Source organism: Monodon monoceros, unplaced genomic scaffold (genome assembly GCF_005190385.1).
Source record: "Monodon monoceros isolate NGI ecotype Baffin Bay Population unplaced genomic scaffold, NGI_Narwhal_1 Super_Scaffold_11, whole genome shotgun sequence".
NCBI lineage: Eukaryota > Metazoa > Chordata > Mammalia > Artiodactyla > Monodontidae > Monodon > Monodon monoceros.
The window spans coordinates 83,437,652-83,581,830 of NW_021703767.1; the positions used below are offsets into that span (position 1 = coordinate 83,437,652).

Consider the following 144,179-nt stretch of genomic DNA (forward strand, 5'->3'; position numbering starts at 1 on the left):
GGATCCGGGGGAGCTGTGGGCATAAAGAGGTATCAGATCAGTAAACCCTCAGAGGGAAGCTGGGTTCTCTGATTTACAAAAAGATTCTGAACCAGAGGAGTGGATAAGGCAGAAATGGAGGCTGCAGGGCTGGAGACAGCACCAGGGAATTTCCAAATTTCCCTGAGAGGAGGGCACAGCCCTCCTTGGATCAGGTTTTTTCTCCCTTTGCGGAGCACAGGCTCTGGACGCGCAGGCTCAGCGGCCATGGCTCACGGGCCCAGCCGCTCCGCGGCATGTGGGATCTTCCCAGACCGGGGCATGAACCCGTGTCCCCTGCAACGACAGGCGGACTCTCAATCACTGAACCACCAGGGAAGCCCTGGATCAGGTTTTTTTAGAAAAAGAAATTGGATTAAGTTTAATTAATCAGGGATGGTTCAGGCTTTTGCATTTAAATTTAATTTTAAAATTAATTAAATTTTACAGACAGCTACACGCACAGGATGGTCTTTCTAGGCCTGCAGGGACCAGACCTCTCAGGGAAGCCCAATGCCCACCTGCATCCTCACTTCCCCAGAGGCCCATGACAGATGGCAGGCTGTACCTTTGGGCAGAGGGGATTCATTTGAGGATCAGGGATCATTTTTGGATTATTCCTTCAGGACTCGGCCTCCCACCTTTTGGGATAAGAACAAGTGGTGGAATTATAGAAAATATAGAAAGCAGGGTAAAGAAATGGAATAAGCCGCCCACAATTCCACTCTTCAGAGGCAATTACCCTGCTTCTGCACCTGTGGAGTGGGCATAATTACTATAATGGATTGTCATATTAGATGAGGGAGAAGCTATTTTAACATTTTGGTGCGTTTCCTCCTATTCTTTTCATTAAGCATTTTAAAATTGGAATCACACTGTATATATAATTCTTTCCCCACATTTGTTCCTTAATAAATATCATGGCTATTCTCATAGCCACAAATATACTGTGTGTGTGTGTGTGTGTGTGTGTGTGTGTGTGTGTGTGTGTGTTCCAGTAAAACTACCTACAGAGCGGATGATGGGTCAGATTTAGTCGTGGGCGGCAGCTGGATGACTCTGGGTGTAGAGAGTCCAATGCCTGGCCTGCCCCAGTGCAGAACAAGGGGCAGCCCCTGATAAAATCACAGCTGACAGTGGAAATGATGATGCTCTCCTCCTCAGGGATTCAGAGGTCAACTGGTCACATTTCTACTTACAGGAAACTCACCATCTAAGATGTGTAGGGTGCTGGGGGTTAAACCAGCAAGAGACTAGATTTAAACAGATTGCATTCTGTTTAAATCTGTTTAAGCCCCATTTAGTCTGGGGTTCCCTGGGTCCATATTTAATACCTAACACAGTGGCATGAGTTCTCTGAGAGAGGAAAGCGAGGACCTTATCTCATAACTGAAAATTTCCTGGAAGCCCCAGAAGAGGTGGCTGATTCTTGCCCTCTGTGGCCCTGCCTCTCACCATCATTTTGGAGGGTATCTGGACCCTGCCTCCAGGGCAGGGGAGTGCAGGCAGGAGCCAAGGACTTGGCAAAAATACTTTTTTCAACTGTCACTTTTGATAATTGCTTTATATTCTATCACATGATCAAAATGTAATTTATTTATCCCTTTTGATTATGTGGACTATTTAGGTTGCTTCTAGTTTGCTGTTAAAATACTATAAAGAGCATCTTGGAACATAAATCATTCTCTTAAATTTAAGCTCTTTTGTGAGTATTAGATGGGAGGAAAACTATCTTAACATTTTGGTGTGTTCACTTCTAGTCTTTTTATTTGGCATTTTAAACATGATTGGAATCATACTGAATAAATAATTTTATTCCACCTTTTTTCTTAATAATATATCACAACTCTTCTCATGGTTATGTTTTGTTTACAGATACAATTATGTTAGCATCTGAAAGCTTAAGGCTCTTACTACATATTATCAAGTTGCTTTCCAGATAATTATACCATTTATTTCCAACAAGCTTTCGGTCTCAAACATAGACTTTGATTAAGCTTTTTTTTTTTTTTTAATGATTAAGCTTTAACAAGGATTTTTCAACTGAGAAAACCTGGGCTTGGTTTCCTTACTTCCATTTCAGACCTGAGTGGAAGAGCTTGGCCTCCTTGCTCTTGCCTGTTGGTCATGTCCTCTCTGGGGAGTGGGAGTTTGAGAGGAGGGAACACAGGGAGAGACTTGGATTTCCTTTCCCCACCCTATCTGGTATGGCTCACCCAGAGCTGAACCCATGTTCTGATCTTGTCCTCATCTCTCAATCTTGAGCTCTTTTCCCTGGAAGCAGTAGGCTGGTGTAGAAAAATCTTTGGGTTCAAATCCCAATTCTGGGACTTACTGGCTGAGTGAGGTTAGGCAAAGCTCCTTACTGTCTCTGAACCTCAGTTTCCAAATCTGTGAAAAGGGCATGATAATAGGCATGTAGTGAGAAGTAGATAAAAGAAACTATGTGAAGCATAGGTGTATTTAACAAATGGTAGTCCTTTCCTATTCTGTTCTTCTGTTATCCAGGGATGGCCTGGAGTTGCCATCTCAGATGAGGCACTGGAATCATCGTTCTCATAACTGTGGTATGATTTGTAGGGGAAGGAAGCCACATTCCCTCCAGGCTTTTGTACATTTTGTTCCCCAATTTAGGTCAATGATTCTTTAATTATACTATGCATTAGAATCACAAATACTGATGGGCCCAAAATGTAGAATTTCTGATTCTGTAAGTCTGGGGAAGGGTCTGGGAACTTGCATTTCTAACAAGTTCTCAGTTGATGCTGATGCTGCTGGTCTGGAAACACATTTTGAGAACCTCTGGCCTAGAACATTCTACTACTCTTCCTATCCTTTTGGCTGACTCCGACTCATCCTTCAAGTCTCAGCTTTGATTTTATTACCTCTAAAAAGTCTTTCTTAAACCTGAAGTCCAAATTAAGCATCCACCCTCTGTACTTTCAAAGCTTCCTGGGCCTGCTTGCTCATAGGACTTATGACAATGTTCTGTAATTGTCTTATGACTTTTCTGTATCCCCCAATAGACTACAACTTATTTGGAAAAGTGACTCTGTCTGTCCTGTCCATGGCTGTGTCTACAGGACCTTGCTTAGTGCCTGGTACATAGTAGGTGCTCAATAAATGCTTGTTGAATGAATGAGTGAGCCAGACCCTGGGTGATTGGAACCAGAGCCTAGGGACTCATGAGGGTGGGGCAGGTAAAGGAGTAAGTTCTAGTGGCCAGTGTCCAGGCACATCTAGGAATTCAGTGCTAAGGAGATAAGCAGAACATTGCAGGAGCTATAGGTCCAGGGACTGGACCTCAAGAGCTTAGTCCAGCCTCTGGGTATGGAAAGCAGGGCAGAACCCAGTATCATAGAAACTGAACAGGGACTTAAGACTCAATTTCTGATTAAGATGCTTGATCCATGGATGAACCTCAAGGGCATAATGAAATAAGTCAGACAGAGAAAGACCTAAACCCCTTCTGGGGTCTTTACTGAATGACCCAGGTGCTCAGTGGGGTTTCTGCACTCTGCCTGATCGGAACTCAAATGTATCTTAGATCTAGGTGAGCTCTGGGGATTTTCCAGCTTGCAACCACTGATAATTTCCCAGGATTGTTGTAAGGATTAAATCAAATTATTCATATGAAGAATATTGCAGGGGGTTGTTACCAAGAAAGGATACATGAGGGGCTTCTGGGGTGCTGGCAATATATTTTTTTTATCTGGGTGGTGGTTACATGTGTGTTCACTTTACTTGTTAAACTGAACATGTTCTGTGTATATGTTATATATCACAATAAAAATTAAAAGAGAGAATATAGCATTGTGTTGACATACGGTAGGTGCTTAATGAATGGTAGTCAGCCTGATTAAATGAGATAAGATATGTAAAATGCTTGACACAGAATCCAACACACAATGGGTTTAGAATCATTTCCTGTAAGTAAACTTTTATGCAAGCATAACCTACAAAAAGACAAATACACAAAGCATAAACACACAGTTCAATGAATTTTTCTCAGTGTGAACACACTTGAGTAACCAATAACCATGTCAAGAAATAGAACTGAATTGCTGTTATCAAAGGGTATGAAATGGGATTTTTCTGATGTCTCAGAATTTTGGCTAAATTCTCAAAGCCAGTGATAAACATCTCTCCCCCTTCTAAAGAATGTTGTTAGACATACCTTTAGGGCCTCCTAAAAGATGGCAGAGATGGTCCTGTGACTATCAGCCTCTGTCACCCACCTCCAGCCTCATAGGAGACTAGGATTTCAAAGGGGGCTCATTTGAGAGTCTGCCTAGGAGGGAGTGATGTGGTTAACTGATGGACTGGCAAGGGATTACAGCCCTCATGCTTCCATAGAACCAGAGCTTAGGGCTAAGAGAGTTTGAGGGAAGCCTGACATACAGACCCTGGGAGTGAGGTTAGGGACCAGTGTTTTCTTCCAGCCTGAAGAATTCTGAAAGTAGGAGGCAGGCTGGAGAAGACTATGATGGTATAGTTAGAGAGAGGGCAATAGTTTGGTGGGGTAAGGATGGTGAGTTCCCTGGCCAAATGGAAGCTGAAGTGGGCAGTGGGCTTTCAGTTGCCTTGCTGGGGTCCTGTCCCAGAGGGCTACCTGTCAGGACTCCAGCAGTATGAGCAAGTGGTGGTTATCTCCAGAGGTCAGGAGATGCAGGGGTGGATTGTAGTAGATTAACCAGAGAGTACAGGACATCACCTACATCAGGGAACCATGCACTACAAAGATACTACGATGGCTTCTGAAGAACCCACAGATGTTTCCCCTCTAAAGACCTAGTATGTGAACCTCAGCCAACTAAGTTAGTCAAGAGAGACCACAGACTGCACCAACCTGAGTTAAAAGACCTTTCCCTTCCCTTCCCCTTCCCTTTCCCCTAACCCAATCCTAGAAGAGCCAGAAGATGAGGTGGATGAGGTGAAACAAGGGTTGACATTGCAGACCACACATGCGTTCTTACCCAGTGTTGATTCCCAAGCCACTGGTCAAGCCTCAGGGGGAGGTGGAGAGAAGCATTGAATTGGATGTGAGTTTTTTAACTTACTATGGACTGGACTTTTTTAAGGTCCCCAGTAGAGGCTATTCCTATAACCACAAGAGCCTGAAAAACATTAAGATCTTCCTGAGATTCTGTCCAGGGGCTAAAAAAAGAGATCCGGTGAGGCAAGTTAAAGGACAGTGTTAGGAGAAAAATAAAGCCATTTCCTGTTTGTACCTCTTGAGTTCAGCCCAGTGTGTGTGTGTGTGTGTGTGTGTGTGTGTGTGTGTGTGTGTGTGAACCCATATGCACATGCACCCATTGCATTAGCTTGGCTATGACAGAGCATGGAGAATTTCTCCTCCACTATAAGGTGCACTTTTGTAGGGATTAGAATTCATTAAGTCCTGTCTCTCTCCTGTGGACAGTCCTAGGTAAATGCGGGTAGTTTCTTTCTCTCCTCTTTCATTATCAATCTGTATCTGAAAGTTTTCCTGATGATTCTCAGATCATTTAAATATCTACAGTTCCTCCGCAACCAGTTACATTTTAAATTCATGTCTTCGACATATCAAAGGCATTCTGGGTCCCTTCACAGAAACTGATGAAGCAATTACATTCATCAACAATGCATGTACAGGTTATGATTGCATAATAGCAATATTGGTCTTTCTGTATTTATCTCAGAATTTGTGAAATAAAATAAAACCATTGAAACTATGTATTTATTATATTTCACATAGAAAAAAATTTTAAACATCACACTGGTCGCTCCTGGTGTGGCTGTTCCCTTGGACTTCAGTTCCCTCGTCTGGAGAAGGGGGCTGTGGTCATAGTGGTCTCCTGGAGTTGCCAGATCCACCGGCTTCAGTGTCTTTCTACCCTGCTCAGCTCTCAGGAGTGAGCTTTCAGGACCACTTGTCGCAGCAGTTTTGAATTCTCTTTCCCAGCTCTTGAAAGATGTGCTTGGTCCCTTCCGCAGCAGAGAGATCTGCTTCTTCGGTGGGGAGGCATGGGGGATGGGTAGATGTGATGGGAAGAGGCAGGGAGGGGGGCGACTGGCAGGAATTGATTGAATAAGAGGGAGGATTTGTGACAAGGGTGTCAAAGAGGCAGAGAAAGTACAGAGAAAGGGTTTGGAGAGAGGGCCAAGAAGGGTGCATGAAGCTTTTGATTAAAAATGGTATTACATCAACAAAAACACTGGTATTTAGGTGATTAAAAAAGAGTACAGTGTTGAAAATTTGTATAGCAATCACAATTACAAATCTTGGGGCTTCCCTGGTGGCACAGTGGTTAAGAAGCCGCCTGTCAATGCAGGGGACACGGGTTCGATCCCTGGTCTGGGAAGATCCCACATGGCTCAGAGCAACTAAGCCCGTGCGCCACAACTACTGAGCCCACGTGCCACAACTACTGAAGCCCACGAGCCTAGAGTCGGTGCTCCACAACAAGAGAAGCCACCACAATGAAGCCTGCACAGCACAACGAAGAGTAGCCCCCGCTCACCTCAACTAGAGAAAGCCCGCACACAGCAACAAAGACCCAACACAGCCAAAAATAAAATAGATAAATTTAAGGAAAAAAATTACAAATCTTCCTGGGAAGATCTCTATAGGCAGCCAGTAATAGAGAATTTTATTTTGAATACCGCATCCTTTTGGTCTCAAAGGTTTATGTCTTCTGACTTTTTCTACAAACTTTGGGGTTTGCCCTATCTGGATCCTGCAATTCCATGATAAAGTGGAAAGAGTTTTTGAAAGGTATTGGAGTCAGACAGACCTGATTTGTCTGTCTGCTATTATTAATTGCAGAGCCCATTACATAACCTCTCTGAGCCTTAATTTCTCCATCTGTAAATATGTACCTAAGATACAGACTATTAAGCAATTAAATGAAAGTACAAAATAGGATATTTAAAACACCCAGCACAGTACTTGACACATAGCAAGTGCTCAATAGGTGGTTAAAATTGTTAATATGGTTTTGTATAGTATTCCGTCAAACTAAAGTGTCTTAGTTTGATTAAATACTTACTGTAGCTGTAGTTTTTGAAGTTTCTCAGTTTTCTAAGGTTTGTTTGTCTAAACTATTCAAAACAGTACTAGCATAAAAGCTTTTTCCCAGAATGCAAACTTCTTTCGTGCTGTATTCCTAGAAGTGAAATAATTAGATCAAATGTGTAAACAGCTGCGTAGCCTGCCAGTTGGTGCTAAGAAAAATTGGACCAATTTGAAATGAAATGTGACACCTAGGTGTATTTATTTCCAAAGTCTGGGCAATAATGATACTTTTAAAATGTTTACATTTGTGGTGGCTGCTGAGACCTGCTTTTATATAAGGTTCAAATTCTCAGAATTTTTATGAGCTTTTTCAGTCACATTTGCCTTGTATACTTTCCCCCAGTCTGCATATTTGTGATTGGGTCCTATTCCATTTCATTGCACTGAGGTTTTGGTATATATCTATGTATAAAATATATCTCTTATAATATAAATGCATTTTATTTTTCTTTAATAATCTTAAACTTATCTATCATACACAAAAATAAAAATTTTATTAAAATATTTAGTTCTTTAATACACCTGCAGCTTAAAATAGTGAACAGTGTGTGTTAAAGACAATATTAATTCATTTGCCAATATTTATTTAATGTTTCATATGTGTTACTTATTTTGTGTAGTAGGTGCTTCACGACTGGTGTTTTGAATCTATTTCTGGGTTCTTGGCTCTTTTTTTTTTTTTTTTTTTGCTGTACGCGGGTCTCTCACTGTTGTGGCCTCTCCCGTTGCAGAGCACAGGCTCCAGACGCACAGGCTCAGCGGCCATGGCTCACGGGCCCAGCCGCTCCTCGGCGTGTGGGATCTTCCCGGACCAGGGCACGAACCCGCGTCCCCTGCATTGGCAGGCGGACTCTCAACCACTGCGCCACCAGGGAAACCCTGGGTTCTTGGCTCTTGATTCAATTTCATTTGTCATTTTTTCCTAATTTTAGCTCCATATCAAACAGATTTCATAATTATGATTACATTTATTTAAATGGTCATTCATATTTTTGGTAGTTTTGTTTTATTAAATTTCACCAAGGAGTTTTAGTTTTTTATAATATCTTATGTTTTTGTTTTTGTTTTTTTGCAGTACGCGGGCCTCTCACTGTTGTGGCCTCTTCCGTTGCGGAGCACAGGCTCCGGACACGCAGGCTCAACGGTCATGGCTCACGGGCTCAGCCGCTCCGCGGCATGTGGGATCTTCCCGGACCGGGGCACACGAACCTGTGTCGCCTGCATCGGCAGGCGGACTCTCAACCACTGCGCCACCAGGAAAGCCCTCTTACGGTATTTTAATAGTTATCTCCTGTAATCTCTATCTAAACTTTGGGTGAATGTTCCTCCCATTTTAGTTTATCTGTATGTTCTGATTTTTTTCTGTAGTGAACATGCAGGAACATTATACACTTAAAAATAAGAAAAATATGATATATAGGATCTTTAGTGGTAATGAAATGAAGAATAAGAGGGCAGCATGATTGTAACTTCATGATTAAGTGTTGATTAAAATAGGCAGAGAAGAGTGGACCATCATCTCACTGGTTTCTGTACATAGGTTCCCCAAGATCTCCTGTGTGTTGAGGACTGGAACATTTTACTCTCCTTGATTACAACCCTCAAAGAACTGCATAAGACTCGCATGACCAGAAATAGTCTTGGCACAATATAGGTAGTATGTTTGTATTTGCTAAATACATAGTAGTGTTACCTTGATTTTTTTCTTTTTTTTTGTCCTGACTAATAATATTTGCCATAATTATTAGTGGTATTTTAAATAAAAGGGGTGATTCCTGTCTGATTTCTGTGAGCTGACTTTGCTTCCAGACATGATTAAATAATAGGGATTGGATTTACCTTCTAGCCTTTAATAGCTAGAACACTGGACAAAGTATATAACAACAGTTTTTGGAATTTGGTCAGCAGATAGGACAGATCTGCGGCCCCTGAGAGAAGGAAAACAAATGAGGTGAGTTTTACAGTTGGCTCAGTGTGCTGCCTGGATGGGCTCAGTGCAGGGAGAAGGAACTCTCTGAGCTAAAAATGTAAACTGGAGTTCAGAGAGGTTAATGTAGCTAGAACTCATGGGGGCAGAGTACTGGAGAGGAGGGAAATGCACAAAGAAAGAGCTCTGGATATTTTCAGAGAGATTCCCTTAAGCCTTTGGCTGAGTGACCTGCACATGTGTGAGAGGAAACTACTGAGGCCATGGAAAGGATCACCACAAAGCAGTAAATTGAACAATTCCTGGAATTCACACAGAGCTGGGCATAGTTTGTGTTCCAGCAGCCAGAGTAGAAAGATCTCATAATTTCTAAAGCATCAACTAGAGATGCCAGAAGGGTATTTCCTTAGTAGTGAGACTAAATTCTCCCTGGACTAAAGGCTGCTCTGCCTTCAAAGAAAGCTTTGAAAAGAACAAACTGATTCTAGGTAACTTAACTGTACACCAGAACAAAATCCAACACTAATTGAGGAAATTAAACAAAACCCAGCACTCAAGTATAAAATTCACAGTGTCGGGCATCCAATAAAAAAATTATCAGGTATGCAAAGAAGTGGGAAAATATGATCCACAAGCAAGAGAAAAGTCAACCAATAGTAACAGACCCAGAAATGACAGAGATGATGGAATGAGAAGACAAAAATGTTAAAGCAGCTTTTATAAATACATTCTATATGGTTAAGAAGGTAAAGGAACACCTGAGATAGAAATGGAAGATGCAAAATGGATCCAAATGGAACTTCTAAAGATGAAAAATACAATATGTAAAATGAAAAAGTAGTAGATGAGATTAACAGCAGATAAGATACTACAGAAGAAAGAAAAATCAGTGAACCTGAAGCCATAGCAATTCAAATTCAAAATGAGGCACAGAGAGAAAAAAAATACTGAAAAGTTTTATCATGAGATTGCAGCAATTCAGTTACTTACATCTTTAGGCTCCAATTCTAATTCTAGTTCTCTTGCTATTTCCACCACTGCAGATATTTCCTCCACTGAAGTCTTGAACCCCTCAAAGTCATCTATGAGGGCTGGAATCAACTTCTTTCCAACTCCTGTTAACATTGGTATATTGACCTCTTCCCATGAACCATGAATGTTCTTAATGGAACATAGAATGGAGAATCCTTTCCAGATGGTTTTCAATTTACTTTGCCCAGATCTATCCGAGGAATCACTCACTATCTCTGGCAGCTATAGCCTTATGAAATGTTGCTTCCTTTCTGGCTGTTTTGTTCCCTTGTTCCTTTTTTCCTCTCTTGCAGTCTTCCTTTGTGAATTGATGATTTTTCATAATGGTGTGCTTTGATTCCTTTCTCTTTATATTTTGTGTATCTACTGTAGGTTTTTAATTTGTGGTTACCATAGGCTTACACAAAATGTTCTATGGATATAACAGTCCGTTTTATGCTGATAACAATTTAACTTTGATCATATGTAAAAATGGTACCCTTTTACTCTCCCCCCACATTTTATGTTTTTGACATCACAACTTAACATCTTTTTATATTGTGTATCCATTAACAAATTATTATAGATATGTTTATTTTTAATACTTTTGGCCTTTAACTTTATATTAGAGTTAAGTGATTAACACAGCACCATATTCTAATATTAGAGTATTCTGAATTTGACAGTATACATACCTTTACTAGCATGTTGTATATTTTCATGTTACTAACAGCATCCTTTCATTTCAACTTGAAGAATTCCTTTCAGCATTTCTTGTAAGGCAGTTCTAGTGGTGATGAACTCTCTCAGGTTTTGCTTGTCTGGAAAAGTCTTCTTCATTTCTAAAGGACAACTTGGTTTTTGTTTTTGTTTTTGCGGTACGCGGGCCTCTCACTGTTGTGGCCTCTCCCGCTGTGGAGCACAGGTTCCGGACGCACAGGCTCAGTGGCCATGGCTCACGGGCCCAGCCGCTCCGCGGCATGTGGGATCTTCCCGGACCGGGGCACGAACCTGTGTCCCCTGCATCGGCAGGTGGACTCTCAACCACTGTGCCACCAGGGAAGCCCTAAAGGACAACTTTGATGGGTAAAGTATTGACTGGCAGTTTTTTTCTCGCAGCACTTTGAATATATCATCTCAGTCTCTCCTTGCCTGCAAGGTTTTTGCTGAGAAATCCACTGATAGTCTTAGGGGAGTTCCCTTGTATGTGAGGATTTTTTTCTCTTGCTGCTTTCAAAATTTTTTTTAACTTTAAATTTAGAATGTTTTATTATATCTTGGATAAGATCTTTTTGAGTTGAACTATTTTGGGGACCTGTGATTTTCATGAACTTGTATGTCTAAATCTCTCCCCAGATTTAGTAAGTTCTCAGTTATTATTTATTTAAATAAGCTTTCCCCTCCTTTCTCCTTCTCTTCTCCTTCTGTGACTCTAATAATGCCTAGAATATTATCTTAATCGTGTTCCATAGATCACCTAAACTTTCTTCACTCTTTTTCGTTCATTTTTCCCTTGTTCTCTGGATAATTTTAAATGACCTGTCTTCTACTTCGCAGATTTTTTCTGCTTGATCCAATCTGCTGTTGATGCTCTTTATTGTGTTTTGCATTTCATTCATTACATTCTTCATCTCTAGAATTTCTACTTGGTTCTTTTTTATGATTCCTATCTCTCTTTTAAACTTCCCACTTTGTTCAAGTATTGTTTTCCCGATGTTGTTGAATTGTGTTTCTGTGTTTCCTTGTAGTTCACTGAACTTCCTTAAAACAACTATTTTGAACTCTTTATTGGGCAAATCACAGTTCTCCAGTTCTTTGGGGTCAGTTACTGGAAAATTATTGTATTATTTTGATAGTGCCATGTTTCCTTGATTTTTCATGTTTAAGTCTTGCATTGTTATCTTTGCATTTGAAGAAGGAGTCACCTCCTTCAGTCCTTGTTGACTGGCTTGGGAGAGAAATAGAACTACCTCTGTCAGCCCTGTTAGGGATTCTGACACTTTCTCAGACTTTTTCTATGGATATCTCTACTCCACATTTCTTGTTCTTTCTTGGTGGGGGTAATTCTTTATTTTTTTTGGTGGAGTTTAGTTTTCTTTATTTCTAGTGCAAGTTATGGGAAGTGAATCTTGAGAGAACAGTTCACAACGTGAATGTGACGATCAATACAATACAATTAGCTTAATTTCCACCCTGGAGGAGATCTTCAGCCAAGACATCAACACCCCTCACATTGAGTGCATGACCATCTAAATGCAGAACAAGTTCGATTACCCTGTTTATAAAGAACTGCTGGCAGTGACACAAAGAACTCAATGATAGTGTCCTAGAGCATCAAAGAAACTAGGAAAATAAGCACTGTGAAAACTGATGAAATGACATTAATTTGAGCTTGGGACAGTCATTTAACCTCTATTGGTGAAAATTTCATAATCCTTTTCATTCAAATATCTTGTTGTTCTAAGAAGTTAAATACATTTGCAAAAAATTAACAATATCCCAACAAATCAACAAAAAAAACCTCCTGACACTAATAAGCAATTATGGCAAAGTTATAGCATCCAAGGTTAATAAATAAAAGTCAATCGCTTTCCAATATACTGGCAATGAACAAGTGGAATTTGAAATTAAAAACACGATACCATTTACATTAACAGCCTCCCTACTAAAATACTTAGGTGTAAATCTAACAAAAGACTTGAAGATTTATATGAGAAAACTACAACATCCTGATGAATGAAATCAAATAACTAAATAAATTGAGAGACAGTCTACATTCATGGATGGCAAGGCTCAAAAGTGTCAATTTGTCAGTTCTTTCTAACTTGATCTATAGATTCCACACAACCCCCCATCAAAATCCCAGCAAGCTATTTTGTGGATTGTGACAAATTGATCCCGAAGTTTTTAAGGAGAGTCAAAAGACCCAGAAGAATCAACACAATATTGAAGGAGAAGAACAAAATTGAGGACTGATGCTACCTGAATTCAAGATTTACTAGAAAGCCACAGTAATCAAGACAGTGCGGCACTGGTGAAATAACAGACAGATCAATGAAACAAAATAGAAAGCCCAGGTTCACACATACAGTCAACTGTTTTTGACAAAGGAGCAGTATAATGGAGCAAATGTAGCTTTTCCAACAAATGATGCTGGAACAGCTGGGCACCCACATACAGAAAAAAAAAAAGAATCTAGACACAAACCTTACATGCTTCACAAAAATCAAATCAAAATGGATCATAGACCTAAACATAAAACTCCTAGAAGTTAACATAGGAGAAAACCTAGATGACCTTGGGTATGGGGATGACTTTTTAGATACAACACCAAAAGCACAATTCATGAAAGAAAGTCTTGATAGGCTGGACTTCATTAAAATTTAAAACTATTTTTGACAGTGATTGCCCGTCACTTTGCAGCTCCCGTTTGAGCATCATTAGGTTTCCTGGTTATGCTCCCATCACCAGGCCAAGACGTTCTCAGTAATCCTGATGGTCTTCTTATTCTTTTCCTTCTCCTCCTCCTCCTCCTCCTCTTTTGCAGCAACCTAGTTCTGGAGGCTGGCGGTCCAAGATCAAGGGGCCGGCAGATTCGGTGTCTGGTGAGGACCCACTTCCCGGTTCATAGATGGTGTCTTCTCGCTCTGTCCTCACATGGAGGAAGGGGTGGTGGGGGTAATTCTTAAGATTGTATGCAGAACCAGGCTGGATGCTGATAGCCTCCTGTTTGCTTCCCCTAGGGTGGTGCTTAAAGCACAAGTTTGTTTACTTTCTCTCAGTCCTGAAGTGCTGGGCTGGCTCTCTGTGTGTGCTCACTAGTTGTCTGCAAAGGCTCACTCTCCCTTCCCTCCAGGGTGCGCACACAGGGAGCCTGCAGCGGGGTAGGGTTTGTGTGGGTGAGGCATGTGGAGCATTGTGGGTTCCTGTGGGCCATTTGGGGGATCTGCAGGTGAGGTATCCCTGACAGCTCATGGAAAGTCTTCCTGATGGAGTCCATGACGCAGTTAATAGGACCTCTGTCCCTTTGATACCCTCCGAGAGCCCCGTTTGCTGGTCTATCGGCCACTTTCTGTCCCCAAGTCCTGCAGCACTCAGAAATATTCTAGATGTGGTGAGAAAGAAGTGGGTCTCTTTGGCAGCATCTTACACAGCTGGGGAAGCTAGGTACACACTCTCACTTTCTCCTGTGGGAGAAATCATGGGCTGAGTAGGTCTCTATTGGCACTGAGTTGTGCTGCCTTGGGGGAGGGGTGACACAGGTAAAGTGAAACTGTTTCCTCTTACTCTCATCAATGTGTCCAACATAAGATTTTTTTTTTCTCCAACTGTGTTCTGTAACTTTTCCATTGGACTTCTGGAATTCCACAGAGGCACTCTTGTCCATGGGTGATTGTCAGAATCAGTGACCTTTGAGGGAAAGATATTAGAAAACTCTTATTTCACCTTTTTTTTTTTTTTCTGGTACGCGGGCCTCTCACTGTTGCGGCCTCTCCCGTTGCGGAGCACAGGCTCCGGACGCGCAGGCTCAGCAGCCATGGCTCACGGGCCCAGCCGCTCCGCGGCTTGTGGAATCTTCCCGGACCGGGGCACGAACCCGCGTCCCCTGAATCGGCAGGCGGACTCTCAACCACTGCGTCACCAGGAAAGCCCTATTTCACCATTTTGATGATGTCACTCTGTGTGTTGTGGTCAGAAACACTTTGAAAGCATTAGTCAGTCTATATAAGTGCTTAACATATCAAAGAAACAAAGATCAGACCCAGGAACTCAAGAAAGTGTATTGTTGAAATTTAGCATTGTTCTTGTTGCCAGTTACTCTCTATACTTTAGTAGGCCCTGAGGGCTTCATTGTCATTTTAGAGAAGATTTAATTCAAAGTTCCAGAAACTCACTTAAACTTTCATAAACTAAATAAAGACACAAGTCTACAAGGGTATTTCAGAGAACCAAATGAAAGAGAGCCTCTGAGGTACCAGATTAGGTGCTGGAAAGCCACCAGAAACCAAGCTGTCTCTCCTTCCTTACCTCTCTTTTTGAGGCTCCATGGTCTTTTATTTCTGTTCTCTCTGAGAGTGTGCTTCATTCTTTTCTTTCCTTTGCTTTTTTGTCTGCTCTGTGTCCCATCGATCCTCGTAAGTACCCATAAAGCCTGACTAGAATGGCTATATACAATTCCAAATTACCATAAGAGAAAATCTGATTGGCCCAGCTTGGCTGGGTGTCTGTCTCTGGGCCAATCAAATGTGGCCAAGAAAGTGAAATCAGCAAGAACATGTATATGGCAATTACCCCCATGAGAAGGGGCAGTTTTCAGGGGAGAATCCCAAAAGGAGTCTCCTACAACCATAAATTATTATTATTATTTTTTAATTGGGGTATAGTTGCCTTACTATGTTGTGTTAGTTTCTGCTGTACAGTGAAGTGAATCAGCTGTATGTATACATATAACCCCTCTTTTTTGGATTTCCTTCCCATTTAGGTCACCACAGAGCACTGAGTAGAGCTCCACACAGCCATATATTGTTGATGTTCATTGCAAGGACTCATCATCTGGAGAAAGATCATCACAAAAATATTTAATTAATTAATAACTGCCCTATTCTAAAAAAGGATATGAGACAGCTAAATCTTAAAGTACGCACAGGTGCAAATTTTAATATAACAAACCCGGAGAGTAAATTAATTTAGTATTAAAATTCTTTACTCTAAATCATTAAAAATTTCAAGTGTGACTTAGTTTAAGTTATTGTTCTAAGTGGGAAGTATCATTCCTAGTGATGACAGGTAAGTGTGAAGATTTTAGAAAGTGAGTATTTGGCTGGTTTGTTTCTCTTTACTTAAACACGGTCTATAGTTTAGCCAAAATTACATTAGTAAGAAAATGTGGTAAAACAAGAACTAGTAAATCAATCTGAATTTAATCAACAAAGGGAGCTGGTTTTAGATATTTAAAATATTTTGGTTAATTGTAACGTTTTAGTTAACGAATTGTTAAAATTTTATAGGGAAATGAAACTCAGTTGTCTGGCTTTTACCAGGTGTTCCTATATGACTGAAGATAATCGTACCTAATAGCCTGTGTGTTAAACATTTTAGGCTACATATCTTGTTTTACTGTTAAATGAGTAGGGGAAGTGAAATGTGGAACAAATCATTACTCTGGACAGGAAGCAATAGAAAGGCAAATCAACATTGTTCTTCACTTGGTCCTTTGCGTTGTTTTTATATTTTACTGGAAATGCTTTACAGCAATGCCCTTTTGGATCACCATTGTTCAGTAAATATGCAGTCAAATGCAGCTCAAGAGCCAGCTGGGACTGAATTTTTCTGTTCCCCTGGGGAAAGACCTGGTACCCTAAGTTAATTTGTATGTGACTTCAGTAGGCTAGGGAGGGGAGAGAGCAGATGACCTGAAGACCAGGTTTTCCACCTTGGAGGAGAGGGGCTCTATACTCCAACAGACACCAGTGCGTGTCCTTTTGTGCAACTGTAACTGGAAAGTAAAATGTTATGGAACGAGGGGGTTAAGTAACAACAAACTTCATTAAGTTGAGCTGCCTGCAGCCCTGGGTGAAGTGGGGCTTAGGGGCAGGCTCTGGTTGGAGGATAAACAGTTAACTGCAAGCTGGTAGCCTGTGTTTCCCTGTGAGGGGAAGTAAAACTTTGAAAGATTGGGATCTCCTTGGGAAGAACCTCAAGAAAATAAAAAGCTGGACTCCTGCTTGAGCAGAGGTTGTCCTAGAGAGACCCACCCTGCAGAGATCAGCTGTTGCTTTCACTCCTGACAAAAAAAAAGCTCAGAGATGGCTGGAGGGATTCCACTAACGGACCACTAGGGAGGGAGCCTGCAAGCAGTTGCAGTCAGACAGTGGAAACAATACTATGAGAACTGGTGGCCCTTTTTTTTGTGGGGGCATCAGCAAGATAAGTGAGGGAGACTCCAGGAAAGGCTGTGCGCTTTAAGTGAGGTGGCAGGAAGATGCTTGCAGCTCCGCCTTCTCTCCTTTCTACTGGATCATTCCCATCAGTAGGTGTCACACACACACACAACCTGGCTATTGTGTCTCCCATCTTTAAAAAAGACTTCACTAGATTCTTCATCCCCTTCCAGCTGTCAGACCATTTCTCTGCCTCTCTTTCCAGAAAAAACATCTCGAAAGAGTTACCTATGCTCTGTCTCCAATTCTTCACCTCCCTTAAGTCTCCTCTTTATCTTCAGGATTCTTTTGGCATGAAATAACAGAAAACTCTGAGTCAACTGTGTCAAATAAAATGGAGATTTATGAGTTTAAAAAACAAGAACCCCCCCACAGGTAGAGTGGGCTCCGGGCATGGGCTCTGGCTCTGCTTTGGGGCAATTATCTTGGCTCTGTCCTCCTCTTTGGCATTGACTTTATCCTCAGGCTTTTACCAAGATGGTTTCTACAGAACTAAATGTCACATGTAGAAATGACAATAGCCAGTGTAAGTGAGGAGCTGCCTTCTCCTTGTGGCTCTTCTTAAGAAAAAAGAGACCTCTAAGAAATCTTCCAACAGATTTCCCCTCACATCTTGTCCAGAATTGTATCACAAGCACATTCCTAAAGGAATCATTGCCAGAGGAAAGTAGTTGTAGTGGTTGACTTGGACCTACCAGGATTTACAGTGGAGCTGGCTGTAGGGGGTTTGTTTGCAAGGAAGAAGGCGAGAACAGGTTCTGGGGAAGTATCTAACATATCAATTTAACTTTTGTCCCTAACACTACACTGAGATGGAGTGGCACAGGGCACCAAATTCAGTGAGCATTTTTTGTCTTCATCTTTTCCACATTTTAGCAACATGTGACTACTTGGGTACCCTTCAGCCTCTGCTATATCATATTCTCCAGGTTTTACTTTTCCCTTTGGTTACTCTTTCTCAGATTTCTAGGTACACGATTGAAAAACAGGACTCGTCCTATTTTTTCTTCAGCTTTGTCTTCCTTACACAATCTTAGAAAATGATTCAAGGAGATAATTAGCTAGGACTTGCAAAGGACCAGCCAAGAGTGGGTTTTATGTCCCTTAGTTGATTAAATACCTCCAGTTTATGAAAAAGGTTGAAGATATCAAAGTGCATAGGAAATTGGAGAGAAAATTACTTCAGAGAGATCTGCAATGTAAGTTTTCCCTCACAGTAGGGAAGCAGTGAGAGTGCTTGCTCTTCCCTGGTAGCTTGGTGAAAGAGGCTTTACTGGGAAGCACTTGGAGAGTGGGGCACAGAGGACTGGAGTCTGACCGTGGCTGGTGGCTCCTCTGATGGCAAAGAGATGCTGTGTTGAGGGTGGCTGTTCTCCCAGAGTTTTAGGCAAATGAGGCTTGAGTGCTTCCCATGGACCTGATGTAGTACACATGTAAAGAGCAGGCATGGGGTTTTCTTAGATCCTGCCCAAGAGGGCTCCTTGGAGAAAAACAAATAAACAAACCACAAACAAACCCTGGAGATATACTATTGAATTCCGAGGTGGCGAGGGAAGAATTTTAAGTGACCAGCCCTAGGAGATGCATTTACCTCCAGAAGGGGACTGCCATTGCAAGATTTCCTGAGATGGTGGAGTATCTAAAAAAAAAAAACAAAACAAAACCATAAATCGTCCCATGGGAAAAAGAATAAGTTCTAAATACCTGCCAAGCCCAGGTATCTTTGTTTAGTTCACCCTCCCCACTCTGCTTCACCCCTGGAGGAATAAGGAGCAGCCTAGTGAGGGGCAAGGGGACTGCACATTTTAGGGGAGAGAAATAAAGATCCATCTATACTCTCTTCTCCCACTAGAGACAGCCAGGTTGGAGCCCGCCTAAGCTGGGGGAGAAACTTCAACTCATGAGTTTGGAAGGTTTGGTAATTACTTTGGACCATTCATATTACTGATTGAAATTAGACTCTGTGTGTGTGTCTGACCACAGGTGACTGGATGGTTTTTTATTACTTAAGAATGTCTGAAAAAGTCACAAAATTGTCCTTGATTTTGTTCAAGGAGCAGTAGTTCCAAGGGGATGGTCTGAACAGGTAGTGGAGAAAAAGAATAAAGTGGTTTTCTGATTATTCCAAGTGCATTCCTCTTGCTCAATGTATTGTTAAGACTGGATTTTTCATCTTCTATTCAACCTCTAAATGAGATTGTGTCCGAGACCAGTCCTGGGTCTTCTTCCTTTCATTGCCTGCATTTTCTTGATATGCTCTCCCTTTCCATTTTATGATTTTGCCCTCCTTATCCTGATGACTTCTAAATGTGTACCTTTAGCCCAAACATTTTCTCTGAACCCCAGAATTAAGAATCTAATTGGTACTGGCAATTCTACTCGTTGCCAGTCTAATAGGCATCTTAATATGCCCCAAATTTTCCCCTCTCCACCATTTATTTTTCTTCAGTTCTTTCCTATAATAATAAAAAGCATCCCCTTCCAACCAGTTGCTTAAACCTAAAATCTAAGAGTCACTTTGGACTTTTCCCCTTTTCTCATCCCTTACTTCCAGTCCATAACCAAGTCTTGTCAGTTCTACCTGAAGAATATATCCCAAATCCATCCTCTCCTTTCCATCTCTACTGTCATCCCCTACTCCCAGGCACCATGAACTTTTCCTGGGCTACTGACAAGCTCTCTTATCTGGTCTCCCTTTTTCCACCCCTCCCATGTTAAATCTGTTTTCTACATCACCAGAGTGAATTTTAAACATTTAAATCTAATCATGTCAATGCTCTGCTTAAATCATCTATTATTTTCCTATTTCATATAAAATAAAATCCAAACTCCTTACCATCAAATACAAAAGCCTTAATGATCTAGTCCCTGTCTTCCTCTTAAGTTCATATGGTCCATTCTCTTTCACTCACTATGCTGCAACCACTTTGCCTTGAATGACCTAGTCTCTTGCTTACCTCAGGGACTTTGCACTTTCTGTTGCCTCTGCCTGGAATGCTCTTTTACTGACTCTGTTAAGGCTGCATCCTTCTCAGCCTTCAGGTCTCTGCTCTAATATCACCTCCTTGAGAAGGCTTTTCCTGAGTATGTTTTCTAAAGTAGCTCTTCCTGAGACCTCTGTTACTCTTTACTTACTCTTGCCTTATTTTTTTTTAATCCATGGCACTTATCACAAATTTAAAGAACCTTATTACTTCTTTGTTTAGTTATTTTGTTTTCTGTTTCTTTTACCAAAATGTAAATTTCATGAAGAGAGAAGCATTCCTAAATTGTTCACACCAGTATTCTTGCCACCTAAAATAGTATCTGGCAGATAGTAGGTGGTCAGTAAATATACAGTGAATAAATGAATGAAAGGGGCAGCATCCAAGAGTGAGTAGTCATCCTCTGGAGGAACCACGTGGACCCGAGTTAGAAGAGCCCAGAGAGAAATTACAGGGCCCTAAACTTGTTCAGAGGGGAGGATGCCACTTCAATGTGGTGTCTCCTCCAACTGACGGGACACTGCCTCACCCCACATTTTACCTAGGAAGAGGGGGACAGGATCCTCAGGGTCTGGGGAGGATAGATGTTAATAGTGATTAGTTTTGTCTTCTCTGCAGTCAGAATATGACAGAGAAGGAAACTTACTTAAGGCCTGGGCAGCCTCTCTCCAAGAAAATCTTGTTAGAATGGCAAAAAGGGCAACACTTTAAGCATTCCTCCCTATAACGGCCAGGCTGAAGGACAAATCCCTCAGTCCTTCAGGGCCCAGATGAAGACCTCCCTCCTTGGGGACAGGATACTTGCTTACACTGGAGCCCTCAGGACCTCCTAAGGCTGAAGATATCTCGTGTACACCCAACTGGTAGAAAATCCAAGGTGACTTGGGTGGGGTGTGGTGAATCACAGAAGTGATGAGAAATTCTGGGATACTACCCTATGTTTAAAACTTCCATTCTTTCCTCCACAACAAATTCAAATTGCAAATAGCAGTAGATGAAAATGACTGTTTGATCAGCGTGGTATGGTGGAAAACTCATGGGCTTTGGGGTCAGAGACATCTGGGGTCAAATTCTATCTATGTCACTTATTGGCTTAATGATCTTGGGCAAGTCACTTAATCTCTCTGAATCTTGATTTCTCTATCTAAGAAATAATTATCTTTGCAAAGTTGTTTGGGTATAAGCGTCTGATACATGGGAAGGGCCCGACAAATGATGGTATGGTCATTATGGTGGGAGATTTTCAATTCCTATCTCATTGTGCTAAAACGCTTCATAGACATAATAAAATGCAAAGCCTGGCTTACCTTTATCGTCCCATCTGATGAAATAAAATTATTTTTAAGGCAGGACAAGAAAAATTTTAAAGGTAAAATTCTCTCTCTGCCTTCTTGAGCCACTACCCCCTCCCCTTTAGTGTGTATTGTGCATCTGTGTTATATAATACATTAACTAGATCCCCTTAGAAGACACAGGAATGCCTAGTTGCCAAAAAAAAGAAAAAGAAAAGCCATTTCCTCCTTGCCCAAGAAAGGTAACTCCTTAGGAGATAACCTTCCTTTCTCAGTCCTGTAAGGGGTCACAGTAACCCAGTACTCACCTCGTTGGACTATGTAAACTGTCAGTATGTTACTTTGATGTATAACCCTTTGTCTCAACAAATTGTATAACTGTGTTTTGACCTCTAAAAGGTGGAACAGTCCTCAGAGCTTTCTGAAAGACTGTCTCCTGGGTTATAATCCTCAGGTTGGCTGGAATGAAACTTCCACTTCTTTCTTTCTTTTTTTTTTTTTTAAATCACACTGGGTATTTATTTATTTATTTATTGGCTACGTTGGGTCTTCGCTGCTGCACTTGGACTTTCTCTAGTTGTAGCGAGCAGGGGCTACTCTTCGTTGCGGTGTGTGGGCTTCTCATTGCGGTGGCTTCTTTTGTTGTGGAGCATGGGCTCTAGGCGTGTGGGATTCAGTAGTTGTGGTGCACGGGCTTAGGTGCTCCTTGGCATGAGGGATCTTCCCAGACCAGGGCTTGAACCTGTGTCCCTTGCATTGGCAGGCGGCTTCTTAACCACTGTGCCACCAGGGAAGTCCTGGTATTTATTTATTTATTTAGGCCATGGGGCTTGTGGAATCTTAGTTCCCCGACCAGGGACTGAACTCAGGCCCTTGGCAGTGAAAGCGCAGAGTCCCAACCACTGGACAGCCAGGGAATCCCCCTCCATTTCTTTCTTAGTTTGACTATTGATTAATTTTTTTGTTGACGCATCTCTGCAAACCTTGGAGGATCTGAGCCTTTTAGAGAAGCTGAATGCTTTAAAGAAGTTGATTTCCAGTGAATTTGGGTCACGGTTGACATCCAACATATCATTATTGTATTTTAAGACTTGGTGGCACCTGTGATCCATGCTGGAAAGAAAAGAAACCTAATTCCAAGTGATAGGAGGTTACCAAGAAGTAGCAGGTTATGAGGTGGCAGGCTGAATCATGACTTAAGAGATTAAGTTTAAACAGGGGAATGGCATTCTAGGCCAGTTCAATTTCTTCCTAGACAAATGGAAAACTATTTTCCACAGGCCATGAGACTATGTTAATTACCCTGTCATGTCATTCGGTTTCTTCAAAGCCTCTGTTTTCTAGCCCTTTAAGAATGTATCTTAAATACCCCCTCAAGCTCTGGGTAATTGTTTGCTATGAGAGATGAAATGATTGCACATAAATGTGGGTGGTAGGCAGTCGTGTTTTCTACCCATGGATAAAGAAGTTAAAAGAGCCAGTCTGAGAAAAATAATAAATCAGATGTTAAGAGAAAAGAACGTCTACTGGTTCATTCCCTGCCCTGGGAAAGCCTAAGAGCATTCCTGGTCATGGGTTCAAAGTGATTTCCTTGTATCTGTAACAATTTCTTTTTTTATGCTTACGTCAGTTTGAGTTGGGTTTTGTTACTCGAAACAACAAAAGCCCTATTTTTTTTTCACTTAAAAAAACACTGTTGGGCTTCCCTGGTGGTGCAGTGGTTAAGAATCTGCCTGCCAATGCAGGGTACCCGGGTTTGAGCCCTGGTCCGGGAAGATCCCACATGCCGCGGAGCAATTAAGCCTGTGTGCCACAACTACTGAGCCTGTGCTCTAGAGCCTGTGAGCCACAACTACTGAGCCCGCCAGCCACAACTTATGAAGCCCGCGCACCTAGAGCCCGTGCTCCTCAACAAGAGAAGCCACTGCAATGAGAAGCCCGCGCACCACAATGAAGAGTAGCCCCCTCTCGCCGCAACTAGAGAAAGCCTGTGTGCAGCAACGAAGATCCAACACAGCCAAAAATAAATAAATAAAAATAATAATTTTTAAAACAGTGATTTTGTTTGTTTATTTGTCCCAAGTGGGTACCAGTTTTTAATAAACATAGTTATTACAAATGTTTATAAACACTTCTCTAAATGCATTACAGAAGAGCTATCACTCTCATTCCTTGAAATAACACTCTTCTCAAAGTATCCTGCATGTACAATTCTTTTAAACATCTTTATTATGTGTGTTTTTAAGCACTTCTTTGGAGCACAGGCTCCGGACGCTCAGGCTCAGCGGCCATGGCTCACGGGCCCAGCCGCTCTGCGGCATGTGGGATCTTCCCGGACCAGGGCACGAACCCGTGTCCCCGGCATCGGCAGGCTGACTCTCAACCACTGTGCCACCAGGGAAGCCCTAAGTACTTCTTTAAATGCATTGCAGAACAGCTATCACATCCACTCCCTGAAATAACACTCTTCTCAAAGTTGCTTGCACAGAACACGCAAGAGTCCTATTTAATACAGCGTATGACACAATGTCTGGTACATAGCAGCAGCTCTCCGACAAATGATCACATTATCAGTACTGTTGCTGTGGTACCGGTCTATGAAAATCATACCCCTAACCTCATTGGAAACTCAACAGTCAGTGTGGTCCTCAGAGATAGTTTGGGGAGGGTGATAAATCCTGGCCTTAAACTCAATCCTTGCTACTGGTTCTATCTACGAAATACACCTGCACATACTTCTTGCTTTCTTATTCATTCGTTCATTCATCCATCCATCCATTCATTCATTCAATATGCCACCAACTAGGAAAAAGAGTTTCCTGTTAGTAAAATCATCTGATAACAGGAAACAGGGATTCTTCAACCTCCCTGAAGGAGCCCGCAGTAGCAGAGAGTAAGAGAATGGATCTGGTGGTGGTGTTCTATGAAGGAAGTCTCGTTAGATCCCTGCAGTGAGTTTTCTCACCTTTGACAGTGCTTTGATGGGCCATTCCTGTAAGTCCGCAGCTCACGGGCATTTTACAGGCCTGAGCTGATCCATGTCCTGCCTGACCCTGCCTGACCTCACACCAGCCTCTTGGCCCCCCCTGCATTTTGTCTGACTTTACCCTGTAACAGCTGCTGCCTTCTTCCCTGTCACTGCCCCAAACTGGGCCTGGCTTCCAGCTGGCTTCACGACTGCAGGCATCCAAAGGGCTGGAAGAAAATTTCTGCATGTCTTTGTGGGGGCGTTTTCCCAGACAGCATGACCTCTTTGAGCCGCAGAGTCTCTTTTTCGTAATCCTTGCCATCAGCAGTGGCGTTTTCTGCTGTTTGAGCTCACCATTGCCAGAGATAGTTGAAAAAGCAGTACATATCACATAAGGAATGTGTCCTTGGATGTGGATCACTTTCATCAGGCAGGGAACCAAAACACTACTCATTCTGCCTCCGCCGAGAGTCACAGCCATGGAAGCACAAACTGCACGGAGAAATTAAGCAGCTGCATTCAGTTGCCAGAAAATGTTCCAGCAACGGCAATCGGGCAAGGAGTGGCCCCGCGACAGTGCTGCCGCAGCTGTCAGTGCTCAGCCTACGTGGCTGAGGCCTCTTCTCAGGGCTGCGTTAGCAGCCCTGGGGGGAGGTATTGCTGGGGGGTTTTAGGGGGTGGGACAAGGGAACCAGGGAGGAGCAAGCGCTCCTGGGCCTGGGACTGTGGATTCATGGTGGCCCGATGCCATTCTCAGGACAGGAGAATGTTCTACTTACAAGAGCGGGGCCAGGGCATGAGGATCCCCGGCAGGTCGGGTAGGGAGGGCTCTTTGCTTGAAGCAGTCTGAGGCCACATGGCCAGGGTGGAGAATCAAAAATCATCCCCCAACAAGCAGCAGCATCAGAAGGGACTTGTTCAAAACAAAGGATGTGAACAGCAAGTTTATGCGGAAGTCTCCCTTCCCTGTGGGGCTTGTGTGATTCTGGGGGTGGGTGTGAGGCCTTAAAGTAGCTGTACAGGGTACACAGATGGAAGGCTGAGCCTGGAAGCTGCCCCCTTTCTGCTTTTGATGTGTGAGCAAGGATGGCAGAGAAGGATCAGAGGAAACAACAGAATGACTGTCACCCAAAGAAGCCACAAGAGTAAACGAGGCTGGCCCTTTGCCACGTGTAGCCCATCGAACATCCAGGTGGGCAGGAGCCACTGTGCAGCAGTGCTCCTGAGACAGGCTGTGTCCCACGGAGCTCGTCAACCAAAGGGCACCAGGTCTCGGGCCCTGGCCCAACCGAGATTTTAAACTAAACTCTTTCTGTCTTTAACCCTAGGTAGCTAGCACTCTAAACCAGTAGGTCTAAACCACCTGCTGATTTGCAATTTCAGTACTTTAAGCTTGGAAAAGTTGAATGCACTTACCATAGACCAGACACCTGGTCTGGGAGAGAGAAACGGTTTCCACTGTTTAATCAAGCTGAAGAAGGAGGTTCAAGCCCCTGATTTCCATTGTGCCATTCATCAGAAAAACAAAAGCAAAGAGAAGATGGCTCTCTGAAACCACAGCTGTCTTCAGGGCCGGTGAATTTTGTTAAAGAAAAAAACCTATAAAATCAAGGCCTCTGTTGAAACACTCATATGGCCCATTTGTTCAACTGAGCCCCTTGAAGGGCTTGCTTTAGGAAGTTGAGCCTGGGGTGGCTTGGGAAAGGGGTACTGAATGGCTCCTCTCAAACTGAGAGGAGAATTTGGACCAGGGGGTGGTGGTGACTGGAAAGAGGGGAGAGGAGAAGGAGGGAGAGGCACAAGCAAGGCCAGGAGGTCTGGACTAGGAGTGGGTTGGGAGATCTGCCCAGTGCCGGGTGTCTGAGGGACCATTACCCTCCCCATGGCAGCCTCATTTTCACAGTTGCTTCTCAGAGTCACAAGTGAAGGGGCTGGTCCTGGGTGAATTGCGCTAGGGCCAGGATAAAGGAGCAACTCCAGAGCGCAGAATGGAGAGCCCGTTCCGGGGAGGGTGGGAATCAGGGCTGCCATGCCCCCATTTGTAGAAATCTCAGGAGAGCCCTGGACTTTCCACAGGACCTGGAATTGGGATTTGAGTCTGTCTTATCTAGATCTTAAAGGGGGCAAGGCTACCCCAGCTGACATTAGGGCCACATTTCAAGTGAGGTTTATTGAATGGTGTGATGGAGAAGAAGATTAAAATTATGCATTTTCCTCAGGTCTGTGCTTGAACTATAACCAGTTTATGGGCATTCGGAAGTGGTTGAACCCAAAGGCTAGAGCGAGTGGCTTATTTTTATATAATGAGTGGCTAGGATGAGGGGATTCATTGACTCGCTGCTTGAGAAAAATGACTTGCTGGGAGTTCAAGCTCTGAGAGACTCAAAGGCTACCAGACTGCACTTCCTCAGTGATGTGACTTTGGCGAGTTGTGGGGAACACGGACCTTGATATTTGTCCAGGGAGGTGCCGGGCCTTAGTCCCAAAACGCACAACTGGGAGGCTCTGTTCGTTTTCCATTTCTGAATTGCTCACAGCTCAGTGAAGTCACAGGTGTTGAAGAGTTAGTTATTTAGCAGAAATGAGTTGTAGTCTTGGAAAAAGTTTAATGAGTTTCAATTGTGCTTAAAGTTTCTGTGGCTTCTGCTGGGATTTTAGGAAAGGCTTTCCATATAGTTCAGTAATTCCCCAGGAAAACTGGTTTCCTTAGTTATGAACGTTAAACACACGTAATGTAAATGCACTAATGCATTTTGTACCCGGTGCATGGAACAGGGAGTTGGTAACAGGGCTTCAGCGCGGGACTGTGCTGAGGGGGCACGCTGGGACTGAAATCCTGGCTGACCTCCCCTCCCCCAGCTGTGCGCCCCTGAGTGGGGCTATATCTGCTAGGGAGGAAGGGAGGCCTTTTTCTCAAGTGCCTGCCCAGAGGGGGCGCCTTTCCCGAATTAACACCAGGGCAGCCTGTAAGCAGGCAATGGAAAGACCTTAGCAAATGATGCTGCATGACGTGGGCATCATTGTCTCCCTTTGGCTATTCTAAGACGGCAATCAGGGTGGATATCCCAGGGGAGGTGCCCACACTGAGGGAGGCCACAGGAAACTTGGATGTGCCTCAGTATGAATCCCTTCGGATTGATCAGTTCCCTGTTGGCTTGGGAAAATTAAAATATTTAGCAGACTTGTTATTTAACTCTGGATGGCAAACCGCTAGATATTCTTGAATTAGCACGGGCTTGCCTTATCAACACATTACATTTTCAAGAGCTTAAAGATAAAAATGTATTATGCCCACGTGACAGTCTCAGGGTCTTTGGAGTTCTGGAGGTGGGTAGGTGCCAGTGGATACCAGGTCTAAGCTCCATGAGGGCCTGGACCTGGTTCTATTATGTTCAGTGCCGCGCATCCTGCCTTTAGCACAACGCTTGCCATAGAGTATGCAGTCAGTAAATGCGCGTGAATTGAAGGATGCATGAATGGTGCCCCATGGAGGTGGATCAGAGCAGAGGAGAAAAGGTAAACTTCACATAGTGGCTGATCAAGTGAAACCACATTTATTTGGAGCACATCTAAAACAATTCCTTCTTTAAAAGGAATTTACAGGGAGCTGGGGTTTGCCTTAGTAGTAGAGCTGAGTTAATAAGATTTTATAAAATTACATGTTTTTATGTATTTAAGCATCAGAGTGTCTTTATTGATGTTACAGTTGCCTGAGAAACATGTGTCGAGGGCATTCACTGTTTTATTTATCAGATTTTATTGAGTATCTACTGTGCCTGACACTAGGGAGATGCAAATGTCCAAGGAGCAGTGTCTGCCCTCACACTGCACACTGGTGTAGTGGAGGAATGGGCACTAGCACACATGTTTCCAATAATGGGTGTCAAGTGCCATCGCACTTGGGTTCTATGTGAGCAAATGGGGTTGAATGGAATGAGGGAAGGCTCCCTGGAGGAAGTGGCTTCTTTGAATCCCTCTCAACATATATTATTCCTTTGGATTGGGTGGGCTATGGCTTTCCTATTCTCTCAGTCTTCAAAGGTGTAGTCCCACTGGATGTTCTGCCTGGGGCTTGGCCACCGCTCCTTCTGGGGAAAGCAGCTCCCACCTGGGAGAAGCCTACACCTGAAAAAACTTCACCGCTTCCTCTACTGCAGCTGCTACTTGACCCATTGTGGAGGAGACCAGAATTACACTTAGGTATCTTTCCCCCAAAGCAGGCCAAAGTTTGTTAAACAGAGCCTTGTACATAGGGATTGCTGAATTAAAAGTAATATCCACTTATGTAAATGTTCTAGCCATTACGTTTTCTGAATCTAAGCTGGCCATATTCTCAGATTAAGAAACCTGATTTGATGTTGTGAAGCTTAGAATTTTCCTTTCAAGAATAAAAATTCAAATAACTTGTGTTCCATTTCTTAGTGTTTACTTTTGTGAAGAATAGTAAGACAGGACAACATTACAAAAAAAATGGGACCCTCTATCCTAGTTGGTGGTAGCAAAATAAAGAGCACAAAATCGGTATGGGTTTAGAAAGTATCTAACAGTTGAATAACAATGGTCTCATTTTAAATAGAGTTCACAATACATATATAATTATGTGTGGGGTACACCCACATCCTGTTCTCGTTAAGGATGAATTTTGGAGGGGAGCAAATTTAAATGTATCGGTTATTAAAATGAGAGGCTAATAATACTCTAGATAGCAGGTGGTACTCAAGGCACTTACTGGTTGGTTCATAGAGAGCTCAGCTGCTTGGAGAAGTGGGACTGGTCACCAGTAGAAGTGGGAAAATAAGACGTGATGATTTACAAAGAATCCAGCTACCTAGGGATCATCTCCATCGGGATGACCCTTTCACATTTCAAACTCAACCCCTAAACCTCAACCTAAGCCCTTCTTCTTCTGCCTTAAACCTGCTCTGCCTCCTGTGCCCCTATCCTGGTAAAGGATATCACCATCTATCCAGTTGCCCAAAGTAGAAACTTGGGTGTTTTCCTTTATTTCTCTCTTTTCTTCTTCCTCTTGCCCCTTACTCCTTTCTTCTAATCACCTCCCAAATGCTGTGGGCTCTACCTTTTAAATATTACTTGAATCCATGTGCTTTTCTACATCCCAGACACTTCTCTATCTCAGACCTCTGTCAATTCTCATCTGGCTTTTGCTGGCAGGTAGCAGCTTTTCTGATTTCCCCACCTCCCCTCTTACCTCACTCCAAACCATCCCCCATGCTGCGTCCAGAGCTGATCTTCTTAAAGTGCATGTCTAATGGTCCCTCACTTGCTTAAAACCCTTCTGTGGTCCTACACCATCATCCAGATAATGTCCAGGGTCCTGTGGCTCACATAGTCCTTCAGGAACAGGCTCTGGGGATCTTGCCAGCTTTGTCTGTTGCCCACCTCAACTTGCACGCCACAGTCAGCCTCCTTCAGTTCTTTGAATACTCCTTGCTCCCTCTTGCCTCTAGACTTCTTCTCAAGTTCTCACCTATGTTTGAAATGCTTACCAATCTCCTACTTGTCTTTCAGATTTCAACTTAAAGGTGACTTCCTCCATGAAAGCTTTCTCTTCCTCAAGTCCACATCAGGCTTCCCTGATACAGGCTCCCACACTAGATGTCCTCCATCACAGCCCTTTTCTGTGTTGTCATTGCTTGTCACTTGAAGGTGGGACTCTCTCTGTCTCAGTGTTTACCATGTGGCTGTTGCTCCATCAATGTTTGTCACTAGATCCCGGGAGTCCAAAAGGGATGACTCCCTGCAGAAAGATTGGATAGCAAAATATATTATGATTTTTTAAAAATTTAAAGGAATTTTGTTCCCAACCCTATCTCTATTCTTTGCAGTTCTATCCTCCAAATGCCACAAAGTTCTGACGACTGTGTGTAATGGGACAGCCTGGGATGGTAGAAAAAGCCCCAGACTCGGCCAACATTTTCTGTACTCTTGTGACTTGCCAGGATGTGTCTTAAGCACAATACACATGTTAACTCATTTAATCCTCAGAACAGTTCTTCTGGGTAAGTACTGTCATCTTCGTTTGGCAGATGAGGTGCAGAGAATCAGGCCCCAGCTCAAATCCATGCTCTATCACTTATTTGCTGTGTGACACTGGGCAAATGACCTCCCCTTCTGAACTCTCACCTCCTGAGCTACAAAATGGAGACAACACTTGCTGACGACTTGACTTCCAATGTTTCTGTTTTCTTACACACCCTACGTATTACACGTTGGCCTTCGGCAGTTCAGTTCTGAAGGCCACCCATACACTGCTGTATATCAGTGGACAGAAGAACGTGAGCTGAGGCACGGTGATGTTCCAGCCCACCGGCCGTCAGTACAGCTTTAACAGCATAGCCAGTATGTCTGTTCCATTAAATATTTTATTGCAATTTTTCCTTTTATATTATAAAATGTGTGGAAAATGAAAAGTTCTGATGCTAGTGATTAATAAGTACAAACTATTCAGCGCTGTGTCAGTTATTAAACTATCATCTCTCAGCTTCAAACCCACTCGTCTGTATTCTGCTTTGTGATGCAGGGACTGGGATTCTGCGAATAACATTCTTCCTTGGCCAGCTGCTTTCTTTTAGGCTCTGTCAATGAGGGACGTCGGAGGGAGATTGCAGGGCTAGATGAGGAAGAAGGGACTTTTTCCTCTTTGCTTTTGGTTTATTTCTGGTTGGCCCCCTGTTCCTGTCATCAGCATCCAGCAATGCTGCTCCTTCGCTCTGGCAGAGGTAGTTCATTCCAGAAGCAGTTTGTTATGGGTTGAATTGTGTTCCCCTGAAGCTCATATGCTGTAGTCCTAACTCTCAGTACCTCAGAATATGACCCTATTTGGAGATGGGGTCTTTATAGAGGTAATCAAGTTAGCATGAGGGTGGGCCCTAATCCAATATGACTGATGTCCTTATAAAAAGAGGAAATTTGGACACCGAGATATGCATAAAGGGAAAACAATGTGAAGAAACACAGGGAGAAGACCATCTATAAGCCAAGGACAGAGGCCTTGAACAGATCCTTCCTTCACAGCTTTCAGAAGGAGCCCACCCTGCTGACCCCTTGATTTTGGACTTCTAGCCTCCAGAATGTGAGACAATAAATTTCTGTTAAGTCACCCAGTTCGTGGTGCTTTGTTCTGGCCGCCCTAGCAAGTAACATACAGTTCAATCCAGTTTGAGGTTTTACCAACTTGCAAAGCCAACCTCATGGCATCCCTGCAGAGATAACATCACTGCTGGCTGGCCCCCTTTCTTCAGAAGTCTGGGTTCCAATCCATTGGTACCCTCCTCCAGATCCCTAAGTTTTAATAATTCCAACCTCTTCCCTTGGTTTCCCCGGGCTATGAACTCCTTCCTGCTTTTGCTACCTCTATGGTAGCTTAGTGGTGGGTTTTTTTTTTTTTTTTTTTGCCTTTTCGGTTGCTTAGTTAACAATTCTTTACTACCTAGTTAAACATTCTCTATACTAAATTCTCTATTAAAAGTACTGGAACCTTGTGGGCATGACCCTGGCCCGCTGAGCTGCGGAGGTGGGGCTGCTGCCCCAGGGGGTCTGGAAGGCTGGGCATCAAGCCAAAGAGTGTTATTCTCAAAACTTAAGATCTAATGGAATTTGCCTTTCCTGCGGGACTTATCACCCCTTCCTTCTTTCCTATTTCTCCCTTTTGGAATGGAAATGCCTGTCCCACCATTGAGAAGCACATAACTTATCTGATTTCACAGGTTCACAGCTGGAGAGGAGTTTGCCTCAGGATGAGTCATACCTCTAGGCTCACCTACATCTGATTTAGATATTTAGAGTTTGGACTTTAGAGCTGATACTAGAATGAGTTAACACTTTTGGAGCTGTTGGTATGGAGTGAATGTAATTTCCATGCAATAAGGACGTGGATTTTGGGGGCCAGGGGCAGAATGCTGTGGACTGAATCGCGTCCCCACAAAATTCGTACATTGAAAGCCCTAATCCCCAATGTGACTCTCACAGAGAGTGTGACATAAAGATCCTTTCTGGCATAGACTTCTCCAGACTGTATTAGGTACCTCTCCTCTGATGCCAGGGACAAGGACCATAGAACTCACAAATTTAGCACATTCGAGACAAAGACGGCAACTTTTGAAGCAAACAGAGGGGTAGACTTTGTTTCCTCATTTGAATGTACATTGGACTTAAGCCCATTTGCTGAGTGTTTATTTGTTAAGGAAAAGAACTAAACTGAGGAACAGAATAAAATGTTGAAAATATATGAAGATTGGATTTAAAACTTCATATAATTTAGGGTGTCTTATTTTCTCATAGTAGCCTGCATGTTCCACGTACTAGTCAGAGATTTTCTTTTCTCATGTTGGCCTCATTAGGCTGGGAGGTCCTTGAGGCAGGGCTGGAGGATATTTAGTCCCCTCTGTATCCCCTAGTGTCCAGCACTGTGGCTGGCCCATGCTTGGCATTTAATACATATTGATTAAACTTAAATTCTGGAAAAGGGCCCATTTCAACTCCCCATCATCAGTGTCATCTTGGACCTGTCTATGATCCAGGACAGAGCCTGCAGGGAAAGGGGCAGCCTAGCGAGAGGAGTGTATTTTGTCGACTTCAGACAGAGAAATGACTTTCCGTTAAGGTGGGTTATTTTGAGAGGGCTAGACATAATTTACATGTCAGTCAGTCAGGCAGTGGCCCAAATGGTTCTCATGTCTGGAGGGAATTTATGTCTCTGCTCTTTTTTGCTTAGAGTTTGAAACTTTTGTTAGTTAATAATAGTTGTTATTTATTTAGCACTATGGTGTGTCAGGTTTGGTGCTAAGGACTTTACATAATCATCTCTCATTTGATAACCACAACAATGCTATAAGATGGGTAACCCATTTTATAGATGAAGAAACTGAGGATCTGCAAAGTTAAGCAAATTGTCAAGGCCACACTGGGGGAAATGCAATAACTGGAATTAAAATTCAGGTTGTTCTGACTCCAGTTTGGTCCTTTCTAATGGTCTTCTGCTTTCCTGTTCAAGCAGAGCCCCTAGACCCTTAGAATGGAGTGACAGATCTCCTGACTCTCTCCACACTAGGATCCTCTCTCCAGGTATAAGCACTCTAGTTCCAATTATCCCTCTGAGAAAGTGATGGCTAAGTTTTCCAGTCCCCGGCTTAAATTAGTTTACTATAACTTCACCTTTCCACACACCATACTGAAGGAGACAATTTACGAAAAGGCAGTGTGAGATTCAAAAGTGAGCATGAACTTCTACTTTTGAGTGCTGTCCCCCTCAATATTTCCTGCTATATTTGTACCTGGAAGGATTAAAATGATGACTAAGTATGTTGATGGATAGACTATTGGTTATACATGGTACCCTTTAATAATATTTTATCTTCTCATTTATTATATCCACAATTCTGAGCAGCAGTGTTGTTAACCCAGAATGGGGATCATCTAAAAGTCCTTCCTGAATGCTTTTGGTATGTGTTAAAATGTTTCTATATATATTCTGAGAATCATAAAAGATCAGAGCTACTGAATCATATTTATTGTATCAGGTTTCCAGTATGTCAAGTTTAAAAGAATTTAGATTAATTTGAGAATCTCTGGATAATGTGGATGATATATCCAGAGACATACATGAAAGCTTCCCTTGAAATGGAGATATAGAACGAGTAGACTTCATTGACCCAATGTTTTCCTTGTTTTTCAACTCTCGTCTAAAGATGTATTGAAATTCTGTAGCTTGAAATGTCAAACAGACTTGCTCACATTTTTTCACCCTAGATGAAATGTTTTAAGGGTGAGAAGGCCACCTGGCTGTTTCAAAATGAGATTGATTGGAAGTCCCTGTCCCCCAACTCTTACACCCTACACTATGCTACGGTCTTACCCTTAGCTGTTCAGGTTCACACTTTAATTCTAAGGGTACATCCAGAGGTGACCATCTCTGCTGGATTTATTTACTCAGCTGGGAGCTTGTTGTAAGATTGAGTCCCTGGTGAGGCTCTGGCAGTGGCATCCCTGCCCTGTACTGTGTCAGTGGAGGAAGCTGCAGCATTTGTTTTGTTTTTTTAAGATTTATTATTTATTTATTTTATTTATTTCTGCCTGCGTCAGGTCTTCATTGAGGCACGTGGGATCTTTCGTTGTGGCCTCTCTCTAGTTATGGCGTGAGGGTTTTCTCTCCTCTAGTTGTGGTGCGCAGGCTCCAGGGCACGTGGGTGCTGTAGTTTGTGGCACACGGGCTCTAGTTGAGGCACCTGAGCTCAGTAGTTGTGGCATGCGGGTTTCTTCTCTCTCTAGTTGTGGTGCAGGCTCCAGAGCACGTGGGCTCTCTACTTGAGGAGCACGGGCTCAGTAGTTGTGGCACGCAGGCTTAGTTGCCCCGAGGCATGTGGGATCTTAATTCCCCAACCAGGGATCGAACCAGAGTCCCCTGCATTGTAAGGCAGATTCTTTACCACTGGACCACCAGGGAAGTCCCGACTACAGCATCTTAACTTGGGCATAAGGAAAGTGGTGTCCTTACCGGGCTGATCCTTCAGAGTGATTCTGAGCCTGTTCTTAGCTGCACCTTTCAAGCCTTGTTCTCCATCCATGCTGGAGATTGTGTGCTCCCTGGAGATTGTGTGCTCCCTGGAGACTATGTGCTCCCTAAACACTCCTCCAAACATTTCAAATTTAAAATATAAAAAAATAGTATAATGAGCTCCCATCTGGATGCCATCTGGATTACTGTGATAGACTCCACACTGGCCCCCTTTTCTTCCTGCTTATCTGTGCTGGCTCCTAGTAATTTGTTTTCCATACAGAGACAGCTATTGTCAAAGTGCAAATCTGATTATATCTTACACACTCAATCCTCACTGGCTCCCCGAATCTCTCAGAGGTAAAGACAAAACTCCTTAACCTGGCCTGTAAGACCTTACATGATCTGGCCCTGCCTACCTCTCCAGCTCCATCCCACACCATTCTCTCCCAACCTTTTTTACTTTTTTTACTCCAACCATATGGCCTTCCTCCATACTTGCTGTGGTCCCTCCTCACTGCGCTTTGCCTATGCTATAGCCTCTGCCTGGACAACGCTTCACGCGGGTACTGCATACTCATCCATCACAGCTCAGTCATCAGAGAAGCCCTCGCTGACTTCTCTGACTGGGTCACATTGCCCCTGATAAAGTTTTCCGCCAAGTACATTTCCCTCAGACATTTAGAGTGATTGCAGTGTGTGTGTTGATCTCCTTCACTAGACTGAAATATCCTTGAGGGTAGGAACTGTGTCTCCTTTTGCTCACCCTTGTATCCTGAGCACCTAGAACATACTCATGAAACATCTGATGAATGAATGAATGCCTTTCCTTCTGGTCTTTTATCTATTTTCATACACTATTATGTTTGCAGAAATAGAAACATCTTGTACCTATCATTTTGTAGCTTTCCTCATGTACTTAGCAGTAAGCAAACATTTGGGGGCTGCTTTTATTGACAAAACCCACTCTTTGGAATTTTTGCTGCTTCCAATTTACTCCTTGACTTTTCATTTGGAAAGTCCACTGTAGGGTTGGGTATAAATAGCAAAACTGAATCAGCACTGGCTGCAGCTATGGTTTCTGATCTTTTTTCGAGGCCCATCTTGGCACCTGGCAACATCCCTGGTTCGTGCAGGAAGGGTAGTGCAGTGGTTAGCATGTGGGGGTCAGACAGATGAGCATCTCAGCACTGCTCTGCTTCTGTCCCAGTGAGGCCCAGCTGAATATAATGAGCAAAGTCTCTATCAAGCTACTTCAAGACAAGTGGGATCTAGGCAGAAATCTCTCTGAAATCCAAGAGCAGAGCTGTAACTAGAGCTAGAAGGTGGATCCAGATTCAGAGCAGCCTCAGGAGCACCAGGAGCCCATGGCTCTCCACCCAGTCTCAGGGTGACCTGTCTTGGCTACTCTCTACATGTCAGCTTCAGTCTCCTCTTTAACCTTCCAAGTCCCTCTGCTTACTTACAGTTTTTGCTTTTCAGAAGTTTGGCTTGCAAATGGCTTTAACTTGGCATGGTTCTGAATCTATCTGTGGCATCTCTTGATACACCTTTTTGCCACCTCTTTCTGCTCTCAAATGGCAAACTCTGTGTTTCTTATTTCAAAATAGAGAGAGAGACTCTTGCTGTCCCATCTGATCTTGTTGAGCCAGTTGTATATGTCCTTGAACTAATCTCTATATACACTTGGCTGTCTTTGGATGGGGGCATCCACTCTAGTTAGTAACAAGGGGAAGCAGTGGAGTCATGTAGTACCAAAAATGGCTTCCTGGGCAACAGAGGAGGTGGGCTGGGAATTTTCCATTAGAATAGGGCATGGACAAATCAGACGCTATTACTGACTTACCTAGTACAGGCTGTGTGACCTGGAACAAAACACCCAACTTCAGTTTTGAGCCTTGGTTTCCTCAGCTGTAAAAAGAGGAAAGCAACCTATTTTATCAAATTCTCAGGATATAAGGAAATAAGATGAGATAAAACACACAGAACACTTGACCCAGTAGCATCTCAACTAGTAAGAGGTACTATTACATCTCATCATTGTAATAGTATCATCTATAACATATTAATGTTTATAACGAATATACATAATATATTATATCTTTGAATATATTCTTTGAAAATAATATATTTTCATATTATAAATAAATATAATACATATAATGTGAGATATATATATATATATAGAGAGAGATATGGGATAATGTAGTTTCAAATTACCTCTTTAATCCAGGTTACTTCTGGGAAGAATTTCTCAGATGGATAAATACTTCTATAAATTGTGACTCTAGGTAGAATAGTATTTCTGACGCACAGGGTGGAGTGATGGGAATGTTTTTTTCCCCGGGGAGATGGTGGTCTATTGGCCCCTCTGTACTATGTGGAAATGATCCAAGATAACATGGGGACAATAAACAGCCTGTGGATACTAACAAAGGCTATTGTACTGAAGGAGTTTTTTGGTCTGGAGCCAGAAGCCAGATTTAGAATGAAATGCACACAATTTCTTTTCTACAGAAATGTTTGAATAATAATAGTTAATGCTTACATAGTGCTTACTATATGCCAGGCATTGTGCTAAAGGCTTCACATGTATTAACTCATTTCCCCCTCTTCACAACACATCAAGGTGGATATCTACAATTTACAGAAAAAGAAATGGAGACATTGATCTGTTTCTTAAAATCCTTTCCATAAGCTATAACCAGCTGACCTTGCTTTGACTTTATGTCCATCTCTAGTCCTCAGTCCTTTGAGTGCCGTGGTTGGTATTGCTGTTGTTCCAGGACTGGAGTCTTGCCTTGCACCCTCTTTCTTCCCACTGCCAGTGTTCTTCCATGAATTCCAAACCTGAGGGCTGCCACCAAAGCCCTTAATAACTTTTTTTTTCACAGCCCAGAGGTCTTTTTTTTTTTTTTTTACACGTATTACTCTATGAATTATAGGGAATGGGTTCCAGCAGCTCAGGCTCCTTTGCACTGGTTCTCACAAAATGTGCTTCTGTCGGGCGAGCAGGCTGGCACTTCAGTTGAAACCAAGCACTTTTCTCTTGGCTTCCTTCTTTTTTCTGATCGTTTTCCTTCACACATTTCAGGAAGCTATCTCAGCTCTTAGAGGACTGAATATGCTCAGTGTGTACATTACTTCTGTTGGCAAGAATCTTGCCCTTAACTTGTTTGTTTCCAGCAATGCCAACAGCGTGCTGTGTAACACTAGACTCTCCCAGTTTCTCCCTGGGAACATTTGTGGGGAATTCCTTTTTGAACATGACATCTACAATATCACCTTTGTTGTAAATTCACATGGATGTGGCTGAAGGAACTATTCCATGTTTTCTAAAAGGCTTAGAGAACTTATAGTGGGTGCCTCTCTTCTTTCTCTTTGTGTTGGTCATTTTGGCAAATTACTGGAAGTTGGAAGTTTCAGCCAAAAAAGAGAAAAATAGAACCCCTTAATAGCTTGAGCAAGCTTAGCTAAGCGGCAAACTGTGACATGAAGTCATAATAGGATAAGGAGTGAGAGGTTACATGGGCTAAATGGCTCAAAAATTAGTGTCCATTGAGAAATTCCCTTTATAGGAAAACTGGATTTGCCTTCAGGGCAGGTGTAGAAGCTTGGAGGTGCCAAGCTGGGCTGTAGATGTGGCTGCCATGTCAAGTACTTGGAGGTGGGGATGACAACAGTGTCCGAGGAGGAGGGGCGGTGTGCTGACCAGGGTACGGGTCAGCTGGAAGAGTGTCCTGATACTGCTCTGTCTCTGTTCTAGTGAAGCCTGTTTAGATGTAAGGAGCAGAGGCTCAATCCAGTTACTTTGAGAAAAGGGGGATTTAGGCAGAACGCCCCCGCAATCCGATAGTACAGCCTTAAGTGGGGTTGGAGGGTGTTACAGTCTCAAGGTGGCCTCGAGACCTAAGTTGTGTAAAGGGGAAGACGGTATACCAGTTGTCTGTTGGTTAAAAAAAAAGCCCTGATTCATAGCATTTATCATTCTGTTGTGTAAATACTCCTATCACGGCCAGTTTCAACCAATATGATGTCTTTGAGCTTGAAGCTGGGAAGAAATGCGTGCAATTCAATCTCTCGAATCAATATGAGTCTATTCCAGGGCATCAAATTTTAACTTTTTTTTTCTAAATTTTCCAAGTTTCCAACAAGGTGATTTATTTTTGTTTCATAGTCAGAAAAACATCTAACAAAAGTTATTTTTAAGAAGGAAATAGAAATAAAGAAATGGGACTTAATTAAACTTAAAAGCTTTTGCACAGCAAATGAAACCATTGCCCAAACTAAAAGACAACCTACTGAGTGGGAGAAAGTATTTGCAAATGATATGACATATAAGAGGTTAATATCCAAAATATATAGGCAGCTCATAAAACTCAATGTCAGAAAAACAAAAAACCCCGTTAAAAAATGTGCAGAAGACCTAAATAGACATTTTTCCAAAGAAGATATACAGATGGCCAACAGTCACATGAAAAGATGCTCAACATCGCTAATCATCAGAAAAATGCAAATCAAAACCAAAATGAGACATTACCTCATACCTGTCAGAATGGCTGTCATCAAAAAGACCTCACCACCACGTTGGTGAGGACTTGGAGAAAAGGGAAACTTAGTACACTGTCGTGAGAATACAAATTGGTGCAGCCGCTATGGAAAACAGTATGGAGGCTCCTCAAGAAACTAAGACGGGACCACTTTCACTTCCATCAAAGGAAAACATTACTATTTTCTCTCTTCCAACATTAATTGGGAAAATGTTATTGAATGCCTATAATAGGCAAGGTGTTTGACATGCTGGAGGGGGAATAGAAATAGGATGACCAAATTGAGTTTTTTTTGTTTGTTTGTTTGTTTTTGTTTTTTGTGCTATGCGGGCCTCTCACTGTTGTGGCCTCTCCCGTTGCGGAGCACAGGCTCTGGACCTGCAGGCTCAGCAGCCATGGCTCACAGGCCCAGCCGCTCTGCGGCATGTGGGATCTTCCCGGACCGGGGCACGAACCCGCGTCCCCTGCATCGGCAGGCGGACTCTCAACCACTGCGCCACCAGGGAAGCCCTGTTTTGTCTTGTTTTTAATGTGGAGGCTTTATTTTACTTTTTCTTTTTTTTGGCTGCATTGGGTCTTCATTGCTGTGTGCAGGCTTTCTCTAGTTGCGGCGAGCAGGGGCTACTCTTCATTGCGGTGCGTGGGCTTCTCATTGTGGAGGCTTCTCTTGTTGCGGAGCACGGGCTCTAGGCACGTGGGCTTCAGTAGCTGTGGCACACGGACTCAGTAGTTGTGGCTCACGGGCTTAGTTGCTCTGCAGCATGTGGGATCTTGCCGGACCAGAGCTCAAACCCGTGTCCCCTGCATTGGCAAGAGATTCTTAACCACTGTGCCACCAGGGAAGTCCCCAAATTCAGTTTTCTCAGGACTGTCCCAGTTTTAGACTAGAAAGTCTGGTACCCTGAGAAATCCCTCAGTCCAGGCAAACCAGGATAGTTGGTCACCCTACAAACAGAAGACACCTCCCAGATCTCAAGGATTTTATAATCTAGCAAACGATCTCAGATCCACTTCCTCAAGAAATATTTAATCATGTCTTAGGAGAAATAAAAATATAGGAAAATGAGAGAGAATATATAGCCGAACCTATCAGGGAAGGCTTCATGGAGATAGTTTCATTGAAGATGGCTATAATTTTTTTTTTTTTAAACCCAACATTGGGCTTCCCTGGTGGCGCATTGGTTGGGGGGTCCGCCTGCCGATGCAGGGGACATGGGTTCGTGCATCGTCCGGGAGGATCCCACGTGCTGCGGAGTGGCTGGGCCTGTGAGCCATGGCCGCTAAGCCTGCGCGTCCGGAGCCTGTGCTCCGCAACTCGAGAGGCCGCAGCGGTGAGAGGCCCGCGTACCACAAAAAAAAAAAAAAAAAGGAGACTTCCGGGAAGATGGCGGAAGAGTAAGACGCGGAGATCACCTTCCTCCCCACAGATACACCAGAAATACATCTACACGTGGAACAACTCCTACAGAACACCTACCGAACGCTGGCAGAAGACCTCAGACCTCCCAAAAGGCAAGAAACCCCTCACGTACCTGGGTAGGGAAAAAGAAAAAAGAATAAACAGAGACAAAAGGATAGGGACGGGACCTGCACCAGTGGGAGGGAGCTGTGAAGGAGGAAAGGCTTTCACACACTAGGAAGCCCCTTCGCGGGCGGAGACTGCGGGTGGCGGAGGGGGGAAGCTTCGGAGCCGCGGAGGAGAGCACAGCAACAGGGCAAAGCGGAAAGATTCCCGCACAGAGGATCGGTGCTGACCGGCACTCACCAGCCCGAGAGGCTTGTCTGCTGTCTTGTCTCCCCACCTGCCAGGGCGGGCGGGGCTGGGAGCTGAGGCTCGGGCTTCAGTAGGAGCGCAGGGAGCGGGGTTGGCGGCGTGAACACAGCCTGCAGGGGGTTAGTGCGCCATGGCTGGCCCGGAGGGAGTCAGGGGAAAAGTCTGGACCTGCCGAAGAGGCAGGGGACTTTTTCTTCCCTCTTTGTTTCCTGGTGCGCAAGGAGAGGGGATTGAGAACGCTGCTTAAAGGAGCTCCAGAGACGGGCACGAACCGCGGCTAAAAGCGCGGACCCCAGAGACAGGCATGAGACGCTAAGGCCGCTGCTGCCACCACCAAGAAGCCTGTGTGTGAGCACAGGTCACTATCCACACCCCCCCCCCCTTCCAGGGAGCCTGTGCAGCCCGCTACTGACGGGGTCCCGTGATCCAGGGACAACTTCCCCGGGAGAACGCACGGCACGCCTCAGGCTGGTGCAACGTTACGCTGGCCTCTGCCGCCGCAGGCTCGCCCCGCAGTCCGTGCCCCTACCTACCCCCGGCCTGAGTGAGCCAGAGCCCCCGAATCAGCGGCTCCTTTAACCCCGTCCTGTCTGAGCGAAGAACAGACGCCCTCCGGCGACCTACAAGCAGAGGCGGGGCCAAATCCAAAGCTGAGCCTCTGGGAGCTGTGAGAACAAAGAAGAGAAAGGGAAATCTCTCCCCGCAGCCTCAGAAGCAGCGGATTAAAGCTCCGCAATCAACTTGATGTGCCCTGCATCTGTGGAATACATGAATAGACAATGAATCATCCCAAATTAAGGAGGTGGACTTTGAGAGCAAGGTTTATTATTTTTTTCCCCTTTTCCTCTTTTTGTGAGTGTGTATGTGTATGCTTCTGTGTGAGATTTTGTCTGTATAGCTTTGCTTCCACCATTTGTCCCAGGGTTCTATCCGTCCGTTTTTTTGGTTTTTTCTCTTAATAATTACATTTTTATTTTAATAACTTTATTATATTTTATGTTAACTTTATTTTATTTTACTTTATCTTCTTTCTTTCTTCTTTTCCTTCCTTCCCTCCTTCCTTCCTTCCTCCCTCCCTTCTTTCTTTCTTTTCTTTCTTCTTCTACTAATTCTTTCTTTCTACTTTTTCTCCCTTTTCTTCTGAGCCGTGTGGCTGAAAGACTCTTGGTGCTGCAGCCAGGAGTTAGTGCTGTGCCTCTGAGGTGGGAGAGCCAACTTCAGGACACTGGTCCACAAGAGACCTCCCAGCTCCACATAATATCAAACGGCGAAAATCTCCCAGAGATCTCCATCTCAACACCAGCACCCAGCTTCACTCAATGACCAGCAAGCTACAGTGCTGGACATCCTATGCCAAACAACTAGCAAGACAGGAACACAACCCCAACCATTAGCTGAGAGGCTGCCCAAAATCATAAGTCCACAGACACCCCAAAACACACCACCAGACGTGGACCTTCCCACCAGAAAGACAAGATCCAGCCTCATCCACCAGAACACAGGAACTAGTCCCCTCCACCAGGAAGCCTACACAACCCACTGAACCAACCTTAGCCACTGGGGACAGACACCAAAAACAACGGGAACGGGCTTCACTGGTGGTGCAGTGGTTGAGAGTCTGCCTGCCAATGTAGGGGACACAGGTTCGAGCCCTGGTCTGGGAAGATCCCACATGCCGCGGAGCAACTGGGCCCGTGAGCCACAAATACTGAGCCTGCGCATCTGGAGACTGTGCTCTGCAGAGAACAAGAGAGGCAGTGATAGTGAGAGGCCTGCGCACCGCGATTAAGAGTGGCCCCCACTTGCCACAACTAGAGAAAGCCCTCGCACAAAAATGAAGACCCAACACAGCCATAAATAAATAAATAAAATTTTAAAACAACAACAACAAAAAAAGGGAACTACGAACCTGCAGCCTGCAAAAAGGAGACCCTAAACACAGTAAGATAAGCAAAATGAGAAGACAGAAAAACACACAGCAGATGAAGGAGCAAGATAAAAACCCACCAGACCTAACAAATGAAGAGGAAATAGGCAGTCTACCTGAAAAAGAATTCAGAATAATGATAGTAAAGATGATCCAAAATCTTGGAAATAGAATAGACAAAATGCAAGAAACATTTAATAAGGACCTAGAAGAACTAAAGAGCAAACGAACAATGATGAACAACACAATAAATGAAATTAAAAATACTCTACATGGGATCAATAGCAGAATAACTGAGGCAGAAGAACGGATAAGTGACCCGGAAGATAAAATAGTGGAAATACTGCAGAGCAGAATAAAGAAAAAAGAATGAAAAGAACTGAGGACAGTCTCAGAGACCTCTGGGACAACATTAAATGCACCAACATTCGAATTATAGGGGTTCCAGAAGAAGAAGAGAAAAAGAAACGGACTGAGAAAATATTTGAAGAGATTATAGTTGAAAACTTCCCTAATATGGGAAAGGAAATAGTTAATCAAGTCCAGGAAGCACAGAGAGTCCCATACAGGATAAATCCAAGGAGAAATACACCAAGGCACATATTAATCAAACTGTCAAAAATTAAATACAAAGAAAACATATTAAAAGCAGCAAGGGAAAAACAACAAATAACACACAAGGGAATCCCCATAAGGTTAACAGCTGATCTTTCAGCAGAAACTCTGCAAGCCAGAAGGGACTGGCAGGACATATTTAAAGTGATGAAGGAGAAGAACCTTCAACCAAGATTACTCTACTCAGCAAGGATCTCATTCAGATTTGATGGAGAAATTAAAACCTTTACAGACAAGCAAAAGCTGAGAGAGTTCAGCACCACCAAACCAGCTCTACAACAACTGCCAAAGGAACTTCTCTAGGCAAGAAACACAAGAGAAGGAAAAGACCTACAATAACAAACCCAAAACAATTAAGAAAATGGGAATAGGAACATACATATCGATAATTACCTTAAATGTAAATGGACTAAATGCTCCCACCAAAAGACACAGATTGGCTGAATGGATACAAAAACAAAACCCATATATTTGCTGTCTACAAGAGACCCACTTCAGACCTAGACACATACAGACTGAAAGTAAGGGGATGGAAACAGATATTTTATGCAAATGGAAACCAAAAGAAAGCTGGAGTAGCAATTCTAATATCAGACAAAATAGACTTTAAAATAAAGACTATTAGAAGAGACAAAGAAGGACACTACATAATGATCAAGGGATCAATCCAAGAAGAAGATATAACAATTGTAAATATTTATGCACCCAACATAGGAGCACCTCAATACATAAGGCAAATACTAACAAACAGCCATAAAAGGGGAAATCGACAGTAACACATTCATAGTAGGGGACTTTAACACCCCGCTCTCACCAATGGACAGATCATCCAAAATGAAAATAAATAAGGAAACACAAGCTTTAAATGATACATTAAACAAGATGGACTTAATTGATATTTATAGGACATTCCATCCAAAAACAACAGAATACACATTTTTCTCTAGTGCTCATGGAACGTTCTCCAGGATAGATCATATCTTGCGTCACAAATCAAGCCTTGGTAAATTTAAGAAAATTGAAATCGTATCAAGTATCTTTTCCGATCACAACGCTATGAGACTAGATATCAGTTACAGGAAAAGATCTGTAAAAAATACAAACACATGGAGGCTAAACAATATAGTACTTAATAACTAAGTGATCACTGAAGAAATCAAAGAGGAAATAAAAAAATACCTAGAAACAAATGACAATGGAGACAGGACGACCCAAAATCTATGGGATGCAGCAAAAGCACTTCTAAGAGGGAAGTTTATAGCAATACAATCCTACCTTAAGAAACAAGAAAAATCTCGAATAAAGAACCTAATGTTGCACCTAAAGCAATTAGAGAAAGAAGAACAAAAAAAAACCCAAAGTTAGCAGAAGGAAAGAAATCATAAAAATCAGATCAGAAATAAATGAAAAAGAAATGAAGGAAACAATAGCAAAGATCAATAAAACTAAAAGCTGGTTGTTTGAGAAGATAAACAAAATTGATAACCCATTAGCCAGACTCATCAAGAAAAAAAGGGAGAAGACTCAAATCAATAGAATTAGAAATGAAAATGGAGAAGTAACAACTGACACTGCAGAAATAAAAAAGATCATGAGAGATTACTACAAGCAACTCTATGCCAATAAAATGGACATCCTGGAAAAAATGGACAAATTCTTAGAAAGGCACAACCTGCCAAGACTGAACCAGGAAGAAGTAGAAAATATGAACAGACCAATCACAAGCACTGAAATTGAAACTGTGATTAAAATTTTTCCGACAAACAAAAGCCCAGGACCAGATGGCTTCACAGGCAAATTCTATTAAACATTTAGAGAAGAGCTAACACCTATCCTTCTCAAACTCTTCCAAAATATAGCAGAGGGAGGAACACTCCCAAACTCATTCTACGAGGCCACCATCACCCTGATACCAAAACCAGACAAGGATGTCACAAAGAAAGAAAACTACAGGCCAATATCACTGATGAACAAAGATGCAAAAATCCTCAACAAAATACTAGCAAACAGAATCCAACAGCACATTAAAAGGATCATACACCATGATCAAGTGGGGTTTATTCCAGGAATGCAAGGATTCTTCAATATACGCAAATCAATCAACGTGATACACCATATTAACAAATTGAAGGAGAAAAACCATATGATCATCTCAATAGATGCAGAGAAAGTGTTCGACAAAATTCAACACCCATTTATGATAAAAACCCTGCAGAAAGTAGGCATAGAGGGAACTTTCCTCAACATAATAAAGGCCATATATGACAAACCCACAACCAACATCGTCCTCAATGGTGAAAAACTGAAAGCATTTCCACTAAGATCAGGAACAAGACAAGGTTGCGCACTCTCACCACTCTTATTCAACATAGTTTTGGAAGTTTTAGCCACAGCAATCAGAGAAGTAAAGGGAATAAAAGGAATCCAAATTGGAAAAGAAGTAAAGCTGTCACTATTTGCAGATGACATGATACTATACATAGAGAATCCTAAAGATGCTACCAAAAAACTACTAGAGCTAATCAATGAATTTGGTAAAGTAGCAGGATACAAAATTAATGCACAGAAGTCTCTAGCATTCCTATACAGTAATGATGAAAAATCTGAAAGTGAAATCAAGAAAACACTCCCATTTACCATTGCAACAAAAAGAATAAAATATCTAGGAATAAACCTACCTAAGGAGACAAAAGACCTGTATGCAGAAAATTATAAGACACTGATGAAAGAAATTAAAGATGATACAAATAGATGGAGAGATATACCATGTTCTTGGATTGGAAGAATCAACATTGTGAAAATGACTCTACTACCCAAAGCAATCTACAGATTCAATGCAATCCCTATCAAACTACCACTGGCATTTTTCACAGAAGTAGAACAAAAAATTTCACAATTTGTATGGAGACACAAAAGACCCCGAATAGCCAAAGCAATCTTGAGAACGAAAAACGGAGCTGGAGGAATCAGGCTCGCTGACTTCAGACTATACTACAAAGCTACAGTAATCAAGACAGTATGGTACTGGCACAAAAACAGAAAGATCAATGGAACAGGATAGAAAACCCAGAGATAAACCCACACACATATGGTCACCTTATCTTTGATAAAGGAGGCAGGAATGTACAGTGGAGAAAGGACAGCCTCTTCAATAAGTGGTGCTGGGAAAACTGGACAGGTATATGTAAAAGTATGAGCTTAGATCACTCCCTAACACCATATAGAAAAATAAGCTCAAAATGAATTAAAGACCTAAATGTAAGGCCAGAAACTATCAAACTCTTAGAGGAAAACATAGGCAGAACACTCTATGACATAAATCACAGCAAGATCCTTTTTGACCCATCTCCTAGAGAAATGGAAATAAAAACAAAAATAAACAAATGGGATCTAATGAAACTTCAAAGCTTTTGCACAGCAAAGGAAACCATAAACAAGACCAAAAGACAACCCTCAGAATGGGAGAAAATATTTGCAAATGAAGCAACTGACAAAGGATTAATTTCCAAAATTTATAAGCAGCTCATGCAGCTTAATAACAAAAAAACAAACAACCCAATCCAGAAATGGGAAGAAAACCTAAGTAGACATTTCTCCAAAGAAGATATACAGACTGCCAACAAACACATGAAAGAATGCTCGACATCACTAATCATTAGAGAAATGCAAATCAAAACTACAATGAGATATCATCTCACACCAGTCAGAGTGGCCATCATCAAAAAATCTAGAAACAATAAATGCTGGAGACGGTGTGGAGAAAAGAGAACCCTCTTGCACTGTTGGTGGGAATGTAAATTGGTACAGCCACTGTGGAGAACAGTATGGAGGTTCCTTAAAAAACTACAAAAAACTACCATATGACCCAGCAATCCCACTACTGGGCATATACCCTGAGAAAACTATAATTCAAAAAGAGTCATGTACCAAAATGTTCATTGCAACTCTATTTACAATAGCCCGGAGATGGAAACAACCTAAGTGTCCATCATCGGATGAATGGATAAAGAAGATGTGGCACATATATACAATGGAATATTACTCAGCCATAAAGAGAAACGAAATTGAGCTATTTGTAATGAGGTGGATAGACCTAGAGTCTGTCATACACTGTGAAGTAATTCAGAAAGAGAGAGACAAATACCGTATGCTAACACATATATATGGAATTTAAGAAAAAAGAAAATGTCATGAAGAGCCTGGGGTAAAATAGGAATAAAGACACAGACTTACTAGAGAATGGACTTGAGGATATGGGGAGGGGGAGAAGGGTAAGCTGTGACAAAGCGAGAGAGAGGCATGGACATATATACAGTACCAAACGTGAAATAGATAGCTAGTGGGAAGCAGCCGCATAGCACAGGGAGATCAGCTCGGTGCTTTGTGACCACCTGGAGGGGTGGGATAGGGAGGGTGGGAGGGAGGGAGATGCAAGACGGAAGAGATATGGGAACATATGTATATATATAGCTGATTCATTTTGTTGTAAAGCAGAAACTAACACACCATTGTAAAGCAATTATACTCCAATAAAGATGTTTTAAAAAAAACCAAAAAACATTGTAGGTATTTCTGGGAAATGATATTCTGGACTCTTTGTAGCTCCTAAATCTTCGGTGAACATCCTTACTTCTGTAATGAGAAAAAAAGAAAGTAACACTATCCCCCTCAACCAGAAACAATTTAAGTAGATTTCAAATATACATATAAAGCAAAAAGGATATAAGAAGCATTACCAATCTTACCACCAAGATATAACCTCATTTAAAATTTTTGATAGATATATATCTAGGACAGTTGGTCTCAGCCAGGGTGATTTTGCCACTTGGGGGGACACTTGGCAGTGTATACAGACATTTTTTTACTTTCACAACTGAGGAAGGATGCTACTTGCATCCAGTGGATAGTGGCTAGGGATGCTGCTAAACATTCTACAAAGTACAGGACAGCTCCCTCTTCCCCAACAAAGAATTATCCAGTCCAAAATGTTAGTAGTGCCATGACTGGGGAACTCTGTCCTAGGATGTACATATGGTTTTGGTTTGAATTTACAAAAGTGATGCTAAATCTATGTATAGTTTTCTAATCTGAATGTGTTGTATTTCTTCAGGCAGAGAAGGGGAAAGACAGTCTAGGCAAAGGGAATAAATACAACTAAAAGACAAGAAAACTCTAAGCATATTTAGAGACAAAATATGTAGTTATAAAATCATAGTGACAGAATACATCATAATGGTTAAGAACCCAGGCATCGAAGTGAGCAAATGCAATTGGAATCTTAACTTCATCTCTTTGGGTCAAGGGGCTGAGTGAGTGGGAAGGAAAGATGAGATAGGAGCTGTATGCTCTTTTTTTTTTTTAAATAACTTTTTTAAACTTTATTAACTTATTTTTATTTTTGGCTGCCTTGGGTCTTTGTTTCTGCGTGTGGGCTTTTCTCTAGTTGCGGCAAGTGGGGGCTACTCTTCGTTGCGGTTCACGGGCTTCTTATTGGGTGGCTTCTCTTGTTACAGAGCACAGGCTCTAGGTGCGAAGGCTTCAGTAGTTGTGGTACTCAGGCTCAGTAGTTGTGGCTCGTGGGCTCTAGAGCACAGGCTCAGTAGTTGTGGCACATGGGCTTAATTGCTCTGCGGCATATGGGATCTTCCCGGACCAGGGTTCGAACCCGTGTCCCCCGCACTGTCAGGCGGATTCTTAACCACTGCACCACGAGGGAAGTCCCTGGAGCTGTATGCTCTTAACAAGCCATTAATCCTCTATTAGCCTCAGTTTTCACATGCTTAAGATGAGGAACAACAATACCTACTTCAGAGGACTACTGTAAGCATTAAAAGAGATAATGGTTGGCAAAGCCCTTGCTTCTGGTAGGTGTTCAATAAATGGTGACTATGTTACTATTATTATTGTTAACTTTTTTATTGTCAAACAAAGCATAGATATAGAAAGTGACACATAGGGCTTCCCTGGTTGCGCAGTGGTTAAGAATCTGCCTGCCGATGCGGGGGACATGGGTTTGAGCCCTTTGCTGGGAAGCTCTCACATGCCGCAGAGCAACTAAGCCCATGTGCCACAACTACTGTGTTCTAGAGCCGGCGAGCCACAACTACTGAAGCCCATGTGCCACAACTACTGAAGCCCGCACACCTAGAGCCTGTGCTCCGCAACGAGAAACCACTGTAATGAGAAGCCCGCGCACCACGAGGAAGAGTAGCCCCCACTCGCCGCAACTAGAGAAAGCCTGCATGCAACAAAGACCCAAAGCGGCCAAAAATAAAATTAATTAAAAAAAAAAAGTATTCTTCAAGACTTGTTTCTATCAGTATAATTTGTGTTAGGGAAGATGGTTGACTGGGGTCAGAAGGGGCAATCCCTGGCCTTAGGAATAGAGATCTTCCTTGAGTACAGCTACCCATTTGTATGGGGACAGAATCTGTTCCTTACAAACATCATAAAGCCAACTAGCTTAGAAAGATATAATTAGACAGTTTTCTCAGCAGTAAAGCTTTTGCCAGTGCTTTGTATATTTTGCTGCCTGGTAGGAAAATAAAGCTTCCACAGAACAGATTTATTTTGCTTGTATCTGTAGAGAATATTTACAAGTTCATGCTGAATCTCAGAACATATCCAGGTTGACATAGATGCACTGATTGTGTTTTTTAACGTTTCTGCTAAAATCTAATCATAGATCTTATCACACTCATGGTACAACTCTGTGTGTGCTTGCTTACTAGGAAAATGGAGGGTTTGGGGGGAAGACAGCAGTTATCGGCTTATGTCAGGGGATGGGGTGGGTGGGCTTGCAAGGTAAATATATGGAACACTATGAGGGAACTTGGTGAATAGGATCTACCATGAATGAAGAATTGAGTTATATTCTTAATTTTGGTGTTTTGGGGGTGGTTGGATGGAGTTGGATTATGGCCAATGTTGTTTATAATCTGAGAGGTTCTAGAGGACAAAATGCCATGAGAGGCATCGGGTCATGTGTTGTCCTCAGCTGTACTAGAGGGCATAGTTAGAGTCACGGAGGTGCAGTTCTGAGCTCTTCCCTGCCCAGGCCTGCAGGAGGAGTTCGGGTTGTGCGTGTCCTTGTGGCAAGCACAGGGGGATAACTGTACACCAGCCCACCACCCTCTTCTGTGTTAACAGGTCCTGATTGTGTTCAGCTATCAGATGGCTATTCCTTGATCTTGGGGGAGGTGGACTAGTCCCAGTGCGTGAATCGTGTTTGGTGCAAGGCAATTGTGGTACTCAATTTATATTTCCTGGTGTTTGGTCTGAGGTGGCCAAGTGACCTAGGAGGAGTGTGATGGGGATTTTAGGAAATAATTTTCTCTCTGATAAAAAGAGAGAGATGGAGGAGAAGAGGCCTGCCCCTTTTCATCCCGATTTTGGACCAGGGTTCTGTGAAGACATGGTGTTTGGTACTGTGCCAGCTATTATGTGACCATGAGGGTACACCAAGGGTGACAGAGTGAAAGATGGGAAAATCTTCTGTCCTTGATGACATCACTGAGCTTCTGGATCAACCTGGGACTCCACACCGCTAGCTTCTTATAATGTGAGACTCTTATTGTTTAAACCACTTTTGATGGGATATTCTGTCATTGAAGCCAAAAGCATCTTTTTTTTTGGATGCACGCGCAGCTTGTGAGATCTTAGTTCCCCAACCAAGGACTGAACTCGTGCTCCCAGCAGTGGAAGTGCAGAGTCCTAAGCACTGGACCACCAGGGAATTCCCAGAAGCCAAAAGCATCGTGATTGACAGAGCTCTGGATGAAGAACAAGTGTTGGGAGAATATCAAAGGCCCCAATTTTAGGAGTAAGTATCCATGCGTAGAAAAGAAGAAGAGCTGAGGCAGAACTGGGACTCTGGGAGAGGCTTCGGTCACCACTGGCGAGGACAGACAATTGGGCTCCTGCTGATCAGTTTCCTTAGCTATAAAATGAGGAAAGTCATATTAGTGCCACTGGGTTGTTATAAGCTTAAAAATACCTTAACTCCTGTACATTTCCTAGGATATAGCAGGAGCTTAATAAAAGACAGTTGCTTCTATTTAATGGAGACCTACAGAGGCAATGAAAATACTTCATGATCCACTACGAGATGTATGACCAATAGGTGCTGGGTGAGGTCAGGCCAATTTGAGGCTTCCTAGGGCCATCTGGTGTCGACCTACCCTGATTGGTCTTCTAAGAGAGAAGACCCTGGGGGTGGAGTTTCTGGAGACCATTTCTTCTCTGCCCCCAGAGGCATATCTAAAACAATAGACATTTTGGGGGGAAGGGGAACATTAATATTTGCCATGACATTGTTTTCCCCTGAGCAGGTAGGAAGACAAAGACAGATGACATGCAGAGCTGATAGAAATGAGAATGCCAAAGCTAAGTGGGTTTTCCAAGGTTCCCAAGGGACTGGTCTGGGGCATATCATGGGGTCTCAGACTCCTGGGAGGAAGGAGGAGGAGGGTTTGGAATGTCCCCTGCCCATCCCATCATTGACACCTTGGGATACAGAAGCACCGAAGTATGAATGTAATAACCAGAACCAGAGGCTTCCTGCTCACGGATGTGAGGGGGGTGGGGGAGGTGGACTGAAATAGCCACACAGCACTAATAGCAGACTCTGAGAAGCCACTCCTTTTCACTGGAGTGGCTTCCTACACAGCCTTCTAAGTAATTTCTAAGCTTGTGATGATTACAGAAAGAAGAAGAATAGAAGTTACTGGCATTTGTAGTAACAGGATGAGAAAGTGCAAGACTTCCTGTTATGTGTGTGTGACAGCTGGTGATAAGTGGAGGGCCCTGCACAGGAAATCCGCTCAGCTTCTGCAATGTGACCTGCCTGAAACTTGGGCACTTCTTCAGTCTGGATGTTGATGGCAGGACAAAGGGGCACCTGGACCATGGACAACGTGGTAGAGAAGAGTTTGGAAGGGCCCCTGGCACCTTCTACAGATGAGCCCTCCCAGAAAAGGGGAGACCTGGTAGAAATCTTAAATGGGGATAAGGTAAAATTTGACGACACTGGACTCTCCTTAATTCTGCAGAATGGCCTGGAGACCCTCCGAGTGGAAAACGCTCTGACAGATGTCATCTTGTGTGTGGACATTCAGGAATTCTCCTGCCACCGCGTGGTGCTTGCCGCGGCCAGCAACTATTTCAGGTCAGCACGCCTAGACCAGAGTCAAATTGGGTGCAGGTCGTCAGGGAAATCTGTATTGACGTGAGAGCCCAGTGTAACTAGTTGGCTGTTGCACTTACGGTTTGTATATTTACTTCTGTTTGTGTGTCTATTCAAGATTCCAGAAAGGAAGCTATTAAACTTTAAAGTTTAGAATTTAAGTCATATTAAGAGAGCTTGCATCATTTAAGGGTAATGTTTATACATTATGGTGCACCTTAATGTGTATATGTCTTTGTTTCAGAGGGTGGAAAATTACCAAAGTTATGGGGATTTTCCCCCCACCACCTGACTAGTGTGTTGGAAACATAATGCTGTCTTTGTTCACCAATAGATGTAGAGAAAACAACGTGGCCACTCAAAGTTATCCAATGATCTGCTGAAAATTAGGGGCTTCTGTTTAAGTGCAGTGAATGGGTAGGAAGGGAAAGCAGTTACAAAGGTGCTTTAGAAGTGAGAGGCCACTAGTTACAACAAATTCAAGGGATCTGGGTTCCATCCCACTCTGCCCCTTCCTGAGCCTGTGACTTGAGGCAAATCACTTAATGCTCTGAGTTTCTGTTTTGTCATCAGTAAGATGGGGACAATAATGCTTACCTCTTAGGATTATTGTGATAATTAAATATGAGAGGGAAAAGAGTCTCACATAGTGCCTAGCATCTCGTAGATGCTCAGTATATCTCTGTTGAAATTCTTCGCCTCATTCTGCTTAGTTCAGCTAAGAGCTGTGTATTGGGCAAAAGCTTGGGGGTAGGAATGTGGGAGAATCAGGAACCCAGTGAATTCCGCTGGATCCAGAGTTCTCCAGATCGATGTAGACATGGTGGGAACCAGTCCCCAAGGGAAATGTGGAAGCAAAAGGGTACTTGGAGAACTTGAAAAAGAAATACTCTTGTAATTCTTCTTAATAAGATTCTTCTTAACTCTTTGTTCTGGCTGAGGAAATTAAAAACTATTTACCTATGTAAATATCATGGAAGGTATTTTATTTTTTCATTTTTTGATATGCTTAGGGGAAAATCTTTGGAATTCAAAAAGCAAGGCTGACAGATTGTTGTGGGGCTGATTAGGTACCGTATGCATACGAGGCAAGAGGATATATGGGTTTGTAGGAAGCAGGGCCTGCTATATGCCAGACAGACAGTTATCTGATTTTGTTTTTGCAACAGCGTGATGAAGGTGGCTGATATGCCCTTTTACAGATGAGGAAATGTAAACCCAACATTACATATCTAGTCATTGCTGGAGCAAGGATTGGGCACATTCTAGAAATTTTTGTTTTTATTGCAATACAAACTGCCCCTAGATTGGAGGCTTTATTCCACAAGAAGTATATAAAAGGTAAAGTGTAGGCACGGCCGTCACACTGGGTTCACATAGATAAACACATTATTCACTCTACCAATATTGATCATATGATTTCACATTGATCACAACCCCTTTCAGAAATGAATGAGAGTCAACTTAGCTGATGTGTTGAGCACTCACTTTCAGGTTTAATCTTTTTGTTTTGGGTCACTAGAAAACTGCTATTATAAAATATATACCCGATTAGCGATTTCATTAGCTGCTTGACCTGGCTATGAAACAGGACCGCTGGCTGTGTGCTCTTGAGTACATCAATGCTTTCTCCAGTCCTGGGGTTTCTCAGTCTAAATAGAAGGTGTTTGGGCCCAGGTCCTTCCAACCCTGCTGATGTAGGGTGCTTAGGGAAAGTGTGTGCCAGCCCCAGAGGCAGCAACGGGCAACGAGAAGTTGGAGGCGGCCATGCAGTGCACGTGTCTGCCTGTGGATGAAGAGTCTCTTCCCAAATTGCGTGGTTATGAAGGGAAATTCCTTCCATTCTCTTTTGATTCTTATTTTGGTATTTCCAAGGTGACTGTCCTCCTATAATGACCACAGTCCTGGAGACAGGATTCATTTTTCCAGTACTACTATTAAAAATAACTTCTGTTGTTGAACACTTATTGTGGGCCAGTCCCTGTGCCGCCTGTGTCACATCCACTGTCCCACTTAATCCTCATGACAACCCCCCTGAGGTGGGGAGTTGTCTCCCCATTTCCAGATGAGGAACCCAAACTTGGAGTGTCTCAGTTAACGCAGTGCCCAAGTGGGATTTGGACCTAGGACTGACATTAAGTCTGACATTGCCTCACCGCCTGTCTTGCTTTGTTTCTAAGATTTTGAAAAGGGTTGGTAGCCAAGTTCCTCTTATGCTCAGACTTTGAAAGGGCAGAGAGTCTGCTCTGTCTGAGAAGCTTCTGACATAGCCCTCTGTGCTCTGGAGGGCCTGAAGCTGGTTGTAAAATTATGTAGGGTTTTTTTTCTTTATTCATTGAGAACATAAATATTTTCCACTAAGTGAACCATAGTTTATTTAACCAATCCTCTATTGATAGACATTTGGATTGTTTCGAATTTTTTGCTATTATAAACAATGTTATAATAAATAATCTTATACGTCATTTCATATGCATTCAGGAGTGTCTGGGTGTGCATTTCTAGAAGAGGATTTGCTGCGTCGAAGAGAAATGTATCTGCTGTTTTAATGGATATTGCCAGATTCTTCTTAATAGGGGTTAAATAATTTTGCAATCCCCATGGCCTTGCCAAAAGAGGATGGCATCTAATTTTGGGGATTTTCCCAATCTGATAGATGAGAAACAGTATCTCAGGTTAGTTTTAATTTGTATTTGTCTTATTTTTTATAAGGTCAAACATCTTTTCATACGTTTAAGGGTCATCTGCAGTTCTATTTCTATGAACTCTCATTTCATAGCCTTTCAAACTTTTATTTATATCTTTTTTTTTTGCGGTACGCGGGCCTCTCACTGTTGTGGCCTCTCCCGTTGCGGAGCACAGGCTCCGGACGCGCAGGCTCAGCAGCCATGGCTCACGGGCCCAGCTGCTCTGCGGCACGTGGGATCTTCCCGGACCGGGGCACGAACCCGTGTCCCCTGCATCGGCAGGCGGACTCTCAACCACTGCGCCACCAGGGAAGCCCCCTCATTTATATCTTTTTCAATCAAAATTAATTTTTATCAAAGTACTATGTACAAGTAGTTAACAAAGAGTCAAATAGTATTTAAAGGCTTATAATGAAAACCAAAAATTCCTCTTCACTTCCTCTACCCTTCAGTCTTGGTCACTAGAGCCCACCATTTTCAAAATTTAGCTGTTTCTGTTTCTTCTGGTATTATATTTATATTTCTACAAAATACTCTTATACTGCTCTTTCTTCATTTCTCAGGGTTAGAAATCATTTATTAATTTTCTAGTAGGTCTGATAAGGATTTAGCACTTATACCTAGCTCCCTTCCCTTCCCTATCCTCTCTCAATATAATGTTATCACATTTTTCATACATTTGGATTAAGAGTTTACATTATATCTATGAAAACATTGTTTCCTGTTGAGCCAAACTGTGTTTTATGATTACATTTTCTTTCTTGTAAACCTTGTCTTTCCTGAAGTTAGTAACTCACTCTTTTTTCCATTTGCTTAGTTTTCGGGGTATCTTTTGCTCACAGCCTCTCCACAGTGATCTTTCATGTAGTCCAAATGCATCAGAGGATCTACCACTTCTTTATCTTATCACTTCCATTACCCTATACAGCTTCTCTGAACCTGCTGCCCAGCTGTTGTCTAGCTGCATATGTAACCACGGTGGCTGTAAATAGGAACTATATTAGTAACTCAGACAATGTAGTTCCCTTTGGGGGACTATTTAAAAGCCTGCAATGAAATGAGGAATCTGGGAAAACACGTAGAGTTGAGGCTGAGAAAAGGGTGAGGGGGAATAAAGCTTAGAAAAATCGAGGGAAGCACAGATTTAACACTTATAATAATATTTTTTTAAGTGTATAAGATTACTAGTGTCTTTTATAAGATTGCTCCGAAGCTGCCATTTGTGTTTTGTCTCTGGACAGGTCCCCAGATCAAAGTCATTAGAAGGGCTTGTGCATCCTGCATACAGGGCCCCACTTCCCAAATGATCTCCATTTAAGCCAGTGGTTCTGTCCATTTGCAGGGGAGCAACTCACTGCAGAATATGGCAAATTCTGATGTTGACCCATGAGGGCAACCATGCTGTGATTCCCAGGGTTGGCAGAGGGAGGGGGGTAGTGCTGATGTAGGAGAGGGGTCACCAGGCTACTCGGCCCTACGTGATGACTGGCTCTTCCTCCATGAATATATAAGCTTCCAGGCTGAGGCTGTCAACAGCAAGCTCCTTTGTTGCTGCTTCTTGGCCCCTGCCTTGCACCTCAGTACCTCAGTCTCTGGGTCTGGTTCCCTGATGCTATGATAAAGGGACTTTAACCACTAGCTACAAAAATCAAGCACAAGGCCAGGAATGGGAAGGGTATTGTGGGCACAACCTATGAATAATTATTCTATATTAACCAATTACTGGATGACAGAAAGGGGGGCAAGAGGCTACTCATAATTTCTGTTTATATGTAATCCTTTGCATTTTCTCCATAATGACGTAAGATATCTAGAAAGGAGCCAGTAAGTGCAGGTGATAGAATAAACAAGGATGAGTTACAGCCATCTGGGTCTGGACTGAAAATCTGGCTAATGGCAAAAACATTGAGGATTGCTACTGCCACAGTGGGTACTGCTGATGAACTCAAATGGACTGATGATCGTACTTGGCATTGATTGGCACTGGGTTCTGTATTTTACACTTCAATATTGTCCTTTTGGCAGAACCAATATGGTGGTTAATATTTAAGTACTATATATAGGTCTATAATCTCTTATCTGCAGTTTCAAAATCCCCAAAGTGCTGAAAATGGAAAAGTTTTTCATAATTTATTAGATGGCCAAATCCAACTGGAACCCCACTCATCTCCTCTTCTGAACCGAGAGGAGGCTACTTAGAGTCTTTATTATTTCACTTAGGACAACTATTCATATATTCACTGCTGAGGTGCTAATGTGTTCGATTAAGGAGTGCTGGAGGTACTATGTAGTATTCATGATATGGTAATAGCCAAACAATTCTGAATGCCAGAGCACATCCAGCTGCAAGATTTTAGGGTAAGGGATTATGGAACTTTCTGATAAAGTTAATTTTCATTTTGGTGTTGTTCCTCTACCTTTTTTCATCTGCATATTTTAATATACTTATAAACATAGTTTATGTATAATTTGCTTTGCTTTGCACCCTTTTTTCTAATAACCTTTCCCCCATAGTGCTCCATAGTTTTCATAACTACTATTTATTTGTTTATATAGCTACCATTTTTAACAGAAGCATAATATGAAAATCATTCGTCATGAATATAGGTTGCTTCCAAAATTTTGTTTTTATAAAGTATGTAGTACTAAACACCTTGTATTAAGTACTTTTCACAGCTTGGAAAGTGGAAAGGCTAACATTTTTTTTAGCATTCATTGCATGCCAGGAACTTTGTTGGATTCTTTTTCATTTCATTTAATCTTTACAATGTTGGCAATTAAATAACGACAAGTAGATAGCATTGTCTCCATTTCACCCTCCAGAGAATTCACTTTGCTAGGAAGAACGGTTTCTCTACTGGGATCCAAACTGAAAACAGACCTCTCCACTGGACAGAAATATGGCTGTTAGGACATTTCCTGTGCAAGACCATTAGCTCCCCTTCCCTGCCATGCACTAGTGTGGTCTACATAAGCTGAAAATGAGAAGATGTAAAAATTATTGCCTCTGTGTGCTTGCACACACATGCACAGGCAGGATATAATAGGAACACTCACCCAGTTTGTGTCTGGGGGCTGAGCTGACAGATGCTGGTAGCAAAAACCCAGCATGCCTTAAGGTACTGGCCTGGGTCAAAGGGCTAAGTGAGAAATCAGGAGACAGGTCAGGGTGTGAGGTGAAGAGACAGTATGCTTTCAAAGTATAGGACCTCAAGAACCTATGGGACATCATTGGGGCTGGAACCAATAACTGTTGATATAGTGAAAAGAACACTATCTTAAAGTTCTGTCACTGGAATTTGAGTCCAGACCCTGCCCCTTCTTGGCTGCGCAAATGTTGGAGGAATCGTTTGGCTCCTCTGAGGCTCAGCATCATTATCAACAATACAGTGAGGCTGGGCTTCCTTGTTGGCGCAGTGGTTAAGAATCCACCTGCCAAGGCAGGGGACACGGGTTCAAGCCCTGGTCCGGGATCCCACATGCTGCATTGCAGCTAAGCCCATGCGCCACAACTACTGAGCCCGCACACCTAGAACCCGAGCTCCGTAACAACCGCCACAAAGAGTAGCCCCCACTTACCGCAACTAGAGAGAGCCCGGCGCGCAGCAACGAAGACCCAACAGAGGCAAAAATAAGTAAATAAATAAATTTATTTTAGAAAACCAAACCAAACAAACAAAAAAACAATACAGTGAGGCTAATGATTTGTGTCTACCTTCTGGTGAGTTATTGTGAAATACACATAATAAAACAGATTCACTCATAAATTTATTTGCCTAAACATTTTATGCATGATAATAAGTCATATTTCTTAGTTCCAAGGAATGGAAATCAATTGGCTCTTTTGAGAAGGGGATGTAGGTAGGTAACTCACAGAATCCTCCAGAAGCCTGGAGTACCAAACTCAGAAAACATACAGGAGCAAGGGAGGCCAGGCAGGACCTTGGAGGCCAATGCTGGCACGGCTGTGGCCCCTGGCACTGCTGCCACGGCAGTCTTGGGAAACTGGAGGCTGCTTCTGCTGCCTCTACCAGAACAGGTTTTCCTCTGTTCCTGCCTCTGCACCACCAGCTCCCAGTTCATAGCCTGGTGTTGGTTTAGCTGATTGATCAAGTCTGAGTTACACATGTTAGGGTATTAACTGTGACAAGCTGGAAAGTGAGCATCGGACTTTGCAGCTTCTAGATAGGGAAGTGGCTTCTGCCACAAACTACATCTCATTCGGAGGGAGATTTGCCACACCTCAGGAGGGTTTCAGATGCTGGGCAACCAAAAATTGCCAAGGGTCCATTATATGCAGCGACTATGTGACAGGCCTGCATCAGAGGCAGAATAGGGCTTAAAGTAATATGAGATAAACAAGTATTAGGGAATTCCACTGCTCTTGTCACGTATGCATCAGAGATAAGGATTCTGAGATCCTAGAAGACAAGAGGACAATTACTTGCACTTTCCTTCCTCCTCTCCCTCCAAATTGTGGGTAGCCCCGGGCATACCTGTGAGAGTATATGGCATCATCCATCATATATGGACTAGAATCAGGCTGAAAGTGTGAGCTACCACTGCAGTAGCTGGCAGTCAGCACACCCTGTAAATGTTTGACATGAATAAAAACTTGATCTTCCTCCTGCAGGTTCTGTCACTAAGTGGCATCCTGGTCAGAGCAGGAAGTCCTCAAAGAGTTGGGAGGCCATTGCACAACTTTCGAAAAGGGAAGGATGATAAAGTGTGGTCACCATAGGAAAAATTAGAAGGAGCAATGAGAACATCCAAATGCTTCAGAATGTTGTAGATTCAATAGGTCACTCATGTGACCATCTGGACACAGATGTGCTATGCCTACAAAGTGACTCCTGCAGACATTTCTTAGGATTGGAAGATGCTGGGCAGAGGTTGCTGCCTTAGGGCAGAAGTGCAATCAGGTCCTTTGAATTTTCAATAAAATGTAAGCTCTGTCATCTCCACCCTGGTGTCTAGAGCATATGGATCTTCTTTCAATCAAGAACAGAAAAAAATATTCTTCTCCAGTTTTTTTTTTTACATCTTTATTGGAGTATAATTGCTTTACAATGGTGTGTTAGTTTCTGCTTTATAACAAAGTGAATCAGTTATACATATACATATGTTCCCATATCTCTCTTCTCCAGTTTTGAATAATGTTCCGTGTAGCATTCAACTAAAACACAACAGAGAAATACTTTCATCATTTACATCTTAAGTTCTGAGCTTTATCCCTGCATCAAGTACATGGATATGTAACAGTCTCTTTATGAAAATGCCTTTACAGAACTAAATTCTATTATAGTAAATGCCAAACAGTCCCTGAGAAGAGATGGCCAGATGCAGAACATCTGTGTTTTTGGTAAAACTTCCTTGGACCTCACCATCCATCTCATTGCTCAATGTTCCTGTATTAGTCAGCATTCTCTTGGTTGCAAGGGATAGGAACTCAGAGTCAAACCAGCTTAGGCAGAAGAGGAAGGTATTTGGCCACATAACCAAAGCATAGGAAGGGCCGGAATGTAGCAGAGCCCAGGAGGAAGAGGAACAAAGTCCTTGAATGCAGTCAGGGAGATTTCTTCCCATCCATTTGGCTTCTCTCTCAGGTAGGATTACTCAGGTGCACTTCTGCCTCATGATGGGGAATCTGCCTGTTGGCAGCTCTGAGACTCAATTCTCCCAGCTTTTGTTCTAGGGATAAACTGAGAGGCTAGCTTCAGTTTGAAAGTCCCCAGGAAAGACTGATTGGCTCAGCTCCATTCAATTACCCAGTCCTAGACCAATCACTGTCAGGAACATGGGGCACAATGGCCAGCCCAACTTAGCTCAGGAGTCTACTGTTGGACGAAGAGGTGAGAGTGTGTGTGTGTGTGTGTGTGTGTGTGTGTGTGTGTGTGAGACACAGAGAGAAAGAGAGATGTCTATAAAAAGGTGAGAGCTCCTACTTGAACCACATAGTTTGAGTGGGACCTGGGTGGGGAGAAGAGCATTTTCCAGAAAGAGGAGGAGGGGTACTGGACAAAAGGAAAAATAAATTTCCATTAAAGACAGATAACAGATCCTGGCTTACTTTTTAATTAGCCAACTTGTTATACTTCTGTATTTGCTTTGGCTGTCAGGAAGCTCAGTGCATCAGCTTTCCTTAGCCTAGGTTTCCGTGATATATTCTCCTCCTACTTTACTTCCTTAGCTCTTATCTTCTTTCTGTTGTTACTGTTTTATTTTATAATACCTCTGCTGCTTTAGTATAAGCCGTCTCAAGTTCTTTTGGAGAAGCCATTTCTGTATAAAGATAAATCCCCATTGCTATGAAAGAATATCATTTAGCCAACCTGTATGTCCTCTGCCAGCTGTAAGGATTCTTTTATTCTTTTAGTACATGTAACTTTTATGGAAAGCTTCAAGGCCACAGTAATTGCAGGAGCGCTGACACTGTTAATGACTTTAAAACACAGTCAGGGACTTCCCTGGCGGTCCAGTGGTTAAGACGCCTTGCTTCCACTGCAGGGGTACGGGTTCCATCCTTGTTGGGGAGCTAAGATCCCGCATGCCATGCGGCCAAAAAAAAAACAAAAACCAACAAAAACCACACAATCAAACCAAAAGTTGCATCATAGCTTTTTCTGAGGAGACACTCAGGGATCTATAAAAATTAATGATCAGCAGCTTTGCATATAATGACCCAGGTCTTGGGTCAAGTAAGAGCTGACTGGCATTCAAGAGATCACATCATGAAGAGCGAGCTCAGGCTTGCAGGGGGCTGGTGTTGGGGGAATTAGGGGAGGAGCAGATGCCTGGTGAATAATTCCAGGAAGGTGAGGTTGGTGGACACAGCACACAAAAGAAACAGGACAAAGAGAATGGAGATCAGGAAATTAAGGAAAGTTCTCAAATGACTGGCAGTATCCTTAAAGCTCAGGATGGCAGGTTGGCTTGGCAGACGATGTCTATTTTACAGATGACCCCGAAGAAGGAGCGGGGGAGAATTCTTAGTAATTGCTGTGAAAAGCTGCACTCCTCCCACACTTCTTCGTGTACCACTAGTGATCTGTAGGCCTTTAATTGAGGAACACCGGATCATATAACCTCTCTTAAGGTGCAAATATCTGGGGGTTGGGGGCACAAAATATTAAGCTTTCAGTACTATGGTGTTGAGTGGGTTTAGTGAAATTCCACCCACTTACCCATTCATGTATTCATTCAACTGGCACAAATTTATCAAGGCCAGGCACTGAGTGTACAAAGATGAATGAGTTATGGTTCTTGTTTGACTTCGAAATCACAATAAGTTGGAAGAGAGAGACAGGTAAATCAGTGTTTCAGTACTGGGTAATAAGGGATATGATAGAGCTCTGCTTATGGAAGGGGCATGAAATTGTTACCGACCCTTTAGAGTCATGCCCCAACAAGGGTCCTCCTGCCTGGTGTCGCTCGTGCCCATAGAACGAGACCGAGTTTGGTTCTGAAGCAAAGGAAAGGTTTATTCTTTGATCAGAGAATGGAGAAGTGCCAGCTGTCACTCTAGAGCACACACTCTCCCGAGAGGCCGTGGGTGGGGCTGCTTTTATAAGGCTCTCCTCGGAGGGGAGGGTACCGAGTTCTCACTGGGCTGGCGCAGGTGCGCTGCCCACACTCCGAACTGCAGTGCAGGGCACAGCATCTCTGCACACGGCCCACCACCCTCTTGAATTGCGGTGTTGAGCGCAGCGCTTCTGCTCACAGTCTGGGAGCTGAGGTGTCCAGCCCGGTGCTTCTGCCCAGGGAACTCTAATTCGACGAGTTAGGTGCAAGGCCTCTGCACACGACCCCCTACAGGCAAACTAAGCACAAAAGAAGACGTTAGACCTTATCTTATCAGCTAGATTCCATCTTATTTTTCCCTGGGGACCCCAGTGGGCTTTGCCAGTGACAAAGTCAGACTGGAGAAAAAGCAGCCAGTGAAGGCTTCCTGGAGGAGGTGATATCTGAGCAGAGTTTTAAATGATGAGTAGGCATTGGGCCAAGGGGACCAAGAAAAGGGGAGAAAGGGAGCAGTGTTCCAGACCAAAAAAAGCCACATCTGGGAAAGTATCATGCAGCGTAAGGACAGGGACCACAGGTAGAAGATTAAAGTTGGAGTAAAGAATATGTGTGGACCAAGAAGGCCAAGAGAGATGGGCAGGGTAGGATAGCATGAAAAATTTGTTGGATTAGGATGGAGAGTGTGAAATGTACCTTATAGGAAGTGGGAAGACGGGGAAGAGTTTTTAATGAGGAGAGTGATCCAACCTCTCTGTTAACCCTTTGGGCGGTGATGTGGAGGCCCTGATAATCTAGGGAGACCCTCAGGTGGTTGCAGAAATTACAGGTAGAGGAAATGAGGTCAGAATTAAGGCTGAGGCAGTGGGGATGGGGAGACAGTCTCAAGTGACATTCTGAGTCCTCTCTAAGGGCCCTCAAGGCAGCCAGACAACAGAGAGCCGGACAGAAAAGAGGGGGGCAGCACTGGCTGGTGAGAAGGGGAGGAAGAAAGCAGGGCTGGGGGACTGGAAGACAAACTAAACTGGAAGACAAACCATACTTCTCTGAGCTTCAAGACTGGAAAGAGAGAGAGAAGGTAGTGTAATTTTATCAGTCCTCCACCCACCCGTGCCACCCCACTGTAGAGCCAAACCCGGAAACAGAACAAGTAATTTCTTTCTTTCTTTTTTAAAGATTTGTTTATTATTTATTTGCTTTATTTTTTTGGCTGCAGCGGGTCTTAGTTGCGGCACGCGGGATCTTCGTTGAGGCATGCTGATCTTTCGTTGCGGCGCATGGGCTCTTTGTTGTGGTGCATGGGCTTCTCTCTAGTTGCAGTGTGCGGGTTTTCTCTCTCTAGTTGTGGTGCGCGGGCTCCAGAGCATGTGGGCTCTGTAGTTTGCGGCACTTGGGCTCTAGTTGAGGCACGTGAGTTCAGTAGTTGTGGTGTGCGGGCTTCTCTCTAGTTGTGGCATGCGGGTTTCTTCTCTCTCTAGTTGTGGCGTGGGCTCCAGAGCACGTGGGCTCTCTAGTTGAGGAGCATGGGCTCAGCAGTTGTGGCACACAGGCTTAGTTGCCCCGAGGCATGTGGGACCTTAGTTCCCCAACCAGGGATCAAACCCACGTCCCCTGCATTATAAGGCAGATTCTTTACCACTGGACCACCAGGGAAGTCCCAGAACAAGTAATTTCAAAGTAACTCAAGCTCTGAACTTTTGTGTGTGTGTTTTTAACACTTTGAGGGAGAACACACCACAGCTATTAAAATCTGTTCCGCTCTCTTATCCACATCTCTGATCGCTGCTGGCTTTTAGGATATCTTTGTATGAATTTTAAAAAGTTCTGTCTGGGTGGACCAGTTAGAAATATGTGCTTCTTTCCCTGGGGACTGTTGCTGTCCACATCAGGGCTCAGGACTTGGTGAGTGCAGATTGGATGTCAGCCCCAACTCTGGCCCCGTCTGGGCAGCTCTGAGGGTAGCCCAGCCTGAGGTAACTCCTCCTTTGCCTCTTGCTTCAAAACTCCTCTCCATCCCCAGCTAGAAGATCTCCTTTCGCCCTCCCACTTTCCTCTGGATTCTGTATCATAAAAGCCCAAAGAACAGGCCTGGCAGTCCGGATTCCTCTGTGGCAGCTGGTGGTGGGAGAAGTCTGGAACACATTTATGACCATCTTTGCCCTGTCACAGTAGGGATAACTTTTAGGACTGGGGAAGCCTCAACATTTGAATAACTTGGAGTGAGGATTGGGACCAGTTCGCATGTTTTTAAGTGGTCAGAGCCAGGGAATGCTCAGAAAAATCTCTAAGCAGAGGCTGATCCTTGATTTCTGGATCATGACATGGAGGCCATAAGGAAACCAACGTGGGGTACTTGGTGGGGGGGTGTTGAGATGGAAAATGTTTGGAAAAAGAGAGTGACAAGGAGCCTCCAGGGCAACGGCCTAGTCAGGATGTGACAGTGGATAGTAGGCACAAATGTTGACTCCCAGACTAAGGGAAGTGAGAATCAGAGCAGACCTCATTGAAGGGGGTTGTGAGGGAAGCGGTGTTTCGTTAGCAGAAGCCAGGTTTCACCTTTGGGCAAGGAAGTGGAAGATGTGCAAAAGCAAATTAAAGTGAAGAACAACCACCATGTTTTGTAATGTAAAATCTCAGGTAGGAAGGCTTAGGATAAACACCATGGGCTTGGGGTTCTGATTTAGAAAATCACTGGAAAATATAGTTCTTCACACACATACTTTGCTCCAGTCACTTGGTCTTGGAGGTCCTTGTTATTTATTCTCATGGCAGTTAGAGGAGAAATGTGGGTTTGGAGACAAGGGGAGTCCACTTGGCCTACAGGAGCAAGTGTAGGACTGAGCTGCACGTGTAGCTTCCTTTTCATCCATCCATCCATCCAACAAATATTGAGTGCCTACTATGGGCCAGTAAATAAGAAGTGAGAGAGAAATAAAATCCAACCCTTGCCATTAAGATCCTCATGAATCTAATAGAGGGAAAAGACACATTAAAAATAGGCCCTATAGAGTGTACATAGAGAGTCCTGTCTGCAGCCCAAAGGTGTTGATGTAAACAGAGGCACATGTTGGAAACTGCTAGTTATTGATACATCATGGGATGGGGAAGTGGGTGCACAGATCAGACTGTGAAGAGCCTTGTATAGCAATGTTGAGAGTACTTTAATGTTTCTTTTTCTGGGCACTTTTTATTTAGTCTTCTTTAGCATTTGGTCCCAGTTTTTATTCAGGATTTCTCTTGTCCAGTTGTGTCGGTCAGGACTGTGCATTGCAAATGGCAGATATTCAGTTCCAATTGGTTCAAGCATATAAAAAAAGAATTTATTTGCTCACATGATTTAAAAGTCCAGTGGTATTGGTTTCAGGGTTAGTTGGACCATTGTGCTCATATAATGTCATCAGGGCTCAGTTTCACAGTCTGTCTCTTGTCTCTCCTTTGTGTTGGTCCGTCTCTCTCAGGGGGGTCTTCACACATGGAAGCAAGAAGGTCTCCAGCAGCTCTGAACTTTTATTTCTCTCAACTCAGCAACTGCAGTGGGAAGAGAGCTTCTCTTTCCCAATAATTCCAGAGAAAGTTCTGGAATTGGTTTCAATTGGACTGGCTTCTTCCTGGGCCCATCTGTGACCCAATCACTGTGGCTTGGGAAACATCCTACCAGACTGGTATTGCAGGAGGGGTCGTTCCCCAAAGGAAAATCTGGTTCCTCCTCCTAAAGTGATTAGGAATGATGTTGGGCAGCCAAAGCAAGAACTTCCCGTTATGTCTTTGTAGCTGAATCATTGCTGAATTCTGGCCACAAGCATTTGCTGTGACTGATGTTGAGCCTGTCTGACCTTGCAGGTCAGTGGAAGCCCTTCTTTCTGTCACAAATTTGGATGGGCTGAGGCCGTCCATGGCATGCAGAGGCCTCAGCAATGGTCCAGTAGGGCTGAGAGGGACTCTGATTCTATAGAAACATGGCTGGTGTTCTGGTTCCCTAGGGGTACATGTTCAGCATCCTTGAGGAATGGTGAACTTGGGCAAGGAGCTTAGTAGAGGCAGTTCTTTTGAGGTCTGATGATGTTTAGAGTCAGGCGGGGGCAGCTCTGGGGTTCCAGCTCGTCTGTCAGCTTGGAACAAATACTGAGCCAGCAGCTGTGAATTCAGGGAGCTGACTCCAGGCCCCAGAGAGAGACAACAAAGTGCTGTTACTCATGTCTCTGGAGTGGAAAGAGAGATGCCCATGAACCTCCCAATCCCCTGAAGGCATCCCTCCAGGTGTGTGAGATTTACATGTGCACAGCAAATTAAGAACAGGGAATTGTGCACTGTTTGTGACTAATGGTTTTGCCACCACATCCTGTTTCAGAACTACTAGATCTGATGAAATGTGTTACTTGAATATAAGCTGCAGGGGCTCTGTATAAACAGCTAAGTTAGAGAAAGACTTAAGAGGCCAGGACAAGACCTGCTTCCATCTAAAACCCCACCAGGTTGGGAAGGGGAAGAGGAGTACTACCCCCATCCCCACTTCCAATTTGGGGGCCAGCCCTAGGCCTCATGGAATTCTAGGAGGGCTGGATCTCAGAAGATGAGCATCTACAGGGAGGGAAGACTTTGAAGGACATTATCTGTCCCAGAACCACAGCCAGTTTCCTCGACCTGGACCTTTGTCCAATCTCCTCATTCTCAGGGTGAGCCAAGGGGAGCTGGGTTGGAAAGTGAGGTGACCTCCCTCTAGGGCATTGGTTCTTAAACTTTGGTTTGCAAAACAATTATGGGCGGGGGCCGGGTGAGCCAGATAACGTTCATATTCCCACTGCCAGAGATTTTGATTCAGTAGGTCTAGGGTGGGTGAGGTTCAGAATTCTGCATTCTTAGCAAACACCCCAGGAATTCTTATGCAAGCTACCCATGGAATATACTTTGAGACCCACTGTCCTTGAGGCTGGAGTGTCTGCACGCCAAGGATGTGGGCAGGACTCATGTGCTGGGACAGGGTCTACATGGTAGGGCTTAGGGAACAGCTTGAGGTCAGAAACTTGGCTGAGCCAAATGCCTACATGCATCCTTTGTTTAGGAAATGGCAGGTGGAAGGTTTGGTGCCTTCAGCTTAGAGGTACTGGGGGACTATAGTGATGTCATCCCTTGCTAGGTCACCCTTGCATCTGCTGACTCCCTGCTTCCTTTGGAGTGGAAACCCCTTTGATTGGCCATGTTGGGTTTATATCCAATAATCCTTTCTTAACAGTATAATGTTCATTAAGCAGCACATAATTACTAATTTAAAAATATTTTTAGCCAATGTATTCATATAGACATATAACCTTAAGTAGAATTTAACTCAGTTTGCGACCAGTGTTAGAGCTATTTCCAACCCTGAATACCTCACTGATGCAGAAGAGTTAGCTCCTGATATGAACAGGATGGCGAAGGGATTAGAAGATGAACAGAGCAGGGGTCAGCATGGGTGGAGCTGGTCTAAGAATGAGAGAGTGGGGGTGGTGGAGGTGAATATTTGTTTATAGGACTGTGATTGGGGTTAGAGGTTCAGGAAGCAGGAAGTTCAGTGGCAGGTGTGGAGGCCTCGGGAGGGGGTGGGCCATAGCGAAGCTGGGCTGTTGAAAAATCCTGAGTGGACGACATTTAGGAACTGTTGGAGCATCAAGAACTCATTGAATTTGTGAGTGGAAAGTTCTCGTGTGGGTGTGTCCTCTTTAAGCTCCAGGCCCTAGACTCGGTTCTCTATGGGCAGCCTCTTCAGCCTTATCCTTCAGAGAGTGTTTGATAATTCTTGGAGGTGCAGATTCCTGTCAAAAGCAAACATACGAGGGCTAGAAGCACAAGCTCATTCATTCATTTATTCTCTCTCCAGATATTTACTGAGTCTCTACTAGGTTCCAGGCACTATTCTAGCCTCAGGGATATAGCATTGAACATGGCACAACCCCTGCCCTCACTCAGCTCACATTCTAGCAGGGAGACAATTATTAAACTTGCTAACAATAGATGTGTAATATAATTTCAGGTTGTTACAGGGTTATGAAGAAAAACAAAAGAGATGATGTTAGAGAGTGACTGTCTTAGACTGAGCGTCAGGGATGGTCACCCTGAGGAGGGGACGTCTGAGTAGAGACCTGAATGAAGTCGGGAGTGAGGTTGGCAGAGCTTGGTGGGGAGCGAAGCCCAGGCAGAGTGATGGGGCCATGTCCTGACTTCATTCCAGGAGACTATTGGGCCCATGGCTGTCTTCATGGCTGTTGTGGGAGATGAGCTCTATTTCGGGATTGGCACTGACTCACTGCTGAAGTATTGGGCAACTGACTCCCTACTCTGAGATTATTTCTAACTGTAAAAAGAGGATCTTCATAGCCACCTCTGTTTTACAAGAATCTCATGAGACTTGGTCAGTGTCTGTCTAGAAAATATTGTTATTACACAAAAATTTTATTTACCTCCTGTAAAAGCTAAGGGGGAAATGGTTAGTAACTAACCCAGCTGTGCTCTTGGGGAGCAAAATGTGGTCTGGTTCACTCAGTGCTGACACTTAGTTTGACCCCCTAAAAATGGCTTTGAATTACTGCTGATTTTCTTGATTTTAGTGCACTGGTGAGCTCCAGATTAAGAGCCCAAAGTCCTAGGTTCTTGTCCCCATTCTATTGCCGACAACCTGTAGGGTCCTAGGCAATTCACTTAACTTTTACCTCAGTCTATCACCTATAAAATGGGTATAATAATCAAAAGAGATGATGCTGTTTGCCCTACAAAGGCTATACACATAAATGTGAGTGATTACTGTTATTAAAGTGGAAACCTAGGGATGGCCCATTTTGCCCAGGGGGTCCCAACTTTGCTGAAGTGTATCCATGGATCTCCTGGAGAGCAGCAGGAGGCCTAGGAGTTTGGTCTATGAGAAATATGTAGTTTTCTCCTTAGTTTCATGTTATCTGTGTTCAGCATGGTGTCTGGGGCCCAGGAGAGTTTATTTAGGTGGCAGAAAATCAGTGAAAAAGTCTCAGAGGAAAGCAGAGAAATGCTGGGACTTTGGGACCCAAACCAGGCCAAAAAAGCCCCAGAGGAAGGACGGTCTTTGGAGCACTTCCTTTCCTCTCTCTCCCATGAACATTTACTGAGCTCCTACTGTGTGCCCACACCACGCTAATGTCTCTAAGTCAGTTTGTGAGCGGCCCTAGCCCTAACTCTATGCTGAATGGGCGGTGCACAGCCGTGCAGGGACCTGACTGGACCAAGCCCAATGCTGGCAGGTCCCGGCTTGTGAGTCAGAGTGCGGTCGGCTGCCTGCTCCGAGTATCTCCCACAGCCTGCCGAGATTCTTCTGACCTGGTCTGAGACGCCTTCCCTTAGTGAGTGCTGGTTATTGTTCCAGCCACTTGGTGAGTGGTAATTATCTTATTCTTCCCAGCAGCTCACTGGGGTCAGGACCATTGTTATATCATTCCACAGAAGAGGAAACTGAGGTTTGCTCCCTTGTACAAAGTCACATGGTGAGTTAGCGTCAGAGCCTAGACAGCCCAGCCCCTCCACCTTCCAAAAGCCAGCACTGCAGCTCTTCTTCCCACCCTCCTCTAGGCTCCTGGAATCACGCTGCTTGTGCACATGTACACCCACACACATCAAAACCCGGAAGGTGGGCTTCCCTGGTGGCGCAGTGGTTGGGAGTCCGCCTGCCGTTGCAGGGGACGCGGGTTCGTGCCCCAGTCTGGGAGGATCCCGCATGCCGCGGAGCGGCTGGGCCCGTGAGCCGTGGCCGCTGAGCCTGCGCGTCTGGAGCCTGTGCTCCGCAGTGGGAGAGGCCACAACAGTGAGAGGCCCGCGTATCGCCAAAAAAAAAAAAAAACCCAGAAGGGTGTGAGAATTTACCTACTTCTGGGGTGGCCTGTAACTAAGACTGTCACAAGGTGCTGGAGTATCACAGCCCAGCTTCTTTGCCTCTTTTGGGGACAATTCTGGAATGTGTTCTCCAGAGGTCCCTTGCAGGACTAGGCCAAAGTGACTTTCTGTATGACTTCTGTTTTGCTTGGCCTCCTCCCCTCCCTCATCTTGCTCCCCCATTCCCCTATAACACATCACTAGCTATTGAGGGTTGGCTTCAGGGGATTCCAGACACCCAGTTAAGTATTGGCTGAGCTGGGCTAGGATGTTATTCAGTGACTGATTCCAAGAGAATTCAGAAGCTGTGTCTAGCAGTGACAGCCTGATCAAGAGTCCAAATGATCCCAGAGATCCCAATAATCATGTCACATGGGACCCCCAAAATACATGGGCTTCAGAAGAGCCCCTTGAAGTGCAAGGCATTGAATGAGACAATTTATATACCTATCTCATTTAATATCAAAACATCTCTACAGTAGACTTTTTCAGTTTTCATTAGAATGTTTGAGATCATGCAGATTCAACAAAATTCACCTTTTACTGATTTTAAAATCACATTTTAGATGAAGGGGTACTTCTAAATTTCACTTTGGTAGGATTCCACTGATATGTTGCCTCAGTTACATGAAGCTTCATTTTAACCCATCATCACTGCCCACCCTCTCCTGCTAAATGTCCTGTTACTCATATATTCATGTACGCGACATTCATGTGGGTAACATTCACTTTACCCCCTGAGATGATTGCAGACCTGGGTGACCCAACAGCAGAGTTCAGGACTGATGCTCTGGAGCTGCGCTGCCTACTACAGTGGTCACTAGCCACATGTGGCTATTGAGCGTATGAATTATGGCTGGTCTGGATCGAGATGTGCTTTAAGTGTAAGGTATACCTGAGGGATTTTGAAGACTTAGTATGAAAAAAAGAATGTAAATTATCTCATTAATAACCAAAAATATTTACTACCTGTTGACATGATAATATTTCTGTATGTATTAGGTTAAATAAAAGATTAAAATTAATTTTATCTCTTATTTTTTATGTAAAAATTATGGTTACTAGAAAATCTTAAATTACACATACAGCTTGCATCATATTTCTATTGGGCAGCTCTGCTCTAGAGACTCAAAGGGAGGTTTAGGGAGTGAGGTTGTCTGACTCCTCCCAGGAAGACAGGCTGAGCTGAGAAGAAATTGTGTGGTTGCTGTAATGGCAGGGTTTGCTGTGGAATCAGGAGGCAGCCAGGTGAGTGCTTCATGACCTCACTTTACATGTGTGGTTCCACAGATGGCTCTGTGCCCCTCTAGCCAAGAGACTTTATGGCTGAAAAAACTGGCTTGTAAATCAGTCGTCTGCCCAAATGACACCACTGCTCCTCTGGTTCCAGGCTGGCATTTGTTAACTTTGCAGAATTCACATTTGCTCTCTGTGTCATGCTATCATATTCTTGTTGGGGAGGGGGCAGAGGCCAGCTGAGAGAGGAGAGAAGAGGAGGGAGAAGGGTAGGAAGATTATTATTGATTAAAAAAAAGACAGGGGTCTTCCCTGGTGGCGCAGTGGTTGAGAGTCCGCCTGCCAATGCAGGTGACACGGGTTCGTGCCCCGGTCCGGGAAGATCCCACATGCCGCGGAGCGGCTGGGCCCGTGAGCCATGGCCGCTGAGCCTGCACGTCTGGAGCCTGTGCTCCGCAACAGGAGAGGCCACAACAGTGAGAGGCCCGCGTACCGCAAAAAAAAAAAAAAAAAAAAAAAAGACAGGAAGAAGGACAGAGGGAGACCCAGGGGAGAAGATCTCATGGGCTAAAACAACAGGTTCAAACATCAGCTTGTCGGGGCTTCCCTGGTGGCACAGTGGTTAAGAATCCGCCTGCCAATGCAGGAGACACAGGTTCGAGCCCTGGTCCGGGAAGATCCCACATGCTGCAGAGCAACGAAGCCCATGCGCCACAACTACTGAGCCTGCGCTCTAGAGCCCACAAGCCACAGCTACTGAAGCCCGCACGGCTAGAGCCCGTGCTCCGCAACAAGAGAAGCCACCGCAATGAGAAGCCTGCGCACCGCAAGGAAGAGTAGCCCCCGCTCGCCGCAACAAGAGAAAGCCTGTGCACAGCAACAAAAACACAGCCAAAAATAATAAATTAAACAAAAAAAAATCAGCTTGTCAAGTGATTTCTTCCTCTCTTTCTCTCTCTCTTTTCTCAGTGATTTCTTCCTCTCTTTCTGTCTCTCTTTTCTCAATGTCTTTCTTCCTGACTTTTTGATGTTTGTTCCTGGAAAACCATAGCAGTTACCATTGTTTTGTAGATGAGGAAATAGGGGAAAGAAACTGAGGAATGATTTCCAGAGATAAATAGGCGGCGAGGCAAAGGGAGTAGGAACAGGATTTAGGGGTGTAATCCCTTTTGTGTTGGGGTGGAAGTCCCAGCTCTAGAAAGTACACTCTGTCACCAGCACTCCACCCTGGTGGATACTGCCTCAGTTAGCACAGTTTCTGGGAAAAGGCTTTGGCACTGTCACAAGCCTCCGGAAGAATTCCACACTTTAGGCCAATATAAAAGAGCTCTAGATCCTACCAGGTGTGCCAGTAGGGCTCCTAGTGTCCCTTCAGACCTGGGACTGCCTTGGGGATGACACTTGAGCCCAGCAGAGCAGGACACGTTAGTTCAGTAAGCACTCATGGAACGTCTGGTGGGTCCCGGGTGCTGAGGGATGGAGAGCAATCGCCCCACGTCCCGACCTTGGGAACCTCACTGTCCCATGGGGGCAGACAGGTCTGAAGGGGGTCTGTTTAGATTTGGAACCAACGGTCACGGTTGGACTCACATTCACATATCTCTCTCCCAGGGCCATGTTCTGCAATGATTTAAAGGAAAAGTATGAGGAGAGGATCATCATCAAAGGGGTCGACGCGGAGACCATGCACACTCTTCTGAACTACACGTACACCAGCAAGGCGCTGATCACCAAGCAGAACGTCCAGCGGGTCCTGGAAGCTGCTAACCTTTTCCAGGTGTGTGAACAAACAGGCCCAGTGCTCTCCTCTGGAGAGAAAAAAGCAGCAGTTCTCTGGAGACCTGCCTGGCCTGGCTCCCAGGCCTGTACCTGGGACACACGTACACACTTAGCTGGGCTTGTGCTTACTTGAAATTTCCCGGGGAGTGGAGAGCTGAGTCACTGACCCTTTAATGCAATGAAGCCAGGGGAGCTTGGTGCCTAGAACCTACACTTGGTTCCTGACTCCAGGAACAATGACTACCATTTATAGAAGCCTAATTGGAGTGGGGACTGCAGTCACCAATTCATATATGTACCTTCTACTCCTTAGCACAACCCAGGGAGATAGTCACTTTCCCCTACTTTGTGGGTGGGGAAAGCAAGGCACATAGAGAATAAGACACAAGGCTGTGATTTGAACCCTGGGCTTTCTGAGCCCAGGGGCCACATGTATGCCACTATACCATGCAGCCTCTCAGGGAGCAGTGTCTAGATTCCAGGGGAAGCAGGAACTTCGCTGCTCAGCAATTTGTGGTGGGTGTGAAAGAAGAGCACTTTTCATGAGGGGTGTCATGGAAGATGAATAGAGAACCCTCAGAATTAAGTTTTATTGTTTGCACTTAACTGTGTTTCAGTCTGATTATAATAATTATAGTTAGCTTCATAAAATAATTAGACCCACAGATTACATCAATTGCATCCACAATTATCACAGGAGATCCAGCTTGAGTTACCATCTTTGCCTAGGTCTAAGATTGTACCTTGAGCTCAGTTCCATTGGGTTATGACAGAGATTAACCCACTGAGGATGTCGAGATTTATGATAAACAGAGTGCAGGGACAGACCAGGTCATTCCCAGGGACGGAAGACAAGCATCAGATCTTGTCCATGGTTTGGGAGTTTGGGAGTTGGCATCCTCTTGGATCATCAGTAGGTCAGCAGTTGAAAAGAACAGAAAACAGAGTCTGGGAAGGTGGGGAAAGAGGGGTCTAGGGTCAAGATCATGGGCAATTGGATTATCGTTGGGAGGCTGGAGTCTAGGCAGGATTTAGGAAGCCCAGCAAGGAAGGGGAAGTGTAAAGAGGGAGAAAAATCAACCATGGAAGAGCACTGATGATTCTGAGTAATGGGTTTCTGCAGTGTTAGCCAATTTTGTCTCAGTTTCCTCAGGGCATTTTAAAGATACAGAACAAGTTACTTCCCAAAGGACTGGTCACGCCTTACCTGGCAATGTGGCCAAGTCAGTTACCACCTGTTCACCCAGCCCCTTGTCCTTTCTCTCTCCTTATCTGCTTAAACCCTCAGCCTTATTCACTGGCAGGGAAACTTCCTTTGTTATGTAGAGGGAGGAGCTCAGCAACCTCATGCTCAGCATCCCCAACTCATCCCCTCTACCCACTATTCCACCAGTCTAACTTCAGGGAAATCCTTCTTATGTTATGGAAGGGACTCTATCTAGTTCAGCTTTTATGCTTTTTGGGAAATTTCTCTTACAAGGCAAGTATCCCTTCACTGCTTCCCCCCAAAGGACCAATAAGCTTGAGCAGAATCACCCCATTCACCATAATTCAATCAAACCACAGTTGTCATTGTTACCTTCATGCTAATATCCTTTCCTGGGGTCCAGAAAGTGTTGTTGACTTGTCTAAAGATGGACAGGTAACACTGACAATAATAATAGTAATAGCATTTGTTGCTTCAAGTACAGTGTCTGACACCAGAGTAGATGCTTAATGAATACAAATTGTATTGAGCACTTACTGTGTGCCTTGAGTGACAGTGTTGGATCTAGTAACAAGGTCTCCTGTTTTTCCCACTAACTGAAAGTAGGTCTTATATGATAGGCTGAGGAGATAATGTTGTTTTTAAAATGCAGGTTTTAATATTTATAAATTGTAATAACATTACAAACTCATTTCAGAAAATTGGAAATCCATACAAGCAAAAAGAACGTAAAAATTACCTACAGCCTCTTTCTATTCAGAGGCAATATGGCAGCTTCCTTAGTATATACACTTCCGGGTCCTTTACTGTGCATTGATTATACAGAGGCAGCTAGCAGGGTGGTAATAGCACAGCTTGGAGCCAGACTGCTGGATTTAAATACCAGCTCCACCGCTTATTGGCTGTGTGACTTTGGGTGTATTTCATAATTTTGCTGTGCTCCAGTTTCCTTGTCAGTAAAACAACCAAACCAGGGAATACCAAGGAGAGAGAAGATAGGAGACAGACATGGAAAGGAATCTCCTTCAGAGCCTGTAGAGAGAGCCAACTCTACCGACAACTTGATTTCAGACCTCTGACTACCAAAACTGTGAGAGAATAAATTTCTGGTTGGTTAAATTGCCAAGTTTGTGGTAATTTGTTGTGACGGCCGTACGAAACTAATACAAGCTTAAAAAGTAAACTATAGCTAAAAGTCTTAAAATGAAGAAGTAATCTCCTATTCCCACCCCCTCCTTCAGCTCACTCTTCTGGAACAATTACTTTCACATGTTTTTAAATGTTTCTTCTTTTATCTACTTCCAGATTTCTAAATGATTTGTGTACACTGTTATCTCTCTGATAACACTGTTGCCTCTCTGAGGCATCAGTTTTAGATAACTTCTTTTCCCTCTCTCCTCCTGCTCTAATTTTAACTGGTCACTCTCTAGGCCTGTTGCACAGTTGTTATCCTGGGAGTTCCCTTTGCTGTCATACTGGGAGTTCCTTTTACCTCCTTTCTAAGTTGGATTTTCTCTTCCTGGATCCCATATCATCTTTCTTGTATACTCCCACATTTTTATGGATCACAATCTTTAATATCTTACAATGAAAGAGTATTTAAGAGAGAAATTTTTTGAGACTTAAATGTCTAAAAATATTTTTGTTTTCCCTTCATATTTGATTGATATTTTGCCTGGGTATAAAATTCAAGGTTGAAAATAATTTTCTTTGACATTTTGAAGGCAGTGCTCTATATTGTTATCTATTATGTACATATTTTGTAAGAATAGGTTACCACTGGACACATGTTTTTTCATCTATTTCATCCATGTTGTATATCATCATTTTTTTTTATGTCAATAGATTCATTTCTGCAACAGCACTTACAATTGCTGTGGGTCTTTTTTCATTTATTATATTCGTTTCTTCTATTGGGAGATTCATGTCTTTCAATTCTGGGAACTTTTCTTGTATTTTCTCTTTGATACTTTTCTTCCAACTCTTTTATCTATTCTGTGCTCTGGGGCTATTATTAGTTAAGTGTCACACCTTCTGAATTTAATTTAATTTTTTTCTTACCTTTTCTTTCCTAATGACCTTTCTGTTCTACTTTCTAGGAGATTTCCTCAACTGTATATTTCAACTCTTCTGTGAGTTTTTAATTTCTGCCACCATATCCTTGCTATTTATTTTAATAGATTCCTATTCTTATTTCTTGGAGACTATTATAATATGTTTGAAGTTTTCTTCTGCCTTCTCTTTCTTTTGAGTTCCTTTACTCTGTGTGTTTGCTTAGGTCTCCAACTTTCATCTTAGAGGGTGTATCAGTTTCCTAGGACTGCTACCATAACAAATTACCACAAACTGCTACCATAACAAATTACCACAAACAAATTACCACAAACCATAACAAATTACCACAAAGCAACAGAAATTTATTCTGTCACAGTTCTGGAGGACGGAAGTCCAAAATCAAAGTGTCAGCAGGGCCATACCCCCTGTGGAGACTCTAACGGAGAACCTGTTCTTTGCCCTCTTCCAGTTTCTGGTGGCTTTTTGGCATCTCTTCACTCCACTCCAATCTCTGCAGTCATGTCACCTTGTCTCCTCCTCTTCTGTGTGTCCTGTGTGTTATAAAGATATATGTGATTGCATGTAGGGCCCACCAGGTAAGCTTCTCCTCTCATGCTACTTGACCTAGTCATGCCTCGTGCCATATAAAGTAACATTTACTCTTTTGCCATATAAGGTAACTGTCACAGATTCTTGGGATTAAGACGTTGACATATATTTTGGGGAGCCATCATTCAACTACTACAGAGGGTTTCTTCAAATACCCTTGCTGGGCTTCCCTGGTGGCGCAGTGGTTGAGAGTCTGCTTGCCGATGCAGGGGACACGGGTTCGTGCACCGGTCCGGGAAGAGCCCACATGCCGCAGAGGGGCTGGACCCGTGAGCCATGGCCGCTGAGCCTGCGCGTCCGGAGCCTGTGCTCCCCAGCGGGAGAGGCCACAACAGTGAGAGGCCCGCGTACCGCAAAAAAAAAAAAAAAACACACCCTTGCTATCCAGTCATATTTTATATTGAAGCCTTAATATACTAGGTTCAACTCAGTGCACATGGAGTAGAATGGGAAGCGAGCAGACTAGAGAGTTTTACTAGGGTTATCAGGTGGCCTGCCAGTTTTTTATTTGGGCTCCTTAAATGTCAGTAGTTGCTGAACTTTTCCTAGGGCCGTTCAGTTTCTCCAGATAAAGATCATTCAGTCTTTTGCCGGGGGTTATAAGTCAACTGCATGTATTTTGGACCGGTTACGTAGGTGTAGGTGTGTGTGCAAATCTTTGCTTAACCCCTGTATTTTAAGTAAGATGTCCTCATGTGTCTTCTTCAGTTTCTGGTGTCCCTGAGTCCAGAACCTTTCTGGTCTGGTTTCTCCACAGGATAAATCATCTTTTCCAGTGGAAGTGAGAGTTGTTAGACTGCAAGAAGTAAGGAGGAGAACCAGGAGGCTTAACTTCTTAAACCAACTCCCTGCTGTCAGCTCCCACCTACCCTGGTCTTCCTGGTTTGGGTGGACTTTAATATTCCTACTTTTTTGGATTCTGAGGGAAAAACTTAGTGTGACCTCTGTCCTCTCAGCAAAGTCACTTACCAGTCTTTATATTGTGGGGTTTGGGGTTACTGATGTCTCTTGGTTTCATTGTGGATGGAGTTTGTGTTTCTGTTTCTTGTTCTCCTTTCAGTTTTGGGTGATTTTTCAAGAGACCTATAAAAACCGTTTAGATAGTAAAGACTCTAATCTTTTGTAATACTGTTGCAAATATTTTCCATTGGTAATATGACTCATAATTGTTAGTTATAGTTTTTTAATGTACAAAGCTTAAAACTAGTATTTAGTCAGGTTTATTGATCATTTCCTTGATGGTTTTTGCCTTTGGTTTGCCTTTTTAGAAAGACCTTCCCCATTGCTTGATTATGTACTTACTCACTTATAAGTTCATTTAATCTTTTTACATCTACAGATTTGATACCTAAATCTTTAATATACCTGGAGATTATTTTGGCATAAAGTTTTGTCTTCTCCGTCTTCTTCTTCTTTTCATTTTCTCCAAGTGGTGAGCTTCAGTGGAGAGTTTAATGAGCTTTAATGAGAGGGATTGAAGAGGAAGATGGAGACAGGATAGAACTACAGCAAGCTTTGTTTATTGTTGACTCTCCTATTCTGGTAATCCCTCACCTCAAAATTTTCCAAATCTTATTTACTTTCTTGGCAAAAAATAGTTTCTCTCTGAAGCTATTTTATTCATTTTCCTGTGAGTGTTAATTCTTATGAAAATAAGAGAAGAGCACTGTGAGCTTTTGGACATCTGTTTAACTCGCTTTCTGACTGATATTGTTTCTGGACTACTTGCTTTGAAGTCTCAGACATAGAAAACTGGGAATATTTTCATTCCTTAAGGCACCATAAGGGACAGATGTTTATAGGTTGTTGAAATCACTCTGTGGTTTTAAAATATTATTTACTCTTTTGGATGGATAAGACATATGCCCGTTCTAAATTCAGAAATATAAGGAGATACAGTGAAACATTTGCCATCTTCACTTTTAGCTTCCTTTTTCCTGTCTTGCTGTCCTTCCTGTTCTATGCACGTACAGTGTATATGTGCATCTATCACTCACTCATTGCCTCCATTTTTTAAACACAAATGTTGGCACAGTGAACACTCTATTTTGATGTCTTGCTTTATTTAGCTTCACGATAAGTTTTGGAGGTTGTTACAGGTCAGCATATGTAGAGCTGTCCTGTTCTTTTCTTTTCTTCTTTTTTTTTTTTTTTGTGGTATGTGGGCCTCTCACTGTTGTGGCCTCTCCCATTGTGGAGCACAGGCTCCGGATGCGCAGGCTCAGTGGCCATGGCTCACGGGCCCAGCCGCTCCGCGGCATGTGGGATCTTCCCGGACAGGGGCACGAACCCGTGTCCCCTGCATCGGCAGGCGGACTCTCAACCACTGCGCCACCAGGGAAGCCCTGTCTTGTTCTTTTCAATACTGGATAATATCGTTGGGGTCTCTCTAGATGTCAAACATATACAGTTATCTGTAATGGTCTATTATAAGGCAGCGTGGTGGAACAGAAAGAACATGGGCTTTGGAGTCAGGCAGAACCTGGGTTTATATCCCCGTTCAGTCACTTATTTGCTGTGTAGCTGTGGACAAGTTACTTAAATTTTCTGAAACTCAGCTTTCTCATTTGTAAAATTAGGATGACAATAATACCTGCCTTTCAGGGAAAGTGTGCCAGAGTTGGCATTTTATTTTGTCATTTTAGAACCTCCACAGAAGCCAATACCACCTTTGTGGAACTGAAATCAGCGGGAATCAGATTATCTTGGTTTCCCTGTGACATCCAGTAGTAAAGTTTTCTTAATTTTCACACCTTTGATGTGACTCAGCTGCTCTCTCATTTTCTGCTTCTCTTCCCAGGCCTCCTCTTAATCTCTTCCTGTTAAACACTGCTTCTCTCTCAGGATTTCCCAGTCCAGAAAGGCAGAAGGGAGAATTCAGTTGACCAAGCCAATCACCACTATGGCTCTTTGAAAAGAGTTTTCACGTGAGGCCACTTCACGGGTGGCTAGCCTGTTAACACTGATTGCCCTTGGGTCAAGGGCGTATTCGTCCAGTGAGGTATGGCATAGGGCCAGACAGTTTCTTTGGAGGGAACTTTGGGTGTGTTAGGTACTGCATGATCTGCCCACTTGAGGAGATTTGCAGTAATCTGGCCACAATTTAGTAGCCAATTTTGGTGAGGAACATATTTTCTCTAAGTAGTTTTGGGGAAGGTAAAAGTAAGAGAAGCACCTAAGAGAAAAGGCCCAAGTAACCTGTTCACATGTGAGGCAGGGATTTTAAGATGCTTGTCACCCAGTGGAGGCTCCAGAGAAGCAAATGTCCCTCCCTTGCCTTAACTGGACTTCTAGGCTTCTGAGCTCTACATAAGCCAGGTGGTCAGAAACTACAGATCAAGGACAATGACTATAAAAACTTGGGCAATTTTTTAATCTTGGAGGACTTTGCCATGTTTGTTTGGGGAAGTTTGCCTTATCTGTTTGTTTCATTTTTATTATTAAAACCTCATGAAAGAATAAGGGCTTGTGAGCTTATCTTCAGGGCAGCAAGAAGATGTGAGGTCAGGGAGACCATACTCATCCTGCATTTAGTCTTAGATGGAAGGATCCCCGAGATACAGAGCAGCTGGTTAGAAGGGGCTTGGATGAAAAAGGAGGTCAGGCTGAGTCCCTACGGCTGAAGTGAGGAAAGAAAGAGGGATGTCAGAGTGGCAGCCTGATCACCTGGGCCGAGCCTGAGAAGACCCATGTGGTGTCTTCACAGCACCCCATGGGGAGGTGATGTAACTTTCATCATGGTGGCAGTCTGAGGGGACTTTGGTGAAAGTCCTTGCATTGCTTATTTTCCTATTATATCTTTTGCTAATGACAGGATGGATGCTGGTGAGACCTATATGATGAGGTAGCCATGTGGTCAGTGGCTGACTTGATAACCTGAGTTGGCGTCTTGGCTTCCCAGTACTTGGAACATGGTACATAAATGTACCATGTTGAGCCAGTGAATATGTGGTGCTCCTGTTCATCACTAGCTGAATATGAGGACCTGCTCAAGATGCCATCAATATTTGCCTGACCTCCTGTAACAGGACACTAAGAAGCCCAATTCTGGCTCTTGGAAATGCCATGAGCTAGTGAGGAGGAAGTATTCCACAGGCTAATACTGGTACTTGTTCATTTTTAAGCACCTACTAAGAGCCAGGCACCTAGGTAAAAGTAGGTCCCATTACTGTAAGGTACAGATGAATTTCTGTTCTTATTGACAGGGAGCCACAGATTATGTCTACTCAACATCAGAATAGCCGGTTGATCTAGGCAAGAAAACCAACCCAACGCTTTCTTTACCACCATCCAGATAAAATCAACCTGTTGACTGCCTGATGCACCCTCTCCCACACATTCCCCTTGTCAATCAGTGATACTGTGTGGCTACTGTGAGTGTTAAGAAATCAGGGTTAATTTCCTGGGTCTACAGGACAGTAACGGTTGCCATTCTCAGAGTATTTCAGAACAACTATTTTGCCTGTATTATCTCATTTAAAATGAGGTAGGTATTTTTACCCCCAATTTATAGACGAGGGAAATAAGATTCAACAATGCTAAGGAAATGCTCAGGGTTTCACGGCTAATGAAAAGGAGGAGCCTGAGTTAACTCCTGTGCATAGCCTGTGTGTTCTTCACCACACATACTGTATCCACCCCTCAGAGCGAGGCCTGAAACAAGCCATGATCCTGATGGCAGCTGGGGCCTTTAGTATGGTGCTCTGTGACCAGCACAGCTGCAAACCCTTTCACCCAACTCCCTCTGGGGAACCTTGGACACTTGGGGTTACCAGGTGTCTCCCCAGTGAGCCTGCTGCTGCCCAGAGCATCTCTCTTAACTTTGTATTTCTGTGTTTGATCTCAATGTTTTCTCTTTTAAATTTTTAGGCATAACTTACGTTCAGTAAAATGTGCATGTCTTAAGTGTACAGCTTGATGATTTTTCTTATATAGGTATAGAACCTTGTAACTACCACCCGGATCAAGCTCTAGAGCATTCCTGGCATCTCAAAATGCTCCCTCATGCCCTCCCCAGGAAGCACCTCCCCAGGGGTAACTACTACTCTAGCCATGCCACCATGGATTAGTTTTGCCTGTTTTAAAATTTTATATTGTTCTTGAATTCCAATTAGTATAGGGGTCTAAATCTTAGGCTCCAAACTCAGGTATGCAAAACAAAAAAGTGTGAATTAACCTATTATTTTTCTTTTTTTGTGTTTTTTAATTTATTATTGAAATACAGTTAATTTATAGTGTGTTAGTTTCAAGTGTACAGCAAAGTGATTCAGTTATACATATATATGTGTGTATATATATATATATATTCTTTTTCAGATTCTTTTCCATTATAGGTTATTACAAGATATTGAGTATAGTTCCCTGTGCTATACAGTAGGTCCTTGTTGATCACCTATTTTATATATAGAAGTGTGTATATGTTAATCCCAAACTCCTAATTTATCTCTCCCCACACCCCCCATCCCCTTTGGTAACCATAAGCTTGTTTTCTATGTCTGTGAGTCTGGTTCTGTTTTGTAAATAAGGTCATTTGTATCATTTTTTTAGATTCCACATGTAAGTGATGTCATATGATATTTGTCTTTCTAAACCTATCATTTTTCTAACATCGAACTTAATCTCTATTCTGAGCTTACCATTCTACCAGTGGCAGGAGCTGTAGTCAACTTAATGACAACTCACTTCAGGAGAGCCTTATCAATTCAGGATTTGGGTTGCTTATATAGTTGCAGGGTGCATTTACACAGTGCCAGAACATTGTAGAAAGGGGCATCTGGCTCAGGCTTACCATGGTCATTTGCATCATGGGTCCATGCTGGCACCTCCTGGCGTGTCTACATTCCCATCGGTCTCTCTCTTGATCATCAACCCCTTCCCCACTGGCATCAACTGAAAGTCCCCAGTCCCACCTTGTTCTGGCCATCAGTCCTTGCTGGTCATTTTGCATTTTCTCTGTCCTGTTTTCAAGGCCTCTTCAGGTCTGCCAATCCTCTCAGTATTTCCATGTCCCTCTCAGGGGCAACACAAGAAGCATCCATTTCCTCTCCTGTGCCAGTCTGGAACTGTAGAGAACTCGGAGCAACTGCCCTAGGCCCGCTTTTTCTAGAAACAACACACTCCAGTTTCTCTTCTGCTGCTGCTCTACTGGCCTGCTGCTTTTCTGATTTCATCTCGGCAGTCAGGGTACATGTTCTTTTGTTCTCATATCCACAGCCTCTAAGGGCTTCCAGCATCCCCCTTACTCTGGAGTTCTGGCCTGCATTGAGACAGAGGGATCATCCCAGGGACCCACACCTGCTTCTCACTCCATTACTAGACTCCCCCTTCCTCCTCTCTCTTTCAGGCCTGAGAATTGTTATTTCCTCCAGTGTGGGAAAAGCTGACTCTTATATTATCATCCATTCTCCTATTTCTACTGTTTTGGCATAAACTTTTGCACACACTCTTTAGGATTCTGGATTTTGAAGGTCAAAGGGCCCAGTTATTACCACTAATCGGTGTTTCAAAACTATTTTTCTAGTGTAAGTTCTAAAAGCGTATTTAGAAACACAAAAGCCAAAATTGTCTTCTTTCATCTACCCTTTCACCCTTCCCTGAGTAAGTAAGCCTGGAATGCCCTAGTTACTGTTTATAGATCATGGAATAAGGAAGTGGGATGTGGGGTTTTAGCTGTAATACAATCCACGTTGCTACCAGATTCTGACTTTTTCTGCTACCTAACTACCACAAAGTACTGAGTATCTGCTACGTTCAAGGCACTTTGTGAGACGCTATCAGGGGGAAATAAAGATAAAAATTGTAAATATAGATCACATTTAAGTAGCAATTTATCATGTTCTTTCCCCTACATGATCCCATTTGATATTGACAGTATTTCTGCGAGTGAGCAAGCCAGGTAATACCCTCCTAATGAGCCTGTAAGGTGGGTTTATTATTCCCAACACTTTCCAGATGAGGAGACTGTGGCTCAGAGAGAGTCCAGCTCATCAAGTGGTGGAGCTTTTATCTGGGGTCTAAGCCCAGAACCTCTGGCTCCTGTACCTGCCTCCATTTACTACCCTTGAAGCCTCAAAAACGAGGATTCCCAATGAGCTTCCAGACCCCAAGGCAGAATGTAGAAATTGAGAAATTTCTGGCTCTGAAGGAGGTGGACTTCATAGAATGGGTAGGATTTCAACAAGTGGCAGTTGAGTTTGGAGAAACGTATTCCAGGCAGAAGGAACTTGTAAGCAAAGACTTAAGGTTTCACCTTCTCTACCTGCTACCCCACCTGTTGCAGCTGTCTGCATTCATAGACCTGTTTCTCAGGACTTGGCTCCTGCTTAGGTACTTTCTTCTGTGCCCTACACACGTGTCCACACACACACACACACACACACATACTCAACTCCCCAACATCCTGAGCCTCAACCACGTCCCAGACACAATCATTCTATTTAATCCTTACAATGATGTCCCTCCCTGGCCTTCACCCTCTCCCTGGGCTGAGTCACTAAGCCGCAGCTGTGACTTGCCCCTTGAATCTTAGTGTGACCCACATGTATCCCCTTGAATCTTAGTGTAGCCCACATATGTCCCCTGTTGCACCCTGCTAGCCTGTTGGGGCCCCCGCTATGTCCTCCGGGAACTCAGGGACTGTCTGTTGCCTGAGTCTCTACCAAACTTGCCACACCCTTGGGCACTGCCCCTCCCCTTTCCCTCTGATTCCACTTCTGAGGTAGGTGCACCTCTAAGTGCCCCAGTCCCCCAGCACCTGCCCCCCTTAGTGAGTGGGCCTTTCGCAGGTCTTAGCTCCTTCCTTTCCTGCCCACCCTGTATAGCTTCCAGGAACTAGCAGACCTTTCAGTCAAGTCTAGAGGAACGACTGCAAGTCTGGAGGGAGCAGAGGCCATCCGAGGGGTGGGAGAGTGTATTCCCACAGAGTCAGAGGCGGGTGTCTGGCTTGAGAGGGAGGGAGAGGCAAAGGTGGAAGATTAGGATCAGTGGTAATTTACAATTTGTATGAAGACCCCTCTTTAATACCAATACAGACCTCACAAGAGAATGGCTTTACGTTTAGTATCTATTGTCTGGGAAGACAAAAATAGTGACAAAAGTTCACAGTGAATTCAGAAACACTCTCAAATAAATTTGAATTTTATTCATCTCATCAACAGCTAACACACTCTTCACATATACTGATTTGTTGGGACTTGAAGGTAAGAATATCAATGTCTTTATAGATGCTTTGCAAGAACTCCAAGGCCATGTAGGGACTATGGTCAATGGAATTCCTGATTTGGACCAAAATAGTACTTCCGTTATTCTGGAGTGGAAGGAATCTCTAGTGAGATGTGGAATTACAGTGGTGAAGTTCTTTAGGATGCCTGGTTTGGGAGAGCATAAAGGGAAGCAGAAGAGGGGCAGTAGAGATGGGGAGGGAGGGGTGCACTCTCTTTGCGGCAGACATTTCTCATGGGAACTGCAGCCATGTTTCAAGTGGTTTCTTTCATTGTATTTTTAGTCTCCCTGTTAGAGTCAGGTGCCTGGGTGTAAATTTTTACTCACATGTTCTCCCAAATAGGAAGTTGACTATCTGTGGCCATTATCTATCATCACTCAGCTTTAATAAACAAGTTCATGTGTCATTGGAACAGGCTGAGAGAGAAAACTTACCCTAAAGTCCTAAATAATCTTAAATATGAAGAAGCAAAACCAGATTTTTTTTTTTTTTTTTTGAGATACGCGGGCCTCTCACTGCTGTGGTCTCTCCTGTTGTGGAGCAACAGGCTCCGGACGCGTAGGCTCAGGGGCCATGGCTCACGGGCGCAGCTGCTCTGCGGCATGTGGGATCTTCCCGGACCGGGACACGAACCCGTGTCCCCTGCACCGGCAGGCGGACTCCCAACCACTGTGCCACCAGGGAAGCCCAAAACCAGATATTTTTAAAGAGAACAAGTTCTTGTCCCCATGACTGCCCTGCACATCAGCAGTTTCCCAGCCATTGGTTGGTATCCCATGATGCTGCCCTACACAACCCTCACACTCAAAAGTGTTTTTGAAGCATATTTTGGAGGGAATGTAGGCAACTTGGAGAACCCCCACTCACCCTTCTCCTCATAAGGCCTCTTCAGACTCTCCTGGAATTTTGTTAGCTCAACAATGCAACAGTCACAAAGGCAAGGTGATGCTCAGTGAGAAAAATTAGCCAGGTGATCTCCAGTATCACTTCTACCACCTACCAGCTGTGTGACCTTGGGCAACACACTCAACTCTGAATTCTCTATTTCCTTCTCTGTACAAATGGCAATATTAATACCTACTTAAAATATATTCATTAAAAAATAAAATTTATTCGTTAAACAAAATAATGGACGGGAAATTTTCTAGTACAGATCTTGGTACCTACTAGGTATCTGAAAAATATTTTCTTTCTCTCTCTCTCCTTCCCTTCTTTCTCTCCTTTTGCCAGAGTTTGTGCTAGGTGCTGCTGGAAATAAAAACACACGGATGACCTAGAACCTGCCCTTGAGATACTTGACCATAGTACAAGGCAGTAGAGTGTTCTGCTAGAGGGGCAAGTGAGTTGCCTAGTAGAGCCCAGAGGAGGGAGGAATTGATTCCATGTGGGCAGTTGAAGAAACCATGAAGGAGGAAATAGCTTTTCAGAAAGAACTTCATGAATAGGTAGGATTTCTCCACTTCTTTTCCCTTCCCTTCTCTTCCATTCTCCTTCTTAACCAAGTATTGACCCAGAATTTTAAATGTCCAGAGGCAGGGAAGGCTCAAAGCACATTCTGATTAAGACTCTGGCTCTGTGTCTTTCTGGTCCTTCAGGTTGGCTCTCCCTCTTGTATTGGCTTTGTCCTCTGGGTGGTTGGATACCAGAGAGCCACCCAGTGTCTCCTGCAAACACAATTCCCAGAAAAATGTCACATGTGCAAACAAATGTTTGCATACAATGTAGAGGTTCATAAACTCTCTGGAGCATCCGTTGGTCCCAGATCTAACAACTCTGAATGAAGGAAACAGCCCTGTAGATAAAGTGATGGCCATGGTACTCACTCTTCCTTCCTTTTGAGGTATACTTAAAAGGGGAGTTCTCAGTTGCAATTAGGATAAGCTATCCTGAGTCCTTTCTTTAAAAGTGGGGCCCCAGAGTCAGACTTGCTTGGGTGAGGAAAGCAAGATTTTAGCAGGTAGTAATGAGGGACAAAGGTGGTCCTGGCTGAGGAAATGGTGTGAGCATAGAAAGGCACTGTGACAGGTGAGCTTAGGGCTATTTGGAGAAGGTGAGTAGACAGGCGTGACTCCATCAGGGAGAGTCCCAGTGCTGACTTAGAGCCACACTGGGCACAGCTTGAGGGGTAGGAGTGGACTTTCTCAGTCCAGGCAGTGGAATCACTGAACTGTTACATAGTGTTTATCCTAGCTGTAACTCTACACATTCCATGTGATTATTTGATTCCTGCTTGCCCTCCCGCACTGGTCTACCTTCTCAGATGAGCACAGGCACTGTGTCTCTTTCTGCTCCCCTCTGTACCCCCAGCCCTGGTTGAGGGCCTATGATCTAATAATGTTCAATACATATTAGGGAAAAGAACAGGTGGATGAATGGTTTCTGAGTGGGGAGAGACACGTCTGGGTCACTGTTGTTCACATGTGTGAGCTTTGGTACTTGATTTTATTCTCCTTCCTTGTTCCCTTCTTTGCTCATTGGTGTTTATCACACAGGGGTAGCAACTGGCATCTTATCAGCCAGGCCTTCCTCAGTCTGGACAGATCAGACCATCTGAGTTTTCCAGTGAAGTGTGCAAATGACCCTCGGCATCTGCCAAGCCCTTGTCCTGTGCACACACTATTTGACCGGAGGCAACTTGAAATAATGTAAAAACATGCATTTTTGGACTGAGAAAGATTATTTCAAATTTTAGCTCTGCCTCTCATTGTAAGTCTCTGAGGAAATTACCTCACTTCTCTGAATCTGTTCCTCATCTATAAAACAGCAATGATAATAAATATCTACTTTATAGTGCTGTTGTATTAAATGAGCTGGTTGGGCTGGCTCATAGTATGTGTTCTTTTTTTTTTTTTACATTTTATTTTATTTTCTCATTGTGTACTTGAAAATCACAAGAAAGTATTTATTTTATTTTTTCCTGATTTTAAAAGCAACTTCTTGCTCAGTGTAGAAAACTTGGTCTGTACAGCAAGGTCTAAAAAACAAATTACTGTAATAACTTTATCTACAAAACTCTATTGAGATAACCACTATTAGCATTTTGATGTATTCCCTTCTAGTATTTTCTCTACTTGTGAGAAATGTCATTTATTTTAAATAGATAGTTCCTCCACATGGCACCCAATTGGGGTACAAAAAGGTAAACAGTGAAAAGTAATTCTCCCTGTCTACCCTCACTCCGCCCACCAGTTCCACTTCCCAGAGGCAACCTTGTTACCAGGTTCTTAGGGGGCCTCCCAGGGACAGTCTACATATTTAGAAAATCTCTTTGATTTTCATATCATCTTTTTCTCAGGCAAATGCTGGCAAGGTGTACCTGCCGTTCTGCTCTGGAGGCTGCCATCTAAGTGAGTTCCCTTTCAGCCCTCATGATGTCTCTGTGGGCAGAGCCGCAGAGGGGTCTGGTTACAGCTTCTGAGGGCTCAGCGAGCCTTGGTCTCGGTTTTATATTTTTACTCTTTGAACTGAAAATCTGCAAACAACTAAACAGGTGTTAGATTTCTCAGTCTCAACTGTTTCCTCAGTTGCTCATGCAAGGAGCAGATCTGCAGGCCGTTGGGGCCAGCTCACAGGGTGGTCTGAAGCAGAATGTAGGTGTTCTCCAACATTGACCAATCAGGTCAGTGTTTTCTGAATTGACAATTGAAAAGTGTGGTCTGACAGGGTAAGATAGTATTTTGCAATTGGGATTGATCCCCCCATATTAGGGACGTGTGCCCCCTAGAATGCTCTGGAGTGAAGAACAAAGCCTAAGTCAATATGGTCCACCCTAAGACCAGTCCTGTCCCCTCCCTTCAGGACCCATAACACTACCACCCCCAGCTCCTGTCATTAGAGTTTCTCCCCTGCAGGCTGCGCCCTCCCACTTGGTCAGGCCTGCCCATCTGTACTCTCAGTAGGCCCCGTCTTCAGACCACCCCTCCCCAACAGGCCCTGTCCCCTCAGCCTCTCTCTTTGCATCCTTCTTCTAACTGGTCAAACCAAGAACATTGACAACTTGACCCTCTAAAGGGCCCAGTGGGCAAGGAGGGAAGGTAGGAAGTTAAACTCTTTCAAAGCTGAGCTCCAGAGAGCAGCAAATAGAATGGACAGGTGCATTTGAGACATCTCATCTGTAAAATGAGTATTAAATAATATGATGAATACAAAAGGGCTTTGTAAGCTGCAAAGTGCTAGATATGCATATGGGACTCATATTCTTATGAAGACGATGATAATTTAAAAATATGTCATGGAAGCCAATTTTACAAATAAAGTTTTTTATTACAAAAGTGTTACTTATTCATTTTAGAAGATTTAAAAAGTATATAAATAAACAAAATAAGAAAAAAAAATCTCGGAACTTCCCTGGCAGTCCAGTGGTTAAGACTCCATGCTTCCAATGAAGGGGGCACAGGTTCAATCCCTGGTCGGGGAACTGAGATCCCACATGCTGCACTGCTCGGCCAAATAAATAAAGAAAAGAAAAAAGGGAAAAAAATCTCATAGTGTTATTACAGAGTGTGGTGCCTTGTATTATTTATACAGTATATTCCATCTATTCCTATGGGACCTGTTTCTGTGGGAGGATTATTGTTGCCTTGACAACAAATTTTGCCCCGTGACTTACTCTGGCCAGTTAAGTGTGAGTGGAAATGGCATGTGCCACCTCTCAGCAAAAGTTTTAAGAGCCTTTGTGTGGTTTGCCATCTTTTTTCTCCTTCTGTCACAAAACTGGCATGTCAAGAGCTTTTCCATCATCCTTGGTCTTGGACTGAAGCCCTGTGAGCCCTGTAATGTGAGTGAGAAATAACATTTATTGTTGTGAGCCCGTGAGATTTGAGGGTTGTTTGTTACTGCAGCATAATTTGTCCCAAGATACCTGATACACAGAGATAACAACTGTTAATATTTTGGTTTATATCCTTCAGTCTTTTTTTATGCCTGTATTCAATATATATTTTTCTTTATAAAAAGAGGATCATAATGTATGTATGATTTTGTGAAGTGCCTTCTCATTTCACCTGAAAATATTTCAGTATATAGCTCCAAAAGATGAGTTTTCTTTAAGCATAACCACAACACGATTACCACACTTAAAATTAATAATAATTGCTTCATATCACCAAATGTTGGTCACTGTAAACATTTCTCTTCTAAAATTTTATTTAAGTCAGGGATCCAAATAAGCTGCATACTTTGTAGTAGGTTGATATATCTTTTAAATCTCTTTTTGTGCGTCGGCTCTCCCTCCCTGCCCCCCCCTTTTTCTCTTTCCCCTTTTGATGTATTTGTTGAAGAAACCGAACTGGTTGCTCTGTAGAGTTTCCCACAGTCTGGGTTTTGCTAATTGTATTCATGTGGTGTCATTTAACATGTTCCTCTTTCCCCTATGTTTCCTGTAAGTTGCTGATTAAATCTAGACACTTGATCAAGATTCAGTGAATGGATTTTTCAACTCAATACATTATGAACATTTTCCATGTCATTTAATATTCTTCTACAACATGCTTTCTTAATGACCATACAGCTGTCAAAAATATGAATGTATTTTAATTTATTTAGCTAGTCCTCTATTGTGGGTCACTTAGGTTGTTTCTAAATTTTTGCTACTACACACAACTCACTGATAAACCTCCTTGTGGACTAGTCATTTTCTGGCCTGATTTGCTGCCCTTCTGTTCTCTTAGTTCCTGCGGATGGTGGATGCCTGTGCGAGCTTCCTCACAGAAGCCTTGAACCCAGAAAACTGTGTTGGAATACTGAGGCTGGCAGACACACATTCCTTGGACAGTCTAAAGAAGCAGGTTCAAAGTTACATCATCCAGAACTTTGTGCAGATTCTGAACTCCGAAGAGTTCCTTGAACTTCCTGTGGATACCCTGTACCACATCTTGAAGAGTGATGACCTTTATGTGACAGAAGAGTCTCAGGTGTTTGAGACTGTGATGAGCTGGGTCAGGCACAAACAGTCAGAACGACTCTGCTTGCTCCCCTATGTCCTGGAGAACGTGCGCTTGCCGCTTCTGGACCCATGGTACTTTGTGGAGATGGTGGAAGCGGATCCTCTCATCAGACAATGCCCAGAGGTCTTCCCGCTGCTACAGGAAGCCAGGATGTACCACCTTTCTGGCAATGAGGTGAGTTGATGATGAGAGATGCCGTATATAACCAGCAAAGTGAAGGAATTAGCAGACCTCCCAGAGATACAGATGAGACTGGCTCACAAATCATTAGGGCATCAAGAAGTAGATGCTGTAGATGTTTATAGTTTGAGTCAGGCAGTTCCAGAAGCCCTGGATTTCTGATCTGTAAAATGCCGATAATACTACATGGTAGACAGCTACTGAGAGAATTAGGTGAGATCTGGAAATCACCCAGCACCATGCCTGGCACATCCTTCCCCTTTCCAGTTGTGTAAGGGCGGGAGTTTGGTGGGGGAGACACACATATGAAGGGAGTGTGCCCTGTCCAGTCACCATTCCACAGGGCTGCTGCTTTCCCAGTTTGTCCACTCTGGGGAAACCTTGAGACTCTTATATCTCCCCTGACATTACCTAGGTTCAGACTCTCATTATTTCCTTCCTGAACCTCTGAGAATTCCTCAAAACTCAGCTTTCTGCCCCCAGTCTGGCCGCCCTGCGATTCATTCATCAGCTGGATGATCTAAAACTCAAGCCTAATCATTTCACTCCTGGGCTTAGCCTCTTCACTGGCTCCCCACCACTTTCAGGATAAAGCCCACACTTCTGCCTAGACTCTCTGAGCCTGGTCTCTTGCTCGCTGCTCTAGTGTCATCTGCAACCTCTCTCTCCTGCTACAGTCTGAGTGCACTGCTTGTAATTCCCCAAAGCGGACACGCTTTTTCAGCCTTCAGGCTAATGCAGGTGCTGCTCAAATGACTTTTTCCTCTTCTTCATCTAGTTAACTTCTGCTCCAGCTTCAAAACTCAGTTTAAGCATCACCTTCTCCAGAGGCCTCTGTCAGTCTCATAGCACTGGAGCATTGCTCTGTTATAGCACCAACCACTGCATGTTAACCATTGACTTCCTCATCTCTAAATATCTCTAGACAGGGAGGTTGTTATGGTAGGAAATATGTCTTATTGGACTTTTCATCCAGACCTTAGGAGAGTCCTTGGTATATAGCAAGGGATTGGTTAATGTTTGTTGAATGAATAAATGCGTACCAAGATAGTGAATAAACATATCATTTGTATCTACCTGGTTCTCCTTAACAATTCCTGAAGAAATGTTATATTCAGAACTTTATAAAGACAAGAATAGGCTTAGTGGAGAGGAACAAAATAATCATTAAGTAACGATAGAGGGGCAGTTTGTTACGTTTGTACACATGAACAGCCACACATGTATACCACTATACAGTGGTTCTGAGGTTGGCTACCAAGCCTTCTTCATTAGGCCATTGGTAGAAATATTAGCCAAAATAGTTTAGGAATTGTCTTTCAGAGGCCCCTTGGGAGCCCCTTCTTTTCTGTCTGTCCTTTTCTAGTTCTGTGTTGTCCTCAGATCCATTGTCACTTATTCACTCTGCAAACACATCCTTAAATATTTGGTAGAATTTATCAGTGATGCTATCAGAACCAGGAGGAATTTTTTGTGTATGTGAGAAGGTTTTAAACTTCAAACTACAAATTGTATTTCTTTAATAGCTATATAGATACAAGAGACTATTCACATTATCTATTTCTTCTAGAATGAGCTTTGGTAGTTTGTATATTTCAAAGAATTTTCCATTTCATAGAAGTTGCTGAATTTATTGGCATAAAGTTGTTCACAGTAGTCCCTTATTATCCTTTTTAATATCTGTAGAATCTGTAGTGATGTTATAGCTCTCATTCCAGATATTGGTAATTTGTGTCTCCTTTTTTCTCCTGATCAGTCTGGTTAGAGGTTTATCAATTTTATTGATTTTCTCAAAGAACCAGCTTCTGGTTTCACTTGACTTTCTCTACAGTCTTTACATTTTCTATTCCATTTATTTCTACCTTAATCTTGACTACTTTCTTCTGCTTACTTCAGGTTGAATTTTCTCTTCCTTTTCTAGTTTTTTAGGGTAGAAATAAAGGTCACTAATTTGAGATTTTTTTCTAATATTGCCATTAGTGCTATAATTTCATATGCTATACTTTCATTCTTCACAAATAAATCCTGAACACCAACTATATGCCAGACATGGCACCAAGCACCACAAAACAGTCTCTACCTTACTAACCTTATGGTCTTTCAGAGAAGACAGGACACTAAGCAAATGAAGGGTGATAAGCAGACTGATAGAGGAAGACCAGATAACCACAAGGGTCCTATGCTGGATATGTGGGTCACTGGCAGTTGGCTCAGCACTGGGAAAGCCCTCATATTCCTGAATACAAGATCAGTCTCTGCAACTGCTCTCAGTACAGCATTTAAAGTACAGTCTTGGGGCTTCCCTGGTGGCGCAGTGGTTAAGAACCCAATGCAGGGGGCATGGGTTCAAGCCCTGGTCCGGGAAGATCCCACATGCCGTGGAGCAACTAAGCCCATGCGCCACATCTACTGACCCCGCGAGCCACAACGACTGAATCCCGCGCGTCTAGAGCTTATGCTCCGCAACAAGAGAAGCCAGCGCAATGAGAAGCCTGCGCACCGCAACGAAGAGTAGCCTCTGCTCACTGCAACTAGAGAAAGCCCATGCACAGCAACAAAGACCCAACACAGCCAAAAGTAAATAAAATAAAATAAATAAATTTTTTTAAAAACTTAAAAAAAAAAAACCAAAGTACAGGGTCTTGATCAACTGTACTTCCAACATTCTTGCTATTTTTGTTTCTGCTTCCCATTTCCTAACTCCCTGAAATGCAGGTGATAAAGGCTTTCCTCTTATATAAAATGTCCCAACTATGTCTTCTGCAAAACTGCTGCTATGAAATATCTGCTCTGCCTTTTGTATTTGCAATGGGGTGGGGGTGGGGGAGTGGGATTATAAGCTTTGGATTTAGGAGGAGAGAGAATTCTGATAACTAGAAAATGTCAAGAACTTGAGCTCCCAGTCAGGCAGATCTGGGCTTTAATCTTGACTGCACAATTTACCTACAGTGTGACCTTGGGCAAGCTACTTAGCTGCTGTAAGGCTCAGTCCTTGTAACATGGGGAAAACAATATCTACCAACTGATAGAATTGTTTTGAGAATGAGGTAAGATAATGAATGAGATGTGCTAGCACAGTGTCTGGCATATGTTAAGTGCCCCAGAAATAAAGACTTCCTATTCTCACTCAGTTCTTTATGGTACTCTATCTCCCACAATCAAGCATTTTCTTTCTCTGAGGCTAAAATCTCTCTTTTCATTGTGTCCTAGTTTTTTTCTGCCTTATTGCCCCAAATCCTGCTCAGGGCATTTTCTCATCCTCATTTTATAGTCTAGGTAACTGAACCAACCAAGCATTGTGATCTCTGAGTTGTGTCTCATTGCTAGTTGATTCCCTGAAACTCCCAGCCTTCCCGCTGCTTGTGTGATCTTGGCTTTATTCCTAATGACACTAGTGTAAGCCTGGAGGATACTCTGTGAACACATTTCTCCTCCTAACCTTCCTTTCCCAAACTTTAACCCTGCTTGTCCTATCATTATCTCTCCATTTTAACCTTGTCCCTCCTCTGAGCTCATGGAAGTGGTAACAGAAGGAAGTTTTAGAACCCTAAAAGCAAATGTCAACTTACATTTGATTTAGGAGTAGTAGCTGGTACCTTCATTGGGAGAGGTCTTTTGGGGCAGAGAAAGTTACCCCTTCATTTCATTGCTTCCTAAGTCTCCAGGGACCAACTTGATCTATACTAAAGGCTGCTCTGATATGTGTGCTGTCAGGAGGACCTACTCCTGAGGGCAGCGGGGCAGAAGCTCACCCTGAGGAGCTTTATCCAAGCAGTTTGGTCACTTCTGTTTGGTGCTCTCAGATAGGTTCTTTGGACAATGAGTAGTCAGTAAGGGGAAACTTTTTTGCTCTACTTCTAACAATCTGAAAATAAACTGTGTAGGCCTGATGGTTGCGTGTGATTCTTTGGCAAACACTTACTTCCGTGTGTCTGCAACAAACTTGCCCATCTCTGACTTCAGATTGGCGTTTGTCATGCCTTTGGGGTTAATATTTTGCAAAACGTAGCCGAACTTATAATTTGGTAATGGTGCCACCATCTGGCAGCCCTGTGGTTCCGAGTTACAAGGCAGGTCTCAATACCCAGCCAGTCCCATCAACTAGATGATTGTATTAGTTATCTATTGCTGTGCAACAAATTATCCCCAAACAGCTGTTTAAAACAACAAACATTTATTATGTCACAGTTTGCAGGAATCTGGGAGTGATTCAGCTGGGTGATTCTGGCGCAGGGTCTCTTCTGAAGTTGCAGTCCATCTATTGGCTGGGGCTGCAGTTAGTCATCTCAAAGCTCAAAGGGGGCTGGAGGATCCACTTGCAAGTTCCCTCGCAGGATTGTTGACAGAAGTCACTTCCTTGCTGGCTGTTGGCTGGAAGCCTCAGCTTCTTGCTACTTGGGCTTCTCCATTGCAGCTGTCTTTCGTTAGAGCAAATGACCCAAGAAAGACTGAGAGAGCTGTCAAGATGGAAGCTGTAGTGCCTTCATAACCTAATTTCAGAAGTGGTATACCAACACTATTGTATTCTATTGGCATAGAGATCAACCCAGGAATAATGTGGAGGGAACAACATAGGATGTAAATACCAGGAGGTGGGGATTGCTGGGGGCCATTGTGGAAGCTGGTTACCACAATGATCTAGACTGGAAAAAAAAGTCTTTATCAGGTCCTGGGTTAACTAACTTGCCCATTCATTCATTCATTCATTCAGCCAACATTTATGGAAACCCACAAGCTCCAGGCACTGTTCTTGGTGCTGAGGATCCATTGGAGAAAAGGGCTATCCCTGCCATCAGGGACATTAGAATAAATTACACGAGGGTGAAAAGCGCTGTGATAGGGAAATTCAGGACTGTGGGAACAGGTGTGGAAAGGCAAGAATGGCTTCCTGGAGGAAAGAACAAAATGACATTGAAAATAATGTCAAGTGGCTTACAGGGTAAGTGGTTGGGAAGGTAGTGTGGGCAATCGAGGGCAGATATTGTGGGGAGATGCAGACAGCAGGCAGGAATGCAGGCTTCAGTCAGGGGGAGCAGAGTCTTCCACAGGCCAGGACTCGGGACCGGGATGCCAGCCCTGGGAGTCAGGAGTAAGATCATGGCTGGTTTGGTCCCCTGCTAGTCAGCAGGCTGTTGATGCAGGAGAGCAGACACTGTGAATAAGATGGGAGTCTTCAGAGAGGAGGCTGAGGCTTGGCTCTCAGAACCAGAGTAAGGGTCACAGGGAACCAGTTCTGAGAAGCTAGTGCTGTCCTCTAAGTATCGCCCTATAATCCCTAAATCCTCCCTGCAGGAGGATCAGATTGGTGCTAGAGGTTGTCCCTCAGCTGTGGGAAGGAAGGTTTAGAGGCTGGAGGGAGAAATCTCAGATTGGCCAAGTTTGTCTTTGGTGCCAACTCATTGCTCATTCCTCTCCTACCAGCTTGGTATTCTCATAGTGCCTCCAAGTTCTCGGGACCACCCCTTCCACCCTTATCCCAGCTGGCCTTTCCACTGTCAGTGCCCTCAGTCTCAGCCCATTGCCCAGGATTTAAACTGCCACACACCTCCACTCCTTTCTGCTGACCCATAAAGGAAAGTCCTGCCACAGACTTTATGGCCATGGTCTGGCCTCAGTAACTGAGGACGCAGAATTTACTGTATCTGACTATCGGCCCAGAAAAGCAAAGTCTCTTCTGGGAAAGTAGACGTTGGATGTTGGCTGACCTGATTACATGTGACTATTGATTGGATTCACCACTTGTGGACTCAGGTGAACTGTTTGTCACCATCTGTGGGCAAGCTTGAAGTTCCATAATCCATATTAGGTCAGCTTAACCTTGTAGGAAAGAGTAGCTGCTTTGGCCATGTGGGAAATAGGTGCTGCTGCCTCTCTGTCTCCCATCAGTACCCCTGTAGAACCTTCCCCATCAAGCCCAGGGATGGCTGGAACCAGGAGGAGGGCAGCTCTCCCTTTTCATTAATTACATCAATATGACATCTCCCACCACTCCTACTGCCGTGACTAGCTATGGAGGGCCACGCGTGTGCCAGGTGCTCTTCTCAGCTCTCTACATCACAACCTCATGGATGCTCACAATGGCATGGTAGCATAGGAATGATCACAGGCATTTACAGAGATTGTGTTGCTTCTCCAAGGTCACGTGGCCATCGGTGGTGGAACCAGGATGGAACTCTGGTGTATTTGACTCCAAACCTCTGCTCTTTCAGCTGGGTTCAAATATCTGTGGTATGGATATCTTTGCTTGTTCAAGGCTCTGAAGGGTCATATGCTTGATGTTGGGACCCAGTCCCCCAACCTCCTTGGACACACCCTTGCTCCCTTTTGGTTCTTTTCTCCTAAGTCTCTGGATGCTCTTATGTGCCCTCAGGACTTCTCTTCCAGAAAAGGCCTGGTAGCGAGTGAAGTCTGGGATATCATCAAGAAACTGAAACCAGTGGGGAGTGGAAGGTGGCCAGAAATGAAATTCCAGGATTCAGTGCTTCTGACCAAGGAAGAGGGAAGAGGCAGGAAAGTGCATTTGATGGTAGACAGACCTGAACTTCTTAAAAAGTAGCAAAATCTACAACCGATAACCTTTATTGAGTACCTACTATACATCCGGCCCTGGGCCAAGCACACTAAATATATTATCTCATTTAATCCTCATGACAAACCTATGAGGTGGTTACCACTAAAATTTCCATTATACAGAAGAAAAACCTGAGGCCCAAGGAGGGGAAGTCACATGGTCCTACGGTGGCAGAGTTGGGAATTGGGCTCTGCTCCTCTGGCTCCATAGCCTGAGCTCTGAACCACTGTGCCATTCTGCCTTTTTGTACTCCCATTGATTTTCCAGATCATTTCGGAGCGCACCAAGCCCAGGATGCATGAGTTCCAGTCTGAGGTGTTCATGATCATCGGTGGCTGCACGAAGGATGAACGGTTTGTGGCGGAGGTAACCTGCCTGGATCCCCTGAGGCGCAGCCGCCTGGAGGTGGCCAAGCTCCCCATGACAGAGCACGAGCTGGACAGTGAGAATAAGAAGTGGGTGGAGTTTGCATGCGTGACATTAAAAAATGAGGTCTACATCTCAGGTAAGCAGAAGCCACGTGATGCCAAAGCCAGCCCCCAAGGCACTACATGTTTTCCTGAGTGAGAGACAGGCAACCATCCCAGGAGAATTACTGTGGATGGCACTGATCTAGCACTAACTGGGTCAGGATATGGAAACCAGGCACTCAGATGGTCTTATCGTGGAGAGGGAATAATTACTGAGTGAACCCTAATCCTTGAGCAGTATTGTAGTAGGAACTGGGGGAGCAGGCAGATAGGACTTCCTTCATGGAAAAGGAAGAAGGAAAGTGGTACTAGAGTTTATTCGGTGTCTGTTATAGGCATAGGACACTGAGCTAGCCACTGGAAATACAGTAATGAATAAATATGTCTGCTCTTCCCCCCAAATCTGACCTCTCCCCTCAAGTTTATTAGGTCTTACTTTTAGATGCTCCAACAGCATCCAGTACTTTTTCATTTCTTACTTCTAAGTTGTTTGCTTAATTGTTTATAATTGCTCTATGCCTGTTTCCCATTAGTCCTTAAATTCCATGAATCAACACTGTATTCCCAATACCTAGCGCTGTGTCTGGCCATAGTAAATGCTCAATAAATATTTATTAAATGATGTAATCTCTACCATCTTTACAGCATAGTAGATGAATTTACTCTTTGGTAGCAATTAATTATTGCCTCTCACATCAGCTCTATAAGGTAGGTGATTTTAATCTCCGGATTACAAATGGAGAAAACCGAGGCTCAGAAAGGTATGGAACTTACCTAAAGTCACACACTGGTAAGCGTCAGGCAGGATTCCAATCCATGTTCTCTGAGTCTTATGGTCTCCCATGACATTAAAAGCCACCTAGCTCTTCTTGCAGCACCAAGGGAAAAGACAAACATCCCTTCCCTTCTCTTGGCGGTTTTCTTTAATCTGAACTCGTTTTGGAAAGAGCTTATTCCCAGAGCTGGTCTCCTCCAAGATAAAGGGCAGGTCAGTTCTTCTTTGAGCCTATTAATACCACAGACTAGGGTTTAGCTTTCTTTTATCTTACAGAAACATTTTTTAATTGTTGTAGAAGATTTAAGCAATACAGGGAGTGTAAAGTAAAATATGGCAGTTTCTCTGTGCCATCACAATCCTACATGTTTTAATTTTTTTTTTTTTTTACAAAAATGGTTTTATATTGTCTTAGAGTAAGTAATGCCAGCTGCTGTAACAAACCCTGAATCTCAATGAATCACCAGAGAAGTATGTGTGGGTTGGGGGAGAGCACCTGCTCCACTCAGTCATTCAGGGACCTAGGCTCCTTCCATCTCATGATGAGGCTGTTTCCAGACGTGACCTTCAAGCTTGATGCATTTCGGGAAGAGAGAGAAGCCCAACAAGTTGAAAAGACACACCTGCTCACAACAGCCTCGGCCTGGACATGAGGCATCAGTTCTGCTCACATTCTATTGGCAAGAACCAGCTGCATGCCCTCCCTGCACCCCCGCCCCCCATGCAGTGGGGCTGGGAAATGTAGTTTAGCCGTGTGCCCAGGAGGAAAAGACAGGTTTGGTAATCGTGGTCAGTCTTTGCCACATACACTACACATAGTGTTTTATTCTACAACTTGTCTTTTGTCCGTCTTCAGTTTGTTGTTGTCTTTTAAAAAATGATACAGGCTGCTAACACACATATATGGAATCTAAAAAAAAAAAAAAAAAGGTCATGAAGAACCTAGGGGCAAGACGGGAATAAAGACACAGACCTACTAAAGAATGGACTTGAGGACACGGGGAGGGGGAAGGGGAAGCTGGGACGAAGTGAGAGAGTGGCATGGACATATATACACTACCAAACGTAAAATAGATAGCTAGTGGGAAGCAGCCACATAGCACAGGGAGATCAGCTCGGTGCTTTGTGACCACCTAGAGGGGTGGGATAGGGAGGGTGGGAGGGAGGGAGACGCAAGAGGGAAGAGATATGGGGATATATGTGTATGTATAACTGATTCACTTTGTTATAGAGCAGAAACTAACACACCATTGTAAAGCAATTATACTCCAATAAAAATGTTAAAAAAATAAAAAATAAAAAAATAGAAAAAAATAAAAATGATACAGGCGATACATGAAAGCATGCTTGTTGTACTAAATCAACAGAAATGTGTGCTCAACTAACAGTCTGTTCTGAACATCATTACATGTTGGTATAATTGATCTACTCTATGTGTTAAGCAATGTAATACATGTAGAGTACAGCACAATCCCGAGCACGGGGTGAGAGCTCAGCAGTGTTAGTCGTCATGCTCACTACTGCGAGGATTGTTATTACTGCTCCTTTCACCAGCTTCAGGGCTGTCTATGGAATGAATGAACCATAATTTTTTTCAGCTTTTATTTTCCCACTGAAAAAAATACCACAATAGGCATTTTCATACATATATATTTATGAACTTGCGCTGATATATGGAGAGATTCCTGGAAGTGGTCATAAGATGTGTAAATTTAGAGTTTTTGTAGATATTGCTAAATTGTCCTCCAGAAAGTTTGTACCAATTTACAGTTCAACCAATGATGAATGTCAGTGCCCATTTTCTACATCCTTGTTAACATTTTTTATTATCAATTACATTTTTAATAGACTTGATTGTGTAAATTTACACTCTTAGATCATTAATGAGGTTGAATATATTTTCATATATTTATTAGCTAAACATATCTGTTTTTTAAAAATGATCTGTTCCTACCCTTTGTTTTTCTATTGGTTGTCTTTTCCTTATTAATTTTTTGGAGTTCTTATTATATATCCTTTGCTATTTGTATTACAAATACTTTCTCCCAGACAGTGGGGTTGTCTTTTAACTTTGATTTATATTTTATATAGTAACTTTCTTTTCTATATGTTCTAGGTTTCTTGTCATGCTTAGAAAGCCCCTCCCCACCCCAAGATCATTAACATCTTCTCCTATATATTCTCCAGTTACTTCTATAGCATTTACATTTAAATTTTAAGTATAATGTGAAATAGGGATCTAAATTTTTCTCTAAACAGATAGCCAGTTGTTCTAATGCCATTTATTTAATAATCTCTATATCTTTTAGTCTGTTTCTGTACCTTGTTTTTAATTGATCAGTTTGTCTTATACTAGTAGCACATTATTTTTATTATCACAGCTTTTTAGTATATTTTGATATTTGCTAGGGAGAGCTCTCTCATTCCTCCTTCTTTTTCAAAAGTTTCTTAGAAATGTTCCCAAATCTACTCTTCCAAATGAAGCTTAGAATGGTCACTTCATGTCCTGAAATCCATGAAAAGCCCTGAAGGCACCTAATATACAGGTTAACTTGGGGAGGGTTGACATCTTTGCAATAACCTGTCTTATCATCTGTGCACATGATATGCCTGCCCAGTTAATCAGGTCTTCTTTTACATCCTGAAGTAAAAAAATTGTCTGACTGGGATCAATATCACAGTGTTTTGAATAGAGACCTCTAAGAGGTATACAACACCCCTCCCCCAGAATGGTTAAACTATATGAACAAAAAGATAACAGGAGAGGATGAAGCTCAGTCTCCCTAGCAGCCAGGGGAAACCAAACTATGGCATCATTTTTCTCCCTCAGGCTGTAAAACAAAACAAACCAACCAAAAAAACCTTCCTAATATCCGCTGTGGGTGGGGTATGGGGAAAAGTCAACCAGGACAGCTTTGGAAGGTTCTTTGGTATCACCTGTAGAAATTCAAGGTGGGCACACCATTGACCTAGGAATCCCACTTCTGGGCTCCACCCTTGAGAAACACTTACCCGTGACACAGAGCGTCATTAATGATATTCATTTCCACACTAGTGCACATTTTAGTCTGAAAGGTACATCCTTTGTTTTAGGTAGTTGGTAGTACTCTGTGCTGATGGGGAAATGGAAACACAAAGTCATTAAAATATTTTATTAAAGTCACCAGAAAAGTCAGCTCTGCTTTGTCTTGGTCTCTCTCCCTAACTGAATTACATATTTTCTATTTATTGAGTTGTCTTGAAAAAATGTTTTACCGGCTCACTCTCAGATGATCTGGTGTGAGCGTCTCATTCTGTTCCAATAGAAATTGTTTCAAAGTAGGACAAACCTCACTTATGTTTTTATATAGATCAGAGTTATGAACCAAGAGAATTTTGTAAGATCTCATGGTGATTTTCCCAGGTTTGTATTTGTTTGAATAAATAAGCAAACAGAGAACTTAAGCTGGTTTCTCATTTGCCCGCTGGTCAAGGCCCTACTATCCCCACCTGCAATCGTCCAACTTCACCTGTCCTGCCTGACCTCCTGCCCCTGAGCCTCACAAACACTGGAGTCCAGGCTCCTGTTGGTCCCCACTCGCCTAGGCAGACTTGGGTACTACTCCCCTGAAGCCTTCTCTGGACCTAGCTCACGGAGCCTCCTCTCCTCTGAATTCTCACAACACAGAGGTGACACATGGCACAGCCCAGTGCATGATCCACCGCAGCCTTGCACTGTGTCTTCCTGTCACCCTGTGCAGGCTCTGTCCTGGCAGCCACACTGCATGTACCTTCATGATTTCTTTTGTCTGGGGGGATGGGGCGGGGGTTGGTGCTCGTCTGGGGATTTAACACTCTGGGCCAGTGGGGAATTATGGGAGAAGCTGCATTTCTGACATATCAGTGGTTTCTTAAATGCTCTATATGTCTCCTAGGTGGCAAAGAAACACAGCATGATGTTTGGAAATATAATTCTTCAATCAACAAGTGGATTCAAATTGAGTATTTGAACATAGGCCGCTGGAGGCATAAGATGGTGGTGCTTGGGGGCAAGGTCTATGTGATCGGAGGTTTCGATGGCTTGCAGAGGATCAACAACGTGGAGACGTATGACCCCTTCCACAACTGCTGGTCAGAGGTATAGATTATTTCTATGAGTAACTCTGTGTTATTGCTTCAAAGCTTAAAAAAAAAAATTGGTATCTGCCAATGTAGGTATACGGCTTTCTGATCTCCCTGCTCCCACTGAGAACATTTTCAGTGGCTCTGAGCTTCCCTCCTCATAGGAGCCATCGAGTCAGCATTGCTGATCAGGTCACGGAAATGATTTCCTTCCAGGTGGGGGAGCTCTGTGTGGGTACCTGTCCTGTCCTGGCCAGAACCCCAGATGTAGACGGGAGGCTTGATCCTGTCTTGGTCTGCATGTCTTGGCCTAGAGTCTCTGTCTCCTCCGATGCCATCTGCCCTTGTCTTCTCCACACTGGGCATACCAGGATCTCTTGACTACACTGTTTGTTGAATCCAGAGTCATTTGGTAGTATTTAGAAGTCAGCCCTTATTTATTTACCTATTAGTGATGAACCATTTGCGTGCCTTCAGACAAGACTTTAGCAATGCAATCTCAGGTATATATCATACTCAAGAAAAGGCAAAGCATTGCTCATCGATGGGCATAAAGTTTCCGTTTATGCAAGATGAACCAGCTCTGGAGATCTGCCATACAACATTGTGCCTATAGATAACAATACTGTATTTTACAATTTAAAATGTGTTAAGAGTGTAGATCTCATGTTAAGTATCCTTACCCCCACCCAACACACACACAGAGGTAAGGTGACCTCACTTCCTGTACTTCCAGATTATTCCCAATTTCAAATTTTCTTTCTCCTTATCAGATTATATGTCAGAGCATGTTCCAGCTTTGGGGTGTGTGAAACGTGGTCATCACAGGCACAAGCAAAGGTAGACAGGTCATGATGGCATCCAGCCAAGATCTGTTAACCCGAAAAGAACTTTATAGGGAGCCCTTAACATTTATAAGGCTGTGCCCAAGAACTTCTCAGTTTAAGTCCCATCACAAAGTTGCTCCATGACCCAAGAGGGTTATGTTAATGGGTAAGAGACTCTTAAAAGTCCCCTTTAGTGCCCTGGGGTTCACAGGATGGAAACACAAGTCTGGCTTAACCCTCAGATCTGTATGTTGCCCCAGAGTGGGAGAATATGCTTACCTGTGGCCACCTGAAACCCTTATACCAGCTTTTCTTCCTAGCTATAAGCACCAACGACAATGCCTGGCACATAGTAGGCACTCAGTAAATATTTTTTGAATGAAGGAGCACATGAATAAATATGAATATGCATGCCTGAGAAAGCATTCTCCTCCAACATTGGCTGGTTTCATCTGTATAAACACTTATTCCTGTACACCCCTCCTGCCCTGAGAACTGAACTCTGGGAGAAACAGGCTAGAAACATCTGGAGCCTGGCGGGAGGGTGGGAAATGTACGCTTTGATCCTCTCTGTGTCTCAGGGGAGTCAGGCCCACAGGCCTTGTGACTTCAGGCAAAGGATTCCCGGACTTGTGTCCCCTGGCTCCTGGCCTGTGTCCTGTGAGCCATTGCAGCAATCTGGGCAGTGTCACTGACAGCTTCTCCCGGTGCCCTGTGTCTCTGCAGGCTGCACCCCTCCTTATCCATGTCAGTTCCTTCGCAGCCACCAGCCATAAGAAGAAGCTCTATGTGATTGGGGGAGGGCCCAATGGGAAACTGGCCACGGACAAGACTCAGTGTTACGACCCTTCAACCAATAAGTGGAATTTAAAGTCGACCATGCCAGTAGAGGCTAAATGCATCAATGCAGTGAGTTTCCGGGACCGTATCTATGTGGTTGGTAAGTGAGCAAATGGCTTCTTATTTAAGTGTAGGGTCCCCTACACCTGCAGCCCTGCAGGTAGAGCACATGAGACCCTCCTGGGAATTCTTGAGTTCCTGGGTGATGTGGGTGGGGTTGAAAAGAAGAGAAGATGGGATTGGTCCAGACCTTGGTGGAATTTACCTTGCAGTTCTGGAGACAGAAACAGCCCCCATTTAGGAGACATACAAGACAGATGGACAATGGTGCCCAGGGGAGGAGCAAGAAATTGCTTTGGGAGCAAAGTGTGTTGTAAGCATTAGCAATGCACAGAAATTGAAATATGCACCGTATAAGTGCCCAATAAATGGTAGCTATCTTTATTTCTTATTCTGTATTCATGGGAATTTTATTCTTCCGACTTGCTTTGGGGGCTCTGAACAGTTGCATTTAGCTGGAAGGAAAGCCTGACTAGCCAGGCCACAGTTGGCATGTAATTGTTAAGGGTGATGGATCTCAACCCTGACTATTCATTAGAGTCATCTATGGAGCTTTTCCCAAAAATATGGGTAGCTGGGGCTTGTGCAGACCAATAATATCAGAAGGAGAAGGAGGACGCTGGCCACAGTGTCAGGTGTTTTTAATGTGCAGGTGATTTTAATGTACAGCCAGGATTGAGAACGACTGATCAAGGAAATACCAAAAATAAATAATTCCAGCAAATGAGAGCTAATCAGAGAAGGCTTCCTGAATGCAAAATATGGGAACGGATTAAGGCAAAACCCCTTCTCTCCCTTGCTTCAGGTTTCCTGTGTCTTTATGGTCAGACTCGTGACTCTGCCCCAGAGGTCTAATCTCAAGATGGGTAACTTGGGCTGGTGTCCCAGGTCATGCTCAGTCTAGAGATGCCACCACCTCTAGTCACTGCCATGTAGATCAATACAACGCAAGACTCCTATGCACCAGGCCTTCCGCCAGGTGCTTTATGTGCATGGTCCTTCTGATTTCTTATCACCACCGTGGTCTTGGTGCTCATGGTTACAGATCCAAAAGTGGCAGAGCTGGGATTATGAGCCGGGCCTATCTGATGCACCAGGTGGTATTTCTTCCAGGAAGCAGTCTTTGTGGTACATTTTGGCAGCCATGTGAAGACAGGCGTCCTTCAGAACCTGATTAGCACCGGGCTGCAGAGTTTAAAGGGCTATGAAGTGTTTCCAGCATGAGACTTGCTGCCCCTAGTTATCCATTCTGGCTTTCTGGAGAGCAGAGCCGTGAATTTGCTCTTTCTATTGGCAAGATGGTAGACTTGACCTAACCAGGAGTAGGAGTTTAGTGGTTAATGGGGAAGAAAACCAGAAAACAGTGAGATGCCCACGGTGTTTCCTTTCCTCTTCAGGAGGGGCCATGAGAGCGCTGTACGCCTACAGCCCTCTGGAGGACAGCTGGTGCCTGGTGACCCAGCTCAGCCACGAGAGGGCCAGCTGCGGCATCGCGCCCTGCAACAACCGGCTCTACATCACTGGGGGGCGGGACGAGAAGAACGAGGTCATCGCCACGGTGCTGTGCTGGGACCCCGAGGCCCAGAAACTGACGGAGGAGTGCGTCCTGCCCCGGGGGGTGTCGCACCACGGCAGTGTCACCATCAGGAAGTCGTACACCCATATTCGGAGGATCGTGCCTGGAGCTGTGTCGGTCTGACTGCAGGAGCGCGGAGGGCGGAGCCACGCGGGGAGCCCTCCTCCCTCTCGCCCGCATCGGTCCCTCTAAAGCAGCTAGCGGAGCTTGACTTACAGGCTGTGCATACATCAGGGGTTCACCGCAGCTCCCCATGGCGGCTCCTTGGAAGTCACAGCTTTGGGACTTGAGACCAGCCAGGACTGTCTGTGAGACCTACCTCAGGAGGAAAGAAGAATAATACTTGACATTCAAGACACACCTGTCCCATGCCAGGTTCGATACCGGGCACTTTTGTATACCAATTCCTTTAACCGTCAAATGACCTGGTGACTGGATTTTATTACTCCCATTCTACAGGTGAGAAAACCGAGTTTAAGAGAGACTAAGTGATTTGCCCCAGGTCAGTCAGATTACAAGTTAGCTAAACCAGGAGTCTAAACCCAGGTCTTCCAATTTCAAAGTTAGTGTAGGTTCTGTCATGTTGTCTATCTCAGAACATGAAAAACACAAAACAGCTCATTTTTGTTCTGACAAGTTTGCTAAAGGATTCACTCAGCAAGGCAGGGAAATAAAGGTGCTTCTTTTTTTCTTTTCTTCTTTCCCTTATATTTAAACCATTTGGGATCTTTGGTGTGGAAACCTTGGGCCCCTTGTCAAGAGCATCTCATAGGTTGTTCCATCTGACAGTTCTGGGGAGATGGGTCTGGGAGGACCTGTTTGCTATGAAAAATGTAAAAGACTTCTGTCCTCCCCTCTATTTTTTATGATCACAGGAGGCCCATTGTGGACTGGAACTGTCATGGCTGGACAGAACTGTACCTTCAGCACAGCCCAGTGCCCTAGCCTCTTAATGTCCAACAGTTGTATTGCAATGTAGAAGAGGTTTTTGCAGAGACTCAGAATACCCGTTTTGTTTTTCCGGGGCGGGGGGAGGGTTGTCTTTGGTTTTGTTTCTTCAGTGTAAACATCCTTGCATTGCTGGCCACTGTTGAATGACTGGCTCTTCTTGACAGCACACTTTCTACTTTTTAGACAGTGATTTGGGTCCATGTCCCTGTGACCCCACCCTCCTGGAACCTTCGTTTTCAGGACCCTTTTAATCCCTTCTATTTGGTTTTTGGATCAGCTTGGCATAGTTTTGACTCAAAGAACAGCGTCTGTTCTTCACTCTAAGAGATGGAGCTTTCATAGGAGCTCACTGGAAATTCATTCTAATCCCCAAATTGGGGACACAGATTAAGAGATCCTGTTTCATGTGCTGTACTTAAAAGGCAGTAACAGGGGCTTCCCTGGTGGCGCAGTGGTTAAGAATACGCCTGCCAATGCAGGGGACGTGGGTTCGAGCCCTGGTCCGGAGACACCCCACATGCCGCGGAGCAGCTAAGCCCGTGTGCCACAACTACTGAAGTCCATGCGCCTAGAGCCCATGCTCCGCAACAAGAGAAGCCACCGCAATGAGAAGCCCGCGCACTGCAATGAAGAGTAGCCCCTGCTCGCCCCAACTAGAGAAAAAGCCCGCGCGCAGCAACAGAGACCCAACGCAGCCAAAAAAAAAAAAAACAACAACAGCAACAACAGTGGTAACAACATAGTAACTGCATTACTTAATGTCCTTTATTTTCATCATATATTTCAAATCTCTTTAGAGAGTTTTATTTCATGTCAGATGTGCCATTGTGTGCTTGTACTTCTCAGCAGTTTGGGAAGGTATTAACCGTTGATGGTGAATTTAACTTTCATAGAAAAGTGATGGTTAGAAGGAGCTACAGTTCAAAGCATATAAAAAGACTTGGAAAATTACAGCTGAGATTTCTATTTATACTTAGATCATTGAGGATAAATATAAATGCGTGTTGGTGTTTGAAAAGCTCTGTGGCTTAGAGTTCAGCTCCTTGCTGTGAAAAGTGAGATGGGAAAATACGAACATGTTTGTGGGAATTTAGAACACATACCTCACTTACAAACACTGATAACCTTAATGAAGCTCTCAGCTGAAACAATTTAATCTACTTCAATTCAGCAAACATTCCAGGAAATTTTTGTTTGGCAAAGCCTTGGGGACTCCAAAGAGCAAGACCAATCCCCACCCTAGAAACACTCGATAAACAGGTAAACAGGCCACTTGGTCAATATTATAATTTTTCTTTTCATCAAGTTAGAGAAAATGAGACGTATATGAAGTTATGAGGTTGCATCCAGGTCTTTATTGCCCTTCCAAGTGATCTCCTTGGGAAGCTGTGCTCTTTGGTCAATGATGTGGCCATTGTTTACATATTTGTTTTTCTTTGAGATCGCCTTCAGAAACCACTATCTGGGCTATAGGAGCTATCAGTCGTATTTCAAAGACAACTTCAGGAAAGGACTTTCAAAGAGGAAGTTCAATGACAGCATCATTGGCAATGCAGAGAGCCTCCCCTCAAGAAAGAGTGTTCTCTTTGTCCTGGTGGTCCTTTGATAAGAGCAACTGGCAAACTTTGAGCCCAGATTTTCAGCAGGTTAACCCTATGCCGGGAAACTGAGGATTTAGGATCTCTGTGTTATAAATCTGGTTCTCAATGCAAGGGTTCTCAATAACGGCATGGGTTGGCGGACAGAGACACCTACTAAGAAGATCCAGAGTTCTGCACTTGAAGCTGCCGGTCTGTAACTTTTAGGGACATAATGAATTTCAAGTCATTTTGGGGAAACTTTATATCATCAGGATTTAAGTCTCTAGGCAGTAGCCAGGGATGGAATCTCTTAAACTCTAACTTCCATTCTGAGATGAACAAACAAACAAACAAAAATCAAGTTTGCAGGAAGTTAACTCTCATAAGCCATACCACCAACAGGGGGACGAGGCAGGTCGGTGCCAGATGAGCCAGAGACAAAGGGCCCTAGGACTCAGGCAGGGTGTGTAGGATGTCCTAGCACAGCAGGCTGGATCTTGAGGCGGGTCCCATGAGTGGATAGAGTACCCCTGACTGGGAGGAAGAGGATGAGGTAGGAAGAGGACAAAGTCAGGTTTAAGGACGCAGGTCTAGAAAATGATGTCAGGGACCCTGGAGTTTGTGAGCACGACTCCATTTTCAGGAAGTGTGAGGGGAGAATAAGGAACCAGGGGTTCCAGGCAAGTGGGTTCCAGGAGGAAGCCCACTTCTTAGAAGTGAGACAAAGTTAGAGCAGGACCAGCCGTCAGACCCATTTGCTGTGCGGCCTCTGAGCTGCTTGGCTGGGTCTCTTATCATTCTGGACCAAGAGAGAGTGAGGCCCAGAGGCTCTGATGAGGTGGAATCTGTTGGGGAGGTTAAGGGGCCCCAGTTGCCAAGGCTGATCTGAAATGGATGGGGAGCTAAGCTCACCCAAACATCAACAGATTAAATGTTCTCTTCTTAGCTTTCATCACATTCTGCATACACTGGCTTCAGGAAACACGCAGACACACAGGCACACAGAGCTCTTGAACTGAAAGAAACTGTGCTCTCAGGGAAATGCAAATATTCGCTTATAGCTATGAAAGTGTAGCTTTGCTATTTATAAAAGCCCTTGAGGTACTGCTGTTATTCACTTATCCTACTTGATTTTGAAAAAGAAAGTACTCAGTAAAATTTTCAAAGTGGGTAAACACCACTGGAATTTCTTATATAAAGTCCTAACTTGGGGTTGCAAAATCCTTTTTTCCCTTAGTATCTGATCTGGGTGTTGTATGAGATCTTTTAATTTGAAGAGTCATCCTTCATGGAAATCCACAAATATCTCAAACATGGCTACTGCAAAACCAGTTCTGACAGGTCAGATTTTCATATTTAGAGATAAAAATATCAACACTTAGTTAACCAAATCCTTTAAGCATTTTGGTTACATGAGGTTGTATTTTCTTTTTAAGTGATCAAACTAAAGATATTGTTTATAGGTAAAAATACAAATAAAGTTTTTATTTATTCAGTAAAATATGTATGGAGTGGTTAAGTATATGTTGTGTACAATCACTGGCTGAATTTTTTTTTTTTTTGCTTGTTTTGGTTGATATGAGTAAGTGGTATCCGAATAGAAATTAATTTAGGAGGGGAAATTTGAAACATTTCGGTTGATTCAAGAGGGTTTAGATAAACTCATAGGCTAAAATTAATCAGATTTGGTTTACAGAACGGCAAAAAACTAGACAGCTTTTCCTTCCCTAATGCCTCATCGCCACTCCGAGCCAGCATTTACCAATCCGTTTGCAAACTGTGACCCTCATCCTGCCTGGCCTGACACCTTCCTGCAGGAGGGCCCCCTCTAGGTTTCTGGTTTCTGGTCTGACTTGGCAGCCCTGCCTCCACCAATGTCACTGTGTTGTCCCTGAAGCCCTAACTGACGCGTGCTTCTCAAACCAGAGCACGTGGAACTGGGCATATGAGCCAGAGAGCTGTGACTCTCAAGCACTGGTAAACGTGTCATCATTTAGTTTGTTTTGGATTTCAATGCAAAGGTCCTATGCAATTGAAAAGGAAAACCTGAGGCTTTAAAGAAATGTGGGGTCACATGAATAGCTTTAGAGCATTCCCCCTGTGCCTCCCTAGAGACAGAAGTTCTTGCTTCTCAGTCTTAGGGATTCTGGGCGGACAATCTTGGGAAACACAGCCCCATCTCACTGGTTGGAAGCGCTCTGGAGTTAATCCTGGACCGTAGATCAGAGAGCCGGTGCACCAGCTGAGAGTCAAAATGGGGTTTTGACCTTAACTTCACTGCTGAGCCCTCCAATTTCCCTGCTGGATCTGAGTGGTAATCTGCTGCCTGGACAGCTCGGCCAGGGCCTGGCATCTGCCTGGCTTTCCTTGGTGCCTCTTCCTGCTCTTGGTGCTCTCTGCTGGTTTGTGGCTTCCCCTGGACCGGCCTCCTTCTCCCTGGAGATTTTGCCTTTATATAGGATCTCAGTCCCCATCGCCTCCTCCGGTGGGCTTATGCCTCATTTTCTCTTCCTGTATGCTGCCACAATGAAGATCCTTGGTGATGGGGGCTAATTTGGGTCTGGTCCCACCCACCCCCAAGCTGCCCAGTATCAGCCTGCCCGATGACCAGTCACTCTGGTTTTTACTTGCACATTCGTTTCTAACACCTGGGGATTTTCCTTTTCTTCTTGCATGCTCAGATGTCTCCTTTGTTATTGATTCCTGCATGCCCCCCATGACCTTGACACCCACGCATGCCCCATCCCCGATTATCTGCCTGGGTTCCTTACCTGCTGCCTCTCCTGTGGTCTCCAAACACAGAAACCCCACTACCCTCTTTGTCTTGACCTCTAGCTACCCCAACACCATAGTGTCCCTAGGGCCTCTTGATTTCTCAAGTTTGGAGAAAGAGCAAAAGAGGATATAGGACTTCTTGGCTACAAATTCGTTAGGAAGGTTTCTCTGTAAGGAAACTTTCCTGCTCCCTTTACTAAAACTAACCCAGTTCCTCCAGGTTTGCTGGTAGAGGGAGAAACTCCCAGTGGGGACAGATAGTTGTATCTTATAATCCCCACTCTTCCTCCTAAAGAGGAAGAGTCCTGTACATGACTCTTTATCTAATTTCCCAAAGGACAGCACAGGCCAGGCTGGAACAGTTAAGTGAGACTTTACTGATGACTTAGAGGTGAGATAGGGAAATAAGCACAGAAATAATGCGGTGGATAATGAAGACGACAGGATTCAGCTATTTCTGAGAAGCAGTGTTTGTCCTCAGGAGGGGGGTGTGTGCGTGCATACATGCTGTCAAAGGTAAACAAAGCTGGACGTTGGTTAAAGTGGTGCAAACATTTTATTCAGTAACCACTGACAGTAGGGGAACGGGCTGAATCTTACTATGATCTGAGCAGAGGTGACTGGGTGATTTAAAGGGAGGGTGAGGGGTGGGGACTGGGAACCAGTGGGGGCTCAAGTAGAGTCAGGGAAGGGAGAAAGCACAAAGTGTTGGTCGTTGTAAATGTGATTAAGGCAGCTGCCTCTGCTGGCTGGCAACCATGGAGTTAGATACTCTCTTCCCACAAAACTGGGAGACAGAGGCCCTGTCCTTCCTGATAATTACACTTCAAAAGAATGGCTTCAGGACCTTGAGAAAGACACTCCTGGGTTGTAGGAGATACATAGATATTTATCTAAAAGGGACAGAGGGAGGATTTACAATTGTAAGCCCTCTTTAGTAAATGCTCTGGGACTTCCCTGGTGGGTCCAGTGGGTAAGCCTCCACGCTTCCAACGCAGGGGGTCTGGGTTCGATCCCTGGTCGGGGAACTAGATCCGGTGCAGCCAAAATAAATAGATAAATATTAAAAAAAAAAAAGTTAATGCTCTAAGAAAGGGAGGTCGGGGCCTATTATTAGGTGTTGGCTAGAATGAATGGTAAATTCTTGTGAGAGCCTTGAGCTTTTCCTGACAGAAACTCAAAAGGAGAGCTGGGTCACCCCAGGATATGGCCTTAGGCTGCCGGCAGCCATGCAAGGGTTGGTCAAGTTTCTTAATGCAGGGGTTTGGATGGAGTGTTCATGCAAATAAGGCATGTGTCTCAGTGCTCCAGGTACAGTTGCTTTATGAAGCAGATACATTAAAGAAACAGGTGTACCCACCGCTTGTACTGCTGCTGAGGATGTTTTAAAAGAGAACTGACCATTTTCTACAACCCGACATGTACCCTTCTTCTAGAATATTCTGAAGACAACTAAAGAGAAGAATAGGCTAAAACTTCTTTCAACCTATGTAGGCCCAAGCAGTGCTCTCAAACTATTCGGACTATGTCCCACAGTTTCAAAATGAAAACATTTTCAATATTTTCTATCTTGTTATATTTTTTCTTAAAATTGCTGTTCACATCCCACTAAATTAATTTCATCACCCGCCATGAGTCACAAGTCACAACCTATACTTGAAAAATACAAGGATGGAGGGTGCAGACCTGGGCAAAGACAGGGCAGGGGCGTGGGGAGAGGAGGGGCAAACCTTAGTTTAACGCTTACAGTAGAAACCAGAGGGAAAAATTTGACTGCACAAAGAAACCTGTGAGTCTGACCTTAGACAAACAGAATTTTTGTGGGTAAAATTCTATCCTTTCATAATTAAAATATAGTAATAGGAGCATCTAATGAGTAATTTCCCAGAAATATGGACAGAGCCATAAATAGTTATAGAAGAGTGATAAAATTAGTCTAGGTAGAAATTCTGGAATTTTTAATTATCAAAGTGCATCCTAGTAGAATGTTGCATTCCCAGAAAAGATCACTATAGAAACCCGGGGGAAAAACAATACATTAGACTTTGTTAGACTTTGTTCTGGCTGAGTCATAAGTAGACATTAGTGAAGGAAGTAATGGAGTGAGTCTTTGTGAAACAGTGCAACAAATATTGATTGAGTACTTAATATGTGCCAGGCAGGATTCTAGGTACCAGGGCTCCACATCCACGAACAAAACAAAAGTCCCTGCTCTCATGAGCTAACATTCTAGTAGAGACAGGCAACAACCAAACAAGTATATAATATAATGTCAAGCAGTAAAGATGCTTGAAAAGGAGTAAAGCAGGGTTAAGTATATGCATGCTACTTTAAAGAGGGTGAGCAGATGCCCTTTCTGATAAAGAGACAGTTAAGTAGAAACTTGAGTGAAGAGAGTATCTGGGGGAAGCATATTCCAGGTAGAGGGAATAGCCAAAGCAAAGGCCCTAAGGCAGGAGGCTCAGTTTACTCAGGAACAGTAAAAAGGTCTTGGTGGCTGGAGTGAATTCCGAGTGACGGTAAGGAGTCTCAAGGCCACTGTAAGAACTTTGCCTGTGGACTTCCCTGGTGGCACAGTGGTTAAGAGTCTGCCTGCCAATGCAGGGGTCACGGGTTCGATCCCTGGTCCGGGAAGATCCCACTCTAGAGCCTGTGAGCCACAACTACTGAGCCGGTGTGCCACAACTACTGAAGCCCATGTCCCTAGAGCCTGTGCTCCACAACAAGAGAAGCCACTGCAGTGAGAGAAGCCTGTTCACCACAACGAAGAGTAACCCCTGCTCTCTGCAACTAGAGAAAGCCCATGCGGAACAACGAAGACCTGATGCAGCCAAAAATTTTAAATAAATAAATTTTTTTAAAAAAAGGAACTTTGCCTGTGATCAGAGGAAGATGACAGGGCATAAGACAAGTTCAGAAATGATACAGATTCACAAACGTTACATAGTTTACAAATTCAAGTTGGCTACATTCACAGTGGCAATTAGTAGCTAGGGACTGCTGAAAGCAAGTTTTTCGTGAACCCAACAAACATTGAGCTTTCTCCAAAACCTTGGTCTTTCTGACCCTGCCCTGGGCACTCTCATCATGGTGGGATGGGGTTGACTCTCCCAACTGCCTGGTCACACGAGCCCCGGGGGATTTGGGGAAAGCCTCTCAAATAATTATCTATAATTCCCTGTATAAATGGAAACGGCAGCACTCAGGTTCATGGGCATCTGGTGAAAATGAGACCATCACTGGTGATATTGGTAGGTGGTACAAGGGGGATGAAAGCCAGAACTTTTAAAGGCAGTGATCTGTAGGAAGCCTAGATGATTTTGTAAAACCTCTTATGAGTATCCGAAAATAATGTGGACCGAGATTCAGCACAATACAAAAAAATAAAAACAAAAAACTAATAAACATCCTTAGTGGTTAAGTTCAAACCAACAAACCATTTTAAAAACATAGGTAAAATGTGTAGCAGTTCAGATGGGAACTAGAAATTAGGTGCCAGAAGTGTTATTTCTAGATGATTTTAGAGAATGTATCTTCCTAGAAGATGGCTGAAATTTTCAGTAGGAACCAAGGCTGGAGACATGGTGGGTTAGACTAGGCTGTAACATTGTCACCAACCTCCCTGCCTCCAAGGGAGGGTTGTAATAGGGGCCGTTTTTCTGCTGGTCTTTGTATCTAGGGCACCTTCCATAGAGCTGGGCACACAAATGAACACTCAAAGAATGTTGCTACTTCATCGCCTGCCAGGAATACTGTATAGGGCAGGGCTGGGGCTGGGGAGTTCCTGAGAAGCTGCCACCCAACCATTACCACCACCATATTGATCGCTTCCTTGATACTTTACACATATCAGAATTTGAACGATAAAAACTATCTTTTCTTTGGACTGTGCAATGTTTTTTTTAAAATTGGCAACACTGGGGCCATATTCCTACATAACAACTGGTCAGAACAGAGTAGGGGAAGTTCCTTTGAGAAAGGGGCTGTGCTTTCCAGTTTGCCAGACTCCACTGGCCTGATTGGCCCCCAAAGGCATTTGAGTTTGCAGCCTCTGACATACACTATCTTGTTTAATCTTTGCACCAACTCTATGAAGTAAATTGATGCTTTATGGATGAGAAAACTGAGGCTCACAGATGTTGAGTGCTTTCCCAGCATCAGGGCTAGACACCTGTCTGTGGGTCTCCCCAGCTGATGCTGCTTCTGCTATGTCCACTACAGCTGCAGTGATGACATGGGACCCACGTAACTCCATGCTTCTAGGATTCGAGGATTTTAGATCATGCAAATCACAATTCTAGAGTCACTCTGAAAAATCTAGAAATAGGTATTACTAACTCACTGTGTGATCTGTGCGAGGACAGAGACCTTTGCCCAAAAAACGCAGCAGCGAGGGGTTGGAGATGACCTCTAAGTTGACTTCCAGCCTAACAGACTCTCATGCAGAAGACGAGACTGCACTTTTAAAGGTTCCACATGGGGCCAAAAGATGACAAGAAGTTCCTTACTTACATCTTGGTGATGGGGCAGAGCCAAGGACTCCCAAGGGTTTATTTTCCTAAAAAAGAAAGGTCTGGTCTGAACTGCCAGCCCTATAGCTCTAATCTGTGGCCACCCCCCCACCACCACCAGTTCCCTACCAGGCCTCCTCTCTCAGACTGAGCTCTTAGGGGGTCTGTGGCCTGTTCTATCCCAAGGTCATTGAGGCTAAGACACTATTGACAATAAGACAAATCTTTACCTTAGGTGACTCCCAGCAAAGGAAAGATGGCACAATGCCTTAATGATAAGATTTCGTATTGCACGAATCAGTCACAACCAGCTTTCGTTGCTTTGAAATTTCTTTTCTCCATCTTCAGAGATTGGGCCATGTGCCCACCCTTCACTTGCATTCCTTAGCATTGCATTGGTGGCCCTTTAGCGCATAGTCTCAGTGACAAAGTATATTATAGCATAATTTACTTAGGTGTCCTACAGCACTTGTTCTTGCTTCACAAGAAAATATGGGATTGTGGTCATTCTTCCTCTAATGAATATCTATTTCACTAACGTAAAATTTATGTCCCACTGCTCTGTTTCCTTGCTTTTCTATACATGATAACTTTTTGTTTCAATGTCAAATCAGAGCTTTATCGTGAAATCATTTATTAGAAAAGCCTTATGGAGGTAAAATTAGCATACAATAAACTGCATATATTTAAAGGGTACCATTTGATAAGTTTTGACATATGCATACGAAACCATCATCACAAACAAGATAATAAAACTACCCACCCTCAAAGTTTCTCCTGCCCCTTGGTAATCTCTGCCTCTCACCCATGCTATTCCTCCACCGCCTTGTACAGACAACCAATGACCTGCTTTCTGTCAGTATGGAGCAGTTTGCATTTTCTAGAACTTTATATAAACACAACCATACAGCATGTACTCTTTTTTTGTCTGGCTTCCTTCACTCAACAGTTATTTTGGATTCATCATCGTTGTTGTATCAATACATCCATTCCTTTAAAAATAGCTTTATTGTGATGTCATTTACATGCCATAAAATTCACCTGAGTGTAGAATTCAATGATTTTAAGTATACTTACAGAGTTGTGCAAACTTCACCAATATCTAATTGTAGAACACTTTCATCACCCCCAAAAGAAACCTTATGCCCATTTACAGTCACTGCCATTTCCACCCCAGCTCTAGACAACCGCTACTCTATTTTCTGCCTCTATAGGTTTGCCTATTCTTGACATTTCTTATAAATGCAATAATACAATATGTGGTCTTTTTTCTGGCTTCTTTGACTTAGCATGTTTTCAAGGTCCCTATCCGTTGTAACGTGTATCTATGTTTCATTCTTTTTAATGGCTGAAAAATATTCTAATTTATGGAAACAGCATTTAGATTATTTCCACCTTTGGCTATTATGAATGATGCTGCTACAAACTTTTTTTTTTTTTTTTTTTTTGCGGTAAGCGGGCCTCTCACTGTTGTGGCCTCTCCCGTTGCGGAGCACAGCCTCCAGACGTGCAGGCTCAGCGGCCATGGCACACGGGTCCAGCCGCTCCGCGGCATGTGGGATCCTCCCGGACCGGGGCATGAACCCGTGTCCCCTGCATCGGCAGGCGGACTCTCAACCACTGCGCCACCAGGGAAGCCCTGCTACAAACATTTTTATACAAGTTTCTGGGCGAACATATATTTTCATTTCTCTTGGGTATAAACCTAGGAATGAAATTGCTGGGTCACATAGTAATACTATGCTTAACATTCTGAGAAACCTGCCAAACTATTTTCCAAAGTGACTGCACTGTTTTACATTCCCTATAGCAATGAACAAAGATTCCAGTTTCTCCACATCCTTGTCAACACTTGTTACTGTCTGTCTTTTTGATTATAGCCATTCTAGTGGGTGTGAAGTGGTATCTCATGGTTTTGATTTGCATCTCCCTAATGACTAGCGATGAACATCTTTTCATATGTTTATTGGCCACTCATATAACTCCTTTGAGGAAATGGCTCTTCAAATCCTTTGTCCATTTTTAAATTGAGTTAAGTCATAAATGGCATTGGGTTCTCTTCCTTTCTCTTAGATCACTCCCTCTGGGGAAGCCAACTGCCGTGTTTTGAGGACCCTCAAGCATCCTTGTTGGGGGCTTCCTGCCAACAGCCATGATGAACTGATCTGTCTTAGAAGTGGCCCTCCAGTCCTCAAGGCTTCAGATGATCACAGCCCCACCCAACAGCTTTACTGGACTCTCAGGAGAGACCCTGAGCCAGAACGGCCTAGCTGAGCTGCCCCCCAGAAACCGAGATAATACAGGAGTTCCCTGGTGGTCCAGTGGTTAAGGCTAGGCACTTTCACTGCCGTGGCCTGGGTTTAATCCCTGGTGGAAGAAAGAAACTGAGATAATAAATGTTTGTTGTTTTAAGCTACTAAGGTTTGGGGAATTTGTTACACAGCGAAAGATTACTAATATATGGGGAATGGGTAAGGAGTGGAGGGTGGAGGAGAAAGTGGCTCTGGGAGGCGCCTCCCAACGCCCTCCTCCAGGTGTGACTGCGGGGCACCCGCAGTAACCCCGAGACACCTCTTTAGGGCGACCATCCCGCGTGGGTCCCCTTGGACCAGGAGCAGACAGTGAGGACGGAGGGATGGCGGTCTTGCTGGAAAGCTCTTAGGGAGGAACAGAGCAGGAGCGGTTGCGCCCTTGACCAGCCCCTGTGTGGATAGAAGAGCTGCGTCTGCAGGGGCCGTGGCCTCAGTGCCCCAGGCAATGCCCGGTGCCAGGGGCCCCAGAGCCGCCCGCTGGGAGGAGCCCGGGGTGGTAGCGGGGCTGGGCGGCAACCTGGGAACTGAAAGATGTGAGGACGAGGTCCAGCCATTCCTCGAGGTAAGTGAAGTGTCCAAGTGTGCGAGGGCCCCTCTGTGCCAGCCTCCAGTTTAGTCTAGGGCAGGGTTTTCCATACTCCTTAGAGTGTGACCCAGGGAGGGGCAAATTTTACATCCCAGCGCAGTGCACACACAGAAATACATTCACAGAATTAAAACCAACGTTTGTGGAACCGTATTGTGCTTACGGTGTGTGATGTCCTCATCTATTCTGTTCTGTTCTTTCTAGTCTATTTGTTTGTTCTGTTCTTTTATTCTGTTCTATTCTATCCTGGAGACAGAGGAGGAGAGGGGCTGTGGGAGGTGGCGGGGTCACCCACAGTCTCCTCACAGGACCCTTCGAGGGAGAGTTTCTTCCGAGGCAAACTGCATCTGCCCTGGGTGAGCCCTCATGTGTCTCCCCCATGGGCCCCGGGCTCTTGGCAGCAGATACAACACCCTGTTCACCCAGTATCCCTCATGGCTCCTGGAAGAAACCCAGAATTCTTAGGACCCACAAGCCTTGGAGAACGTCCCTCAGTCAAAGTCCCCCAGTTGTGCAGGGGAGGAAAGTGCAGCTCACGGCAGTCTTTTGCTGTATCTTTGTCATTTCCATATTTAATCCCTGCCTCCTGGATTCACTGGCCATGGGCTCTGTGGTACTAAAAGTCTTAGGTACTAAGTCTTAGGTTTATGGAGGTGGCAGCACTGAGGGGACCCCAGATTCTGGGTCTGGCATGTCACAGGCACCTGAGTGAATGAGAGGCCCATTGCCTGGGGTAGGAGCAGGGGCTTTGGAGTCAGTCAGACCTGAGTGCAGTTTTGACTTTGCCTCTCGCTCACTGGCTGTGTGATCTTGGGTAAGCCACTTAACCTCTCTGAGCATCAGTGTCCTTACCTCTAAAACAGGAATAATACTGCCTGTTTTGTAGGATTGTTATGAGGATTAGCAAAAATGTATATAATTTACAATGCCTGGGAACTCAAAAATAGCACTTGCTATATTTGTTGTTAATAGTAATTGTAACACTAACTAGAGGGTCTCAGAACAACTTCATATATGCTGCTATTACTTCGTTTTGGAGGTAATCTGACTGCCATTGTTTTCATCCTAGGCAAAAAGGAAATCTTCATAAACATCTAGGGGAGGAAGCAGGTTATATTTGTCAGGAACAGCCTTAGTAATAAAAGGAGAGGAAACACACACACACACACACACACACACACACACACACAAAACCAAGAACACAGGTCCTTGCCAAGAATCCACCTGGTTACAAAAGACAGTTGCGTTTTTGGAAAATGAATGGAACGACTCTGGTCCCAGCCAGTGTCCAGCAGTGTGTTGGGAAGACATAGACCTGGTCTCCGGGGCACTCCCAGTCCATATGCCAGAATAAACACGGTCTGTTGGTAGAGAAGTACAAGATGAGTGGGAATGATGGGCCATGAAAATTCAAGCTGATAACACCTGGGGAGCATTCTCTCTTCTCTCAGCGGAACTTCTTCATTAATACATAATTTAGGAAATATAGCTTTGCGGCTTAGAGTTTAAATACTAGAGTTGTCGTTTTGCTTTACAAATTGAATGAACTCTCTCTCTCTTTTTTTTTTTTTTTGTGGTACGCGGGCCTCTCACTGTTGTGGCCTCTCCCGTTGCGGAGCACAGGCTCCGGACGCGCAGGCCCAACGGCCATGGCTCACGGGCCCAGCCGCTCCGCGGCATGCGGGATCCTCCCGAACCGGGGCACGAACCCGTGTCCCCTGAATCGGCAGGAGGACTCCCAACCACCGCGCCACCAGGGAAGTCCTGAATGAACTCTCTTAACTAGTGAATCTAATAGGGACTTTAAATTATTCTGATTAGAAAACACATTTTCGGTGAATTAGGGACTTGGAAAACAAAATCATAGCTAGATCAATTATTTGGCTCTAAGTTTGGCTTTTCCCCACATGTCCACTAGATGGCGAGATGGGACCACTCTAGATCCCACTAGTTCCGAAGCGGCTCTTCCCGCACAGGGTTAAAGTGAGGAAACTGCATTTTTGTTTTGGTTTCCTATAAAAAAATTTCTTTTCCTTTAAGAATAGAAAGGTAAACACTTTATACACAACTTTTTAAGGGCCCTTTCTAGCACTAAATGAGTGCTAAATAGAGGTATGCCGTTTCCCTGTCTGAAGGCCTGAACCCCACGTGTTTTATCTTTGAGGAAAAAAACAGTTGATGGTACCAATGAATGAAAGCTTACCCTAAATCAGGTGCTGTGCCAAGAGCTTCATCTTATTCATTCCACACAGGCAGACTAGAAGGTGTCACTTTCATTTTGTTTAAATGCTACCATTTTCACGTGTGGACATTTTGTAGGTAAGAGCTCTGAGGTAAGAATTTCAAATATGACTACATCAACCAAATGAAGAATCTAAGAGAGTGAATGTAGGGAACTAAGTGAAGTTAAGGAAGCTTGCCTCCAAAGAGAGACCTCTTTTGGGTGCCCAGGTTTTCACTCCTGGCCATGACAGCTAAAGGGACAGAGCTATATACTTCTTGCACAAAGAGACAGGAAACATCTGGATAAGTGAATTAGCGCAAAGCCTGGTCCAGAAATGAAAAGTAGAAGCTGTGGGACCGAGGGGCCTGTGATTACAACTGCCAGAAGCAAAGGGGTTCCTTCCTTTCCAGCCTAAGTACACAAATAAGTCAGCACTGGGGCCCTTTATTCAACATCTACCAGGTGCCAGGCATGATGCTAGGTGTCCTATGATTTAATCCTCATTTATGCCTCACAATCACCCTTTAACATGGGTGCTGTGAAGGTGGGATGATGTACAAGGCAATTCCACTGAGTCATCAAGATTATTTACTCAGCCTTATCTCTGCAGCCAACATTCTGCTCAGGGAAGTGGTGACTAAAGCAGATTACAGGCCATGGTCCTTCCCTTGCAGTGAAAATACTTCCATTGCTGAGTTACACAAACTAGTCTTGGAAAAGAAAACCGTTCTTTCAGTCTGAGTATTCAAACTTTGGAGCTTTTTGGTAACCAGTCAGCATCTAAATGGAATTCGAATGCATTTCTATGGCATTGGATTCAACAGAGAAAAGCCTTTGAAACATGGAGAGAAATCAACTTCATTCTGGTTGAGATCCACGTGGACAGGCTTTTTAGAAGTGTTTCCCTCTGTGATTTAGCTAAGCTAAGAACTAATTGAGTTCGCACAGCTGGGAGAAAAATTAAGTATCAGAAAGGAATTTTCCCTAGGTGTTTTATTTATGAATTCATCCATTCAAGTTCAACTACTTCCTATTAGAAAACCAGGTTAAATTTGGACTTTATACGTTTAAAACCTAAGTCAGATCATGACGTTTCTGTGCTCAAACCTTCTAATGCCTCATCATGTCCCTAAAAACCAAAGTTATCCCAAAGGCCTACAGAACCCTATGTAGTCTGGTTCCCCATTACCGTATTTCTCTCTCTAACCTCATTTGATTTCTTCCTTTGTTTTTTAATACATCAGTTCTATGACTAAGAAGAGATTGCTCTTTGCAGCTCCCTGAATTCCCCCACCTCTTTCTGTTTTCTCCATCAGGAGTCAGCAGATACAGCCTGTGGGTGGACCAAATGCCCATTTTTGTACAGCCCACAAGATAAGAATGGTGTTTACATTTTTAAGTGGCTGGAAAAAAAAAACTTGGAAAACTACTATCTCATGACATGAAAATTATATGAAGCTCAAATTCCGGTGTCGGTGAATAAAATTTTATCTCTGCTAAGCCACATATTTCCTTGTAACCTGGGGGTCGGTCTCGTGTTAAAGTGGCCACCGTTTTCTCCAAGGGAGATTTGATGTGGTCTCTCTATCTATGTATTACATAGGTATATAAATATGTATATAGATTATAGTTAGTATAAAGAGGAAATATTAATCCTTCATAATTTTACTATTAATAATCCTAGTGGGGTAGCCACAGTAGAGATTTTTGGCATATTTACTTCTAGTCTTTTATATACACATTTACACATACACAATTATTTCTAAGCCTAGTTTTGAATTTTCATTAAATACTTTTATCTAGAAGAAAACACTATTTCTCACTCTCCTAGATATCCTCACTTCAAAATTACCTTTAAAATTTTAATTTTTTAGCATACTTTATAGGATATATATTTATTTTTGAAAATTTAGACAGTAAAGATAAATAAGGAAAATGAAACTGCCATCAGGCTCCTCACCCATAGACAAGCACCAGTAACAGCTGGTCATACATAAACATTCATATTTAATACCCAGTACCTTAGCCAAACCTCCTTCGAGGTTGCCTGGGTCTCCCTCCAAAGCTTCAGTAGATGCAAAACTCAGCAGACTCTGTATTAGGAGCTGCGTTGTAAATCAAAAACTAGAATACCAAGTAAATCTACTCTGCAGGAAACCTCAGCCAATGCTAAAACAACTGAAAACATGCTCAAATTTGTCTGTCTCTCTTGAGTAAGAGGGAGACAATTCATGACACGTATAGCCCAGAGGTTTCCCCGCAAATACACAGAGTCGTACTGTACCTACTATTATGCAGCCTGCTTTCCCCACTCAGCAATATATCATGAGCAGGTTCCCATATCATGTTATCGTAATTCTTCTAAGATGTGTTTTTAAATAGTTGTAGAACATTTCATTCCAAAGAGTAAATACATAATTGATTTCGTCGCCTCTACTCATGAACACTCAGGTTGTTTGTAACTTTTAACCTATTCTAATAACCATAAGCATCTTCGGATATTTTTTCCAATAATAGAGACGTGGACTTGCTTGGTCACGCTATATGCGGACGGTAAGGGGTTGATGCATGTTTCCACGATTCCTTAGAGCAAGGTCGAATTCTCTCTTTAGTCTACCTAGGTTATTATCATTTAACAAAAAAACCTTTGTCCATTGAATGAACAAAGCAATTCTATCTTATTGTTGTTTTAACTTGAAGTTTGTTGATAACTAAAGAGATTGAATATATTTTCATATGCTTATTAGCATTTCTACTTCTTTTGTGAACTGCCTATGTCCTTTGTTTATCTTTTATTTATTAATCTGTAAGGGCTCATTATGCATCAAGGAGACTAACCTTTTGTAGTATATGATGTGAATATTTCCCCCAGGTTTTCATTTGTCTTGTAATTTTTAAATGGTGTATTCTATCACTATCTCTCCTTGTTTTATTCTTAGAAACTTCCCCCATCCCCCAACACTCACCCACCAAGATCCCATGAGGCAAAGAGCCCAACAGTCTGTGTTTCTCATCACTATGCCCTACAGCCCTCCATGTAAGGTACAGACGCAGCTGTTGCATCAACATCGCTTCTATGGGAAAGCCCGAGACCTTCAGTACCGGGTGCCCAGGGAGTGGAGACCCCCACGTAGGTCCTGCTCCCTCCTCACTGCGCTCAGTGGTAGGACTTCTGAAGTTCAGATGACAGTAAAGATGGGGCCGTCAGAGGAACATGAGGCCCTAAGCGAACGCTGTACCAAAACATGCTCACAGATGCCGCTCTTGGAGGGAAGCAGAGGCTCATCATCCTCGCTCCCAGGCTGGTGTGACGGCTCCATGTATAAAACAACAGCCGCACGTTACGTTGCGGAAGCTTCCTGGGGGTCAGCCCTGAGTGAGCTCTCTACTGCGTCACTCACTGGCTCCTCACAGCAACCTGTGCAGGAGGTTCTAGTGTCCTCACTTTACAGGCGAGAAAACCAAGGCCTGAGAGGTCCAGGCATCCCACACTGGCAGCGGCAGAGCCGGTGCAGCCAAGGCTGGGCCTGCTGATGCAAAGCTGAGAGGGTAACTAGTTCTGAGGGCAAAACGTTGGTAATAAACGTAACTGCCCTGAGCCTCAGTTTCTTCACACTTCAGAGCCTTTTGGCACATCTGATGGTGGGGATTAAATAAGACTAGATTGTCTTTACTATCCCTCCTCACTCTAAGATTATTCTATAAACATATTTCTATTTCTAGAAAACTTTATGAAAAGCAAAATCACACCTTGCTTTTCTTTTCTCACAAGAAAAGAAGCAAAGGTCGTAAGATTTTCTGTCCATTTACAGCCTCAATTAACTAAGCAGTTAATGTGTGACTGCATGTACAATAGGATGGCAAGGAGAAGGAATCAGCGTGGGCTGGAGAGGTCTTGGTGGAGGTGAGATCTGGACTGTCCTGTGTAAGAGGTGCCGACTTGCAGCAAGACAGGAGGGTGTTCCAGGAGGAAGGAAACAGGAGCAGGGCTAGGAGTCGTGGCTACACCCGGGGCCTTGTGGGAACCAGGTGCTGGGGCAGGGTCTGGGTGGGAAGCGTGGGAGTCGGGGGAGCCAGATGGAGGAGACGGTTGTCACGCCAGGCTATGGTAAGACTCCATGCAGGAGCCGAGGGGAAGGTTCAGGAGACCGAGTTGGCCAACGGGGAAGAGAAATGTCCAGGAGCCCGTTTCATTCAGCACTGAATAGGTCCTGAGGGTTCAGACTTAGGAAAACATGTTCTTAGTTTCACATCCTTCTTCTGTTTTGGCTAGGTGTTCCATAATTGCTTAATAAATTCCCAGAACTATAAATGGTAACAATATGAAACACTATGGACCCATACAATGACCATGTTGAAACCAATGTGTTTTTCTGTTTGTTTGTTTTAATTAATTTATTTATTTTTGGCTGCCTTGGGTCTTCGTTGCTGTGTGTGGGCTTTCTGTAGTTGGGGCGAGAGGGGGCTACTCTTCGTTGCGGTGCACGGGCTTCTCATTGTGGTGGCTTCTCTTGTTGCGGAGCATGGGCTCTAGGCGCACGGGCTTCAGTAGTTGCGGCACACGGGCTCAGTAGTTGTGGCTCATGGGCTCTAGAGCGCAGGCTCAGTAGTTGTGGCGCACGGGCTTAGTTGCTCTGTGGCATGTGGGATCTTCCCGAACCAGGGCTCGAACCCATTTCCCCTGCATTGGCAGGTAGATTCTTAACCACTGTGCCACCAGGGAAGCCCGAAACCAATGTTTTTTTTAGGCATTAATTTAACAACATGATGAATATAAACACTCCCCTGGTTCTTAGGAGGCCAATGTTGTACTTGAGAATTTTGCTCAGTGGCTGAACTTCCTTCTGTTCGTTCCTCTCTTCTTCTGTGTCTCAGTTTCTATCTCTGTGATCAGTGGATTTGTTTTCTATTTTTAATATTTTTTGTTTACATAAAAACTATTTCAAGTGCTTTTTGGAAGTAGGTAGAATACAAATAAATTATTATTAAAGCTTCTCTAGATATATGGTCTTCAATATCTCATTCTACTAAATTATAACAAAACAGGTCTTCATACATAAGCCCTTTTGGACAGAGGATCTGAAGTCCTTTGTAAATCCAACTTATTAAACCTAATTCAAGTTAACAATCCCTGCATTTGTATGTATAGCATTTTAAGGATGAAAAATGTGGGAATCTTTTTGGTTAATGTGCATTGTTTTATTTGAGCCACAAAAGTCCTGACAGTGAGCTCTTTCTTTCATCCCGAGTACCCAGCACAGCACCTACGGCATAGGTAGACTCCCTACAAATGCTTATTGAAAGAATGAATGATTGAATTAAGTCAGAAATCACAATTCTGTGAGCAGGAATATGTACTAATCATTATTCTCATTTCACTGAGGAAGAAGCAGTGTTGTGCTGGAGTCATGAGACAGACTGGGACCTGGGACCTGGGACCCTTTACTGGAGAACTTGCACCTGGACAAACATCTCCCCGAGCAACAGAATACAAAGAAATCTTAAGGGACTAAAGATAAGTGCGTGCATGTGCAGTTGGGGCAAATTATGAACAATAAGATGCAAAAAGACCTAAAACCAACTGTCACTTCTGAGGTGCCAGGAGCAAGGATACTACGCATGATCCCTGCACGCACCACCACCAAGGGGGTGGGCAGACCACCTAAGCCACGCCTCTGGCCCCACCCAGAGATCCACCCCTACACTCACCTCATTTAAGGGACCAGCCCACGCTCTTTCCAGATGGAGCAAGGGCACCTGTTACTTGTTTTTGCTCCCTCCTGCTACAGCAAGAGTCCCAATAAAGCCTTGCCTGAATTCCTTCTCTGGCCTCTTATCAATTTATACTGATTAAAGGGTCCAAGGACGCTGGTTGGTAACAATCAGGACGTGCTCAGGAGAGCCGATGGCATATATTTCTTCCCAGCTCCACTTCCATTAAGTGACTTCACCTTGGCAGCTTGAGATTGGCCACGGTGGGAGTATTGACACCAAGGAAATCAGCAAAAGCTGTAAGTCCGCCACCCTTCCCCTTGAACCCTTGAGAGCCAGTCTTAAAATATTTGCCAGCATACCGCTGAACTTAGGATTCAGACTAGTTAAGTGACTTGACTGAGGTTAAATTGCTGGCTTAGAATTCAGGTCCAGGCTCCTGGCTCTAAGGCCAGAGGCCATTAGGGAAACTGATGGGTCACGGATGGAAGTGCAGCCAGTTTCTGACTCCGCAGCCCAGCTCCGTAAGTGACGGAAACTGTGTCTCTAGGGATGTGAAACACAGCAGGCCCTTTTATAGCAATGGTGATGGGTTAGAGTAGGAAGACCTAGCTCCTTTAAAATATAATAATGCTCCTCAATCCCTGTGCCCCCAGTTCCCTTAGTAAAGACTCAGGGCTTGTCTTTGCCTATTTGTTCATTTGGCATTTTGCTGCCTTTATTTTTCCACATCAGTGAATAGAAACCTACCCCATGTGTATCTTATGAAGAAAGTTATTAGGTGTGTAGGTGTGGATTTTGTTGCTGGCTACACTCGGTGGGTTTCAAGTGGCCAACAGTGAGAAATGGTAACGTAACCCAAGTTTCGCCTAGGTCTCACATCCGTACTAAGTTGGAATTTTAAGTCTTTGGACTAACACTAATCAAGAACTAACTCTCTAAATGTATTCTTTGTGGAGGGATAACCCCAAATAGCCCCTAATCTTTGCCCACGATGTGAGCTAAAGTTCCAAAGCCTACGTCACAGCCACAAAACACGGGAAGGCAGCTGGTGAGTAGAATTTTGGTTTTTGTGGAGGGGACAAGCAAGTTGGAAACCAAATTTGAATTGATAAATGATGTAACAACTGAGAGGACACATAATTTTCCACATGTAAAATGTGGGTTATAAATTCAAACTTCAGGTTGTTCCCTTCCTGAAGATAGGATAAGCAATTACCATCAAATAAGAAATACTTACACTTCTCAGCACCAGTTGCTTCAATGGGTTTCCTGAGAAAAATCTACAAAGTTGAAATTACAAGCTTTCCAATAAATTCTGGGTGATTTGTAACTTCTTTTAACATGCCCATTTGGCTCCTGGACTGGTTTTAGCAGGGACAAATTTGTTTAACGAGCAATAGATCATTAGAAGAAGCTAGGGGGGAGAAAAAACTTGGAATGTAGAAATCTATGTAACATTAAGAATTTACAGGTAATTTTATCTTTCTTTTGCCATTCCTGGGCAAGAGCCAAGAATTGTCCTACCATGGGACTTGAAAGCCTAAAAGGTACAAAGGAGTAAAACTGATTTTTACTGTGGCTTCCCAGAGGATCCTTTAAGTTTAAGTTCATAGCTTTTAAACCTGACGCTTTCACCTTTAATACTGATGATTCATGAGACATTTTGAATATCAGATTGATTTTTTAATGAAAACACCAGTCCTTTTTCCTAACTCATATGAAACTATTCAGACTAGAATAAGAGACCTAAAGTTTGAGTGTGTTTCCATAGATATGATAAAGGGACACTCAGAGGGGTAGGTTTCATTATAATCCTTTATTTCCCTAACAAGAGGAGCCTGGAGTCAGAGTGGAATGATTAAATGACTTCTTTTTTTTTCTGACAGTCATATAATATCTCCTAATTCGACTCCCCTAGTCTTCCCTTTGGATTACATTACCTCCTTTATGGGACTTTGGGGTTTGTTTTTGTTTTGTCCATGACCAAAAGGTGAGATGATCCCTTTACAGTAGGAGAGAACTTTGGATCCCTCTACTGGTGGTTTCTTCAAATTGCAGTTCTCCACTAAAAGGTTTATGGAGTTTGGTGGGTAACCATCAAAAAAAATTTTTTTTGAGTGAAAATATGTATTGAATATAGTAAGTGTAAATGTTTCTTGATGAAACTTTGTTTCCATGATGTGCATACAAATGCAGAGTCAAGATTACTTTCCAGTGAGCAATATTCAGCACCAGTGGGCTACATGCAGCAGGATGGGATTAGGGTGAGAGGAGTGAGGCAGGGCTAAGGAAGTGCCGAGTTGGAGATTGTCTCTATTTAAAATTTTGATGTTTTGTTCGTCATGGATTTTTTTGCACTATCTTTGATTTTTAAAAAGTATTGTTTAAAATATTTATTTTGATTACTGTGCTTTTTTGGTGCCCCCTTAAATTTTGTGCCCCAAACGACTGCCTCACTTGCCTCTCCCTTGCCCTCCCCTGACAGTGGTCAGTGTGCTTTACAGAGGGAACGGAGACGGCTGGCCAGCCTGGGGAATTCCCAGAGAGGAAGCACATGTGGGATGAGATGGTGAGAATGTGTGTGATGTCTTTTCCTTTCTCTATGAGGCAGGAGGGGAAGTCATCAGCTAAGAGGAGGAGGACAGGCCTTGGGAGAGGGGGAATGATGTAGCATGGCTGGTGAAGAGGCTGGGAGAGGGAGAAGGTCCAGGACAAGTGGAGGACGGCCACACAGCCTTGAGTACTCTGCCCACAGCTGGATATCGCCACTTGTGGTGATGCTGTCTGCCTGGTGCGTTATGTTTCTCCAGCAGCCCGCAGGTGTTGTAGAGACGACAGGAATGACCCAAGGTCTGGGGTTGCTGGGGTGGAAGGCCAGGAACCAGGGAGAGGAGGGCAAAGGTGCCAAGTGATCCTGCATCTGAGACAGGGAGGCAGGTAGAAGAAAGGTCAGGAGATGGCTGGCTGGACCCGGGGTGTTAGGGGGCAGGCAGGGGGTGCAGAGGTTTCCAGATGAATATTTAGAGGTTGTGGCTGAAGAGGGAGTGGACTGGAATTTGAAATTTCAGAAGAAATGCAGTTCTAAGTGAAGCCACATAAATGACTTTCTTGCTGGTAAGTTGTCTTGAGTGTGTGGGAAGTAACGTGAACAAAATGGCACCTACACCATAAAACAAGGGTTCCTTAGGCTTCCGAGTGTTGTACGTCTACTGGGTAAGACGTAGAAATGTAGTTTCCCCAAGATTGGACGTTGTTCATATATCACAATGATGGCCAGAAACGGTGGTCAAGAAACAAAGGAGTGGACACAAAAATATATGCATTTTTGAATTCAAACCCACTGGTTTCTCTAGTTAACATTACTCACTCAGCCTTCAGGTCTAGATTCAGTGCCGCTTGTCCTCCTGGAAGATGCCTTCCCTAACTCCACCCAACCCCACCTTGAGAGCCCCCTGCGCTCCCAGCACAGCTCTCACTGTTTGCTCCACGTCTGTCTTCCCACTCGAGCGCCAGGACTAGCCTTTACGTCCTGCCTTCCGACTGTCTCCATCTTCATTTTCTTTGTTACCCCATCTTAATTTTCTGACGCACCAGCCCTTTAAGCTAGCTCCTGTTTTTTCTTACTCCTCCCCCTTCTCCTTCCCCAGAGTTTACTGTTCCAGGCCTCTGCTCAGCTCCCCCGCTGGAGAGCTCACCCATGTTCATAGCCTCCATCGTCTTTACATGCAGGGTGCCCACCGGACCTTCAGTCCTGTCTGCCTCCAGGCTCAGATTACCTACTGGACTTCTCTACCTGCTGTCTCTCCAACATCTCAGTCAGCGCAGCCTAAAGCCAAACATGTCCCCTCCTCACTCCTAACTCAGGAGACAGTCAGTGTTCCCTCTTTTGTCAGGAATGCTTTGTCGACAGGAAAAATCATAAACAGTCTATAACAGGAATAGAAAAGAATTTTATTTGAGCGACACGGAGGACTGTGTCTTTCTCAAGGACGTGAAAGCCATTCCTTTGATATGTAATCGTCAGGAAAGACAGAATCCTAATTTTAAGATTGCCAGCTGGCAGACACAACCGGCCTAATCACATTGACACTGACCCACTTTTACTGGGCGTTTTATAATTTTTCACGTCCCTGACTCTACTTGAGCCTCCACCCACTACCCCTCTCTGTTCCCTTATTCTCCCTTTAAAAGCACCCAGTCAGCTCTGCACAAATCGAGGTGGAGCTCAGCTCTTTCCTCTTCTGTCAGTGGTTACTGAATAAAATCTGTGTCCACCGCTTCAACTAAAATCTGACTTTATCTTTGACACCTGAAACAAAGATTGCTTCTCCTTCTGAGACCACCTAAGCCCTGTTGATCCTCAGGTTCTTCTGGAATTCTGTGATTCATCCAACCCTCACTGATCTCTGTTCCTCAGGCCACCCCTACAGGGCCTGCCGTTGGTACTGCCCAAGTTAACACTGACCTGCCTGTCCCTTACAGTGATGTGCTGGGGTTTTTTCTGCGATTTTGTCTTGACTCCAATTAATTGTCTCCAATACTTTGAGGCTGAAGACACTATTAGTTCATTATTTTTCTTTGTGTCTAGTATAAGTATTTAAATAGAAAGTATTCACTTACAGCATGAATTGAAATACTGGAAACTGCGATAGATTAACTGTAAATTAAAATGCAGTCCTGTCATCGAAATTACAATTTCAACCAATATAGTTGGTTTTGCATATGTTTTAGGATCACAAATTAGACTCAACAAAGAAATGCGTAATCAGCAGGGGTGAGATAGAATAAACAAGAGGTGACTGTAGGTAAACTAGCTTTGTCCAGAAAAGGTGAAAGGACTCTCTCCTATTTTTTTGAATAGTTGTGAGGCGCAGCTCCCAGACTGGGGGTGGGGTCTACCACCCCCTTCCCCAAATTCCTTTATTCTCCTCTTCTTTATACTTCTGACCACCACCTCCTATTAAAAAAGAGGATATAAATCTGTCTCCAGTCCAAACACAGATAAACCCAAGTTATGTTCCAAATATTTGCATATTTTCCTCTAAGCAGTTCTTTGTCCTGTTCTCTTCTATAGTCTTCCCTGTTTCCTATTCTCAGCAGGCTCTGAAGTCCTCTGTAATTTGTATATCCCCTCGGTAACAATACTTTGATCTTTGCCCCCAGATTGCAGACTAAGTCACCACAGCAGAGAGCAGTGAGGGGTGCCTGAGGTCACATGGTAAATCTGGCCCCAAACGGGGTAGCCCTGGAGTTTCCAACCTGTTGATTGGTCATCCAGCCATGCTGCAGGCACAAAGGAAGCTGAGTTACAATCATCATTGGGATCGCTTTGTTTCCTGGAAGCTCAGCATTTTCTTTCTCCAGGTCAGGCAAGCCTGTGGGCCTCTACCCAGTTCCCTCCCCTGCACTTGGAGTAGGAAGCTAGAGGATGTGCTTTATTTATTTATTTTTTTAATAGATCTTTATTGGAGTATAACTGCTTCACAATACTGTGTTAGTTTCTGTTGCACAACAAAGGGAATCAGCCATATGCATACACATGTCCCCCTATCCCCTCCCTCTTGAGCCTCCCTCCCATCCTCCCTATCCTACCCTTCTAGATCATGCAAAGCATCAAGCTGATCTCCCTGTGCTATGCAGCTGCTTCCCACCAGCCAACTATTTTACATTCGGTAGTGTATATATGTCGATGCTACTCTCACTTCACCCCAGCTTCACCCTCCCACCCCATGTCCTCAAGTCCATTTTCTATGTCTACCTCTTTATTCCTGCCCTGCAACTAGGTTCATCAGTACCGTTTTTTTTTAGATTCCACACATACGCTTTAGCATACTCTATTTATTTTTCTCTTTCTGACTTACTTCACTGTATGACAGGCTCTAGGTCCATCCACCTCACTACAAACAACTCAATTTCATTCCTTTTTATGGCTGACTAATATTCTATTGTATATATGTACCACATCTTCTTTATCCATTCGTCTGTCGATGGGCATTTAGGTTGCTTCCCTGACCTGGCTATTGTAAATAGTGCTGCAATGAACATTGGGGTGCATGTGTCTTTTTGAATTATGGTTTTCTCTGGGTATATGCCCAGTAGTGGGATTGCTGGGTCATATGGTAGTTCTCTTTTTAGGTTTTTAAGGAACCTCCATACTGTTCTCCATAGTGGCTGTATCAATTTACATTCCCACCAACAGTGCAAGAGGGTTCCTTTTCTCCACACCCTCTCCAGCATTTCTTGTTTGGAGGTATTTTGATGATGCCCATTCTAACTGACGTGAGGTGATACCTCATTGTAGTTTTGACTTGCATTTCTCTAATGATTAGTGATGTTGAGCAGCTTTTCATGTGCTTCTTGGCCATCTGTATGTCTTCTTTGGAGAAATGTCTATTTAGGTATTCTGCCCATTTTTTGGATTGTGTTGTTTGTTTTTTTACTATTGAGCTGCATGAGCTGTTTATATATTTTGGAGATTAATCCTTTGTCCGTTGATTCATTTGCAAATATTTTCTCCCATTCTGAGGGTCGTCTTTTCATCTTGTTTATGATTTCCTTTGCTGTGCAAAAGTTTTGAAGTTTAATTCAGTCCCATTTGTTTATTTTTGTTTTTATTTCCATTACTTTAGGAGGTGGATCAAAAAAGATCTTGCTGTGATTTATGTCAAAGAGTGTTCTTCCTATGTTTTCCTCTAAGAGTTTTATAGTGTCCGGTCTTACATTTAGGTCTCTAATCCATTTTGAGTTTATTTTTTTGTATGGTATTGGGGAATGTTCTAATTTCATTCTTTTACATGTAGCTGTCCAGTTTTCCCAGCACCACTTATTGAAGACACTGTCTTTTCTCCATTGTATATCCTTGCCTTCTTTGTCATAGATTAGTTGACCATAGGTATGTGGGTTTATCTCTGGGCTTTCTATCTTGTTCCATTAATTTATGTTTCTGTTTTTGTGCCGGTACCATGTTGTCTTGATTACTGTAGCTTTATAGTATAGTCTGAAGTCAGGGAGTCTGATTCCTCCAGCTCCGTTTTTTTCCCCTCCAGACTGCTTTGGCTATTCGGGGTCTTTTGTGTCTCCATACTAATTTTAAGATATTTTGTTCTAGTTCCATAAAAAATGCCATTGGTAATTTGATAGGGATTGCATTGGATCTGTAGATGGCTTGGGGTAGTATAGTCATTTTCACAATGTTGATTTTTCCAATCCAGGAACATGGTATATCTCTCCATCTGTTGGTATCATCTTTAATTTCTTTCATCAGTGTCTTATAGTTTTCTTCATACAGGTCTTTTGTCTCCCTAGGTAGGTTTATTCCTAGGGGTTTTATTCTTTTTGTTGCAATGGTAAATGGGAGTGTTTCCTTAATTTCTCTTTCTGATTTTTCATCATTAATGTATAGGAATGCAAGAGATTTCTGTGTATTAATTTTGTATCCTGCAACCTTACCAAATTCATTGATTAGCTTGAGTAGTTTTCTGGTGGCATATACATTTTCTATGTATAGTATTAGGTCATCAGCAAACAGTGACAGTTTTACTTCTTTTCCAATTTGTATTTCTTTTATTTCTTTTTCTTCTCCAATTGCTGTGGCTAGGATTTCTAAAACTATGTTGAGTAAGAGTGGCCGAGTGGATATCCTTGTCTTGTTCCTGATCTTAGTGGAAATGTTTTCAGTTTTTCACCATTGTGTATGATGCTTGCTGTAGGCTCGTCATATATGGCCTTTATTATGTTGTGGTAGCTTCCCTCTATGCCCATTTTCTGGAGAGTTTTTAGAATAAATGGGTGTTGAATGTTGTCAAAAGCTTTTTCTGCATCTATTGAGATGATCATATGGTTTTTATTCCTTAATTTGTTAATGTGGCATATCACATTGATTGATTTGCATATATTGAAGAATCATTGCATCCCTGGGATAAACCCCACTTGATCATGGTGTATGATCCTTTTAATGTGCTGTTGGATTCTGTTTGCTAGTATTTTGTTCAGGATTTTTACATCTATGTTCATCAATGATATTGGTCTATAATTTTCTTTTTTGTGACGTCTTTTTCTGGTTTTGGTATCAGGGTGATAGTGGCTTTGTAGACTGAATTTGGGAGTGTTTCTCCCTCTGCAATTTTTTGGGAGAGTTTGAGAAGGATGGGTGTTAGCTCTTCTCTAAATGTTTGATAGAATTTGCCTGTGAAGCCATCTGGTCCTGGACTTTTGTTTGTGGGAAGACTTTTTTTTTTTTTTTTTTTTTGTGGTACGCGGGCCTCTCACTGCTGTGGCCTCTCCCATTGCGGAGCACAGGCTCCGGAGGCACAGGCTCAGTGGCCATGGTTCACGGCCCAGCCGCTCCGCGGCATGTGGGATCTTCCCAGACCAGGGCACAAACCCATGTCCCCTGCATCGGCAGGCAGACTCTCAACCACTGCGCCACCAGGGAAGCCCTGTGGGAAGACTTTTAATTAGAGTTTCAATTTCATTACTTGTGATAGATCTGTTTATATTTTCTAATTCTTCCTGGTTCAGTCTTGAAAAATTGTACCTTTCCAAGAATTTGTCCACTTCTTCATGGTTGTCCATTATATTGGCATATAGTTGTTTGCAATAGTCTCTTATAATCCTTTGTATTTCTGCAGTGTCAGTTATGATTTTTCTTTTTTCATTTCTAATTTTATTGATTTGCATTCTCTCCCATTTTTTCTTGATGAGTCTGGCTAAGGGTTTATCAATTTTGTTTATCTTCTCAAAGAACCAGCTTTTAGTTTTATTGATCTTTGTTATTGTTTTCTTCATTTCTATTTCATTTATTTCTGCCCTGATCTTTATGATTTCTATCTTTTTACTGACTTTGGGTTTTCTTTGTTCTTCTTTCTCTAACTGTTTTAAGTGTTGGGTTAGATTGTTTATTTGAGATTTTTCTTGTTTCTTGAGGTGAGATTGTATTGCTATAAACTTCCCTCTTAGAACTGCTTTTGCTGCATCCCATAGGTTTTGGGTCATTGTCTTTTTGTTGTCATTTGTTTCTATGTATTTTTTATGTCTTCTTTGATTTCTTCAGTGAGCTCTTGGTTATTTAGTAGTGCACTGTTTAGCCTCCATGAATTTTTTTTTTTACAGTTTTTTTCCTGTAATTTCTTTCCAATCTCATAGCGTTGTGGTCAGAAAAGATATTTGATATGATTTCAGTTTTCTTACATTTTCCGAGGCTTGATTTGTGACCCAAGATGTGATCTATCCTGGAGAATGTTCCATGTGCGCTTGAGAAGAAAGTGTATTCTGCCACTTTTGGGTGGAATGTTCTATAAGTAGCAATTAGATCTATCTGGTCTATCGTGTCATTTAAAGCTTGTGTTTCCTTATTTATTTTCTGTTTGGATGATCTATCCATTGGAATAAGTGGGGTGTTAAAGTCCCCTACTATTATTGTGTTACTGTTGATTTCTCCTTTCATGGTTGTTAGCATTTGCCTTATGTATTGAGGTGCTCCTATGTTGAATGCATAGACATTTATAATTCTTATGTCTTCTTCTTGGATTGATCTTTTGATCATTATGTAGTGTCCCTGCTTACCTCTTGTAACAGTCTTTATTTTAAAGTCTATTTTATCTGATACGAGTATTGCTACTGCAGCTTTCTTTTGATTTCCATTTGCATGGAACATCTTTTTCCATCCCTTCACTTTCAGTCTGTATGTGTCCCTAGGTCTCAAGTGGGTCTCTTGTAGACAGCATACATATGGATCTTGTTTTTGTACCCATTCAGCCAGTCTGGGTCTTTTGGTTGGGGCATTTAATCCATTTACATTCAAGGTTATTATTGATATGTATGTTCCTATTACCATTTTCTTAATTGTTTTGGGTTTGTTTTTGTGGGTGTTTTTCTTCTCTTGTGTTTCCTGCCTAGAGAAGTTTCTTTAGCATTTGTTGTAAAGCTGGTTTGGTAGTGCTGAATTCTCTTAGCTTTTGTTTGTCTGAAAAGCTTTTGACTTTTCCATCAAATCTGAATGAGATCCTTGCTGGGTAGAGTAATCTTGGTTGTAGGTTTTTCTCTTTCATCACTTTAACTATAGTCTGCCACTCCCTTCTGACCTGCAGAGTTTCTGCTGAAAGATCAGCTGATAACCTTATGGGGATTCCTTTGTATGTTATTTTTTGTTTTTCCCTTGCTGCTTTTAATATTTTTTCTTTGAATTTAATTTTTGTTAGTTTGATTAATATGTGTCTTGGTGTGTTTTTCCTAGGGTTTATCCTGTATGGGACTCTCTGCGCTTCCTGGACTTGGGTGACTTTCCTTTCCCATGTTAGGGAAGTTTTGGACTATAACATCTTCAAATATTTTCTCAGACCCTTTCTTTTTCTCTTCTTCTTCTGGGACTCCTATAATTCAAATGTTTCTGCTTTTAGTGTTGTCCCAGAGGCCTATGAGATTGTCTTCAATTCTTTTCATTCTTTTTTTCTTTATTCTGCTCCTTGGCAGTTATTTCCACCATTTTGTCTTCCAGCTCACTTATTCATTCTTCTGCCTCAGTTATTCTGTTATTGATTCCTTCTAGTGTAGTTTTCATTTCAATTATTGTATTGTTCATCTCTGTTTGTTCTTTAGTTCTTCTAGGTCTTTGTTAAACATTTCTTGTATTTTCTCAATCTGTGCCTCCATTTTATTTCCGAGATTCTGGATCACCTTTACTATCCTTACTCTGAATTCTTTTTCAGGTAGATTGCCTATTTCCTCTTCATTTATTTGGTCTTGTAGGTTTTTACCTTGCTCCTTCAGCTGTGACATATTTTTTGGCCATGTCATTTTTTTTTTTTTTTAATGAGTGTGATTGTGTTCCTGTCTTACTGGTTGTTTGTCCTGAGGCTTCCAACACTGGGTTTTGTAGGCATTTGGGTAGAGCTGGATCTTGGTGCTGAGATGAGGAACTCCGTGAGACCTCACTCTGATGAATATTCCCTGGGATCTGAGGTTCTCTGTTAGTCCAGTGGTTCGGACTTGGAGCTCTCACTGCAGGAGCTTCGGCCTCACCCCAGGCTCGTGAACCACGATCCCGCAAGCCGCCTGGGGCAGCAAAAAAAAAAAAAAAAAAGAGGGAGAGAGAAGAGAGAATAACAAAGTAAAAAATAAAATTAGATTAGGAAAGTAACAGATATGTTAGGAAGAATATAAAAATAAAAATATAGATGAATCAACAACTGGAAGGTACATCAGTACCACAATAGTAAAAAAGAGGAGGAGGGTAAAGAAAAAAAACCAAAGCGGGTGGGGGGGAGGCCTTGGCTGTGGAGGGCGGGGCCTAAGCAAGGGTGAGGTTTGGGTGGTGAGCAGGGCCTATGCTTAGGACCCACAGGGCTGGAAAAGGCGCTAGGGGCTGTGGAGGGTGGGGCTTTAGCTCAAGGAACAGAAGGGGCCCAGGCGTGCCCCCCACCCCTGGTCTCAGAGGACAGGGGACCTCACCTGGGAGTCCAGCAGGCTTCCTGGGCTCGAGTGGGCGGGGCAAACGCCTTCCTTTCCTCTCCTGCTCCTCAGGTCTGGGAGGGCCCCTCCCGCCTGCCTCTCCTGATCTCTGGGGACTCCCTCCTATGCCCTCAAGGACCCACGTGCCTGGAGGGGGCCTTGGAGGGCAAGGGACTGGCCTGGGAGCTCAGCAGGCTCCCCGAGCCTGAGTGGGGGTGGCAATCACCCTCTGCTCTTTTCCTACTCCTCCCGGAGGGCCCCTCCCAACCTGCATCTCCTGATCTCCCCTGCCCCAGGGGCGTGGATCCTGTCTGGTCTCCACTTCTCTATCCCCTCAGTCCCCCTACGTCCTACCAGTTCACTTTGGGGTTCCTCCCGTTTCCTTGGGCATCAGAGTCCCCCGCCAGAGGCCGGCAGGTACCCTAGTTGTGGGGGGACTCTAACTCCACGTCTTCTCACACCTCCATCTTGACTCTGCCTCCAAGGATGTGCTTTAGAGAAGCTTTATGACTCTGTGTGAACTGGAAGTGTGGGCCTCCATCACCTGGGTGTGGCCTCCAACAGCAAAGCCAGGGCTGGGGCAATGTTGTTTAGTTGTAATGAATGAATTTAGATCATGGTGTTTTGTTCTGGGGACAGCAAATTAAGCTTAGAGACTGATATTGTCTTTACCAATAGTTGGATTAACACAAGTTCACTACAAGAATTATAATTTCACAAGCCAACAGCGTACATGATAACGTCTCTTAATAAGGCAATAAAGAAATAACACTACAAAGATATGATAGATTAATTACACTATTGTTGCAGGCGAGGGGAGATGACAAAGTCCCATTTCGCCTGAGGTGTACCTTTTCTCTGAGGTTGGTTCTTGGGAGAGTGGGCTTAACCAATCAGGAACTGAGGTCCAGCTGCTAGCAAACCGAAAGTGAAAAGTTCCCTGTTGCTATAGCAGGTTGCTAGGGAACGAGGGCGCAGGTATAAGCTGCTAGAAGATCCTGGTGGGGCGCTGCAGGCTTTCTGCCACCACCAGCAAGAGTCTCCTTTACAACTGCAGGAGCCAATGTCCCAAGGTCTTGATGAAATAAAATTATTTTAAGGCAGGACAAGAAAAAAAATTCAAACATAAAATTCTCTCCCTGCCCCTTTCTGCCACTAGCCCCTCCCTTTAGTGTGCATTGTGCATCTGCACCATACATTAACCAGATCTCCTTAGAAGACAAAAGAATGCCTGCTGGACCAAAAAGAGCAATTTTCTCCCAGTGCCAGCAAGATAACTCCTTAGGAGAAAATATTCCTTTCCTTTTCCTGTAAGGGGTCACGATCACCCACTAATCACCTTGTATGTGCAGATCTAGACTATGTAAACTATCAATATATTTTGTCTGATATATAACTCTTTTTTTCTAAAAGTATTTAACTGTGTTTGACTTCTAACAGGGGGAACAGTCAGTCCTTAGAGCTTTCTGAAAGAGTGTCTCCCAGGTTATAATTCTCAAGTTGGTTCAAATAAAACTCTATTTTTTTTTTTTTTTTTTTTTTTTTTTGTGGTACGCGGGCCTCTCACTGTTGTGGCCTCTCCCGTTGTGGAGCACAGGCTCTGGACGCACAGGCTCAGCGGCCATGGCTCACGGGACCAGCCGCTCCGCGGCATGTGGGATCTTCCTGGACCAGGGCACGAACCCGTGTCCCCTGCATCGGCAGGCGGACTCTCAACCACTGTGCCACCAGGGAAGCCCAAAACTCAATTTTTTTTGATTGACTCAACTAATTTTTTGTCAACAGTCTTCAGACAGCTAGATCAGCAAAGGTTAGCTTTGCCCAAACCGAAACTCTCGGATTGTCCCTACACATTCTGGGTATTTATAGTCTAAATGTCCCCTCATCCTAGTTGCTTCTTCATGTGTTTTTACTGATAACCCCCCAGCTTATCCTCTCAGCAGCTGAGCTCTGAGTGCTTATTAACCCCACAGATGAGATGATGACATCCTGACACAGCTTATTTCATTCTTATGTGGAAACAACTTTACATCTAAAAACAACTCCTTTTTGTTTATCTTTGTCATAAACAAGTGGATTAAAACAACTTAAGTCATAAAAAAGTGGATTTGAAATCATATCAAACCAATATACAATACATGGAGATGCTTTTGCTTTTGGTTGGGAAAGGCCATGAGTGACTACATTTAATTTGGAGGAGTTGAGGTGTTCTTTTGTTATGAAAGAGAAACTGGGCACTCTAAAAGAGGAGTTTACCTTTCCTAGATCTTCCCTCATCACAACAACCCTATCAGTGGGGTTTAGATATGGTTTATGTAAACAGTGGCTAAACAATTGAAGTTGCTGTGCATGGGAGGGTTTGGTTTTAAAACTTCCTAACTACACTGAACTGAGGAGAGTGACCAACAGTTCTGATTTGCCCAGGACTGTTGAGTTAGCACTGAAAGTCCTGCATTCCTGGAAGCTGGTACACAAAAAATCCCAGTTTTAGGCAATGAATGCTGAAGGTTGGGGAAAAAGTATAAGTCCGTGTGGCAGATGCCCAAATAGCTGAAAGTGACACTATTTTTTAGTATCGAGTGGATACAGCATAGATTATGTCTTCCAGAGTTGCTGTTGTTTTTTTTTGTTGTTGTTCCTTGCTGCTGATGTTGGCAATCATGATTTGCAGTCACAGTAATTGATTATCTATTTGTGCATTACTCTAAGTGATGCACCTGAAGTGTACAACCTAAATGTATTTGGAGTGTCAGTGTTAGCAGTTGTCTCTGACTTGGCCTGTAGATTGACAATTGTGCTTTGTGTTGAGATAGTGCTAGTTTAATTTCGACACTATGAATGTGTGACAGTATTTGCTAGGAGTTCCGATAATGATCATGAGAACGATGACCATAACAAAGCTGCCATGATGTAGACATCACCTTAAAGGAAGGCTAAATGATTGTGTTATTTTAATGACAGATGGAAGGACTATTACAATTGGATTAGGAAATTTAAAAACCCAAACAGTACATTCTGCACAATAGATAGAAAAGAATTGGGGATTGGGCATTACTATGGTGTGAATGTTTGTGTCTCCCTAAAATTCATATGTTAAAATCCTAAAGCCCCATGTGATGGTATTAGTAGCTGGGGCCTTTTGGTTAGGTCCCAAGGATGGAGCCCTCATGAATGGGATTAGTGCCCTTATAGAAGAGGCCCAAGAGAGCTCTATTTTCCCATCTGCTATGTGAGGATACAATTAGAAGTCTTCGACCAGGAATAGGGTCCTCACTTGACTGTGCTGGCACCCTGATTTCAGACTTCCAGCCTCCAGAACTGTGAGCAATAAATTTCTGTTGTTTATAAGCCACCCAGTCTGTGGTATTTTGTTACATCACTGTCAACAGATTACAGCAGGCATGGTGAAGAATCGGATATGAAATCCTGTATGGAGACTGAAAAAACCCAACATCTGATGACTTGGAAGTGCCTAGAAGTGAAGTATTCTGTGAGTAGAGGAGAAAAATAGTTTCCCTTACAAAAGCCCAGGAATAGAGCTACATATAGTCAATTATATTGATCTGATCTTTGACAAAGGAGCAAAGGCAATGCAATGGAGAAAAGATAGTCTTTTCAACAAATGGTGCTGGAACAATTGGACATCACATGGAAAGAAATGAATCTAGACCTTATACCTATCAGAAAAATTAACTCAAAATGGATTACAGACCTAAATATAAAACACAAAACTATAAAACTCCTGGAAAATAACATAGGAGAAAATCTTGATGACTTTGGGTTTGGTGATAACTTTTTGGATGCAACACCAAAGGCAGGAAAGCTATTGACTTTGGACTTTATCCCAGGCAAAAAAGGAAAGCTATTGAATAATTTATATTTTTATGAGGTCACTCTGGGGGCTGAGTGGTAAATGGATTGGATAAAGCAAGACCAAGGGCAGGGAGGCAAATTTGGAGACCACTGCCAAAGTCTAGATAAGAGAAGGAGGTACAAAGTAATGAGCTAAGCATTACTGGAGAAATATGGTAAGTTTAGTTTTGAACATATTGTAGTGCCAGAGTCATCAGACTGAAAACATCCAGGGAGTGGTTGGTCTAATGCTTGGAGGAGCACACAGGAAGCCTAAGAAGAGTGACAAGAGCATAGCAGAGGGCCACATACATAGGAGGGAGAAAAGTGAGAGTGGGGCCCTGGTGGCAGAAGTGTTGTGGAGGAAGCTATTGAGTTCAAGAAAGTAATCAAAGATGTCTTTAGATGGAGATAATGGTTGACTTTGATTCTGAATAAAATCCACATTATTAAGCAGGGCTGTGCAGGCCTTTTGGTAAATTCTGTAGTTATTTATACCCTTTCCTAATACAACACGTTATGTTTGTTGGGTTTTGTCTAATCTTTATGTAGTTCTCTCCACCTGCCTTCCAGTCTTTGTAGGGAACAGATGTTAAGGTAGATGCCATCCCCTACATCTCATTCTTTAGGATCTCCTTTCAAAAATTTACTTACTGAAGACAGTGGTGACTTTTAATTCATTTGATACTTCCAAGGATTCTGGCATTTGTCTTATTTGCCACATCAGCAGTTTTATGATAAGTTGTGTAAACAAAGGATGTTACACCCTGAAAGGAATTCAGGATGAAGCATTTTGTTTTTTGAATATATGGGCCCCTAAGTAGTTAAGATGCATATGTAAGGAAGAATTTCAATGACCCCAGATTCTTGCATCTTCCCATATATAGATAAGCACAAAAATAATCATCTTGAGATATTTGGGTTTTTTCTGTATATGT

The 144,179-nt window shown here is 43.5% G+C and overlaps 1 protein-coding gene across 5 annotated transcripts; it reads left to right on the forward strand.

Annotated features, from left to right (window-relative positions):
- The first annotated feature begins 52,416 nt into the window (after positions 1 to 52,416).
- KLHL6 (kelch like family member 6) lies at positions 52,417 to 119,483 on the forward strand. Of its 5 annotated transcripts, none has more exons than XR_003792318.1 (8): positions 52,417 to 52,743; positions 73,683 to 73,848; positions 91,612 to 92,061; positions 98,906 to 99,143; positions 103,798 to 104,000; positions 105,538 to 105,751; positions 107,109 to 107,746; positions 119,178 to 119,483. XR_003792318.1 is itself a non-coding variant. In XM_029214226.1 (7 exons), exons 1-7 carry the CDS (start codon positions 52,451 to 52,453, stop codon positions 107,408 to 107,410), a joined length of 1,866 nt encoding a protein of 621 aa, XP_029070059.1. In that variant the 5' UTR covers positions 52,417 to 52,450; the 3' UTR covers positions 107,411 to 111,319. The 5 variants fall into 5 exon arrangements, 3 of the variants coding, with proteins under 3 accessions (XP_029070059.1, XP_029070060.1, XP_029070061.1); XR_003792317.1 differs by lacking the exon at positions 119,178 to 119,483 and adding an exon at positions 108,163 to 111,319; XM_029214226.1 differs by lacking the exon at positions 119,178 to 119,483 and having other exon boundaries at positions 107,109 to 111,319.
- The last annotated feature ends 24,696 nt before the right edge of the window (positions 119,484 to 144,179 follow it).

What these genes read in the sequence shown, in the direction of transcription:
- KLHL6 (XM_029214226.1), top strand. Translation starts at nt 52,451, where the DNA reads ATGTTGATGGCAGGACAAAGGGGCACCTGGACCATGGACAACGTGGTA. An exon ending in GCGGCCAGCAACTATTTCAG is followed by an intron (nt 52,744 to 73,682) that starts GTCAGCACGCCT and finishes TCTCTCTCCCAG; the next exon opens with GGCCATGTTCTGCAATGATT. An exon ending in ACCACCTTTCTGGCAATGAG is followed by an intron (nt 92,062 to 98,905) that starts GTGAGTTGATGA and finishes TTGATTTTCCAG; the next exon opens with ATCATTTCGGAGCGCACCAA.